We start from the raw sequence: 144,179 nt of genomic DNA, 5'->3' as shown, positions 1-144,179 counted from the left end.
GGGAGAAGTAGGCTCTGGGGTTGTTTGACATACTTCTGGGGCACAACTTTCTTGCAGGTGCAAGGTTTCCAGATCTGCCTGGGAAGTATCTGGCTGAGAGGAATCCAGTTCAGACTGGGAAGGTAAAAAACCCAAGTTTTCATCTTCATCAGGGATTACAATGTCCTGAGCAGGACTACAAGGCCCATGGTTCATCACACTATCCCCCTCCTCAGGGCCCCTCCCAAACTGGGGTCCTCTCCCCGAGGCGCGAGGTCGCGGTTTGGTGGGATAGGTCAGATGGAAGCGACGGGTTAGATCAGGAGCATGGACTGTGGAGGCGTCTTCCCAAGAGCGCTCCTCAGGCCCAAAACCCACCCAGTCAATGAGATATTGTAGGCGGCGGCGATGAAAGCGAGAATCCAAAATGTCCTCAACCTCGAACTCCTCCTCCCCATTCATCAAAACAGGAGGGGGGGCCGGTTGGTCTGTATCAGGACGCACACCATCCGCCGGAAGGAGCAGGGAACGGTGAAACACTGGGTGAATGCGCATTGAACGCGGAAGTTGGAGTTTGAAAGTCACGGGGTTTAATTGCGCCACCACTGGATAGGGGCCAATGAAGCGGGCATCTAACTTCCGGCATGGGCGGTGGGAGGGCAGAAAGCGAGTGGACAGAAAAACCCGATCTCCTACCTTGATTTCGGGGCCCGGCTGGCGGTGTTTGTCAGCGTGGCGTTTATAGTCCTCCTTGGCTTGGTCCAGTTGCTGGAGCAAAAGTTGTTGCACCGCTGTGAGTTCCTGCAGCCAATCCTCTGCTGCGGGAACTTCTGAAGTTTCAATGACAGGGGGAAAGAAACGTGGATGGAAACCGTAGTTTGCAAAAAACGGCGTTTCTTTTGTAGAAGCTTGAACTCCATTATTGTAGGCAAACTCAGACAGTGGTAACAGAGAAGCCCAATTGTCCTGTTGGTAGTTTACATAGCAGCGAAGATACTGCTCCAAAGTGGCATTAGTGCGCTCCGTTTGCCCATCTGTTTGGGGATGATGAGCTGAAGATAAGCGAGAGTCTATGCCCAGTAGTTTTTGTAGTGCCTTCCAAAAACGAGAGGTGAATTGAGATCCACGGTCTGTGACTAAACTCTTGGGCAATCCATGTAGTCTGAAAACATGCTGAAGGAATAGATCCGCAGTTTCTTTGGCCGTGGGGAGGCCTTCGCAGGGAATGAAATGGGCTAACTTGGTGAATAGGTCCACCACCACTAAGATCGTGGTGAATCCACAGGAAGGTGGTAGGTCAGTGATGAAATCCGCGGAAATTATTTCCCATGGGCGAGATGGGGTAGGAAGGGGGTGTAAAAGCCCTGAGGGCTTCTCCCTTCGTATCTTGGAGCGCTGGCATACTGGGCAGGTGTTGACATATTTTTCCACATCCTTGCGGATCTTGGGCCACCAAAAATCTCTTAGGATCAAATGCATGGTTTTAAATAGTCCGAAGTGTCCTGCTGGTTTGCAGTCATGACACAGACGAAGCGCTTTTTCCCTGCCCGGTCCGGGTGGGATATAAACATGATTTCTATAGCAGAGCAGCCCATCTTTAAGCGAAAAGGGAAAATGCAGACCTTGGCGAAGTTGGTCCTGCGCCCAGGCATCTGCTTGCTGACTAGCCCTGATTTCTTGAGCACAGATGGGTCCTGGAGTAGGGGAAGTTGAACCAATGGGACTGGATTTGGTGTTCCCCACTGTGAGCGTGGCAAAGTTCTCAGGTTGTAGCAGTTGGGATTCAAAGGTCTCCTTGCGTCCTGCAGCGTATTCCGGTTTACGTGACAGGGCGTCTGCTTGCTTGGTTTGAGCTGGGGTCACATAATGGATCTGGAAGTTGAAACGTTCAAAGAATAAAGCCCAACGTTGCTGCCTCTGATTTAGTTTGCGGGCAGTTCTTAGATGTTCTAGATTACGATGATCAGTGTGGACTTCAATGGGGAATTTGGCCCCTTCTAGCCAATGTCTCCAAGTTTCAAAGGCTGCCTTTATGGCCAGTAGTTCTTTTTCCCAAATGGTGTAATTCCTCTCTGGTGTGGTTAGTTGACGAGAATAAAAGGCACAGGGATGGAGGTGTTCTCCCACCGGTTGTAAGAGTACAGCCCCAATTGCCACATCAGAGGCGTCCGCTTGCACCACAAAAGGGGTTCCAGGATTTGGGTGCTGTAGAATTGGCTGGGAGGTGAATAGTTTCTTCAGTTGCTGGAACCCTTTCTCTGCTTGATCAGTCCAGCGGAAAGGCTGCTTCCCACGGATGCAGCTAGTGATGGGGTCGGACCAGCGGGCAAAATCTGGAATGAACTTGCGGTAGTAGTTCGCGAACCCCAAGAAACGCTGCACCTCTTTCTTGTTAGTTGGCGCCCGCCATTCCAATACTGCTGAAACTTTGGCTGGATCCATGGAAAGCCCTAGAGGCGAGATGCGGTAGCCAAGGAAATCTACCTCTTGTAGATCAAAAGCGCATTTTTCTAGCTTGGCATAAAGTCCGTGATCCCGCAATCGTTGCAACACCATTTTGACGTGGTTCTCATGTTCTGATTGTGATCTGGAAAACACCAAAAAATCGTCCAGGTAGATTATCAAGAATCTGTCTAGATAGTCCTGAAAAATATCGTTGACAAAATGCTGGAACGTTGCGGGGGCTCCGCATAAACCGAAATTCATAACTCGGGACTCGAATAATCCGAATTTAGTCTGGAAGGCGGTTTTCCACTCGTCCCCTTCTCTGATGCGAACTAGATTATAAGCCCCCCGAAGATCCAGCTTGGTGTAGACCTTGGCTCCTCGAAGTCGGTCCAGTAGATCCGAGATTAAGGGCAGGGGATAGCTGTTCCGCTTGGTGATATTGTTCAATGCTCTGTAGTCCACCACCAAGCGTAATTCCCCTGACTTCTTCTTCACAAACATCACTGGGGAGGCGGCTGGGGATTGAGAGGGTCTGATGAACCCCTTGCGAAGGTTTGTCTCTAAGAATTCCCTGAGAGCTTCTTGCTCTGGTTCAGTCAGGGAGTAGAGATGCCCTCGCGGGATCGGGGCCCCCTCCACCAAGTCAATGGCACAGTCATAAGGTCTATGTGGGGGTAATTTTTCGGCTTCTTTCTCATTGAATACATCCCAATACTCGGAGTACTTCTTTGGCAAGGTGATGATGGGCTCGGAGTCTGTGGCATGGCATACCTTGGCTACGAGGCAATGGTTTTGGCAGTACGGTGAAGCAAACTGCAGTTCTCTGTTGGACCAGGAGATGTTAGGGTCGTGGAGTGTCAGCCATGGAATTCCCAAAATCACAGGGAAATGGGGAACCTCGGTAACAAAGAAGGAAATCTCTTCCATATGTTCCCTTATCCACATCCTGGTGGGTTCCGACCACTGGCTTACGGGGCCCGTCTTGAGGGGACGGCCGTCTATGGCTTGCACCACACGGGCATTCTTGAAATCATGATATTGTAATCCCAGAGAGTCGGCATACTCTCTATCGATGAGATTGTTGGTAGCTCCAGAGTCTATCATGGCGTGGATCATGACGGGTCCCCTTTTTGCTGACCATAATGTGACCACGAGAAGGAACAGGACCCCGGTTGGCGGCTCTTGGATGGATTTTTTGACCGGGTTGGCGAGCCTCTCTACACCCGGTCGTTGGCTTCCCCCGCCGGCTGTGTGCCCGTCGGCTCAGACGCCTTCGACTCCGTGGAGGACGCCGCCGCAAGACGGGCGGCAGGCTTCCCTTTGGCTGGGCACTCTCTGGCGAAGTGGCCCCCGTTCCCGCAGTACCAGCAGAGGTTCAAGCGTTGGCGACGGGCCTTCTCGGCGGCATCTAGTCTGGGACGCACATTGCCCAACTGCATCGGCACCTCCTCGCCTCCTCTGGGGTATGGGGTTGGAGGCGGGGGTCTCCACACCGGACGTGGCTGAACACTGGCGGGAGCGGGGGGTTTTGCCCCGGCTCTACCGCCCTGGCCTCGAACCCATTGTTTCCTGTTGGCAATCATGACTTCAGCCCGTAAACATTGATCAATGAGTGCCTCGAGGGTCTGGGGAGGATCCACCTTGGAGATTTCTTCCAGCATTTCAATGTTGAGACCCTCCCGAAATTGTCCTCTGAGGGCTACATCGTTCCAGCCGGTGTTGTGGGCCAGCACGCGGAACTCGGCTATGTACTGAGACATGGGTCTGTCTCCTTGAAGGAGGCGCCGGAGTTTGTGACCGGCTGCCTCCAAATTGTCCTCGATTCCCCAGGTCTCCTTAAGGTGATCCAAGAAGCGTTGTGCTGAATTTAGGTGGGGGGAGGCTTGATCAAACAGGGCCGTCGCCCAGCTAGCCGCTGGTCCATCTAGAAGACTGTAGACCCACGCCACCTTGATGTCTTCTTGGGGAAACTCGGCATCACGGGCCTCTAGATAAGCTTGACATTGGCGGCGGAAAACATGAACCTTAGCAGCTTCTCCAGAAAACTTGGTAGGCAACGCCATGGCCGGGAGGCGAACTCCGCGCTCCCTCAACCCTTTTATTTCTCCATCCTGCGCGTTGAGTCTGTCACGGATGCGGTCCACTTCGTCCTTGCTGATGGTGTAGCTGAGCGGCTGTCCAGCCGGCGCGGCTCCGGTAGACATCCTGGCCTCGGTTAGTTGGTGCTTATGGGTGGCGGAGTCAAACTGTCACGACCCAGGCTGCAGAGGCACCAATAACCATACACAGAGGCCAGAATCTAACTAATATCTTTATTGAAGGAATATATAAAGTTAATAAAAACAAGTGTAGAAAATAGTCCAGAATTAGACCCTTCAGGAAAGGTCAGAATTAGTCCAAAAAAGCAATGTCCAATAAGAAATATTAAGGTCCAAAGTTGTAATCCAATAACCGAAACACTCACTTTGCCAAGCAAAGTGAGGGGAGATGACAAGGTCCTTTAGTCCATAAAACTTGAGCGTGGCTAGGAAATAACTTGATACTTGAAACAAGGCTTGAACGTGGAACAAGGTAACTAAGAACAAGAACAAGGTCCGTGGAATAACTTGGTAAAATCCGTGAAACAAGGCAAGGATTAGTCCTGGGAAACAAGGCAAAGTCCGTAGGTAAACAAGGCTGGGAAGCAAGGCGAAGGCTGGATAGCAAGGCAAGGCTTGAGCTGAAGCGAGGCTTGAATCGGAGCGCGCTGTCCAAACACAACTCGCTCCGCAGGCTGACGAATTGACTCCGCGAAGTTGCTACGCGGGCAAAACACCTATATAGAGTCCAACTTTCTCACCAGAGCGGTTCTCTGGGAATCAGAAACGAAAGCTAAACTCTGAGACCAGATGTTAAACTCCTTAAAGATTCTCACGAGAACCAATGTTAATTGGCAACATTCTTAGCTGCTATCCTCGCACTCCTGCGCGAAGCTGAATCCAAACTTCTCTGTTGTTTACAAAACTCCCGGCGCAAGAACACGGGAGAAGTAGGCTCTGGGGTTGTTTGACATACTTCTGGGGCACAACTTTCTTGCAGGTGCAAGGTTTCCAGATCTGCCTGGGAAGTATCTGGCTGAGAGGAATCCAGTTCAGACTGGGAAGGTAAAAAACCCAAGTTTTCATCTTCATCAGGGATTACAATGTCCTGAGCAGGACTACAAGGCCCATGGTTCATCACATGAGGACTGATCGATCCTCATCGGAGAGATTGGCAAAGAAAGGCCTTCTCCCACAGTATTTGTTGATAAGTTCCCATGCAGGCTCCGTATTTAGCCATCCTATAGAGGAGGAGGGCGCAGGAATAGAGTTTTTGACTGACTGCATCAAATCATTTGCCTTCTCGGTCACTCGGGGTATTGGACAGTCGGCCTGAGGATTGGGCTGCTTTGACCATGATGGAATTTGGGTTGGGGTGATGCTTTAGCAACTCTAGAGAATCATCGTAGGTCTGGTACCATGCTTCGATCCTCTTCGAAGTTCGCAGTATCGACAATGGGGTTTTTCAGGAAGCCTGGATCACATCCAGCAAATACGGAAGGAAAGGCAATAGAGTGGCTGTAAGGGCCTCTGCCTGGACTCTTTGGAACACCGGGCAGTAATGGTCTTAGAAGTTTGCTTTATTTCTAGGCCCAGAGTATCAGCCATTCAGACTATTTGGTCGGCAAAGGCATGAACACTGTCTGTCGGAGAAGGCGGGTCGACCTCGTAGGCCTCCGGAGCAGGCGAAAGATCGAGGCCTAGTGACAAGACCAAATCAGAATGTACGGAATCTGCAAGGTCATTGTCCTGCTCATCGTCCTTGGTCCTTTGAAGGGACTGAAGAGGAGAGGGTGGCACAGTCTGTGGAGGAGGTAAGGCCGGCAGAAGAGAGGAAGAGGTAGGTTGAAGGTCTTTCGAAGCAGAGGCTTGTGCAGCTCTAGTTAGATGGGCCATTTGCCTTCCCCTTTCTGGAGTCACCAAAGGTAGGAATAGATCCTGGCGAGTCTGTTGGGGCTGGAACCGACACCTGGACCACCATCTGGGTAGAGTGGTGGGGTGAATCCTGGATTTCACCTTCAGACAACTGGCAGGTCGGAGATTGAGATAAAGATCTTTGAGGTTGCACTGGTTGGATCGGTGAGGTGGCCTAGACGACCTAGATGAGGTGGCCAAGGAGGAAGGAACATCCTTCTTAGAGGAGGCTTAAGAAGAGCCTCTTTTTCAATGGAGGTTGCCTCGAAGGAGCCCACATGGATTTGCCCAGCGTTGGCAGAATCGGGCAAGAAGCTGCAGAGTCTGATTGGGCACAGCGTGGTTCCTCATGAGCCCTCTTAAAGGCGATCTTCATCACCGATGTGTGAGCGATTCGATGTCACGGAGGCCACCGAGCTCGAAGTCGAGGAAGGCCCGACCCTGCCTGAACAAGTCGACACCGTGGTGGTAGTTACCATGCAGGGAGGTTTCAAAGTCTTAAAAGTTTTCAAAGCCTTCGGAGTTTTTGAAGGCATTGAGCTGGCCTTCGGTGGAACCAAGGTGGAAGGTGAGGGTGGAGGTGCGCAAGATCTTTGATAGAGGAGCGCCTTAAGCCGGGCCGCTCTGTTTTTTCTGGCTTGGGATGTGAAGGCAAGGCAATGGCGGCAAGAACCAACTTACGTGGCCCTCGCCAAGACAGAGCAGGCATTTAGCATGCCCTTCTGAATCAGGAATTTTAGCTGCACATTCAGTGCATCTCTTAAAATGCATAGTAGACATCAGGAAGATCAGGAAGATTCCGAAGCGAGCTTTGCGGTGGAAAAAAAAGAACTAGGGAGCGAGTGTCCAGAGCTGCCTTTTATGCCTTGTGGGTGGGGGGATTACTGCCAAAATTTGAAAGATTCAGTTTGGAGAGTTTACGTTGGAGCCTGCGCAGGCACAGATATCTCCATTAGTGTGCATTCACAGAGTACATGAAGAAAAATGATTTTTTTCATGCACTAAATGTCTTTGAATAAAAGGCTGGAGTTTCTTAAAAGTACTCAGCGCTGACACTTGATGCGCAGGTGTCAGCAGTGGCCCGGAGGGCTATTGCACAACTAAAACTTGTGCGCCAGCTGCAACCATACCTCGTGAAGTCTGATCTGGCCACGGTGGTCCATGCCTTAGTTACCTCTAGATTGGATTATTGTAATGTGCTCTACGTGGGGCTGTCCTTGAAGACAGCCCAGAAACTTCAACTGGTTCAACATTCAGCAGCCAGGCTACTAACAAGCAAATTACAGGGAGCAGTCAACTCCCCATTTAAGGAGCTCCACTGGCTGCCATTCATCTTCCGGGCCCAATTCAAGGTGCAGGTGATCACCTACAAAGCCCTGAATGGTTCGGTCCCTGCCTACCTTTGTGACCACATTTCCCCCTGTGAACCTGCGCGATCTCTTCATTCATTGGGGGAGGCCCTCCTCTCGCTTCCACCGCCGTCACAAGTGTGGCTGGTGGGCATGAGAGAGAGGGCCTTCTCCGTGGTGGCTCCCCGGCTCTGGAACTCGCTCTCCAGGGAGGCCCTCACCCTGTTAGCCTTTAGGAAAGGTTTTAAAACCTGGCTTTTCCACCATGCTTTTGGAGAATGAATTTTCATCCTCATGATAGATCCTGTCCCAGTGACCATTACTTTATTTGATGCACTTTACTCTATTCCATCAGTTGGAAATAGCTCCAGTGTCCACCCCATCCCAGGTCTCTTATTGATTGTAGCACTTTAGTCATCTACCTTATCCCCTGTGTTTACAACATTCACTCTGTGCACTTTGGCCCAGTCTGTTTTTATGACTTTTACTCTGGTGTCTAAATTATGTTTAACTGTATTATGCTCAGCATTTTAATTTAATATGCTAATGTGTTTAAATTTTGTATTTTATTATGATGTGTTTTTATTTTCTGTTTATTGTAATTACCCGGGCTTGGCCCCATGTAAACAACCCCGAGTTCCTTTGGGGAGATGGAGGCGAGGTACAAAAATAAAGAAGTTGTTGTTTTTGTTGTTGTTGTTATTTTATCAGATGTATAAACACCAATCCTGTACAATCTACAGGTTAGCTCCCCAAGCTCCTGAAGACACACTTCATAAGGCCTGGCAATGCTCTAGATAGGCAATTTTCCCCTCCTTGCATTCAAATGTATCTCAAAGTATAAAACTGTCCTGAGGGGGGGGGGGGAATCACAGTAGGCCTATTGAACTATGCTCTCCACCGAGCTTTGAGTAACCAACATGTAGCTTCCAAAGAGCATCTAGGAGCAGCAGAGCTACAGTTCCAGCACTTATTTAGTTTATATTTAGCCACTCCGAGTCCCTTATGGAGAGATGGGGTGGGATACAAATAAAGATGATGATGATGATGATCATCGTCATCATCATCATCATCATATCATAGCTTTCCTCAAAAACTAGGACTCAAAGTGATCACAACAAAAGTAAAAACAAGATACAATATAAACTCAATAAGTTACTATGCTGAAGCATAAATATAATGGATAATTCCTGAGCACTTCCATGTTGACTTCATTAGCATTTCACATTACAAGTGAATCTTCTTTCACTTTTGTTTACCAATGAAATTAAGGATCTCATCACATTAGGGATTTTTAGCATCCTAGAATGCTTGGAGAATGCTGGGAGGATGGAGCTTGCCGGATGCTATCAGATGATGCACAGCTACCTCCGGTGGAGCTCTCTTCTTCCTGACTGCTGCAAGCATCCTAGGACGCTGAAAAGAAAACACAGGGGACTTCCCATGTTTCATAGAACAAGTCTAGCATGGGGGGGAGGCAGGCAGAGATCCCCCCCCCGCCTGTGAGATGGGTAAGTGGAAGCTGTGGGTGATGTAGGGCAACAGGTTCCCCCACTAGCCACTGGATTCGCCACAATGCATGGCGAATTCCCCCACTGTCACCCGTGAATTGGACCTCAATGTGATCAGGTCCATAGTGGAAGCTGTGGCAACCTCTCTTCTCACTTTCAGCTTTGAGAAGAAGGAAATGCTAGCACACTCTGTTGGCTGGTGATTTCCATGGCAGAAAAACAGTGAATCCATTTTGGTTTTAATTTAAACTTTTGAGGATCTATCCAAAGTTTTAAACTAATATGGTGATATAACTTAGCATCATGAATGGCTCCTTTAAAATTCAGTCTTAAATCTGGAATGGGTTCTGTACCACACTGACATGAAAGTTACCTTTAGAAACAAGTGAATCCAAGCTTCAGCTATATGCATACCATTTTAAAGCAGCATTAAGATCATCATAGAAAAGGGGGACAGAGGTACACTTTGTGACTTTCCTAGGGTCTCATCACTTTAATCTTCCACTTTAATCCACTTTAAATGCTGTTTTTCCCCATGTAAGCAGTGACTTGAGAAACTGCAAGTCGCTTCTGCTGTGAGAGAATTGGCCATCTGCAAGGACATTGCCCAGCAGACGTGCAGATGTTTAGATGTTTTTACCATCCTTGTGGGAGGCTTCTCTCATGTCCCCACATGGAGCTGGAGCTGATAGAGGGAGCTCATCCACACTCCCCCCGGGTTGGATTCCAACTGGCAACCTTCAGGTCAACAACCCAACCTTCAAGTCATCAGTCCTGCCAGCACAAGGGGCCCCTTTTAAATGCTGTGACAGCCTCCTGCAGAATTCAGGGGTTTGTAGTTTAGGGAGGCTCAAGGCTTCTCTGGATGAGCAGTTTAAAGGCCCCTCCCTAAACAACAAACTCTAGAATTCTGCAGGAGGCTGTCACAGTATTTAAAGTGGATCAAAGTGGAAAAATGCTCACGTGTGATGAGTCTCAGTCTTCTCTATTAGCATAGCAAATATTTCCATGCAAGTGTTTTTGCCAGTAGTACCACTGTAACATTTCTAAGACTACACATTTATTTGTATGTTCTACTGAACATAGTGGACCTTTCTTCTGAGTAAATGTGCTAGAGAATCTAGTGATATGTAAGGGCTGTTTCTCAAACCTAGCATGTATCTGATATAAATCTCATGTCCTAGGCTGGAGTTGTTCCTGTTCTGCTTTTGCATTATTGCATGCAAGTTTTATCCATACATATCTAAAGAGTAACACAACAATAACTGGTGATACATAAGCCTCAAACATTTGCATTTGTGTGTTGTAACCAGATTTAGTCATCATTTGAAGTGTTGACTTACTCACTAAACTTAATGAACATCAGGTAGCCATAACAAAATTGTCCCATTGTTTTCAGTCATGTGTTGCATGCCTGCCTAAAACTAGCTGTAATACTTTCTGTTTTAAACTCAGATTTTGTTAATTCAAGCACCACATTTAGAGACAGTTTGAGAATTCTTTAGGTAGAAACATAAGATAAAATGGAAAAGCATACACACACACAAACACCCTTTCCATTTTAGTTCATGTTTATATATATTTCTCTATGGGTTATGTAACTGCCTGAGATACCCTCAAAGTTACAAATACATAGATATGGGAATCCAACTGTTTTAAATGAAGCTTATTTATGTCCATCTATAATCTGAGATATACATTCCTCTTACAAAATTCTGAAGGTGAGGTTTTGAGATTCTCCTACCTTAAGGCAGTGCCATGTAAATTACATTTATTTCCCCTTAGTCCTGCCTTCTCAAATGTGAAAGCCTACACTTGACTTAATACAAGCATGATATTCCATCAGGGAGGGTGTACACGAGGAGAAAATCCTGAATGTACGTGTTGAAGCAGATACATTCTTAACACGTCTAGCCTCACTAGGAAAAACTGCCTAGGAGAAAGGTGAGAAGTGGGAGCAGAACAGCATGGGAAGGATTATGATTACGTGATCTGTCAGAAGGGTTGGATGTCCTGAGATTGGATTTCACATCAGCGCGGACCACAGGCCTCCTAGAGACACAGCCAGCAATTCAGAGTCCAAGCTGCAAGCTTTAAAAAGAAGCAAGGCAGTACAGCATTCTGTTTCTGCCTGTCCTAGTTCCTAATGCAGGTGAGGGATCACATGACTGAACATTCCTTTGCAGAAAACAATAGCAGCAATAATTTTTTGTGTATCTAGAAACCAAGCAGCTTAAGAAGAATAGTGCTACTCTCACCTTTTCAATGAAGTCTAAATGGGAGGTTGAATCCATTAAAAATGTGGGTTCCCCACACAAGCTGTTCTGTCAGATCTAGGTCATTAATATCCATGAAAGCAGTATGAATTTCTGGCTCTTGAAATATGTCATGCTGAGGTCATAATGCCAAATGTGTGGGTGCCATGAATCTGGTTTTTAATTTTGATGCAAAGCACATGAAACATTTAATAGATGTGTCTTAGGCTAATACACAAATTTTCTAAACACTGTGATCTTAAAAAAAACCATAATTAAGCACAGAGCAAAGAGATTTTTTTTTTAACCATCCCCCCCCCCCCAATTTGTCAGGCAATATCACCAGTAGGTTTGCTGGCTGGGGGATTTTGTGAGGGGATGTTATCGTTCAAGAAAGTAACATCTCCAGTTTATGACAAACATTCTATTGACTCTGCATTCAGAATTAACACAATTGTAGGCAGATTCAGTTAAAGAAAACTGTAGGAATGAGTGGAAAGACAGGATGTTCCACAGTCTTTAAACCCCATCTTTTCCCCCCCTCAATGTAGGGCAGAAAGGGAAACAAGTAACAAGTGGGGTATTGCATGAATGCTACTCACATCTCACGTGCCACCTATTTTAGTATGTTTCCTCCATACTACAGCTGCTACTCAAGAAATCAAATGAACAGGTAGCCTTTTTTTTGTCCCATCTCATGGCGCAGAAGTGCTCAGATAACACCAAAGGGATTTTGGCCAAACATTTTAACCTGTAGGAAGGATTTCAGACACCTTATATCTCAATGACATTTCTTGATGCACAAAAAATATGCTTGAAGGAATCATCAAACTATCAAGAAAGCTTTCAACTGAGGTCTGATGGAGAAATCCATGTAGAAAAGTTTGCTACTGTGGGTTCTACAGGACTGAGCCATGAATGGACACTGATAATGTCTCAGTCAGATATTTCTGTCAGATATCTTTTTCTGTAAAGGCTGCATGATTTTTTTCATCCAGATGTTAACATTTATGACCATTATTGTTCTGTGGATACTAAAGCATTCCTTGAAAGAAAACCCCACAATGGTGTAAATTTGGTCGCCAGTCCCAACCAGAGTAGACCATTGAATCAAGGAGCTTTTTATGAATGCTGAGGACCCTTCCACACAGCCATATAACCCAGAATACCAAGGCACAATATCTGCATTGAACTGGGTTATCTGAGTCCACACTGCCATATAATCCAGTTCAATGTGGATTTTATACAGCTGTGTGGAAGGAGCCTGAGTTACCATTTGGTAATTGATATAGTGGATCTATTCTGTCTGGGGCTAACAATTGGATTAGTCTGATGACTGGAGCTGAATGACAAGTGGCAACGTGTGGCAAAAAGCTCTTTCATGAAACAGCAAGAACACCAAATCTCTGTCCTGTAAGGAACAGTTTTCTAGACTAGCTTTCTTCTTGATATACTAATGTGTATATGTAGACTCACACTCTTCTTCCGACTGTATTTAAAGGAATCTTCCCCCTTTCACCAGGATTCCTCCTGGGCAATCTGAAATGGAACAGTCCAGAAACAGGTTTAGATAAGCTCATCTGCTGCTTGCATAAAGCAAGTGATTCATTTCCCCTGCAGGCTTTGTTTTATCTAAGAACACCTTTTATCTAAGGTGGCTTCAGATTGAGCAGAGAAGACCAGTAAAATCAGGAGGTGTTTTGTGGTTGCTGAAGGATTGCTTAACCCTTTTCTTCCTACCCATGTGCTCAAAACCAGTCCTCTACAGATGCTTTTCTCCTTTAATGTAAAAGATACCAATCCTAGTGTATATATATATATCTCTGGGAGAAAAGCAACTGGGTATGGTTTTGATCAAACAGACAGCTGAGAAAAGCAAGACTAGAACATCTCCTTATTGAACCCTGTTCCAGTTTTCTACTCAGTCTGAATGCACCCGCAGCTGCTTTCTTTGGTTTTAAAAGAAGGATGTTTCTGATGAAAAGACTCATCAAACATGGAATAACTCTATCCTTAGCTTTAGACCAGATGCTGGCCCTCCAGGTGTTAATTTAATTCTTCATCAACACTAGCAAGCCTGGTCAATGGTGAGGCATTATGCAAGTCATTGCTCATTAGCACTTGTAATCTCATCATTTCTTTCCCTCCTGTTTTGGTGTATGCCCTAGAAACCTGATGAAGATAAGAAAAGGATTTGTTCATTCACATAAAATGGAGTACATGTTTCCCCTGCCCAAGTCACTACTAAGCTGCTTCTATGTGTTTCCAAGGCAGCCCTACCATTAGACATAGTGAGAATGGATCCCAATCCTTGCACAGGATCCTCCTTCAAGGATCTACACATCTCTTCACCCCCACTCCAACTCAAGGCCATGATCATATGTTTCAGCACATAGAATTTAACACCAAGTCTGCTCCGGTCTTCCTCCATCCGATCAAATACTTTTTCTAACATCTTGCCTGATGAAGACATTGGGAAATCTTCCTGGATTGGTCAAAGAAAAGACTTATGCTCGTGCAGATTTTGGAATGCTTGAGCTAATTTTAAAAAATGGCTACCTTTGTTTTTCATCTCTTGAGTGCTGGTCTGCCTGTTTGCTTGCTGTCTCTCTGACCCTCTCTCATAGATTTCTCTTCTTCTTCTTCTCCTTCTTCTTCATCTTCTTCTTACACTACCTGCCTGGTTCTGAAAGAAGAGTTGGCTCTGTCCTTGAGAGTTTATGCTTGGCCCGTCTGATCAAATGCCCATGGAGACTTCCCGTCTTCTCCATCTTCCTGGAGACAGCTTGATCAGGAGGTAGTACTAGCCAACAGCCTCTGCCTACGCAAATGTGTTCAATTATGCAGCACTAACAGCTTTGTCATTCTAGCCCCGCCAAAAGAAGCCTTGCGAACTCCGTCTTTTCCTCCCCCTCCCCACTCTCCTTTTCCTTCTCTTTGCTGTAGTATCTCAATGCATAACAGAGGGAAAGGGGAGGGGGAATTCTCCCTTCCCATCCTTTGTACAAACCAGACAATATTTAGTGGTGGACTTTTAACTTTCAGCCACAATGAGTGTTTATACTTTAATGTTATGAAGAACTGGAAAAGCACAAAACCACTCCCTGAGGGCAAAGGGTATCATTGTATATACTAGGAACTATCTATATTTCCCCAGTGCCAGGCCTTATGTAGCCAGAATGATACTATCTGCAAACAAAAGGGATCTCTACAGGTTTGGTAAGCCGCAAGGTTTGCAAAAGTCTAAAAAGCTCTTTGTGGGGAATAAGAATTGAAACAGAACAACACAGCAAAATGGCTTGATTCAGGCTGTGTCAATGGATACGGAACTCAGATTTCGGGTGGGGGAGATTATTGGAAAACCAGGTGGGAAGGCAAAAGGAATCAAACTTTCTGAACAGGAGCATTCTACCGTCATCTTTTCTCCTTGCTATCCAACATTTCACAAATGAAAGCCAGGACTCATGTGACTAAACAATTGTACAGTGCAGTTAATACAATACCAGGTAACACAAGCTAAGAGAGGCTACAGCAGTTTGATTTTGCTCAAGCCTTCTGGGAAGGGTAAGATCTGCCCTCTCCTCTCTGCTGTGAATCGAGTGCAAACTACTTTAGCACATTGAACTCAGTTTGCTCTCAGTTTGAGACCAAAGTGGAAAAATGAAAGTGGGAGAGAGAAACTGGGACATTTTTTAAAAACAAAAACAAATAAAAAAGTGGGATGACATCGGAGTTGTCCCTATGAAATTGGGATAGTTGGGGGTGGCATATATCTTCCAAGGTTCCCTGTCTCTTTCCTCATCAGAAATTGAACATTTTCCTGCAGTTCTTACATTTCTGCCTATGCAGCTCATTTTGAAATTATATCTTATCTGCAAAGCTCTTGTTTCTCCCTTTGTCCTATCTGCCCTTTGCAGTCCTTCCTGCTCAGCACTAAGTGGTATATTGCCAAAGGGAGAAGTAGAACAATGGGGTAAATGTGGCATAGAAGTTATCACCACATCAACATCTTTTTTCCCCCTCCTGGATGCTAATATTTGGGCTCCTATTCTGATACCAAGATCAATGCCATCTGAACTATAGGTGGAAGGAAGGGACCAGCATGGGTTGAAATTTTGACACTGTCTGCCTTCAAATCACAAACTTGCAGAAATGATTTCAATTGATTTGATTTTATACTAGCTTGGGAACCCGGCGATGCCCAGGTTATTTGATAAAGGCATTATTTGTCTTTGATTGTTAGGTATTCTCAGTTTGGAGTGGGTGAACTACAATTCCCAGTATCATGGGTCAATCCTCCCCAAACCCTGCCAGTATTCAAAGTTGGCCATTTTGGGTCTGTGTACCAAGTGTGGTCCAGATCTGTCGTTGGCTGGTCATTGCCTGGCTGCAGTGCTCTCTGGATGGGAGTGAACTACTACAACTCCCAGATTTCTGGGGCAATTGTCCCAAAACATATGTCAGTATCCACAGCAGGCAATGTTGAGTCTGTGTGCCAAGTTTGATCCAGATCCATCGTTGGCTGGGTTCAGTGCTCTTTAGATGCAGGTGAACTTCAACTCCCAAAATCAAGGCCCATTTCCACAAACCCCTGCAGTATGTTCAGTTGGTCATGAGGCTTCTCTGTGCAAAGTTTGGTCCCGGTCCATTGTCGGTGGGGGGGGGGTCACTGTTTCTCTGGATGCAGGTGAACTATAACTCCCTTTCCCCCAAATTTGTCCAATATGCTCTTTTGGTTATGGGGGCTCTGTGTGCCAAGTTTGGTCCTGGTCCATCATAGGAGGAGTTCGGAGTGCTCATTGATTGCAGGTGAACTATAAATCCCAGTACCTACTACTCCCAAATGTCCAGGCCAATTCCACTCAAAACCCACCAGTATTCAAATCTGGGCATATCAGGTATGCATGGCAAGTTTGGACCAGAGCCATCATTGTTTGGGTTCATAGCATTCTGGGTGTAGGTGAATTACAACTCTACATTCCCCAGTAGGAGTCACAGTGCTCTGATTTGAAGCAGGGTGAACTACAACTTCCACCATGTGGAGTCAATCCCCCAAACTCCTCCAGGAAGTGTAGTTGTGCTGTGTTTGTTCTGTAGATCGATTTGAAAGGGAAGGACAGTAGGCGGGGTCATGCAAATTTCACACCAATGGGGAACCCTGGGATGCCTGCCTGTGGTGGAGGAAAATGCACAATCTAGAATGAAATGGTCCCGAAAGAAAAGCTTTCCTTGGGTGGTGGTTCGTAGTGTTTGGGAAGGACATCGGTAGGGTTTGGGCTACATGTTCATGGAGCTCGCTGTAACCGCAATGTCAGTGGAAAAGAGTGACTTGCTGGCTCCTCAGCACTGGGAACCATAGCCTGTCTGTGGAGGTCGGAGGATGTCTGTGTGAGCGGACACCCGTGCCACATACATGCATACGGGTTTTCACTTTTATTATGGAGATATATATATATATCTTACATTTTCTCCTTCAAGATGACTTAAGACAAATTAAAATTCAGTAACCTTTTAATGCAAGAGTCTTTAAATAACCGAATTGATTAAAAAACACTGAATTAAAATCCTTTTAAAAAATGCATTAAAACAAAGAAAGAAAAATGAGACTGCTGCCACTGTAAGGCAAGAGTCAAGGCCTACCTAAATGAAAAGGTAATTTTCTGTCAGCAGAAATAGAGCAGAGACGGGCCAAGTATGCCTCCTATGAGAAGGAATTCCACAAATCGGGAGCAGCCACTGAAATGCCTGTCTCCAATATCTTCATCGTCAGCTTCTGGAGCATGGAAATAAGGGTGAGACAGAAAGAGAAAGAGAATGTTGAGTGAAGAAAACTTTGCTGGTTATGGATTAAGCAGAGACTTGACTTTGCATGGGGCACAGATCCACATATGGGTAGGGCTGCCTATTCCAAAGGCATCATTAGGAAACCACATCCATATCCTTGGAACAATTTTCACTGATGCAGATCAGCAGCAAGAACCAGCAACTGGCAGTTGTTTCATCAAATATTTTTTTCCAACTTGGTAATGTCCAAATCACCCCCAGCCAGCATGTCTATGTTAGATGGGGAAGGATGAGAATTTCCATCGAAGACATCTTGGTGAGGAGAGGGTACCAGATTGAAGAAGGTTCTATAAGGGAGCCAGATTAACTAGTTCTAGTGACTTCAATATGATATCAGTCTGGGAAAAGAATTGGCAGTATGGGAGCAGAGGATCTCAGTAACCACTCTGTCCCATTGCCTCTGCAGGTGCACGTTTTAGTCTTGAGACGGTCTTAAGGGGTCTAAGAGTGAGCAGCAGCACATCACCCCCAATGCCATGGGTTGTTGATGATGCCCTTTTCTGATCCCGGCTTCTGACCCTTGCTCTAGATAGGATAACAAGGTCAGTAGGGTAAAGGGAGCCAACCTGCGAGATCCCAAAATGGCCTCAGTCCATGAAGTGCCAGGCTGAACTGTGCTTTGGCTTCAAAGAAATGTTGTGTAATTTGGCCTATGTTGCATTATTCTCTTTTCGAATGTCACATCTCCAAAAACAACCCAACTGAACCTGGAAACACTGGCCTCCAATCCAAAGTTCAAGTACACAGTGGAAAGTGAATGAAAAACAAAATTGCAACTTTGGCATTTGGTTTCATCATATTGAAGAGTGATTCTGCTTGCTTTTTAATACCATTTTCTGCCATGTGAGCTTCTAATCCCAAAATCTGCTTGCATAAAATTGCCCACCTAACAATCTCAGCCAGTGCGACAGATAAAGTGGGCAGGAAACCAAGTGAAGAAGCTTCCTGCTCTCTCTGTGGCTCAGAATGAGTCATGTCTCCCTCCCTAATCTCTCTTCCTCTCCTGCTCCTTTATGCCTTCAGTAGTCATGCAGAGGAGAGGATAGACAGAGGACTTTGGAGAGTGTCTTCTTATTGAAGCCATACTTGCAGGCCTATTGATTTTCTTCTTTCCCATCTGAGCTGTGGATAGGGAAGACCAGAGAGGGTCCTCAAAATCTTTAAACAGAGGGTCAGTTCATGATCCTCTGTTTGGGGGAACAGACTATAGGTTTTTTGGGTTTTGTTGTTGTTGTTTTTTTTAAAAAAACACCAATGAATTCCTATGCACTCTGCGCATATCTTATTTGTAGTGCAAAAAACCACGGAAGAACAATACAATATTTAAAATGAAGAACAATTTTAACCAACATAAACTTACCAGTATTTCAACAGGAAGTGTGGGCCTGCTTTTGGCTGATGAGATAGTCAATTGTGATTATTGTTGTGTCCTTCAAGTCACTTCTAACTTAGGGTAACCCTAAGTCTAAGGTTTAGGGTGGAGCCTGGGTAAATGATCTTGGAGGGCTGCATCCAGCCTGCAGGCCTTCGTTTGGGGACTCCTGGAATGCACTGTAGAACAGTGGTTCCCAACCAGTGATCTGTGGGGGCATAATTCACACACACACACACACACACACACACACACACACACACACCCTTCTTCCCCTGCTGGCCATCCTTCATCCTTATATTTAGCAAGTGACTTCCCCAGTAGAGCTCTGCTAAGAAATTGTTTGGTTGTAGCGGCAGCACATTGAAGCAGAAAGGGTCCCGCCACCCCCACTTTCCTGCATTTATTTTTAATATCAGAAAGCACACAGCCCAACAAATAATATATGAGAAAGAAATAATGAAGTGATTGCCATGCAACAATGTGTCCCAACCCCTCCCACAAAGCCATCCCAATCTAGAGTGAAGCAAAACACAGCAACAGACCAGATCCCCCAAAAACCGCAAAGAAATGAATTTTGATATACAAGGTGTGTCAGGATAAAGGCCGCTATGCTTTATTTATTATTTTTTTGGGTCTGTGTAGACAGGCCCATTATTTAGACCAGCCTGTAGAATGTGTCCCTCCATCACATTCACAAAAGGAACAAATGGAAATTAAAGGCATTCTCAGCATGCACACTTTGTAACCTTTAGATGTAGCTCCAAGCCAAACAAAGGAGTTTGACAGGTAGTTTTACAGGTGGAATTCAATTCTGGCTCAGTTCTGGGTGGCTTGCTGTCTTCATCTATTGTTTCTCTTTACACAGGAAACCTCTGCCTTCCATTCTTTGCTTCATTGATTACTTGATGCTACATTCCATCCACATTCACAATCTACCTCCCTTTCTCTTTCTACACATGCGTATCTGGATAATGCTACCCATGGAACAATCTGACCACTAAGAACCTCATCACATTGAAAATAAGCATCCTAGGATGGTTAGAGCCTTCTTCAGAGACGGAGCTCCACGGCAGCCATTACATGACCTTGTGTGACTTCCGGCTGTGGCTCTGCCCCCAACATTGCTGGACACTCTCCCTGCCAGCACATTTCAGCCCTATTTGGACAATGCTTCCCCTGTATGATGGGGAAAGCATTGCCGTGCCAGTGCAGCACACATGGCAACAGAGTTGGCCCTCACATTGATCGTTTTGCCAGGCCTGCTAGCAAAACAGCATGGGGGTAGGGGCTCTCTCATCTGATAAGGTCATAAGAAGCTAAGGGATGATCTATTTGTGGTGGTCGCCCTTCTGTAGACCTCACATGATCTCTGTAAAAAATATTGACAACAGAGTAGGGTAGTTCTGCATTCAGAAAGTAGTTTAGCCCTAGAATGATATTTGAGTTGTACTCCTCTGAGATAGTTTTTTGTATTCAATCATCCCTCCAACAAGTGAACAAAAGGAAAACAAAACCAATCCTGTAGCCTGACAGTGAATCACATCTCATCCCTTTTTAATAGAATGCAACCATCTGAAAACAGATGTGAGATAATTTTGCAATTTTCTCCTGCAATCCTCAATTTTAATTTCTACTGTCTTGCTTTGCCTTCTTATTTTGTTGTATGAAATTGCCTTCAGGGCCCTCCCACATAGCCATATAACCCAGAATATCAAGGCAGATAATCCAAAATACCTGCTTTGAACTGGTTTATCTGAGTCCACACTGTCATATAATCCAGTTCAATGCAGATTTTATACAGCTGTGTGGAAGGGGTCTTAGTTAACACTTATGCTACATAACTCCTTGCTGATTTTGATTTTTCTCACTGTGTGGGTGGGGATCCTCCAGATCCTTTGGATATCTTCTCTCAGGAGTCCCAGCCAACATAGGCATTCATCAGGGATTGTAGGAATGGATGTCTGAAAAGTCTGGAAAACCAAGGTTCCCTAACTTGGTTGAATAACATCAATATTTAGACATGAGGAAATGCATGTTTAAATCATCCATATTGGCATACTGACACCTGTTCTCCATGTTGGTTCCTGCTGACTCTAGGGCTCATTTTCACCTGACCTGTGAGAATAGGATCGTAACTGATTCCCGCCACAAAGCCAGCCCCTCCTGCTGAAAGTCCACTTTCAGAGGTTGCTGACTGGAGGGAACAATTAGTCTTGATACAAAATCATTCCATGCTCCAAACATGTGCCAAGAATATGGCAGGGTGTTTATGTTTTTGTCCAACCTGAAGATTGTTGCAAGAAAAAAGGAAGAAAGTAACAAGTGTGAAAAAGTATGAGATGAGAAAGAAGAAAAACCTCTATCCCATCCCCATTCTCTCCTGCTAGTATGAGCCAACAGGGAATTGAAAAGGCATTTTTTCTATTTTGGGTCTTTCTTCTTCCTCCCAGGTTCTAAAACCACTTATTATGCCTGGAACACACCCACTGAATTAGCAGAACTTACATGTGTTGACATATCAAGTTTTCATTAACTCCGTGAGTTTACTTTCATTGGGAAAAAATTGGATTTATGACATTGTACATTTATTAATATTTGCATGATGATTTAAATGTTGTTGTCTTGATGGTGTTAGAAAATCATCTTGAATGGTTGTTTTTAATTACATAAAGCTGATAGTGGATTTAATCCTATTTGTTAGTCCTAAGCAGAGTAGATACACTGAATTCCTTGTTGAATAGGGAATAATCTTAGGTGGATCCCATTATTTTCAATGGGTATAGCATAATAATTATCTCTAGCAATAGAATTCTAGCTATTGCGATTTGATTTGTATATGGCTTGTTATGAAAAAGGAGAAAATGTGATATGTAACTTTGCCAAATTGAGTTAGGAGATTTTTTGTGTGTGTCAGGAGCGACTTGAGAAAATGTAAGTCACTTCTTGAGTGAGAGAATTGGCCGTCTGCAAGGACGTTGCCCAAGGGACGCCCGGTTGTTTTGATGTTTTTACCATCCTTGTGGGAGGCTTCTCTCATGTCCCCACGTGGAGCTGGAGCTGATAGAGGGAGCTCATCCACGCTCTCCCCGGGTGGGATTCGAACCTGGCAGCTTGCAGATCAGCAGCCCAACCTTCAAGTCACAAGGCTTTGACCCACTACTCCACCAGGGGCTCAGACACACATATATACACAAGTATACCAAAATCCATGGACACTCAACTCCCATGTTTTTCCTTTTGTAATATGGTATTGCATATATACAATGGCAAAATCAGGGCTTTGGGGAATTTATTTTATTGGCAGAAGGAGTATTTTCAAGCTGTCAATGGGAAAATACATGAATGCAGAATCTGTATATATGGAGGGCAATAGAAACTCTTGAAAAGGTCACAGTAACAGCTACAACAACAAAATGAATCTGAAACACAACAGTATTCCCAAGCAGACTTTAATTTTACAGTGCATGAATTATATGTGCACTGTGAATGTATGGACATAATACCCAATCATTGTCAGGAGATCATTGTTCTGGGTCTTCCTAAAAAATTTCCATGAATTCTGCGTGTTTTTACCAGAGCTTCTAGTACTTAACAATGAGAAGCTTTTTATATTGATTTAATTCTGATGAGAAGAGCTTTCTCTACTGGCCTCATCATTCCTGACATTCCTGGAAGTGTTGAGTAGGATTCTCAATTCAGGAGAATAATAATAATAATAAACTTTATTTTTAACCCGCCCTCTCTTCCCGAAGGGACTCAGGGCAGCCTCCAAATGAAAATGACAAACATTCAATGTTGTGTTCAAACTACTAGCAATTAATTCAAATTAGAAGTGAAATTCTTAAGAAATTATATGTAGGCCATCTATACTCTACCTGAATACTAAAGGAATCCATTCTGGAGAATTAATGAAGTTGAGTTTTGTGGGGTTTTGTATAGAAGCAATATCCTTTTTTATAACATAACTGTTCTTTGACAGTAAAATCAATATTCTTCCCGGACACTATCTAAGGAGAGATTCTGTCACACAATTGTTGCATGACATATTGCTTAAATTCATGAATAGGGGACCAGCTAAGACATCATAGGGTGTACATGACTGCTGTTGACCTACATCTTCTCCTGCATTTCGCTGGTAATGTCTAATGAAAGAAATATATGTTGTGACATCACTGAGTTCACAATTCCTTCACCCCTTCAAGCAACAGCCAGTGAACTGGGGCAAGGATAAAAATGCTAAAACAATTGTTCAACATAAGTGCTTTTTTTTTTTACTAGATGTCCTTCTTTGGGAGATGTATGATAGAGGAACAGAGGTGTGTAGAAGCCATAAAGCTATTGTTTATATGGAATAGGGGAGTGGATTGCCTTCTCAGTAAGTTATCTCAGACAGCAACTATGTATAGTGTTGTTGTGTGTACACAGATACATGTGAGTGATGTGATGTACAAATATATGTAGATATACGCCCACCCCTAATCATCTCATTTATCTCTTTAAAACAAAAGCATTGCCACCTCACATTTTGGACACAGATTATAGGTACATCTACACTGCAGAATTAATGCAGTTTGACACTTTAACTGGCATGATTCAATTCTATGGAATCATGGAGTTGTAATTTTACATGGTCTTTACCTTTCTCTGCCAATAAGTGGTTGTGCTTCATCATGCAACAGATCCCAAGATTTCATAGTATTGATCCATGACTGCTGAAGTCATATCAAATTGCATTAATTCTACAGTGTAAATGCACTCTATGGCTTAAGGCATGGCCTACCTACTTTGTTGTCCTGTGATGGTATGATAGTCCCAAAATTGTTAGTAGACATTCTCCACCTCAAAGCAATGGAAAAGCTAACTGCCATAGCTAAAAAGAGAATGAGAGGCCAAGAACAGAAAGGAGAATTCAGTTATTTGCCTGGTCCTGCTACCCTCCAAAGTATAAGATGAGGCTGCAGAGTAGATACTTGTTTCACCTTGGAGTATTGGTCCTCAGCGGCAGTGGTGTATAGTGGTGAATCTACTCCAGGTTCTGGATCACTTTGAAGGAAGTGTCCAAGGCAGTAGACCTATTTATGAGATACTGTTCAAATCCTTGAATAACTCCTTTAAAGATGTGACTTAAACCTGGAGTCCGGTACTCTGCTAAGATGGAGCACTGGGTCTACTAGCTGCCACTGTTCAACAGTGTTCATAATTACTGGCGTATAACAGTGAAAGAAGTGTGAAGCCTGTGTAGTGAAAAGAGAGATGACAGTATGAGAGGTTCAAAACTCAAAAAGAAAAAAATGCTTGATATTCAGTTGTAGTACGCTGTAGTTTGGAAGGTGTTATGTGGACATGAAGGTAGGAGTATTGTGTGGGACCCTTTATAATTTTGCATATTGTGCCAGTTAGTGCTACTACTAGAAGTGTTTGTTGACTAAGTATGTGTGTGTGTGTGGGGGGGGGGGTGTGAATTCTAAAGTAATATATATTTAGCCCTCCACATTTGCTGGGGTTAGGAGTACAGTAAAGGATTCACAGTTGTTATTAGGAATGACTGAATAATGACATCACTTGACAATTTAATATCTCTGCTTGTAACGACCAGCACCTTAGGGTTGTTTTTTTTTTTTTTTTTACAAATTCACTTTGAAAATGTAAATATTTAATAAGGGCATTTGTCTCTACTTTTAGCTCAATAATTTGGATTGGGGTGGAATGGAAAATGTCTACTACTTCTCAAGTTAATCTTCTAAATTCATACCTGCATTCATACCTGTTGATGCTAACAGCCTTTGGCACAGTCTTCTAGTTAGGAGTTGTATCCTGCCCAACATTTTGGACACAAGACACAGTCAGGTATGATATCCTTGTTTTAACAACAGTCCTTAGAAATGAATGTAGAATTGGTGAACATGCACCCACACAATAAAATCGGGGCAACCTCATCCCCTTGGCAGAGCCCCAAAGCAATCACTAGGCTGCGGATGGTGCAGTTCTGTGTTTTCTTATGAAGGATACTCTCTTATATGATGTAGAGTGCACCTCTGATTCCTTCAGGATTGATCTGTATATTCCTACACGGCAGAGAGTTAGAATGAATGGCCCTTGTGGTCTCTTTAAACATTATGAAACTATTTGTGGATTGGACAGACAAAGAGGTTTTTATTAGTATGGGGGTGGGGGGATGCTTAACAAGAGCTTAGCTCAACAATGTGTCACTTCTTGTTCAGTTGCTGAATATCCTTCCCCCTCTCCACTTTCCAGAGCAAAGGAAAAAGCAACATATGGAGTCACTGAAAATGACTGTCCCGTGGTGACATGTCTGCCTTATAATAGTAGAGTTTGACAAATGTACGTGTACCTGTTGAGCCATAAATGGTCTTATGGGACAATAGTGTGTTACTCCTCCTGGCAGTGTTTCTAATGTGTCCCAAGAGACACAAACAGCTGACCCATTCATCTACCAGCCACCGACAGTTGAAAAAGATGTTGGCAGCAGCTGGATCATCACAGGGGAAGAGATGGGGAGCAACTCTAACGACAGTGCATCTCTGAGAAAGTAGTGGAGCATGAAACCAATTTCACACTTTATTAGCCAATTCAGGTGCCAATTGCTCAAATCCTGAAACAATAATACCCTGTTTCCACAATCTGGACAGCCTGTTAAAGGAAGACCATTCAGTATTTCTGAGCAAATTTTATCTATTCATTACACAAATCATGAAGGGTGGAGCTGGACCACACTGATCATTTCTCTAAAATGTCATGAATTTGACATCTTCCCACAAACCAAAGCAGAAGGAAGTAGTTGTTGTGGGTCTTTTTCAACTACACTAGATGAGGAAAGCAATGTCCATTGTCCCAATGTAGTTTTTAAAGATTTTAAAGTGCTGTGGATTAGGAGGTGAGTAAAATTCTTCTTCAGCTTTTGGGAATAGTCACCTTCCAGGCCTGAGAATGATTCCTCTTGAAAGGCGGATGCCCAAGGTTTTGCACAGTACTCAGAAGACTGGTAAACATACTGTAGATCAGTGGTTCTCAACCTGGGGTCCCCAGATGTTTTTGGCCTACAACTCCCACAAATCCCAGCCAGTTTACCAGCTGTTAGGATTTCTGGGAGTTGAAGGCCAAAAACATCTGGGGACCCCAGGTTGAGAATCACTGCTGTAGATGAATTAACAGAACACACCAACAATGTCTCCTAAAAGTACCACCTGTATGAATGAATACATTGTAGCTTCAAACAATAGTAGTTCATTTATGATAATCCATTACAGTTGACCCTTCATATTCACATAATCTTCATCCATGAATTACACTGTCCACAGCTTGAAAATATTTTTTCTCTCCCCCCGCCCAAAAAAATTCCAAAAGCAAATTTTTGATTTCGCCATTTCATATAAGGGATCCCATTGTACTACACTATTGTCTGAAATGGAACTTGAGCATTCATGGATTTTGTTATCCACAAGGGCTCTTGAAATCAAAACCCAACAGAAACCAAGAGTCTACTATATATGACAACTTGCCGCCCATACAGTACAATGTGATTGCCTCATTGTCCTCAAAAACAATTTTGTGATAGAGGTCAGAGAAGAGCCAGCTTTAGCCCAAGACACTGCTCTCACATTCCATGTTCAGAAACTGGACAGGACAGCTGTCAAATATTATTTCAAGACTGATAAAAGGTCAGTGTCTTCTACTGCATTACATGTCTGGAGGATAAATGGAGACGCACAACCCAGACCACATGGCACCCACAAAATCGTCTTCTAACATCGTGCTGCCATTCAGCATATGGTTGTTTCACTAGTGGTAGGATTAGACTTGTAGAGAGCCTCCTTTTATTTGAATCACACAGGAAAAAACACAGCACTCTGCGCATGGTAATTATAGCCTTTCTGCCAACAAGCTGGCCAGGCATATGAGAAACAATAGTGTTTATGATGAGAAGCTATATTATGTTTATGAGAATTGAAAACAGAGTGTGTAAGAGAGATGGTGCACACATCAGATGCACTCTTCTGCATTGGACATAATATTGCTACAAATGTAGAGCATAGCCTTTTGCTGCTACATTGATTTGCCTGTACAGGTTTCAATTTGTATGAAGATATCTATGTGTTTGGGTTCCATGTGATTCACAATTACAAGCAAGACTTTAAAAACAGTTGTGAGATTTCTTTGCTTTCCTTAACTCTAGCTCTTCTCCTGCCACATATCAGGAAAAAGAATGTCTGCACATATTTCCTTGGAGGTGAGTCTCACTGAACTAAATAGGGATTATTCTGCACTTAGGTCTACATACAACTGCAATATTAGAGTTCTTGTGGAAATTCTCAAAGAGGAGAAAGAAGATCAGTTGTGGTCCACCTTGTAAAAGGCGTGCTCCGGTGAGTTTTGACCATTCGTTTCTGCTTCTGTGGATTTATTTATGACTTTTCATTGGAACTGGAACAAGCTCAGCAGGAAACATGAGCAAGACAGATGACCACTGTCTCAGCTCTTTTCCTTCCCCAGATGATTCTGCAGGCTGAACCTTCTTCAAACTTATCCACTGTGCAAATAGAAGCAAACAGATCAATGAAACAAAGAGAAGTCAGTTTGCTCAGCATGATGATATTTAATTTTTGAAGTCACTTGTATTTACTTATGCTAACAGAAGAATCTGTATTCCCTGTGGTTCCTGAAAGAGGACAACAATTGTGCAGATAACATTCAGAAAAAGAGACAGTGTAGTGTGGAAGTTTGGAAGAGTGAAAAGGAAAGTCTAAATACCTCTGGGAGGTGGTGTCATATTTCATCTTTGTTCCCAGTTCCTCCTTATTTGTCTCAGTATGAGTTTGGATACTCATTGCCATCTCTTCCACTCTGTGCTTGAGAATTCTGTTAGCCAACAAAGCTGTCTTTGGGTTCCTATTCATTAGAACCCCCTAATCACCAAATAGACCCACATGCTACCTTTTCTTTTGTCCATCCTCAATTTTTGGTGAACTTATCTCAGTGTCATCCATTGCTTTCCATTTGTCTTTTCTGTGTAGCCTGCTTTTATTGAAAGCTGTTTCTGCACTTCTAACTCTGGATGTAATTTGAAGAAACGCTCTTAGTTCTATCCATGATTATACATCCAGCACTACTTTAATGTCCCCCACTGTGCTTTTCTATTCACAAACCAGTGTAGATGTCCCTCAGCAGGGACCAATTAGTTGTATCCACACAGATAGAAATTCATAGCTAAAACATTTCTTTGTCTGTAATTGCATGACCCTAGAGGAAAATCCACCTGTGTGTGTTTGTGATAGCTTTCTAGTATCAAACTGGGGGCGGGGGAGAGAGAGATTGAGAGGGGGGGAGAAGGAATTACTTCAGCAAGAAACCAAAGCATGTGAACAGCCAAGAATGAGGACAACGGAGAGGTGTAGAGTCCACAGGGACACCACCTAGCACCCTTCACATGTTGAATTACCATCTCAATCTGCTCAAACCATGAAATAGTAGTGGTTTCAGTCCAGCTCTTCTGTGTGGCATCATCTTCTGGTGGTACAATGCAGAGAGTGCCTTTGCACATCCTTAGCATGGAATAAGTATACCATTGTTACAATTCTGCTGTAAAGGATTTCAGAGAATTCATCTGTTGGAACCCCAAAAGGATCCAGAGATAAATTGGTAACTGCCTATAAAGTGACTGGAAGAGGGTGTGAATATGGTAGTTCTTTTTGGGAGGCAAAAGTTTTCTTCATTCAAATACACCATCTTCCTATCCCTCTTTTAAACCATGTACCATGGAACTATGGATCTCATCACACTGAGGTCCAAATGGTGGGCAATAGTGGGGTGATTCATCATGCAACATGGGAACCCGTTACCCCGTATCACCCAGATTTCCCCCTTACCCATCCCATGGGGGAAACATCACTGTCCGGCTTCCCCCCGCACTCACCCCATTCTTCTCAATGAGAAGAAGCCGCCTGTGTTCTCTTTTCAGTGTCCTAGGATGCTTGCAGGATGCTGGAAGCATGGAGCCCCACCAGTTGTCTGATGGGCTCCAGCAGGCTCCGTGCTTTCTGCAAGCATCCTAGGATGCTTAAAATTGTTAATTTGGTGATTTAGTTAGACCACTCATAATAATATAATGGGTTGCATTCCACCTCCAAAACAAAGTGTTGATTCTTGATATCATTATGCTTAAGTCACACTTAAGTTGTATTAAATTACAGCCATAGTTTTTCATTTTGGAAACACTATGGTTGTAGTGGGCATTCTTGTACATATGGGATTTTTGTATCTCATTGTGTCATTGGAATCTATTCTCTCTGTCCACGTTTTGCATGTATAAAAATATTCCAGCCCAAGATCTCCCATTCATAGTAATTTACTGCATCATCCCCAATGTCAGATCATCTTTCTGTTTCTGGTCGTCTTTCATCTTTTCTGAGTACTTCCTTTTCTGTCCCTCCCCATCTGTTGGTGTTGTTTGTTGTCAAGTTGACTTTAACTTAAAGTAACTGCATAAATGAGAGATTTTCAAGAGCCCTGGACATTAACAACCCTGCTCAGGTCTTGCAAACTTAGAGCTCTGGCTTCCTTGACTGAGTCAGTCAACCTGTAATGCAATTTTCTTCTTTTCCCACAGACTTCCACTTTCCAAGGCATGATCATCTTTTCCAATGAGTCATATAATTTCATGGTATTTTCCAAAGTATGATACCTTTAGTTCAGTTGTCTTGCCTTCTAGGGCTTGATTTGCTCTATTTATGTTTGCTGTTTTATTTGTTTTGGTATCCATAGAATTCTCCTCCAGTACCATATTTTAAAGAGTTGAACCCACTCCCCCATTTCTTCACTGTCCAGTTAAGTCATTACCTCATAGTTGAACTTCCAAGTCTTAACCTTGCCCCCACCACACATACACACACACACACACACGTGTGCGTATCATACAGAAATACACAAATCTGTATCTTAATTGTACTTTTTCCTTAGGGAGCTTATAGAGCATGCATGGAGTATTCTTATCTTTATGCTTATCAGTTAATAGTTACACCTTTACTCCAATAAACTCAGTGTGCTTTTGTCCTCACAACAAGTCAACTAGATCAAGTTCAGAGACTGGCTGACTCGAAGTCACCCAGTGAGTTTCATGAATCAAAGGACACTTGATCTCCTAAAACCTTGATCTCCTAAAACAAATTCCCAACTCTCACCAGTAAGCCACACTGGGTTTCCATCAAAATCCTTGTACATCAGGTTTCACAAAGACAAAAAGAGGCAACTTGCCCCCTTCTGCATGTTGTTAATCTACTTCTCCTTCTCATCAGCTACTGTCAAAATATTATGATCCGTAAACAAGGATGCCAGGAACTGGAGTCCAGCAAACACCAATCTGTGTAGCTTCATGGCTGTACAAAAGATCTGGATGGTGGTGCCTGGTCAGTTCATAAAAGAGTGGTTGTAAATCCACTCCAGAAGAAACAGAGGTGGTTAAAAGCCCACTTTGGATTTTGAAAATCAGTTTTTTAAAGTAAGCTGAAATCTATTGTTAGTGTTCCTGAAGTTTTCAGGGCAATTCACCTTTGTTTATGGACAGACTTCCAAAACAACTTTGGGAGATCTCATGCAGACTGAGAGCCACAAATTGCTCACCCTGTCCTCAACAGTCTCTCACGTTGATTCCATTGCTTGGGAACCTTGAGAGGAATTAGGTTCCCATGACAGATATGTATCCTGTGGCAGACAATGTGAAGAGGAGGAGGAGGAAAAGGAGGCAGAAAGGGAGACTTCTGCTGTACAAATCAGCCAGCAATTCTGAGTTAATGTGTTGCCTGGCTAAGGGCCAGTACCTCTGCATTTGTAGTCTGTGCTCAGCATGCACCGCTTCCCTTGCATCCTAAATGTCATCTTTACTGCAGCTGTGCTGCTGGTCCATAGGCACGCTTCTTTTGCCGCACAGTCTGTCTTGTCATGCTGGTGGCAGGGAACAGGAGGGTGAGGAACAGGAGCGACATCACCAGGATAATGGGATTATCAGGTCTTGGTATGGGGATAATACTATGTGGTTTTCAAAAATGACCTGAGGCACTATGAGAAGGTCCTTCTGACCTGCATTCTGCCACTTTGCAAGCACTGTCTGTTGTGGGGCAGACTTAAGTGTCTTAGTAGCCACAGTAGCCAAAGAGGAGGAAAGAGAAGAGATAGTATTGGTGAGATATCTGGCAAGAATGGCAATGTAAACATAAGTAATGAGAGTGAGAGAGTGCGTGTGTGTGAGAGAGAGAGAGACTACCCGTGTGATACTCTTCTATGTCCCATACGATCTTCTCTTTATTGAGAATGTAACAGTGACTCCCTGGTGTAAATGCCTGTTTGGTACATAATGAATAGAATGTCCTCAATTGTTTGGTATATTAGGTATCAGGGCTGTAGCCAAGGGGGGAGGAGGGTTCACCCCACCCCCCATTTTTCAGGTTTCAAAAAAACCCCTGCTTTACTCATGAATTTTAACTGATTAACCAAATCCTCATGAGTGTCCACTGAAATTTATCTGTCTTGAGTGTCCACTGACGTTTATCAATGGAGCCTGATTTCTAAATTATTTAGCTTTATGGGTGGCCCATAGAGCCACTTTTGCCTTCTGTCCTCCTTCCTATGGGCAAGTAGCTGGGCAGTGGTGGGCAGGCCATGTAAATCCTTGGCACTGCACTCCAGTGTCACCAATGAAGAATGCGGTGAGGTGGCTGTCCTGGCATCTCAAGAGGTGAGCAACTTTGTTAGCAAAAAACTGTGGTGGCATGGGCTGGGCATTCCCATCACCATCCCCTCGACAATGCCAGGGGGCAGAGAAGGCATGCTATCCCTCTACTGGGCTCGCTCTCTCACCTGGAGCCCAGTGCAGGAGACAGGAAGGGAAGCCCTGGAAGAGGTGGCTGCAGCGGCTGCTGCTGGAGCAGGAAGGAGTTCCACCAAAGGAGAGCATGCCAGCTCCAACCCAACCCGTTGCACTCTCTCAGCCTCTTTCTCTCTCTCACTGGGCTCGCCTTTGAATGTACCTTCCCAATCTTCAAAGTGTGAGGCTTGGGAAGGTGCACTCAAAGGCAAAGGCAGGAGGTGATCCAAACTGTGCCCCCCTTTCCCCTTGATGCCAGAGCACGAAGGTAAAGGCACGGGTGGGAGGAAAGGGAAGAGGAAATGAAAGGGTTGAATGATAAAAGGACCATTTCAGGAGCAGTAGAATGGCTGGAAACAAAATGACTACACATACTTTTGGCCCAATAAAGGTTTTAGTGTTTGGTAGATTTTGGATCTTGCATTAAAAGTCGGGGTACTTTGGAATGACAAGCAGAAAATTGCCATTCCAAGGGCAGGAGGGGAAAGAGAGGGGGGATGGTGTACTGGTGGTAACGTGAGGAGTTGCAGCCAATCAAGACTGAGCACACAGAAACAGAGAGGAGGAATAGCCCACCAAAAGTTTAGCCTATCTTAATATTGTCCCCTTACTACTGCCAAGTTGTGCAGGTCTGGTTTGGACCCTCCTTTTATGCTCTGACTCCCTTGGTTAGAAATAGGAAGGACCGTCTCTCCACACATATAGATAAGCAATATTGTTTTTCTTCTCTACACGATTCTTTCCAACAGTTCTTCCCCCAACAAAAAAGTGCATAAAAAAGAAACCAATACAAACTAGGCTGTAGGTGGATAGTAGCAGTAGTAGCTGGCAATATGATCCTTGAGCACTTGTAACAGTATTTTTCCTAGACACAGCAGTGATGGAATTTTTGCCAGCATCTGATGGCTGAAATTTTTTTAGCCCCCATTTTACATTGCTCCCTGCAGCCTTCTGCACAGAGATGTTGGGAATCAGAACAATAAGTCAACAATAGATTGTTGTTGTGTGCCTTGAAGTAGTTTCCAACTTATGGTGACCCTGAAATGAACCTATCACGAGATTTTCTTGGACATATTTCTTCCCTTTGAGGCTGAGAACACGTGACTTGTCCAAGGTCACTCAGTGTATTTTCATGACTGAATGAGGAGGATTCAGTCCTTGGTCTTGTAGCAAATGTAATATAGTTGGAGGAAAGATGACTCTGAAAGATGAAGAGGCAATTTAAAAGCTCCCTTTCATTCTTATAAAAATCATGTGTTGATTGGATTGTCAAGTGAGGATTATTCCAGGCCCTGAACTTTGGGGGTCAAAACTGAAAGCCTAGGGACAGTTCTCTATGATGTCAAAGTGGTTAGGACCTGTTCATGTTCACAAGGGTAATGTTAGAAGCAGGCCCAGGTGATACCATTAAGCATAATGCATTAAGCATCAGCCATAGTTTCACAGAGCAGTGGTTCTCTACCTGTGGGTCCCCAGATGTTTTTGGCCTTCAAATCCCAGAAATCCTAACAGCTGACAAACTAGCTAGGATTTCTGGGAGATGTAGATCAAAACACCTGGGGACCCACAAGTTGAGAATCACTGTCACAGAGGATGTAATTAAAATTAAAAACCTAAGAAGTAACAACTGCTATAAGTATATACACACTCACTATTAAAACTATGCACTCATTTTGAGATTCTTCCCTCTCTCCCTGAGACAGCTCAAAAACACATTTCAAATTGCAGTTGTTGCTTTCCAGTTGTTTCTGACCCATGGTGACCCTAACTCATGGAGTCATCATAGAGCTTGCTTGGAAAGATTTTTGCCTTTAACTTCCTCTGAGGCTGAGTGAGTGTGACTTGCCCAACAACTCTCAAACTACTATACCACACTGACTCTTGACGTTTCAAAGTACTGGGCCATTTTAAATTACTGGGTCAGTTCCAAGAATGTGAAGTCAAATTTGCTATTTCTGCCCTACTTTGTTTATTGCATTAGAAAATGTGGTCTTTGGAGGCTTTGAACATGAATAACATCAACAAATGTCCCTAATTGCATTGCACTATAGTAGTTTCATTTTCCACTCTTGAAATGCACATGGGAAGAAAGGAAACACACGCTGCACTTCTTGAACTACTGCGGCAGTGCTACAAAGGCAGCACAAAGAGAAGAGGGATCATTGGTAGCCATGACAACATAGAGATTGCTCTTCTTCCTATACCACAACATTGGTGTTTTGTGCCTTCAAGATGTTTCCAAATTATGGTGATCCAAGGGCAAACTTATAATGGAATTTTCTTGGCAAGATTTGTTCAGTGAGGGGTTGCCTTTGCCTTCCTCTGAGGCTAAGAGAAAGTGCATTACTGAAGTGGATTTTCCTGGCCAAGGGGGGATTTGAATCCTGGCCCATAGAGTTATAGTCTGCCGCTCAAACCACTACACCAACCCGGGTGCTGTGCCACCGCATATTCTATGAAATGGGTGATAGTTTCATCACCTTTCTTTTAGTACCTCATAAAAACAACCCACAAGTGTTTGTGTGCAAAACATTTCTGCCCTTTCTGCTAGTGCCCCTTCCTCGCAGCTGTATAAAATCCACATTAAACAGGATTATATGGCAGTGTTGACTCAAATAACCCAGTTCAAAGCAGATATTGTGGATTATCTGCCTTGATATTCTGGGTTATATGGATGTGTGGAATGGCCCAAAAATAATCTAGTTCAAATCAGATAATGTGGATTTTCTGCTTTGATAACCTGGATTATCTGGTAGTGTAGAAGAGACCTGAGTCTACACTGCTATATAATCCAGTTCAATGCAGATAACCTGGATTTTCTATGGCAGTGTAGAAGGGGCTTGAGTCAACACTGACCATTATAATGCACTTCAAACTGCATTATCTGGCAATGTAGATGGGACCCAAGCTGTATCATCTGTTTGATGCAGATCAAACTGCAGCCCAGCTTATTAATCTCAAAAACAAATTTCCCAGCCTTAGATTTCTACATACCAGCCTCCATTAGTTCCTGGTTGGCTCTAGACACAGCTCCTCTAGGATCTCAGAAGAGCCAAGGTCTGGCTGAAAGAACATTTCAGGTCCTCAAAGAGAAACCACTAGACAGATTCCTTCTCTGTGCAGGACAACAACTGCTCCCAACCAGTGGAGGCTTGACCTACTAGGCTTGATCGATCCATGAAAAATTTGATTCTAAACTCGTTTCAAAACTAGAGGGGGCAGTTTTTCGTTTTTGTTGCTAATTACGAATTTTGCCCCCAAAATTTTTCAAAATTAACGAAAATTCGTTATTTTCGAAATTAATTCGTTAATGGCGGACGCGCATGCGCGGTGGCCCCAAAACAGCCTGAAGGGGGGGGACTTAGGGGGTTCTCCCGCCCTCATTTTTTGAGTGATCTTCTTCAAACTTGGTACAGTGGTAGAACACATTTAACACTGATAGCTCACCAAAATGTGGAACGTTTCCCTTATCCTCTGATTTTTGGCAAATTTTCATAGCTTTTATAATAAACCATTTTTTAATAATTGCAGAAATCTGTTCCTGGTTTCAAAGTCTTATTTCCTGTTAAATTGGGTTGTCTTTACTGTGAAAGTCATTGCTCTACTTCAGAAACTTTGTTTTTGTGGCTGAAACTTTGTTAAATTGGTGTAGTCCCTGCATATGTGTGTGTGTAAAGGTATCCCTTGACGTTAAGTTCAGTCATGTCTGACTCTGGGGGTTGTGCTCACCTCCATTTCTAAGCCCAAGAGCCAGTGTTGTCCATAGACACCTCCAAGGTCATGTGGCCGGCATGACTACATGGAGTGCCATTACCTTCCCGCCAGAGCGGTACCTATTCATCTACTCACATTGGCATGTTTTCAAGCTGCTAGGTTGGCAGAAGCTGGAGCTAACAGCGGGCGCTCACTCTGCTCCCGGGATTTGAACCTGGGACTTTTCGGTCTGCAAGTTCAGCAGCTCAATGGTCTTTGCCTTGGCTGCCTTCCAGATCAGGCTTATAACCAGCCTATTATGGGCCACAAATTAAAGTAAATTCAATCCCATTTAAGCACAACATGAACAGTTTTGATGCAAAAACCATAAACTCTGTTTATTAAACTCTACGATCCAAACTTTAGAACAACTTGCAAACAATTGAAGGTTAGACCACAGTAATAATAACCAAATCTATTCCTTTCCAAAATATACACATAAAATAGTATCTTTCTTTCCAATAGCATATAAACTTTTCCTTTGTTTACAAAACAAAATTCTAGACAGTACCCATTTAGAAGATATTTCTATATTTTCCCAGCAAAGGATAGGGCTGCATCCCTCTGGAGACACACATGATAACCCGGACATGATATAAGGCACTTATATACGTTAAATAAACATGATGTCATTGCATATATAAAAGAAGCATGATATTAGGCAATTATAGTTGCAAATAATATAATTAAACATGTAAAAATTATACATCCATACATAAAAGAAACATGTAAAGTAACTGCATATATAAAACACAATATAAAATATGATATAAGGCAATTACAGATGTAAAAGGAACGTGATATTACATATGTAAAAAACATATATGTATAAAAAAGCATGATACAAGGTGTCAGGATCTAGGCTGCTGGGCACCAATAACCATACACTGAGGCCAGATTCTATCTAATATCTTTATTAAAGGAATATATAAAGTCAATAAAAACAAGTGTAGAATAAAGTTCAGAAGCAGACCTTTCAAATGAGGCCAAATATAGTCCAGCAGATTATTGTCCAATATGAAATATTAGAGTCCAAAGATTATAATCCAATAACCGCAACACACGCTTTGCCAAGCAAAGCGTTGGGAAAACAGCAAAAGTCTTGAATCCAATGAAGCTTGACACAAGGCTGAAAGTAACTTGGAACGTGGCTGGAGCTGTGGCTAAAGGCAAAGCAACTTGAAGCATGGAACAAGATCTGTGGTAAATCCGTGAGACGAGGACAAGGCTTGGAACTAGATTCAGGAGGCAAGGAACAGGATTCGAAGTCCACACACACGACCTCTCTCCAGGAGCTGACGAATTGACTCCGCAAGGAATCCTTCGCGCAATTTCCCTATATTGGGTCTCGTTTCCCCAAACAACAATCACTTTCCCTAGAGAACAGGGAGCGAAGGAAACCAGCTTGCAGGTGCAAGACTCCCCGTATTTTCTCAGGGGAAATACTTCTAATCAGTGGCATATTTGGCAGCAAGGCGAGCACTACTTCTAAATTTTTCTCTCGATCCTCTATCAGTCGTGTAAGCCTGTTTTCTCCCATAAGGGGGAGAGTTCCCACCAAGGTCAGGTTTAATTGGTTCTTGGACTAGAACTTCAGGCAGCTGCCAAGGCTCTGACTCCGACCGGAAATCTGGGGAAAACTCCATATTTTCCTCCTCATCTGCCACAATACTGTCAGGAATAGGACTGCAGGGCCCATGAGTCATCACACTAGGCAACTGACACATCTAAAAGAAACACAATATAATTAACCTAGGTACAACAAATGTGAAAGAAGGCAACAATATACTTAAAAAAACATTTCTGGACTCACAAATGTAGTCTAAGAGAATTGGGCTTCCATTCTCCAAACCTGAAACAAAGTGGGAGGAAATGTAAAGAGTGTTAATGATGCTCAAAATCAAATGTTGTTCTTTTACAAAGTCAAACTAAAACTAAGAATAAATGCTTCGGTCTTCTCCTGATCTTCTTATCTCCTCACCTTGCGTCCAGCCGAGTTGCGTCCGCACTTGCGATACAGCGACCGCTTCCCTTGGCTCAGTAGGCAGTATTTTAAAGTATGGGCCTTTTCGCCCGTGGCACCGCTGAGCGGACAGGTGTATTTGCGCAAGATGGGGCACTCCACGGTGCCGTCCATCCCCTTCAGCCGGTGGGACGAATAGACCTGCTTGGATTCCCCGTTGTGTTTGCAGAAATTGCAAATCTCCTTGTTTTGGGAAGCCTGGCCATTGGCACTACCTTTGGAGCTCTTGCTGCTGGAACTGCTTCCATTAACCCATTGTGATGCTGTTTCAAAGTTGTCCTCGTTGAGGACTAGCTGCATGTCGTAGTCCATTGTGTCCCAACTCTGAGATGGAAATGGGACCTTCTTGCGTTCCGCGATGATCTCCGTAACCACTTTCGCAAGGCTCAGATAGTCCTTCCATCTGTCAAACTCCCTGAACATGGAAGGGGCATAATGTGGCACGTGCATGGCTGATCTGGAGAGCATGGTGCCAATTCTACCCTGGTGTGGACACACACTGAATGCCACATATTGGAGGCGGAGTCTTTGTTTTATATATAAGGGGAGGGGTTCCAAACCTTTCACATTGGACCCTCCCATCTATTTTTACCCTCCTTTGCCCTAGATTTAACCCACACATGTCTAGACAATCACAGGTTTTCAAGGAAGAGTTGGGTTTTTCCAATTTTTTCACTTCGGAGGTAATGCCACAGTTTCTCCCTTGAGGCAGTGGTTCTCGACTTGTGGGTCCCCAGATGTTTTGGCCTTCAACTCCCAGAAATCCGAACAGCTGGTAAAATGGCTGGGATTTCTGGGACTTGTAGGTCAAAACACCTGGAGATCCACAGGTTGAGAAACACTGCCTTAAGGGAACGTTAGCAGTTGTGGTTCTGTTTGTCCATCCAAGAATGAGTTGAATTTCTGCCTTGGATGAAATAGCAACATTGCACATCCAACGTTTGCCAAAGTCCTGAAGGACGGATCCAGTAATGATGAAGCCTGCAAGAGTGTTAGATTGCTTTTGCATGGCAGAATAGCATTGGACTGGATGGTCTCTTCTAGCTTTATGATTCTATGATGTTTGGCCCCATGATTCTATGATTCTATCATTTTAGGATTCTAGAACTTTTGGGATGATTCTGTGACTTCGTTCTTTGAGTCTATGACTTTAGGGACCATGTTTCTATTATTCCATGACTTCTGTGACCATATTTCTATGACTTTTGTGACCATTCATGGGCCATCTGGCTAGTATTCCGGGACGGTAAATGATATATCGGTTACAGCATCAGATATTTCTGGATACAGTAGAGTCTCACTTATCCAACATTAACGGGCCAGCAGAACGTTGGATAAGCAAATATGTTGGATGATAAGGAGACATTTAGGAAAAGCCTATTGAACATCAAATTAGGTTATTTTACAAATTAAGCCCCAAAAAATCATGTTTAACAGCAAATTAGACAGAAAAGGTAGTTCAATACGCAGTAATATTACATAGTAATTACGAATTTAGCACCAAAATATCACAATATATTGAAAACATTGACTACAAAAATAAGTTGGATAATCCAGAACATTGGAAAAGCGAGTGTTGGATAACTGAGACTCTACTGTATATTGTTTTTGCATGGCAGAATGGCGTTGGACTGGATGGTCTCTTCTAGATTTATGATTATATGATGTTTGGTGCCATGTTTCTATGATTCTATCATTTTGTTGTCGAGCAATTTAGAACAGTATAGGATACCTCTAACTGTTTCTTTGAGTTGTGTTCTGTGGAAACACAACCCGCCCATCCTCCCCGCTGATTTCATGAAAAGAAAAGAAAAGAAAGAATAAGCCACATCCGGCAAGGCCCACACACAGAAATACTAGGCCGGTCATCGTTGGCCGGCAAGCTTCCCTGACAGGAAGAAATAGGGGCCGCTGCCCCAAAGAAGGCTTCTGTGCAAGATTGCACAAAGGGGTAAAGAACGACAGCCGCGAGAGAAGAGAGAGGCGGTGCATCGTGGGAACCACGTCGACCACGTAGGCCGACAAGGCCCACACGTTGAAATACTAGGCCGGCCACAGTTGGCCGGCACGCTTCCCTGTGAGGAAGAAAGAGGGGCCGCCGCCCCAAAGGAGGCTTCTGTGCAAAATCGCATAAAGGGGTAAAGAACGACAGCCGTGAAAGAAGAGGAAAGGGAAGCGGTGCATAGTGGGAAACATGTCCACCACGTAGGCCAAAAAGGCCCACAATTTCAAATACTGCCACCGTTGGCCCGCACGCTTCCCTGTGAGGAAGAAAGAGGGGCCGCCGCCCCAAAGGAGGCTTCTGTGCAAAATCGCACAAAGGGGTAAAGAACGACAGCCGGCGAGAGAAGAGAGATGCGGTGCATCGTGGGAACCACGTCGACCACGTAGGCCGAGAGGCAGCAAAAAGAAAAGAAAAGAAAAGAAAAGAAAGAAAAAAGCCACAGGCGACAAGGCCCATACATTAAGCCGGGCCGGCCACTGTTTGCCGGCACGCATCCCTGAGAGAGAGAGAGAGAGAAAAAACCAGAGGACACCGCCCCAAAGGAGGCTTCTGTGCAAAATCGCAGAAAGGGCTAAAGAACGACAGCCGGCGAGAGAAGAGAGATGCGGTACATCGGGGGAAACTCGGCCACGTAGGCCGAGAGGCAGCAAAGACCAAAGAAAAGACAGAAAAACCCACCGCCGAAAAGGCCCACACTTTAAAATACTAGGCCGGCCACCGTTGGCCGGCACGCTTCCCAGACAGGAAGAAAGAGGGGCCACCGCCCCAAAGGAGGCTTCGGTGCAAACTCGCATAAAGGGGTAAGGAACGACAGCCGAGAGAGAAGAGAGAGGCAGTGCATCGGGGAAAACTCGGCCACGTAGGCCGAGAGGCAGCAAAGACCAAAGAAAAGACAGAAAAAGCCACCGCCGAAAAGGCCCACACTTTAAAATACTAGGCCGGCCACCGTTGGCCGGCACGCTTCCCAGAGAAAGAGAGAGAAGAAAAAAAAAAGGAAATGTGGGCCCAAGCCCCTCAGACCCGGGGGGCCGGCCACCGTTGGCCGGCCCCACGCCCACACACCGGAACCCATGGGGAAGGGCAGGCTTTCTTAACGTCTGCTTTCAAAATGTGGGCCCAAGCCCCTCAGACCCGGGGGGCCGGCCACCGTTGGCCGGCCCCACGCCCACACCGCTGAACCCACAGGGGGAAGGGCAGGCTTTCTTAACGTCTGCTTGCAAAATGTGGGCCCAAGCCCCTCAGACCCGGGGGGCCGGCCACCGTTGGCCGGCCCCACGCCCACACCGCTGAACCCACAGGGGGAAGGGCATGCTTTCTTAACGTCTGCTTGCAAAATGTGGGCCCAAGCCCCTCAGACCCGGGGGGCCGGCCACCGTTGGCCGGCCCCACGCCCACACCGCTGAACCCACAGGGGGAAGGGCATGCTTTCTTAACGTCTGCTTGCAAAATGTGGGCCCAAGCCCCTCAGACCCGGGGGGCCGGCCACCGTTGGCCGGCCCCACGCCCACACCGCTGAACCCACAGGGGGAAGGGCATGCTTTCTTAACGTCTGCTTGCAAAATGTGGGCCCAAGCCCCTCAGACCCGGGGGGCCGGCCACCGTTGGCCGGCCCCACGCCCACACACCACAACCCATGACACAAAGATACACTCCATAACAGCAAACCGTCAAGCCTCTGGAAAAATCTAGCCATTTCTGTAGTCAATGATTCCATTATATTGTGATATTTTGCAGCTAAATTCATAAAGTAAGCAATAGCAACATATCATTTCAGCATATAGAACGACTTCTTATGTCTCCTTGGTTGTATAACATGCATTTATGGTGCTTTATTTGGAAAATAATAACCTGATATGATGTGTTATATGCTTTTCTTCAACAAGTCCAATCCAAGAAATTTGCTTATTTCAGCTCTGGTAGGCCCGTTCGGCTTTGATCAGTGAGACTCTTCTGTGTTCATGTTGGGTCAATAAGACATAAGATATAACTGAAGTCACAGTCAGCATACAGCATTACCAGCTTAAAAAACAGTGGTGTAAAAACACGGCTCTAGTCCGAGGACTGAAGAGGAGGTAGTTTGACAGTTAAAAAACTATACAGTGCGAAATACTATTGGCCTGGCAACCTATTCTTAAATAGGCTACAAACGACCACACAGACCTATAATGCTTTTTGGAAGAGGAAGGTTTTAAGGCTCTGATGTTAGGCACATGTTTCCATGGAGTTGCACTGCAGGTAAGACTAGTGTGTTCTTCAGGGGTTATTAAAGTTCTCCTGCAGATGACCTGGATAGAGGGAAATGACTTCAGTTGGTATACAGTTTAAGTAAACTTGAGGAAGTACAATTATGAAAGATATAGTGTGTAATGGAGTAGAAATGAATTCAAAGTAGAAACAAAGCAGAAATGTTGATTTCAAAGAAAACATGAAGGCATAATTAAGTAATTGTTTTTAATAGCAAAAGAGTTTCTGAGTGGATTGATTCTCTACTTCTTACTCTGCGTAAGATTATCATCACATGCTCTCGACTACACCCGCTCAAGGCAATGGTACAGTAAAAGAAGACAATTTTGAGAAGTGGTAAAGGCCAAGGTGTCCCACTTCTTTCAGTGATTCCGCGTGCGCGGCCAGAGGGCGAGGGGAACCAAAGGCGGCCGTTCTGCCGCCACATCGTTGAGTACACTTCCTTTTAAGGTGAATGGGACACTGTCCCACAGTCTGTGATCACTCCACCCTCGTTATTACCAACAGACCAGCAAGAAACAGTTTCCACGAGACGGAACTTGCGCCCACTCCTTGAAAGCAGCCGCAAAGGCACACGCCCTGACGGGCAATCGGCAACGTCCGTGTGCGCGGACAGTGGGCAAGGGGAACCAAAGGCGGCCGTTCCGCAGCAACAGCGTCAATCACAGCCTCTCAGGGTGATGGGAGACTGTACCACTGTCTTCCACCCTCTTCTATTGTTTTACCCACAGGCCAGCAAAAAACATTTACCACTCGGCGAAACGTTCTGCCAACACCTCGAAAGCAGCCGCAAAGGCACACGCCCTGACGGGCAATCGGCAACGTCCGCGTGCGCGGACCGTGGGCAAGGGGAACCAAAGGCGGCCGTTCCGCAGCAACAGCGTCAATCACAGCCTCTCAGGGTGATGGGAGACTGTCCCACTGTCTTTGATCGTTCCACCCTCTTCTATCGTTTTACCCAAAGGCCAGCAAAAGGCAGTTCACAGTCAGCGTAACCTGCGCCCACACATTGCAAGCAGCCGCAAAGGCACACGCCCTGAAGGGGGAAGGGCATATACCTCTAGAGTCTGGCGTCACGTAGTCCGAGAGGCAGCAAAAAGAAAAGAAAAGTAAGGGAAAAAAACAAAGGGCAGCAAAGACCCCACCCAGAGCCAGCCACAGTTGGCCGGCATGCATCCCGGAGAGTTCGGCACGGCCCTCCCACAAAGTTTTTTGTTTTTGCGACTTAAGCCTCTACCCACACCAACACCCCACCACCCAAGGGGAAGGCCGTGTACCTCTTCTATCATTTTACCAACAAGCCAGCAAACTGAAGTTCCCACTCTGGGTAACCTGCGCCCACACATTGCAAGCAGCCGCAAAGGAACACGCCCTGAAGGGGGAAGGGCATATACCTCTAGAGTCTGGCGTCACGTAGTCCGAGGCAGCAAAAAGAAAAGAAAAGTAAGGGAAAAAAACAAAGGGCAGCAAAGACCCCACCCTGAGCCGGCCACAGTTGGCCGGCATGCATCCCGGAGAATTCGGCATGGCCCTCCCACAAAGTTTTTTGTTTTTGCGACTTAAGCCTCTACCCACACCAACACCCCACCACCCAAGGGGAAGGCCGTGTACCTCTTCTATGATTTTACCAACAAGCCAGCAAAAGGCAATTCCCACTCGGCGTAACCTGCGCCCAAACATCGAAAGCAGCCGCAAGGCACACGTCCTGAAGGGGGAACGGCACCCTCTGCGTGCCAGGTCAAAGGGGGAGGGGACCCAAAAGCGGCCGTTTAACGACCACAGCGTAGACCACGGCATATAAAGGAGAAGGGACACTAGACAACCATTTGGAGAAATGCTGGCAAAGGCGGAGGAGTACCACTGTCTTTGATGATTCCCCCCTCCGAGTTATAAAGGCACCCTCCGCGTAAGCGGGCAGAGGGCTAGGGGACCCAAAGGCGGCCGTCCCATGACCACTGCGGCAACCACACCCGCTCTAGACGATGGGACACTGAAAGATGACAATTTAGAGAAGTTCTGGCCAAAGTCGAGGTGTAGTAATTCCAGTGGATAAAGACATCCTCAAAGGTTCAGATGGACAGATAGTATACCTCTGTAAAGTGAGAGTCTGGCGTATTCCTACACCTGAAATGATTATCTGAAGTATCCACATCAAATATAACAGTGCTCTTTCTGTACAGGAACTGCGAGGATCTGTAGAAGACCAAACAGTCATGGCTCGTGATGGTAATATTTCCCCCCCCCCCCCCAATAAAAAGGGAATTGAATGAAATCCGAACAGAACACAAAGAGGAAGCATTATCTACCTTGGCTTTTATGGTCTAATTTTCCACAGAATATCCTTCAACCTCTACAGAGCCAGTATTACATGAGAGAAAACGTTTTGTAACTTCCGAATACAGAGATGGGCCAAAAGTATATTAAGTTCAACAGGGACAAATGAAAGATAGTACTTCTCTCCGCGATGGTTGTTCGGGAGTGGAACTGTCTCCCCCGGACTGTGTTGGAGGCCCTTTCTTTTGAAGCTTTTAAGCATAGGCTCGATGGCCATCTGTCGGGGATGCTTTGAATGAAACTTCCTGCGTCTGTCTTGGGGGAGAACTCGATGGCCCATGAGTTCTATTCCAACTCTACTTTTCTATGATTCCATGATTACATGATTCGTGAAACGGCCCCTTGAGATGGATGAACCCAAAAACGACAGTGGGGCAACGTTGAGTGATGAAAAAGAGGAGAAAGGAAGGGAAAAGAGAGAGGAAAGCATTGTAGGATAGAGGAGAGAGTTGTTGGACAGAGTCCAAAGGGGCCACCCCCCCGCCCGGACGCCCAAAAAATTGGCCAAAGTTACTCTGAAGCAGAGTTGGTTAAAGGAGGAGAACTGTTGCTCTAGGAGCAGTCGGTCTCAAAATCCAAATCTGGGAAATTCAACACAGGAAGGTTGGCCTTCAGGAAAACAAGTTTCTCAACTGTTTGAGGGTCCAGCAAGCTGCGGTGGGGCGTGACTACATCTCCCGCTATGCTGAAGACCCTTTCGCTCTGGACGCTGGTGGGAGGACAGCTGAGGAACTGGCGGGCTACGTGCGACAGATCCGGCCACATGTGTTCGCGTGAAGCCCAATAGGACAATGGATCACAAGAAATTATCTCAGGAGGCTCCTCAAAGTACCTGTTGACCGAGCATTCGGCCGAGTCTACCTTTTGAGCAGAAGCCAGCAAAGAGGATTCTTCAGAGCAGGCAAGTATGGCCACCGTCTCTGCAAAGAAAACGTTTCCTGTTCGCGGCTGGAGATCCGTATCCCTACGGCAACCCCCTACCGGCTCCGCGGGACTTTCCGTCTCGCCACTAGCGCTAGTGCTTGGGGTGACAGGCAGTTCTGGAAGAGGGGCCGCTGTGCCCGTTTCCTCCACCCTGGCAGCAAAGACCTCCCTCACAAGGTCAACAAGTTGGGCCTTCCACATGGTAAAGTCTTTTGGGCAGACGTTGTACTTTAGCCGTGGATCACACAAGGCCGCCAGCATATGGACCTTGCTGGAAAGAAGTGGCTCTAGGCGTTTCCGTACAGCAAAGGACAACCTCCTCACCACCTCCTGGACCGGCGGTGTCAGCGGTCCAGCCAGGGAGTCCAGTGTTCGACCGGCCCCAAGCCTTTCTAGGTGCCTCCTTAGCCTCAAGACCATGGGCACTGCCTGGCTCAGAAGGGCTTTTGATTCCGAAAGGGTCTCAGTGGCATGTTTGAATGGCTTTAGTACGTCTACTAGCTGGGAGATGGTGTCCCACTCTTGCTTAGTTGGAACAAGCTTGCTAACAGGCGCAACCAAAGTGAGGGAGATGCCGTGTACCGCCTTCTGCTGCTCGACCATGCGTTCGAGCATTTTTAAGGTTGAATTCCACCGAGTCGAGACGTCCTGGAGCAGCTTGTGCTGCGGGAGGCCTTCAAGGCTCTGCCTGTCTCTCAGCTGCCGGGCTGCCTTGATGCTCCGGTGGAAGTAGCCCGCGATCTTTCTACAGTGCTCGATCAGCAGGGAGATGTTTGTGTTGCTGGCCGACTGCTCTTCCTGGCTCTTTAAACCTTCCTTGACGGTATTGTGAAGCAAGTGGGCCATGCAGGACACATTCTGAAACCCGGCACTTTCAACCGCTTTGATCATATTTTTCCCAGCGTCCGTCACCATAAAGCCCCTCCTCATTTCTTCCGGCCTACACTGCATCCATTCCCCCATCATGTTTTCCAGATAGTTGCAGATGGTCTCTGCCTTGTGATCACGATCAACTACCTCCAATGCGAGGAGTGCCCAACGATGGGATGTATCCATAGTGCCTTCCTTCTCCCACCAATGTGCCGTGAGAGAGAGGTAGGAGTGGCCTCCTCCCAAGCTTGACCAAATATCAGAGGTAAAATGGATGTGTCCTCCCATGGCGGTACGCAACATCTGGATAATGCGTTCCTTACAGCCCTCGTACAAGCCGGGGATTACTTTTCTGGAAAAGGTGTGACAGGAGGGGATTTTGTAGCGGGGGCACAGTCGTTTCATAAGGCGTACAAAGCCTTCTTGTTCTACCAGGCGGAAGGGATGGTGATCTAGGGCAATCATCTCTCCCACAGTTTGGGTTATCTGCTGGGGTGTGAGCAATGTTTCCCCCGTTTTCTTTCTGGGTAATGGAATGGCCCAATCCTCCAAGGTGGACTGTGTCCGCCTTCCACTATCTTCACCTGGTGAACTTTGCGTGCTAAGGCTGCCACTGGAAGGGCTTGCAGTTCCCCCTCCAAGCGAAATGGAGGGATGGTGTCGCTTCATGTGAGAGCTCAACCCCGAGGTCGCAAGATGTCTCGTGTCTCTGCCTCTGCTGATATTTGCCCCACAGTGTCTACAAACTGCCAAAGTAGAACTCTGAGAGTGGACATGGAAATGGTCCCAAATAAATGACCTTGGCCTCCCCACAGCCACTGTGGCGACGCCCTCAGAGATGGGAGTCGTGGGCACCCTTTCAGCAGCATGAGAAAGTCTACGTTTTGATGGTAGTACCTCCTCTACCTCCTCCTCACTGTCAGTAGCTGGTGGAGGGGTGGGGTTATCTATATCCTCACTATCCACCACCTGTAGTTCCAGGACGGCAACACCTGTATGTTCCAATGATCGTCCAGTTGTCTCAGCTCCATGCGACAACCGGCTCCGGGTGGATGCCTGTGAACTGTCTGCATTAGAACAGCCTGTTTCTTCATCAAGTCCACCCACTCCCATAGTTCGGCGTTCCAGACGGATGGGACCCACCTTAACTTTTTTGGCCCCCCACAGTGTCCTGGCCGTGGCTTGACCACTAGCAGGACTTGCTCCCCCAGACCCGCGTACAGCTGAGTGCTTCATGACAAGGGGAGTGTTTTCAGGTAACAGAAGGGATGATGGTAAGGTGTTGTGTTACTGGTGGGAAATATTTGTTGAATCTTGATTGGCAACGTGTTATATTCTGGCCAATTTACTGTTGCAAAAGCGTAGTCTATAACATTTAGTTAGTTTTATTTATTTACAAGGGGATACCTGTACTTTCCAGTTCTACAGGAAAGTATGGGATATGCAACTCTTTCCCAAAGTTGGCTTGGGAAAATCAGGAAGCGTCCCTGGCAGACACACACACACGCAGCCCCGGTGGTGTTTGAGACTGGGGAAGGCACAAAGGCAACCTCTTCTTTCCCCCAAAGGAGTTGTATTTTGAACAGGAAAGTATGGGATATGCAACTCTTTCCCAAAGCGTCCCTGGCAGACACACACACACGCAGCCCCGGTGGTGTTTGAGACTGGGGAAGGCACAAAGGCAACCTCTTCTTTCCCCAAAAGGAGTTGTATTTTGAACAGGAAAGTATGGGATATGCAACTCTTTCCCAAAGCGTCCCTGGCAGACACACACACACGCAGCCCCGGAGGTGTTTGAGACTGGGGAAGGCACAAAGGCAACCTTTTCTTTCCCCCAAAGGAGTTGTATTTTGAACAGGAAAGTATGGGATATGCAACTCTTTCCCAAAGCGTCCCTGGCAGACACACACACACGCAGCCCCGGTGGTGTTTGAGACTGGGGAAGGCACAAAGGCAACCTTTTCTTTCCCCCAAAGGAGTTGTATTTTGAACAGGAAAGTATGGGATATGCAACTCTTTCCAAAAGCGTCCCTGGCAGACACACACACACGCAGCCCCGGAGGTGTTTGAGACTGGGGAAGGCACAAAGGCAACCTTTTCTTTCCCCCAAAGGAGTTGTATTTTGAACAGGAAAGTATGGGATATGCAACTCTTTCCCAAAGCGTCCCTGGCAGACACACACACACGCAGCCCCGGTGGTGTTTGAGACTGGGGAAGGCACAAAGGCAACCTTTTCTTTCCCCCAAAGGAGTTGTATTTTGAACAGGAAAAACACCCACAGGACAGCCCTTTGCAACAACAAAAGAAATAGAAAGACCCACACCACCAAACTCAGCCACAGACCACCCCACCTTTTCTCCTGGTCTTCACACAGCCATGCTGTGACGCAGCAATCTTTCCTGTCTGCCTGCACCAAAATCTAATCTACCCTTCCACCCTCTCCAAAATTCCCAGTGCGACTGAGCCACGAGGCGTGTGCACGCTGTTTTCATTAAGCACGTCCTACCAGCCCCTCCCCCTGGTTAAACGTGCTCTCTGATTGGCTACAAGGTGCAAACAACACACTAGATTGCCCCAGTGGACTTAAACAAGTTTGGATGATTTGACAAAGCATTTTTTAAAAACGAAAAAAAAGGCGCCATTACGGAAAACGGCCAATCGCGGTTCGAAACCGCGATATCCAGGCGTGTGGACAACCAAGATTCAATATTGCTTCAAAAAAACCGAAAATAACGAATCAATAACGGTAAACGGGGAAAACGAATTATTTGAGCAAGCCTAGTACCTACATAGGGTAGCAGAACATGTATAGCACCTAAAGGTCCTGTGAAGAAGTGAATGGCCCATTCTATAATAATAATAATAACAACAACAACCACAACCACAACAACAACTTTATTTCTATCCTGCCCTATCTCCCCATGGGGACTCAAGGTGGTTCACAACAAACAGCAGCAAACATTCAACACCGTAAAGTGTAATCAAAATAAAAACGGCCATAAATCAAATAACACATATTAAACATCCCCGTCAAGTAATAGTGAGACAAATTAGGCATGACATAACAAAATTACATTTTGACAGATAAACATTTTGTAACAAGACTTAAAATTAGGATTACTAAAATATAAAATTTAAAAGACAAGTAGCAAACAATTTCCATATTCTGTTTCCATTATATTTGTGTCAGATGTTCTATGTGTCCTCCTCTCTGTATGCTTGTGAGCATAAAAAGGTCTTTAGTTGATTTTTGAAAGAGTGTAGGGAGGGAGCCGATTTGATCTCCTTAGGGAGAGAGCTCCAGAGGCAGGGGGCAACCATGAAAAAGTCCCTTTCTCTCGTTCCCATCAACCATGCTTGAGATGGGGTGGGACTGATAGCATGGCCCCACTGCCAATTGTAGCCCCTGGGCAAGTTTTTGTCTGGAGATGTGGCTAGCCAAATAGTCTGGGCCTGAACCGTTTAGGACTTTAAAAGTAATGACCATTATTTTGAATTTCGTCTGGAAGCAGACTGGGAGCCAGTGGAGTTGCCGTAATATGGGGGTGGTTCTCTCCCTCTATGGTGTCCCAGTTAGTAATTTGGCAGCTGATCTGTGGACCAGCTGAAGTTTCTTAACTGTATTCAAAGGCAGCCCCACATAGAGTACGTTGCAGTAATCCAAATGGGATGCAACTAAGGCGTGGACTACTGTGGCCAGATCAGGCATCTAAGGTACAGACGCAGCTGGCACACAAGCTTTAATTGTGTAAAGGCACTCTTGCTGACACTTGGGCCTCCAAGGTCAGTGATGAATCCAGGATCACCCCTGTGCTGCGTACCTTTGTCTTCAAAGGGAGTGTAACACCTTCCAGCACAGGTTGTATCCCTATACCCTGATCTGCCTTCCAACTGACCAGGAGCACCTCAGTCTTGTCAGGATTTAATTTCAATTTATTAGCTCTCATCCAGTCCATTACTGATGATAGGCACCAGTTCAAGGTCAGGGTGGCATCCTTGGCTTCTGGTGGAAAGGAGTAATAGAGTTGGGTGTCATCTGCATATATGTGACACCAAACTCCAAAACTGCAGATGATCTCACTCAAAGGCTTTATGTAGATATTAAACAATAAGGGGGTCACAATAGAGCCCCGAGGAACCCCACAGGCCACAGGACAGGGGGGTCAAACAGGAGTCCCCCCGCATCACCTTCTGGGTCCGATCCTCCAGGAAGGAGCAGAGCCACTGTAAAACAGTGCCTCCTAGCCCCATCCCAGAGAGATGACACAGAAGGATACCATGGTCAATGGTATCGGACGCCACTAAGAGGTCTAGGAGAACCAACAGGGACACACTTCTCCTATCTAGCTCTCTTCACAGATCATCTATCAAGGCGACCAATGCAGTCTCTGTTCTATAGCCAGGCCTGAAACCAGATTGAAATGGATCCAGATAATCAGTTTCAGCCAAAAAACTTTGGAGTTTCTTGGAGTTGAGAGGCCAACCTTCTTTCTATAAAAGAATCACTAGGGACACCTTGCACCTAAAAATGGTATTGCAAACTACAAGCAGATTTTAATTGACTAATTCATTTTAAAAATAACCAAGAAGCTGTAATGAAGTATGAATTTTTGGTTTACAGATGTTATGTTTAATTGTGTGTTTGTGTTTTAAAAGGGTAAGTATTACAGTTATTGCATCTCAGCACTCAGAGGCTGGTTGCCATGGAGAAGTAGGCGGAGCCAACTGCCATTTTGTTGAAGAAGTGCAGAGTTTTAAAAAAGGGATTTGGTCTGTGCTCTGATGAGGCACAGGGAAGATTGATCCTAAGTTGAGGGGATCAAGGAGACTCAATTGTTCATTTTGAGTCAGATTAAAATAAGTTTGGTGACTTATTTAATGTAGTCTGTGTCCTGGTAAGGAACAGAGAATCTGTGATCGTATATCACAGGGGTGACTGCGGTTTAAAAGTAGCAGAGGAAGAAGTTCTAATTACTTTAAGTAAAAGAAGTGACACTTTAGGGAGTTTGACTCACCTCATTCTAGTATTGTAACTGTTAATCAAAGTGCCTCTAAGTGAGAAACAATATTGTAACCACTAAGCTTTGTGCCTGAATAAACTTGTTATTGTTCCTCCAACATCTAAGCCTCTGTCGCATATATTATAAACCAAGTTGCGTTACCATCTAAAGTGAATAAGAAGAAGAAAGAAAAGAAAGTAAAAGGTATCCTCTCTAAGTCTTTGGTGGTTGCATCTTTCCAAATTGGTGGCAGTTGTTATTAGTTGTTTACAAATTTGGGGCAGCGGATGGGATAAAAAGATTTCCCCCTGCCTGAAAGAACCTCAGTCGTTAATAGTCCTTTACAGAAGAACACCCATGTTCCTCTTAGCATCTTTCAGATGTGCAGATTGCAGAGTCTTGAAACTATGCTGAAAGCAGAAATACAAACACAGCCACTTTCTATCTATTACTGTAAATCATGCCCTGAGCCTATTGTTGCAGTTCTACTGGACCAAGAGGCCACCTTGGTCTTGACGTGTCTGATCAACTCACTGCCTGTTAGAATTTGCTGGTTGCCTCAGCTCACCAAAGTCCTTTCTGTTTTCTGGCCTGATTCACCTTGCTGGGATCACACCTGGCCCGCCAGGTAAGATGTGTAGGAAGTAGTTGGCAGATACAAAGTGCACGCCTGATGCCATAATTACAACAAGGTGTTTATGCTGGCACTTGTAATGTCATAAATACAATGGAAAACATAAGGAAGAAGTGGTAAGAACATGAGAAGTAGATACAGGGGTTGCAGCTGAAACAGTACGCACACTGTTAATTTCATTCCTGGAATGTGCAAATTGCCACCTGTAGTTCATTGATGCAATAAACTAATTAGTCCCTAAGGTGTGAAATACTCTTTGTCTTCTTAACATTAACTCTTCATAATTAATGCTTTGTTTTTCCTTGGCTTCACTCCCTCTTGTGCCTGTTTACTGAACTACAGACTTGGGCAGAGGGTTCTTTGTGGAGGGAATAAATTAGGAGTGTATTTGTATATCAAGTAAGCCCTTTCCCATAGCATTTATTCTTTCATGTAGCTGAATTTCAAGGAAAAAAAGATTTTACTAGCACACTTCTGTGCTGAAAGAAAAGGCCATCAGTAATTCATTTTAGAAGGCCTTCCAGTTAACTCACAATCGGCAACATTTTTGCTTATGAACTGTACACAGAGCTCTCTTTTTCATGCTCTCTCTCACACACACACAATAGACCCCCAATGAGGTCAAATAATGTCTTTGTGAAGGTAGCCATTCTTTTCTTCCAGTGAAGAAAGGGTCTAATAGGTTTCTTATCAGGTAAGAGACATTACACAGAAGAAGAAGAAGAAAAAGAGAAGTCTGATGTGGGGAGGTATCCAACATATAGGACTTTTCTTGTGTGTTTTCCTGCATAAGCACCAGGTTAAAGTAGATGGACTCTGGGATTCCTTTACAGTTCTGTGGTTTCATAGCTTTGTTTGCTGTTTTTTTTAGATAGAGTCTAATCTTAATTTTATTTCATGTTTAATACCAATATTAGAGGAACAGGGCATGTGAGCAAGCAAACAGTAGTAACTGCTCCTCCTTCCTTGCTAACTGCATACTTGCATACATTGAGGTTACACAGAATATTTACAATACAACCCTCTTATCTATGGATTCAATATCCATGGTTTCACTTACTCACCCTCCAAAAATATCCCTCTGCCCACCTCTGGAAGTGTTTGTGAGCCCCTGTAGATCCTCCTTACAATTCTATGATATACTTCTGACTCAAGAATAATCAAAATATAGAGTTCAATATTATCCATGGCTACAGGTATCCATGAGGGTCTTGGAACATATCGCCTGTGGATATGTGAGTTTGTACTGTGATTCTCCTTTTGAAACTGCCTCACTGGCTGCCAAGTTGTTTCCAAGGGCAAATCAAACTGTTGGTTATGACCTACCTATCCTTTAGGTTCTAGTCTATCTGTAAGAGCATGTTTCCCTGTACGAGCCTACAGAAGTCTTCAGACCTTTATGGGAAGCTTTCCTTATGGTTCCAGCATTATCACAGGCTCACTTGATGAGAACCTGTGAAGGAGTTTTCTCAGTGACTTCCATGTGAAGCTAGGCTGCTCCGATTTCTACTTTCCTGTTGCAAGTAGATTTTCTGTTTAAAGAAGTATTTGGCAATTATTTGGTTGTTTCTGTATGTTGCATTTTTGTCTTTGTAGTCATGTTTTAAAACCGTTTGTATCCTGTTTTAAATTATACCTGTTTTAAGATAACACCACATACTCTCACCCTACCTATTCAACTTGTATGCAGAATACATCATGTGGTGTGCGGGGCTTGATTAATCCAAGGCTGGAGTTAAAGTTGCTGGAATAAACATTAACAACCTTAGCTATGCAGATGATACCACTTTGATAGCTGAAAGTGAGGAGGAGCTGAGAAGCCTTATAACCAAGGTGAAAGAAGAAAGTGCAAAAGCTGGGTTGCAGTTAAACATGAAGAAAACCAAGATTATGGCAACCAGACAGGCTGATAACTGGCAAATAGAGAGAGAAAACGTGGAGGCAGCGACAGACTTTGTATTTCTAGGTGCAAAGATTACTGCAGACACAGACTGCAGCCAGGAAATCAGAAAATGTTTACTTCTTGGAAGGAGAGCAATGACCAATCTCGATAAAATAGTGAAGAGTAGAGACATCACGTTGGCAACAAAGGTCCACATAGTTAATGCAATGGTATTCCCTGTATTAACCTATGGATGGGAGAGCTGGACTATAAGGAAGTCTGAACGAAGGAAGATAGACACTTTTGAACTGTGGTGTTGGAGGAAAATTCTGAGAGTCCCTTGGACCGCAAGAAGATCCAACCAGTACTATGGCAAGAAGACAAGAAAGCTTGGAGAAGAGAATGATGCTGGAAAAAATGGAAGGAAAAAGGAAGAGGGGTCGACCAAAGGCAAGATGGATGGATGGTATTCTTGAAGTGACTGGCTTGACTCTGAAGGAGCTGGAGGTGGCCATGGCCGTGGGCTGGTCCATGAGGTCACAAAGAATCGGAAGCGACTGAATGAATAAACACTGAATAAACAACAAAATCTCATTTCTTACTTTTTAATTTTTGTATCATCAGGTTTTTCATCCTACTTCATTTTAATCTTACTGTAAAATCCCAATGTTGGCAGAAAACCAGGATAGAAAAATTAAATGAAATATGAGCAAGAATTGTTGAATAAGCAGCATAAAGGAGCAATAGGAGATCTTGCTCTGTGGTAAATTCCTTGACAGAGTGGATTTGGCAGAGTAACCTGAATCTATCACCTGCGCTCCTCTGGAGAATCTAACCCAGGGCAATATGGCCATGATCAGGGTAGGCTCTATAGAATAGGACATTGGTGGTCTGAGGAAAGATCTCCCATCACTTTTGTGGTATGGGACAGCTGGTTGTACCTCTCTAGAGCTATTGGTGGATAATGGCATTTGGGCTCAGCTGGCTCATCTTAAAGTGAGAGGAGGCAGGTTGGTGGAAACAGACATGTGGGAGGCAGGGTTTCTCCTTCCATCTCAGGTAATGTATATTTTTAGGCTTGTCTACACTGGGCCAAAAATTTGAATCCACCATGAATGGACTGCTAGCTGTCTTCATGATGAATAGCAGCTTCTAGTGAGCATCACAGTTTTTTTTGTTTTTGTTTTTCTTACTTTAACCTAACTTTGCTCCATTTTTGATGAAGTCAAAAGATACTCCAGAGTTTGCTGGAAAGTATCCCAAGGCTGCGATGTCACAATGGGACACTTGCATAACCAGGAAGAAGGAGGAGGAAAGAGCAACTACCTCTTGCTTTTTAGTTGTGCCGTGGCCCTTTCTGACATCAGCAGACATGACTGCAATGGGCAGGCACTTGGATGGACTAGTTAAGAGCACAGTGGTGATGACAGGAAGCTGACAGCCCAATGAAATTGATGTAGCCTTGGCCTATCTGGACAATGCCCCAGAGTGGATTTTCACAGGACCAACTTGCCCAGTGAAAGCATGTCCTTAAGATGCAAACTGATGTATTTACAAAATGCAGAATTGCAGAACGTAAGGAGGAAAGATGCTAGAAACAGAGGATCCATCCATTCCTATGAAGCAGACTAGAGGATGGCATGTTGTTGTATAGACAGCTCTCAATGGAGAAAGTAAAACGATGGGAAGTGGAGCACTACGGCTGAAGTGCCATTGCTATGTTTGGGAAGCAAAGACAAATTTAGTCAATTTCTACAATTTGAATTCTACATTCAAATGGTACAAAGTAATATACCTTATTTTTACAGTTCATAGTTGCCTTTCTAAGGTCTCTCTAGACAAAATGTGGTGATGTATGTGGCTGTGCCCAACATTTAAGGTCAGTCCACATTACTGGGTAATTACTATCCCCTTAATGGGAGAATCAGCCTTGACAATTTTTCTAAAATATGCATTTCTGTGCCATTTTCTATAAAATATTCATTTTCTGTACAATTTTCCTTAACATACATGTTTTGTGTATGTTTTCCTCATTATACATTTGTTGTGTCTTTTAAAAAATTGGGGAAAGCATTGCAAAATTTAAAAAAGTCATGTGAATTATAACTTCAATCCGATGGACTTTGCTTATAAAAGGAGACAGAATTATATTCTCCCTCTTTTTACTACTCTTTCTTCTTCGTACTTGCAGCTGATTGTATCACTTTTTGCTGCAAACCATTTCCTGTCTTCCTTTTCCTACAAGGCTCCTAGGCACACCCCCCCCCCCCCCCAAACATTCAGCTACAGTGAGCTCCTTGGCCGTATCCTTGAGTGAAGCTGAGAGCCCAGGTGACAAATAGACAGGAAGACTCCTTGTGGCTCACTGCTATCTTTGGAGAGCCTTTGGACTCTAGAAGTGCTTGAGGCAGGCAGAAAAAAAGGAGCCACCCTTGCTATGACCTTGGAGGCAAGCGTGACCGGGGTAGGTTGCCAATCATGAATACCGCAACAGATGTCACTACTGCTGCTGTTGTTGCTAAGTATGAAGGAAGAGATTCTTCACCTTGTCTGGACTGCGACGAGTTGAATTGACCAGCTGGGTTAAGGCACTACCCCAGCCTTCTCCAGTGCCATATTTCCACCATCCGCTGACCTCTAAAATATAAACACAACATGTTCCAATCTGTCTGTCAGAGCATTCCTCATGGAAGAGTATATCCTTCCAGGGCTATTTAAAGGCATGTGTGCTGCCCTTTATTCTTCCACATGTTGTGTCTGGAAAAGGCCTGATCTCGGTCTCCAACTTAAAGGAGATCAAGGCAAAAAGGACTGGCCTCGGGGCGGGGGGTGGGGGGAATGGAGGGACTCTTCCATTTCTGTCCTTCTGCTTTTCTATCACTGTTGAGGGAACTGGGAGAGGTAACAAACAGCACCATGGCATGCCCTGTGTGATGATAATCATGTTCAGTGCATAAACGCAGGCACAGAAGGGGCATGTGCTACCACAGCTGGCGGCGTTGGTGGTCTCTAGGCAAGCCATCTATGGTGCTCTGGACTTCACAGATGGTTGCACTGTTGATGGTGCTTAACAGCGCAGAATGTTCCTGTCTCCCATGGTGATTTTTTAAAAACGCTTCTTGGTTGGCAATTGGAACATTGCTTTGACCTTTAAACCACTGGCAGAAACAGTAATGAAGCAACAGAGCCTTTGCCCATCCCATCTTTGTCACCTGCATTCATCCTGTAGTCAACAAATATCAGAGAAGTTTCTTTGTTCAACAGAGAGAGAAAAGTTGCTTGGGGTGGGGGGGTTAGTTGGGAAACAGCAACCATGACTGATCTACAAATGAACTACATTTATGATCAAAAGAAATTAGCATGAACCTGATTTTAAAATACATTTATCTAATCAGTGAGTGGCAGGTTCTTGCTAATCCATCCCCTGTGCCCTTTTGAACTATTTGCTAATCAATTTGCACAACTCAAAACTGAAAAATGCACACAGGCTCCCTTTAATCAAGGGGTGAAAATGGAAAATACATTGGGAAATGCATGCATTAGACAATCTACAAAAATATGCATGTGTTTCAGGAAGAGGAGGGAGAGGGACATGGTCTTGATACAAAAAAGAATTAGAAAGTGAAGGTGAACAGAATCCAGAGAAACTGGGAGATTGTAACATCCAAGTCTACATCCCAGAATAGCACGTGAATTTCCTCTGCTTAACAACAGCCAGCGCTTCACAGCAATCCCCAGGTGAGAAGCTAAGGAAGCACCTCTGAATGGATGCACTAACAGTCCCTTCCCCACTTGCTGAAAGAGAGCTTTGACCATATATTCACTGACTTTTAGCTTTCAAGCTCATCTCTCAAGCTAGCTATCAATTGGTATAAAAAACTATTCATCCACTAAAAATCTCTGCAGCAAACTGCCTTGAATGATTGCCTGCTTTATATGCCAAAGTAAATATGAGCACATTTCATATTTCATATATATAAATAATTGATACAGCTCCTCTACAGTCTTTGGCTGTAATCCTACTCTTACTATGAAAGCATAGCCCTGCCAGCCTTTAAGAGGAATGGAATTGTACCTTTTATTTCTTATGTCCTCATAATGACCCTGGCAGGTAGGACACAATTTATCATAAGGCAAAAGGGGAGCCAGATTCATATGAAACCTTTTTGGATATGATACATATGTGTAGATGAAAGAGTGGGAGAAACAGCTGTGTGTTTGATACTGGGGGGCAGGATGGGCAGACAGTGTTCTAATACTCCCTAATGATAAATGGACACAATGACCTTAAATCTATACTGGTATAACTCAGGTTTGAGGTTTTGGCTTCACTTATCATTTTGGCAACCCTTGTCTTGCTAGTCACAGGCCTTTTTATTTATCGTGCCAGAAGCGAACCGAGGGTACAAAATGTAATGTATTTGAAAACACAAAGTTAAAAACCCCCAACAACTTGGCATTATACTAAATGTCCTTTGACCAGTAGCTGGCCACTTGGGAGTGCCTCTGGTGCTGCTGTAAGAAGGTCCTCCGTTGTGCATGTAGCAAGGCTCAGACCCCATTGTAATAGGTGGTCTGGGGTTTGCTCTTCTCCACACTTGCATGTCGTGGACTCCACTTTGTAGCCTCATTTCTTAAGGTTGGCTTTGCATCTCATGGTGCCAGAGCAGTCTGTTCAGTGACTTCCAAGTTGCCCAGTCTTCTCTGTGCCCAGGGGGGAGTCTCTCCTCCGGTGCCAGCCACTGATTGAAGTTCCGGGTTTTAGCCTGCCACTTTTGTACTCTCACTTGCTGAGGTGTTCCTGCGAGTATCTCTGTAGATCTTAGAAAACTATTTTTTGATTTAAGGTGTAGGTGTGCTGGCTGATACCCAAACAGGGGATGGGCTGGAGATGTCAATGCCTTGGTCCTTTCATTGCTGGCTGCTACTTCCTGACGCATGTTAGGTGGTGCAATGCCGGCTAAACAGTATAATTTCTCCAGTGGTGTGGGGCGTAGACATCCTGTGATAATGTGGCATGTCTCATTAAGAGCCACATCCTCTGTTTTAACATGGTGAGATGTATTTCACACTGGACATGCATATTCAGTGGCAGAGTAGTAAAACGCAAGGGCAGATGTCTTCACTGTGTCGGGTTGTGATCCTCAGGTTGTGCCAGTCAGCTTTCGTACAATGTTATTCCTAGCGCCCACTTTTTGCTTGATAGCCAAGCAGTGCTTTTTGTAGGTCAGAGCACGGTCCAGGGTAACTCCCAAGTATTTTGGTGTGCTGCAATGCTCCAGTGAGATTCCTTCCCAGGTAATCCTTCCCAGGCTCGAGATGCATGTCTGTTCTTAAGGTGAAAAGCACATGTCTGCATTTTAGAGGGATTAGGGATCAGTTGGTTTTCCCTGTAATAGGCAGTAAGAGCACCTAAGGGTTCAGAGAGCTTCTGTTCAGCCATTTGAAAGCTCCCTGCTTGGGCGGTGATGGCACAATTGTCAGCATAGATGAAACTCTCTGTGCCTTCTGGAAATGGCTGGTCAGTTGTGTAGATGTTAAACATTGATGGAGCAAGCACGCTCCCCTGAGGCAGGCCGTTTTTCTGTTTTCACCATCTGCTTCTCTGGCCTTGGAATTCAACAAAAAAGCCCCTGTTTTGTAGCAGATTTCCTACTACAGGCCTGAAAGATGCCCATGCCAGGATCCAAGGTTAAGTTTGACTTCGTGAACTGCTGATTCGTCCTTGAAACGTGCCCACAGTATCAGACATAATCAAGAATGGCAGGACACTTTAAAGGCAAAGAGCCTTTAAGTTTCAGAATAAAAAGTAGTTAGGAGGAAAGAATCTAGCATCCCCATTGAGACTGATATATGACAGAATGAGTTAAATTAGTGGTCGCACCAATAGGGGAATATTAAAACCACAGGTATTTAAGCACAGTTGCACATTTGTGGCAGGGGTGACTCGAAAAGACGACAAAAAGTCCTGGCCTGGATCTTGCTGCAACATAAGGAATCCCAGCTGGATATCTTACATATCAGAAAGAAATAATAGCAATTGTATTTCTGAAGCGTTTTGAGCACAACTCTCCATTTCAAAAAAAAAAATCCTTGATTTCCTGTCCTATTCATTTGGCATATCACACTATCTCTTGTATCATATCCTGCCCTGCTGTTTGGAATGTGGAAAAATTATTTTGATACTTATACCCCTTTCTCCTCTTATGACAAGGGTGGGAATCATATGGTCATCCTGATGCTGCTGATCTGCAACTACAATCATTGGCTCCCATTGGCTCTGCTAGCTAGAACTGCTGGGAATTTCAGTTCAACAAGATCTGGAGGGCCACACAATTTCCATCCTTTATATTTTTGGCTTCTTTCAAAGAAAAATCATAAATATACCTGCACCCTACATTAGGTAATCCAGAGCAATAGCAGGTGCAGTGAGGGGAGGCTGCTCAAAAAAGCAGGCAACACGTATCATTTGTGCAAAATGTTTATGACTCCATATATAGGCACCATTTCTGTCCCGCCCCTTGTGCGTCCCACCTTCTTGCGTCTGCCTTGTACCCTCATGCCCGATCCATGGACTTTCCCCAACCTGGTGACCTTCAGATGTTTTTGCACCAACTCTCATCATCCACACATATAATTGTCATTCCATAGTGAGATTTGCAATAAAATATCCACCTGAGGAGCACTAAATTGTGGAAAATGGGGTCATTTTGTCTCTCTTCAATGATATCTTATCAGTTACAATATCAAAGAAGTAACTTTCCATACCAGGCTGAGTAACAGGGTCTGCTGCAACTGGCACTGCTGCTTTTTACAGCTTGCATTTTGTAGGATCTCAAGGGTATGTTCCTGTTTATTTGCCATTAAGTGCAAACCTACTTCTCTCTCATTATAGGGATGTATAAGAATGCTCAGAAAGTTAATTTTAAGTAACTGGTTACAGTTGCAGTTGCTGTTCTAAAGTCACATTAGGTGACATAAGTTTTTTTTAAAAAAGCAATCCTTTAATTCTCATTTTTCAACCGTAACTAAAACAGTTACTTTTAGTTAAATTAAAATCCCACAAAAGCAGCATGAAGTATATTGTAAACCAACGGCTGCACCCTTATTCTTCCATTACCACTCCTACAGCAATTAAACTATCAAGAATTCTACGCAATAAAAAGTGGTTATTGTTACTATTGATTTCTTTATTATGTAATCTATCAACATACATGGTGCTTTGCTCGGTTGGCGGGGACGAGGGAGCAGGCCTTTTCTATTGTTGCTCCCCGGATCTGGAATTCCCTTCCGGAGGAGATCCGGCAAGCACCCACCCTGGCTTCCTTCAAAAAGCTGCTTAAAACCTGGCTCTTCCGCTGAGCCTTTGGATAACCGAGCCCATAGCTATAGTAGTTGCACAGGCCACCTCTTTGACTTGAAACACTGCACTTTATTCCTCTGCCCCAAAGCATCTTAGAATATCACATTGCATTTTAGTTCTTGTGGTCCCTCCAGGCCATCCTCCATCCCAGTGGTCTTTTTTTCCCCTCTTTCTTTGCAGATTCATGTTATTTGAGTGATTATATTCCTTCTGCTTATGTGATTGTTTTAGTCAATTGTTATGTTTTGTTTTCGTTTCTAATTCTTATAGCGTTTTATAGTGTTTTCAGTGTTTTATTGTACAATGTTTTATGCTGATTTTATATTGGAAACCGCCCTGAGTCCCTTTTGGGAGAGAGGGCGGTATACAAATAAACTTTTACTTACTTACTTACTTACTTTGCAAGTAAAACAGTAAAAATACAATCAGCCCTATCAAAGGCTTACAATCTAAAATGTTATTCTTTGTTAAGTTATAGTTGCAATATAGTGGTGGTGGTGGTTATTATTATTATTATTATTATTATTATTATTATTATTATTATGTTTATTTATACCCTGCTTTTTCTCTCCACAAGGAGACTCAAAGTGGCTATATGGTTATACTTTTGTGATTGTAACAATAAATTTAGACGCATGTAACTTTTTATTTGTACCAAGTTACTTCCAAGTTGTGACAAGTTATTCACTGGAAATAAGTAGAAGTTGCCAAGTTGTAATGAAAGCTTGCTTTTATGAAACATTAAAAACAAGCCACAGTTTGGACCCTTTCATGCTCTGCTTTGTAAATCTTCACTCAAAGCTTAAGAGGAGTCCCAAATCGAATACTGCCAGGCATTTGCAAGAGACGGGTGAGGTTGCTGAGCCATCTGGTGGTAAAACTGTGAATGTGCTGACATATAATAATGGCACAGACAGGGAGAAGACTATTGAAAATAGAGGATCAATACTGTTTATTTCTCACAAATACTAATACATTGCAAAACAACATTTATAAATAAAAATAACTGAGCCTGAAACAGAAGAGGGAATCACCCTGTTAGATGTAAGCACAGGCATTGCAAGAAGTCTAGTTAGCTGTTCCTTGGTTCCTAGTAGCAAACCAAGGCCACAATTTCATAGGCGCATCAGCATCTACATGCTGTGGCATGTTGGAAATACCCTTTCTTGGGAAAACAGGGGAGGGTCAAGCATTTCAGATTCAATTCACACAATCAAGATTGCCCAGGCTGATGACTTCAGAATTGTTGAACACATTTTGAGGATCTTATTACCTCCAAGCTTCACACCAGCACAAAGAAGAAATTGCAATATAATCATAACTTTAAAAACAAAACAAGAACAAAAATCTGCTCTTGTCCCCTCATCTTACCAATCTTTCTCAAAGCAGAGAGGCAAGCTTTCTGTGTAACGAGATAAGGAGATAGAATGCTTTTCTCTTAAGGGTCAGTTACAACATAATGTTATCCAGTTCTTTTGGCCTCTGGTTGCATAAAACACCACATATCAAAGAGCTAATCCATGCATTTTTCAAGAGCTACACCTGAAGAGCTGCTGCTAAATTTTTAAACAATATAGCTCTATTGACAGACACATAGAGGAGCACTAATACAGCTACATGTTTTGCACAGTCTTGATCTTTCAAGCTCAATGGAGCCACCAATTTTCTATTCAGTTAACAAAGACTCTGACAAATACTCCCCTAGCCTCCATTTTCTTCCTTGTATCTTTTTTTAGTGGCATTAGAACTGGGAGGAGGGCGAAGGAAGACTGGAGAAATACAGGCTGTTGGTGTTAGGTTGCAGCAGTGTCTGCAGTTACCAGTGCAAGCAACAATGCTTGAGCTACGAAAGGATGGGATTCTACTGTAGCTGATTCTACTATAGCCATGTAAGCCTGCTGACTATTGCCGTGTGAGCCTGCTGAAGGTTTGAAATGTTCTCTTTCTCCACGTCTACAGACCTGGTTGTTTCATTTAACTGTGCAAATTGCTTAGTTTTGAAATCAATGTTTGCTGAAACATGTTGCACTGATCTCCTTTTCCGCACAGGAATCTTTATCCTTTCCATGTTATTTCTACCTCTGCTTTGTTAGCTGAGGTATACCTGGATGCTATGACTATCCTGAGATTATTGTGAGGACCTGGGTGTGAATGCAAAAAATAAGCATATTATTTTGACTGGTGGTACAATGTAGTGTTTTGAGCACTGAACTATGAATACGGATACCAAGGTTTGATTCCTCACTTGGCCATGGAAACTCCAAGTGATCTTGTGCAAGTGAGATGTTTTCAGTCCTATAAAACTTCATGATAGGTTGGTTAGCTTCAGAGTCATCAGAAAGGATGAAGACATGCAACAGCCTACTTTCAAACATAAATATGGAGCATGGTCATCTCAAAGCTACTGCTTCCTTCATTCTAATACTCCAAGGCCAGAACCCCACTGGGTGCCACCAGAGTGGAAAGACTCCACCATTGAGGCAGCCTCCTAGTAGCAGGAGCAGGGGGTAGAGCAATTTTCAAACATCAGACCAAGAATTCCACAGGCTGCTGCATCACCAGGGAATAACTTGCTTAAGAAGGCCTGGGTGGGTGAGATGTGCTAGTGTGATGACCTAAGAGCCTGATGTTGCCATACTTGTACTAGACCTCAATGTCTAGATCCTACTGCTGTCCCTTGAACTTTTATCAAAGTTTTTTCTGTATTTGTTCTTAGGTGTTTTTATTCATTTTTCCCAATTTCATTTTACATGCTGATTTTTCTCCTATGAGGTCGAGGCAGCTTTCTGTAGACCAGCAAAAGAAGTCAGAGATGCACACTTTTAATAGTCATGTTTAAAACTGTGCATGGCTTAACCTTCTAAAATTCTCCCTCATCCTCTTCCAGATCTGACCACATTTGTCTCACATAATACTTCCCTTCTTTATTCGCACAATTACCCTGCACATTAGGCTGGGCTGAGAGAGTATTAACTAATAACCTTCATGGCTGAAGTTGCAATTCAGCACCCTAAACCATACTACCATATTTTCCCTTGATCTTGGGAAGTACCTCACATATTATCTCTTTTTTACCATTTTTTTTCTTTACTTGAAGAAAGCATATTAAAAACACACAACAGGTTTCTATTCATGTTACAATATGTTGCATGGACCATCCATCAGTACTTCTTCCACAACCTCAATAATACTTTGTGGCCTCACCTTCCCATCCAGAGGTAGGCAACTAACTACCTATTGAAAAATAAAGCTATCAGGAACATCCCCAGCTTTGTTATTTCAATTACGCTTCAGGCAGTTCACTTTGTATATGACAGCATGGATACATATTAAATACATCTTCAATAGAGGTAGCAAAGAATGCAGCATTTATGTCTAGCTTATTAAATCTGGTTCATGAGCAGATGATGGCTGAATTTAGCAACTTGGAAAATGGACCACAAACATCAGGGCTTAACACAAAACTGCTTTCTCTGGCTATCAAGGAGCTGAAAGAAAAGAGAACAGACTTTTTACTAGCCTATGATTTGGATTTCTTTGTGTCAGTAGCCGACAATATGAGGGATTCTTCTGGAATGAATACACCAAGCTGCTACACATCTACTTCACTGGAGACATTTCACAAGGACCTTTGGCTTCTGAATCTCCATTAATTAAATAAACCCAGTGATGTAGAGATTCTCAAGTCTATTCCTCTATTAGATCATTTCCCAATTACAACTTAGGGGTGAAGCATGTCATTGGCACTAGGTCAGGAAAAAACAAAATTAAAATCAGACACCCACCACACTCCATGAGTGGTTCCACACACATGTGCCTTCATATTTTTCCCAAGAAATATACACTCTGAAACCCATCACTGGCACAGACTCATGCCAATCAACAGTTTCTTTCTTCACTTCATGACACAGGAGAAATTGAAGGGGCAAGAACATGAATAGTGCAACTGATGTCTGGAAAATAGGCTTACTGCACGCTATGTCTGCTGAGTTGGAAAGGGCCACACAGGGTTTGGGGCAGTAGGCACTGCCACCAAGAAGCTGGAAGGCACATAGCCCTTCTGTCCATTCACCTCCACCAAGCTCCACTCTTTGTTCCCCTTCTTGTCATGGGGTTCCAGGACATTGACTGGCTGGCCTGCCTGCAAAGTGACCTCATGACTGTTCCGGGCTGTAAATGCATATGCAGCTATTACCTAAGGGAAGGAGAGAGAGGAAGAAAGAAGCAGTTACAGTACAGCATAAGCCCATTAAAGATAAGTGATGAAACGGGCTGGCTCAAGATATTTTTTTTTTTTGCCTACGCCGAGGGAGCAAATGACTTCTCCTACATTCACCTGGACTGGTTGCTGAATCTGAATCTAATGCTAGTGGCTGGATAGTATCCCTGACAGCATTTGAGGGCAACAAGTATCTGATTTAGTGATAAGAGCAGGTTCTGTGTCACACACCACTTTGTTCTCTAATCTCCGCAGGTTAGGGCCTCCAAAAAAATACTTTATTTGTAACCTGCCCTATCTCCCCTGCTTTGGCTATAACTAGGTATCTGTATAGAATCATGCTATTTCACTATGTTAAAACTTGGTACCATGTGCAGAAGAAAGCATCATGAGGACCTCCTTTCCACTTTTATTGTTTCTTAAGGTAAGTTGCTATTTTTTAAAGCAAGTAGGCAAAATCTTGAAAACATATAGTAGATCAAACCCTGCTATAGTAGATCTTAGCTGATTATATTTTAGGAACCAAACTGTGAATGGGATTGGACAAGAAAACTGAGCAGATTTCAGTGTCAAATGCTGAATAATTGATTAAATATGTATATATTGGTTGCATTTATCCACAGTATGAAACAGAAAAGAAAGAAAATGACAACCATTGCTGAATAAAAGCTTTTCCACTCACATGTAAAGCTGGGGTATTGAAATTTACTGGTGGATTCATCAGTGGGGGTACGTTGTACGAATGATGTAACTTCTTGGCACCATCACTTTCAGTCCTCACTTCTGACCGAGGCTTTTGGTTTGGAACTACATGATACCGTTGGAGCTTTCCAGGGGAGACGTAGCCTCGTGGGCCTGCATGACACATAACACAGCAATGACCACACAATTCAGCAACTTCAATGCTTAATCTGAATCTCATCAGCAAGATGACAGTAATGACTAATGTAACAGCTACAGAAGGTTTTTTGGTGGATAAAATTAAAGGCTTGTTGGCTCCAGCCTCCTGTTTTTCACCATGGTCAACCAGTGAGCTCTGAATATCTCAGGAGGAGTGCTCTGAGAAATCCCATAACTGACAAACTGGCCAAAGTTCCCAGAATCCCCCAGCCAACATGACCACTGCCAATTCTAGTGGGGTGGAATTGTAGGACAAAAATGCAACTTTCCCAGACTTTCATTGTGCCATAAACATGTATATCAAAAAGCCAAAGAGTCTTCCTAAAAAAACACTAACCTGGAAATGAGTGAATATGACAAACTAAATTTCCCTTAAGCCCTCATTTTGTCTACTGTTAATGCATCTCCTTTGCCCACTGGATTTAGTTTACTGTAAAAGTTTCTTTTCTTATTTTATTTGTTTACACAAACATGAATATGCATTTTACTGAATTCTGCAACCAATACTCATTCTATATACATTTCAATGTACACATCTTTGTCTGTACACTTAAAATATGCCAGTTTAAGGACATCTTTCTAGTAAGTGTTTATATGCATTTTCCACAATATGTGCACTTCAAAACAACTCATCTTTCAAATGTATATAGCCTACATCTAAACGTTTTGAAATGTATGCATATTTACATGTCTTTCTTTTAAAGAACTGCATCAAAAACATTAATGTGCAGTTCTGGAAGTCTAAATTCTGGTTTGTGTTTAAGTCTGGGAAGTGCAAATTTAATTAATTTCACAATGAAAAGTGTACTAGTTAAACGTTTCACCTATCTCTGTTAAAAGGCCAACTAGTACAACTAATATGATACACATGGGAAGCTCACAGCAGCAGGCTAAATAATCTAAAAGGCACCAGAACCTATCTGATCCTGGAAACTAAGCAGGGTGAGCTCTGGTTAGTACTTGGATGGAAGACCACCAATGAATATCAGGTGCTATAGACTACATTTCAGATGACAAAACTGGCAAAATTGCCGTTGAGTATTCCTTGTCCAAGAAAACCATTTGCAATTCATGGGATAACCGTAAGTCGAGAAACAAATTGGAGGCACATACACACACACACATACTCAAACAAGAAAGGGAGGAATGCAACTGCACAATCACACTTCCCACAGCTAGTTTTTAGAGGCTTGCCATTGTGTTGCTAAAATAATAATAATGTGATGCCTCATGGGCCTTGTAGTCCTGCTCCTAGTGCCATCGTGGCAGATGAAGACGAAAACATGGGGTTTTCGCCGGTTCAACAAGAGCCGGAGTCCTTTCACTTGCCGGATGTTGATGTTTGTACCCAAGAATTCAGTAAAACAGACCTTGGGCATTCCTCGCCTCCGTTCCCGAGGAGAGAATCTTATTGTGCTGACAGAGGAGTCAGGGAACAGACTCGGAGGAGTTTACGAATTGCTGCCAGACAACAGGCTGATTAGACCTGCTTCCCTTGGGAAATTCTAAGGAGTCTTGCATCTGGACAAAGTTGGGTTACGCTTCCCGTTCTCTAGGGAAAGAGATTGTTGGCGGGAAAACGAGACCCCAATATAGGTGCCTGATGCGGGAGAATCTTTGCGGAGTCAACAGAGCAGCTTCAGGAGTAAGATCGTGTGTGGACTTCGTAACCCCAGTTCCTTGCTTCCCGGATTAAGTAATCAAGACTTGCCTCGCTTGCTTTTAACCACGGACCTTGTTCTAAGAATCACTGTTTGCCTTGTATCCAGCCTTGTATCCAGCCTTGTTTCCAGCCTTGTTGTCAAGCTACCTAGGACTCCTGAGACTCAGACATTTCCCCACACTATTGCTTGGCAATAGTGTGTGTTTCGGTCAAGTGGATTAAAAACTTTGAACTCTAATATCATTTATTGGACAATACATTTTTGGACTATATTTGACCTCATTTGAAAGGTCTGCTTCTGAACTATATTCTTCACTTGTTTTTATTGCTTTTACACATTTCCTTAATAAAGATATTAGATAGAGATTGGCCTCCGTGTATGGTTCTTGGTGCCCTGCTGCCAGGGGTCTGACAAATAATAATAATAATTTTATTCTTATACCCCACCCCATCTCCCCGAAGGGACTCAGGGCGGCTCACACGGGGCCAAGCCCGGACACAACAATATAAAAGCAAAACAATAAAACAGATCAATCAACAATAAAAACATCAATCAGCAGTAAAAACAGTCATAAAAATCACATACAAAAATAAAATGATAAAATCGTGGATTGGATTCAAAGGATCTGGGCCAAAAGTGCAAAATATGTCGATGTCATCAGGGAAGGGTGGTTACCCAAGCTATCATAGCCATTAAAGTGCCAATACTGGGGAAGGCATACACAAGGGACTACTACTGGATAGGCAACAGGTCGATTCTACAGAGAAGATATATATCTATTACAATCACAAAGCAATGACAATAATCTAGCCTCCACAAATATGTAAGACTTTGTGAAATTTGTAATGACTTACACACTAGTTAGGGTTGAACTCGGATCCTGGCAAAATTTAACAAACCACAGTCGTGTTAAATATATATGCCATGCTGGCAACATATATGCAAAGACACAGATCAAAACACAAAACACCACTCAAGGAGGAGCCATGACATTCTTTTTTAGTTAGAGTTACCATATTTGATAAAGCAGACACAATTTATTAACTACACTGTTCTTCACTTATCGTGGGGGTTATTTTCCAGGATCACCCGCAATAAGTGAAAATCTGCGAAGTAGGGACACTATATTTATTCTATGTGTGGAGGAGAGCAAACCACAAACCACTTACTACAATGCAGTGTGTACTTTATTTTAGCAATTACAATATACAGTACACCAGCAGAGAAGAAGAATGGAAGCTAAATAACCCTTTTTTATTTCCAACCCTTCCCGCCTCTCCCTTTATTTCTCCCTTTCCCCCCTTCCAAAACCCTTTGCACACCGCAAAAACCTGTGAAACAGCAAAAATACCACGATAAATGTGTACATTAATATTAATTGAAAACCCAGAAACAGCGAGGGAGCGAAAAGTGAACCGTGAAGTAGCGAGGGAACACTGTATTTCAGTCCATCACTATAACACCTCCCACATTAAACAACCTTACTATGCAGGTTTTAGCTCTGAAAAAGAAGATATGTTTAGGGAAAGGAAGATGGACAGGTTGCTTACCTGTAACCGTGTTTCTTCGAGTGTACTCTGTGAATTCACACTAATGGAGAACGCTGCGCCTGCGCAGGCTCCAACGGATACTCTTCCAAGCTAAAGTTTGAAATTTGGCGGTAACCCCGCCCCTCTTCCCGGAGGGTATAAAGGGCGCCCTCCGCGCCTGCTCTCCAGTTCCTACGCCGCAAAGGCAGCGAGAAAGGGAGAGGTTTGCATGTGGGGAAGGAAGGGCGGGATTGTGTGAATTCACAGAGTACACTCGAAGAAACACGGTTACAGGTAAGCAACCTGTCCTTTTTCTTCGTGTACTCTGTGAATGCACACTAATGGAGACTAGCAAGCTGAGGTGTAGGTAGGTGGGATAGCAAACCCGATAACCAGTCTAGTGTCCAAACAACACATTTATTGAGCAGAAGGTGCAAAAACAAGCAAGTGCAACGGTCAAAGAAACGATGCAATAGCATATAGTGCAAAGAAACCGATCCTTGTTGTTAGGATCCAGAACACAATCACAACATTGTAAGTGAGCAATAGTCTGTAAGAAAATACAGAGGTAGGCATAAACTCATTCTCTGAAAACAGAGGGAGAAGTATTCAAAAAATACATTTCAGTGCAGTGGGTAAGTATAGTACACAAGCACTACGTTAAAGAACCCCTGAGCACATCGATTACAAACGGGGTGGATGACAACGGTCAGCTTGTAAGAAGGATAAACCCGAAAACTGGTTTTGAGTAAGGCAACAACATTAGGTAAGGCAGGAGGAAAGGACGGACCTGGCAAAGGCCGAGTCCTTGAGGTTCTTTGAGTCCATCCTGTAGTGTGAAACAAAGGTGGATGGAGTGGACCAGATAGCCGCTCGACAGATGGAGTCAAGAGGGACGCCCTTCAGGAAGGCCGTAGAGGTGGAAAGGCCCCTCGTAGATCTAGGGCGGATCGAAGAGGGGGGTTGGCGTTTGGCCAGCTGATAAGCGAGCTCGATGGTCTGAGCAATCCAGTGTGAGAGTCTTTGGGAAGAAAGTGGTTCGCCCAGTTTATGGGTAGCGTAAGCCACAAACAGTCTAGGTGACTTACGTATGTCCTTAGTCCTGTCCTTGTAGAAAAGGAGGGCTCTCCTGACATCGAGGAGATGGAGTTTCCGTTCCAGAGAAGAAGAAGGATTAGGGAAGAAAGCAGGAAGTATTATGTCCTGGTTCAGGTGAAAAGCAGAGACCACCTTAGGTAGGAAGGTGATGTCCGGGCGAAGGACAGCCCTGTCGTGGTGGAAACGGAGATAGGGTTCGTCCACCCGGAGAGCAGCCAGTTCCGAAGGCCTGCGCGCAGAGGTGATAGCGATAAGGAAGGCAGTCTTCCAAGAGAGAAGGTGAAGGTCTGCAGAGGCCATAGGTTCAAAGGGAGCTGAAGCTAGTTGAGAAAGGACGAGTTCGAGGCTCCATCCGGGAGTCGGAGGTTGAACTGGAGGGTGCAAGTTGTTGTAACCTCGAAGGAAGGTCTTAATGAGGTTGTTAGAAAAGAGAGAGGGTTGTCCCTGACGTTGGAAATGCCAGGAGAGAGCAGCGAGATAGGATTTTATCGAGGCCAGAGAAAGTTGACGATCCGCAAGGGAAAGTAGGAAGTCCATGACCAGCGGGATCGAAGTAGAGGCGGGATCGATGCGTCGGTCCCGAAGGAAAGTTTGGAATTTTGCCAGCTTGTAAGCATAGGCCTTCGATGTGGCCGGTTTGTGAGCGGCGCGAAGGATCGCCTGCAGGTCTGGGTGGAGAGAATTTAAGGAAGTATCCTCCAGGCAGTCAGGTGTAGGGACGGGATGTCGGGGTGGAGGACCTGTCCCTTCTGCGAAGATAGTAGATGAGGGAGAGTTGGGAGAGTGCGGGGAGGATCCGCACACATCCGGAGTAGCGTGGGATACCACGGCTGGCGTGGCCATGCAGGGGCGATCAGGATGGCCGATGTCGGTGTTAGATAGAGTCTCTCTATTACTCTCGAGATGAGAGGGAAGGGAGGAAAAAGATAGACGGGTTCGAGAGTCCAGTCGAGGAGAAACGCGTCTCCGAGACAGCCCGGAGTCGAGTTTGGAGGTAGTCTCGCTCCGAAGCGAGGAAGTTGAGCGTTCAAGGGGGAGGCAAAAAGGTCCAGAGCTGGCCAGCCCCAATCGTCGAAGACGGATTTCAGGATCTCGGGATCGAGACGCCACTCGTGGGGGGAGGTCGTTATTATGCTTAGAGAGTCTGCTAGAGTGTTTTGAGCCCCCGGAAGGTGAACTGCCGACAGAGTTATGTGTCTCGCTATGCACCATAGCCAAATGTCCATCGAGAGAGCCATGAGTTTTCTCGAGCCCGTACCCCCTTGTTTGTTGATGTAGTACATAGCTACTACGTTGTCCGTTTGGATTAGAACAGACTTGTGGGGAAGAAAGCGAGCAAACGCCCGGAGGGCTTTGAAGATTGATAACAGTTCTAGAAAGTTTATGTGGTGAGACCTTTCTTGGGTGGACCACAGGTCCCTGACGGTGAGGTTTGACATGTGGGCTCCCCATGCAAAATTGGAGGCATCGGTCGTGATGGTGACTGACGGTAGGGAGGGATGGAAGGGAAGTCCCACACAAACGTTCGCTGGGTCCTGCCACCAACGAAGGGAGAGGCGAACGTGGTTCGGTACCATGAGAAACATTGAGCTCGGATGCCGATGGGGTTTGAAAGAGTCTATAAACCATCTTTGGAGAGGTCTGAGACGTAATCTGGCGAAAGGGGTAACCATGACCGTGGAGGCCATGTGACCCAGAAGAACTTGGACCGCGTGGGCTCCGATCCTGCGGTTGCGGAGGAGGAGAGAAAGGTGCTGTTGAAGGGCTAGGAACCTGTCCTTCGGTAGGGAGGCGGTTTCCGTGATGGAGTTGAAGAGAGCTCCGATGAAGCGGATCTCTGTGGTTGGGAGGAGTTGAGACTTTGAGACATTCAACTGAAGGCCCAGTCGTTGCAGGAGAGAAAGAGACTGTGAGACGTGGTTTCGAAGGGATGAGGGGTCGGACGCGACAATCATCCAATCGTCCAGATAAGGAAAGACCATAATGCCCTTTTTCCTGAGGTGCGCTGCCACCACGGCGACCACCTTTGTAAAGACCCTTGGGGCCGTGACGAGGCCGAAAGGGAGAACTGTGAACTGGTAAGAGTGTCCCAGGAGCTTGAAGGAAAGGAAGCGTCTGTGGGATCGACGCACCGAGACGTGGAAATACGTGTCGCGTAAGTCTATAGAGGCGAAGTAGTCTCCGTGTCGGAGCATCGGGAGAATGGAGGCCACTGAAACCATTCGAAATTTTGAAGGCAGAATGAAGAGGTTTAGAGCCCGTAGGTCGAGGATAGGCCGAAGACCTCCGCCCCGCTTGGGAACCGTAAAGTATCTCGAGAAGAAACCTCGAGTGTCCTGCTCGGAAGGAGAAGGCTGGATTGCGCCCTTCACCAGAAGGGAGTCGACCTCGGCGCATATTTCCGGTGAAGGGTCGGTGTGGAGGATGTGACCCGTGGGTGGCAAAGTTTCGAATTCCAAGGCATAGCCGTCTCTGACAATGCGAAGAACCCAGGCATCTGAGGTGATAGACTCCCATTCGCGGTAAAAAGGAGCTAGGCGGTCGAGAAAAGAACAGAGAGGAAGGATCTGGTCGGGGCCTAGGAACGGCATGGTAGTGGCAGTAGTAGTGGAGATAGAAAGATCCCCGAGAGAGTGGGCGTCAGGCCCGTCGTTGGGGTTGTGGCATAGCTGCAGGACCTTTGCCCCGACCTTTTGGGACCTGGTGCTGGCGGCGAGGTTGTTGCTGATGACTGTGGTGACTCGAGCTCGACGAGCGTCGAAACGGCTGGTGACGAAAAGGCTGAGGGTAGCGACGGTACCGTTGTGGGAACCATCGGGTCCGCTGAGCCTGAGGTTGATCGGTCCCGCACTTTGCTGCGAGAATCTTGAAGTCGTGATTGGACTTAAGTTTGTCATCAGTGCCAGAATTGAAAAGGCCCTGGGTGTCGAAAGGAAGGTCTTCGATCACTTGTCGAGAGGAAGAAGAGAGTCCTGAGGACCGAAGCCATGCATGCCGTCTGATCGCGACCGCGTGGGCAATCATTTTTCCGGCGGTATCACCGGTATGCTTAGCCATTTGAATTTGGTGGTGTGCGAGAGAGTCCGCCTCCTGTTGGAGGGTCGAAAGGACTGACCGGTCTTCGTCAGAAAGCTTGGCGAAGAAGGGTTGGGCTTTCTCCCAGAGGATCTGTTGATAAGCGCCCATGCAGGCCCCGTAGTTTGCCATACGGCAAAGGAGGAGAGCACCGGAGTACAGCTTGCGGCCTACCGCATCGAAGCGTTTGCCCTCTCTGTCGGCAGGGGAGTTGGAGTGTCGACCCGACGATTGGGAGGCCTTTACCACCATGGAGTTTGGGTCAGGGTGATGCTTGAGCCATTCCAAGGCTTCGTCATCGGTTCGGTACCAGGCCTCTATTTTCTTAGAGGTTGGAGGTATCGAAGATGGAGTCTTCCAAAATGCCTGGATGACGTCCAGGAGGTATGGAAGAAAAGGCAGCAAGGTGGCTGGCGGGGCTTGGGCTTGAACCCTCTTGAAAACGGGGTCGGTAACGGCCTTTGAAGTTTGTTTAATTTCCATCCCCAGAGCGTCTGCCATTCTGACCATCTGGTCGGAGAAAGCCCGAATATTATCCGTCGGGGAAGGTGGGTCGACCTCGTAGGCGTCGTGAGGCGGGGAGAGGTCGAGACCGAGAGAGACAACGGAGGCGGAGAGGATCGACTTGGGGTGTTCGATATCGGGGTCATCCTCCTCGGGCCCTTGAGGGGACCGGGGAGGAGAAACAAGCACAGAGTCCTGATGAGGTATTACCTCAGGAGCAGGGAGAGCCGGCTGTGGAGGAACGCCCTTGGACGCGGAGGCCTGGGCGGCGCGGGCTAAGCGCGTCATCTGTCTACCCCTCTCAGGTGTTTGAGCCGGGGGAAAGAGTTCTTGTCGAGCCGGAAGACGAGATGGTGCCGGCTGGGGAGCCTTAATAACCGTCCTGACCGACCGGTCGGGGGAGGCTTGAGCGTCCGCATCCGAGGACTGACCATGAGGAGAGGAAGAGGAGCGGAGGCGTTGTGCTGGTTGGATAGGAGAGGATCTCCTAGAGGAAGGCCCAGAGGAGGGGACGTCCTTCTTCGAAGACGCTGAGGAGGACGACCTCTGGATCATTCGTTTCTTTGCTGGGGGTTGTTTCGACGCGACCCTCAGCGATTTTCCCGGCGTCAGGGGAATCGGGCACACAGCTGCCGAGTCAGATTGAGCCCGTCTGGATTCCTCCTGAGCCCTCTTGAAGGCAATCTTCATGGTGGAAGAAGATGGCGGCGAAGCCAGGCGGGATCGAGTGGAAATGGCCGAAGCCACCGAACTCGAAGTTGATGAAGGGCCCATCTTGCCCGACCGGGTGGATACCGTAGCGGTGGACACCGTGCAGGGCGGTTTGGTCGGTCGCGGTCTCGAAGTTTTTGAGGTTTTAGATGATACCGACGGAGCAGGCCTGGACGCCATCGAGGCCGAGGTGGAAGTGGAAGCCTCAGGAGCAAGAGTTTTTTCGTAAAGAGCTGCACTGAGTCTCGCAGCTCTATTTCTTCTGGCCTGAGCTGTAAAGGCCAGGCAAAAACGGCAGGTACCGACGACGTGGCTTTCGCCAAGGCAGAAAAGGCACTTAGCGTGGCCGTCGGAATCTGGAATCTTAGCGGCACACTGAGTGCACCGTTTAAAACGCGTGGTTGACATAAGAACGAAGAGTCCAAAGTGAGCTTTGCGGAGGAAAAAAAGGAACTGGAGAGCGGGCGCGGAGGGCGCCCTTTATACCCTCCGGGAAGAGGGGCGGGGTTACCGCCAAATTTCAAACTTTAGCTTGGAAGAGTATCTGTTGGTTCTCCATTAGTGTGCATTCACAGAGTACACGAAGAAAAAATATAGTAACCACATTTTAGTGCCATGTCATATATCACACATATTTGGATAAACACATGTTGTGTGTGCCTTTAAAAATGTCATGTCAACATTCTGTGATATCTCCCATGGTTTTGACTATAAAGTTACACTTGATGTCAATGAGATAAAAGGTTGACAGCTGTAACTATCACAGTACCTCCAGTGTCCACCAACCATCGATTAGGGTTGCCCTTGGTGTCCTTGTCATGTAAGAGTGCCACAATCTGTCCTCTCTGCAGTGTCAAGTCCATGTCTTTGCTGCCGCTGGTGTTGGCTGTTATCTGGTATAGTTTGTCTGGGCCATGTTTGTTCATGAGCAAAAGGACCTTCCTTTCTTCTGCAACATTAAGAGGCTGTTGAAAAGGCAGGAGAAGTGGGTCAGAAAAATCCTCCTCCAATCAAGTGTGCTACCATGTGGGCGGACTGGAGGATGAGTCATAAGAAGCAGGGTACAGCAACTATCTCTCAGCAAAAAAATATCTGGGGGGGAAAGCCCTGCAAGTTGCAGAGATTTTGAACTTTAAACTGTAAGAAATCACAGAGGAAGGAGGTATCTTTGGGAGAGAAGCAAGAGACAATAGGCTTCTCTACATAGGAGAATTATGGAGGGTGTTTGTATTATTTGTTCTGGGGAGATTATTCACACTGCCTTGCAAAAAGGGATGGGAAATCTTCATCTATGCTTCTGCTATATGCCTCCATAAAGAAAACATTTCTTGCTGAAGCCTGGTGTTTAGCTTTTTCCATAGAATTTTGCTAATCTCCTTATAAACTGCTCTGGGAGCTTTGTTGACTGATGAGTAAAATGCTTAAAATGAAATAAAATAAATACAATTTTATATACAATTAAATGTATGTATGGTGTTCACACATTACTGAAAATGTGAATACTTTCCCTCAGAGGCAGCCCACCAAACGTATTTTGTGTTTAGCATGCTAAAACTATAAAATAGAACTAAATTATTGGCAGTCTGATGCCATTTAAAGTTTTCTCAAGATTGACCATATGAGAAGGTCTGCCTTGGCCTTCCAGTAGTAGGGCTAGCTCAGATTTCTCCTTTGGGAAAGAGAGGATTACATGTTCTAGCACTCAAGCTCCAACAGACAAATCCATCAATTGTCTCAAGCTAGCACACCTGTTAAGAGTATTAAGGGATGGAATACAATCATGTGGGCCTCCATTAGAATATACTCATAACTTCTCTCGGAACAAACAGAATATCCTGCTTCTTGGCAGGGGGTTGGACTGGATGGTCCATGAGGTCTCTTCCAACTCTACTATTCTATGATTCTAAGTGACCTCCACCCTCCATAGCCTATAACAGATATCAATGTCAGAACCAGCCATAACAACTGGTAAGCTAGTGGTGATAACATTAGGAGCAGAGGCGGCCTTAGGTAACTTTGCCTTGTAGCCGAATCTAGTGGCCGCGCCTCCCCCTGAAATTCCCCCCCCCCCCAAGGCCCCACACATACCTTTGGTGGCGGCGGCAGTGGGGACCATTGGCTCCCTCCTCGCCGAATGCGGAAGGCCTAGCTCTTCTCGCGAGACCTTGCGAGAAGAGCTAGGCCTCAGTTGAGGCCTTCCGCGTTCGACGAGGAGGGAGCCGATGGTCCCTGCCACCACTGCCGCCGCCGCAGGGGTGCCTTAACGGCGCCCCCGGGGACAATGCGCCACAAGCAGGCGCTTACATTGGCCTCTATGTTGGGCTGGCTCTGATTAGGAGCGTAACTATTTCCAGCTTAGTGCTCTTCAGATGCACTGTAGAACAATTTCTATCATCTCTAGACAATGTCTATGCAGCTTGAGTGATAAGAGTTGCAGCTTGAATACATCTGCCATGCTAGCAAAGGTTGCTGTGGTGTTTACCCATAGTATCGTACCTGCACAACAGGACTTGGTTCGACAGTCTCAATTTTTTTGCGGAGGGAGCTGAGCTGACCTTCAGCTTGGCTTAAGGTCTCTTTCACCATCTTCCAATAATCAGCTGCAGGAAGGTGCCTGTGTGGCAACTGTAAAGAGGAACCATCTACAATTAAAGAGAGCACTTTCTGGAAACTGTAGATAAACTATTTTTGAAAAAGAGAAGATGAATCTTAGATGTCCACAGTGAGTGAGTTTATGCAAGAGGTTTTTGACCCATATTTTGCTGGAGCTTTTTGATAGCAAATGAATTGCTCATTGCAGGTTTCCAGTCAAGAGTCTATTTGTAGGCTAGCTAGGTCTGAACTGATGCTTACCTTGCATTTTCCCTGCTCTTGTTTTCATTACAGTTGCTGCAATAAGGACAGAGATTAATTATACCACTTTTGTGAAAAAGAAAAGAAATATGGGGAGAAAGTAAACTCAAGTTGCCCTTGGGCTGGCTGGGGAAGTCCTGTATTCTGTGCCAGCCCAAGAAGATTTATTAAAATGATCCATGTTGTAGGTGGGTAGAGATTTGTCTTTGCACTCCCAGAGGAATGCTAAAATACAGTCCTTCACTCTACAAAAGTCACTACCAAATCTACAGACTTAAAAATACTGTACAGTGGATGGTACAGAAAAAAATAATTAACTTTGCATTTTAATACAAACCTATCTAATTCACTATTTGAGAAGCAAAATGTGGACCAAAGGGCAGTCCTACTTTGAAATGAATGTTCTTCTGATAATAAAACAGCATATTACTATTGTAACATGTTTTAGATAATTCAATTAATACATGTACATGACATTAAACATACCACATTTGGGAAATGTGCTGGCAGCAATTTCATGCAGAATTACATAGAAAAATAAGCATATTCAAAAGAGCATATTTTTAAAATTTACAAAATGCTGTTAAAATGGCATAAAGTATAATGGAGGACAGAAAAGTTAAAAACTTAGCAAAACCCAAGCCTGTTCTAATCTGACTTTAAAATAGGATTCAAGAGCTAATTGTGGAGAAAACTATAAGACCTCCATGATTAAAGGTGGCAATATATGTTTCAATACTAGATACCTGGGGACAAAGATGGGAGGGCTATGGTCTTCTTGAGTAGCTGGTAGGATTTCCGAAACCATTAGGTTGGCCACTATAAGAACTAGCTGGAGCTTGGAGATGCTATCTCTTCGACGAATCCTCCTAAATTTCCCAGCCAGCATGCTCTTGCCAATGGCCTAGGGAAAGGGTGAGCAACCCCTCAAGGTTTGGGTGCAGCACCTGCTTTTCAGTGGATCTTGGATACCAGCTTATTAACAACACTCTACTAAAAATTAACTTTGTTAATTACATCAACATGCACTCTGCACACATTAGGTCACTTCATGTTTTGAAATAAAAAATCACCCCTGATCTAAAACATACTCCTTGGAGGATGTGGGTGCTAAATATGAAGTTTGCTTTTGGGACCACATAAAGCAGTGGTTCTCAACCTGTGGGTCCCCAGATGCTTTGGCCTTCAACTACCAGAAATATTAATAGCTGGTAAACTGGCTGGGATTTCTGGGAGTTGTAGGCCAAAACACCTGGGAACCCACAGGTCGAGAACCACTGACATAAAGTTTGCTGGCATCACTTTTCCCATTCCTAGCCCAGGGCCTTGCTGGCTGAGGGATTCTAGGAAAAAGTCCAAAATAAGTGACTTTCCTCAGTTCTGATGTGTTTATTTATTCAAGTGATCAGAGGTTTTTAATGCAGAGTTTTCTGACTAATGGACCCTATGCTAAAAAAATAACTTCTGAGAAATCTGATGATGCTTATATTTTCCATGGGTGGTTGTGTTTTTGGTTTGGTTTGGTTTTGTTTTTCAGAAGGGAGAGAGAATTTCATATCTCTGAGGTTTTAAATAATACACACTGTTCTAGCAGCTTTAGCGGCTTTATGAATTTCACAGTTATGGCCAGAACATCGGTTGGAGTTAATTTTATTGCTCTTTGATCATCTTAAGTACACAATGGAAAGGCAAACAAGACGTTCCATGAATAAACAAAGAAACAAACAATATGCATGCACCTGTAGCTTTGTGAGGGGAGGAGGTAGAATGTCTGCCATCAGTAATTGGAAACAGGGAGGAATTACAAATTGTGACCTGTTAGGGAATTCACAATTTAAACTGTGTGATATAAGGACCTGAAACCAAATGAGAGTGAGGAAGGGATCCTGGGACAGTTTTGTGGAAGGTTTTGAACAGTGGCATCCCAGTTGGGTTCAGGCAAAAATATAAATATATTGAAATATGACTCTATTTGGGTGGATAGAACAGATACAACTACATAAAGAAAAGGCCTATAGGACCTCACAGGCAGTATCAGAAAAACAGTTCTAGCTCTTTACTATACCATTGCACGGCACTCCTCACCATATGAGGCAGAGGAGACAGAGAATGTAGCTGATATTATTGGAATCTAGGAGATAGGGAGACAGTCCTTCAATGCATTCTTTGCCAGGAAACATACTAAGTTCTCACGATGTTCCAGAATTAACCAGCTGAAAGGGGGAATGTATAGAAGAAACCTCCTTCCCCACCCTTCTTTTGCCTTACAAACCAAACAATGGCAAAAAGCTACACAATTCTCCTCCTCATCCATTTGGGTTCTTTACCTGGGCAACGGCTCCTTCTGTCTCCTGGAGAACCTGCTTGGCCAGGTCTCGCTGGATGGCCACAAAAGAAGCCAAAATATGTCTCAGCCACTGCAGGGCTACATTATTGAGCACAGGGAGCTCAGATACAAGCAAGGAATTAATGGCCAGATAGGTATTCATAGCAGCTTCCTCTTCGTACGTCACATTGCCAGTCTCATTCTGCTTCTCCTCCAGCTCCTCATAGTCCAGCAACTTGTCCAAGCGCTTCTTGATCAGCTTCTGAGGGCCCTTCAGGACCTCTGTCAAGTTGCACAGTGGGTGGTACACAAGGTCTTCCATACGCTTCCGCTATCGGAGAAGGAAGGGAAAGGGGTTTCTTAAAATCTGATTTTCTCTATCTTTTCAAGTTAGAGTTCTTGGAAGCTGGTATCTACCAGTATTTCCTCTCTGCCTGCATAGTGAAAAAATTATGGAGATACTACAGCTAGGGAGCTTCTGTTCAAAAAGAACCAGAAACTTATTATGATTCCCCACAACAAGGTATCAGTCAGCATGTATTAGGCAGTAGGAATAACACTATCATTGGATCTTCTGGGGCTGAGAGTCTGTAACCTACCGAAGGTCACCCATGGAGTTTCCATGGCTGAGTGGGAAATTGAACCCTGGTCTCCAGAGTCCTAGTCCAACACTAACACCACTACACCACAGTCGGGGAGATTAAACATAAAATGATACTTACAAGGTCAAGAAAGACAGCGCTGTGGAGTTTTCCTGCAATTTGGCAATATAGCTGGGTAGTTTCTGCTCCTATTTCCAGTTGATTTTCATGTGGTTTAGAGCTGAGGAATGCCTAAGGGATAAAGAAATGGATCTGAAGACATAAAAATGACTCTGTTTGGAACATATCCAGTGGCAAGATTCAGATCAAAGTCTCGTAGGTACTCAGGAGATCCAAGTAGAAACAAAATACAAAACCTAAAGTTGGGCAATGATTTGATAAGGTCCAATTAGAATGCTATTAAATGTGAACCATGTTACTTATAAATGCTGCACCAGGCTCACAAATATGCCACCATTATTCATTATTGATATAAGCCATGTTGCATATTAAAGCCATTAAATAGGTCCCTAGTTAAATCATACCAATTAAATCAGCAGAGGAAGGGGAAGACGGTGGGAGGAAAGGAGAGGAAGAAAAGAAAGTGAGAAATAACATTTTAATTAATTCACCATTTGGCATTCTGCTCCTTTAAAACATTGGGCAGCTCAGAGAATGGAACAACTAACAACAAACAGTACATTGAGAAGGAAGCCAAGAATTGTGGTAGGGATTTTTACATGGAGAATGCACAATATTTCCATCAGAATACAGTGCACATTGGTGGCTTAGTCTTCAGTTCTGAAGTTACTCTTTTCGTCCTATCAAATTGTCTTATTCACTTATTGCTGTCAGCCCTGATAATCTAACAATAGAAAACCTTCTGCACCCTATTGCTAGGCACAAGTCTAGAGAATTTGGAAACCAGTGGGCTATGATTGTACATCAACACTTTCTCCTACTGCCAGGCTAAAAACAGTCAAAGTATCTTTTCATTACTGATTTTAGAATGCTTCTTCCTCAAAAATAAAACCTGCTTAGAGGATCAGTGAAACAGACTATGATTACATGGAAGTTGTATTACCAGTGGTTTTTTAGATACTGGTTTGATTTCCCTTTCTGGGATAGTGTTGCAATGTGTGTGTGCATATGTGTGTCCCTCTGTATGTGTAGAGAGTGTATATGAGGACTTGAGAGAAATAATGATCCAGGAGATATTGTTCTGTGAAATTCTATCTTCTGTTCATGCCTACCTGCTCTCACTAGACTTTCTTCTGCTGAATTATTTGAGCAGGTAATCAACACACTTGCCTGGGAGTAAGTTTTAGGGCATTATCACACGTGTCTCCTAAAATGAGTTTTCCCGTCTTGGGTGAGATCAAAGTATGCCTACGTAACGTAGCCCCTCTTCTTACTGCACAAATCCCTTTTCAACACAGCTTACAATGACTATCCACAAGATGTCCAGGAACATCTGGCCCATAACCTGGTTTTATACTGCTTAACCAGAAGTTGGGGAATAACCCAGTATTAGAATTGGTAGCATTCTTGAATTGCGCACTTTGCTGTCATGATAGTTTCAGTTTAGGTGGAAAACTCGCTCTCCCTGTTGAACAAAGTGATTAAAAGATCCTGTCTGTTGGTTTAAAGAAGTGATTTAAAGATCCTGACTCTTCCATTGACAGAAGTGATTTAAAAATCCTGCCTGTTCCATTGAAAGAACTGAATTAAAGACCATATGTGGTTTATTTCTCTACATTTACTGTACTTCTTTTTGTTATTGTTGCTATATGTAATTCTATTGTTATTAAAATATTTGTTAAATATATTTCAGTGTGTTATTTGATTCTTAAATTTCATACTTAGAAATTCAGCATGATAGTCTAGGAAAATTTCCTTTTCGCAAAATGGGGATGTGTCTTAGAATCAAAAATACACACTTCCCCCCAAAAAACTGGAGTTCCAAAATCAGGTTGAATCTTAGAATCAATGGCATCTTGCAATTGATTTGTTTTTCAAATACTTTTGAATCCAAGCTTTGAAGGAAGAGTGTAAATAAAGTAAAAGAACAGAACAGACTGGAATAGGGCATAGTGGCACAGTGTAGAACAGCAAAGATGGAAACTACTGTATTTTTTATAATGGCAGCCATTTTGAATATCTCCACATTTTAAAAAAGGCAAGTAAGAAAAGGATTTCCTAAGGAAAACAAAATGGTAGCTTTTCAAATTCTCTTCTACCCTATATCTTTTTTGCAGCATCCCCAAAATATAGCAAGAAAAAAATTCATGATTGGAAATTGGCTAAGAAATTGTCTTTCCCAATTTAGTACAGTTTTAGTTTTTTAATTCTAGACTAACAAGTAAAATGGGCTAATAGATCTCTCTTCCTTCCTTCCTTCCTTCCTTCCTTCTCCTTTCTTTATCATGGTAAATTCTCTCAGAGGTTGCTTCTGTTATCCCTGGGAGAATAGAGAGTATTTCTACTGGCTCTGTTGTTGGCCCATGGGAGTTTAGCTCTTTTGATTGTGGTAAATAGTAGACATACAAAAGAGGATAAAAATAAACTGACAATAGAGATTCTAACACTGTTCCCACTTCATCTAACAATGCATTTCTAAGCAACATTACTTCTGCTCATGGGTCATATCATCCCAGGAGTTTATACACATCTAGACATGATTTCCCTAAGGCAGCAGTTAGCTGAAACTTGTTCAGCTTGCCAGATTTCAAGTGTAGGAGATTCCAGCACAGGTAGAGCATTGTTAACATCTTAGAGGGCACTCTTTCCCACTCCTTTCAGCTCCTTTGCCTTTTGGCTACATTCCAATGGCTTTGCCCATAAAGAGTACTATAACAACTCTACAAGTTTTCCAATAACAACTAATAATGTGAAGGTGTAGTGGAAGTGGTATGATGCAGTTTGTTCCTATCTAGTTTTTTAAAAACTCTATAGATGGAGGATATCTGTGTTTGCTAGAGCCTTGGAGAAAGAGAAGATGTAAGAGTAGAGGAACACTCTAGTTATTTGTGCTTCTCACATGAGTGCCACTAAGCCAGTGGTTCTCAACCTGTGGGTCCCCAGATGTTTTGGCCTTCAACTCCCAGAAATCCTAGCAGCTGGTAAACTGGTTGGGATTTCTGGAAGTTGTAGGCCAAAATACTTGGGAGCCCACAGGTTGAGAACCACTGGTCTAAACTATTGCGCAGATCCCTGAGTGTCCACTAGTAATAACAGCCATCTGTCGGGGGTGTTTTAAATGCGATTTCCTGCTTCTTGGCAGGGGGTTGGACTGGATGGCCCGTGAGGTCTCTTCCAACTCTATTATTCTATGATTCTATGAAAGGGGAATCTTTCTGCCTCATGTACGGAGGAGGAGTTGTTTAAAGCTACAGACAATGCGGTTGCTGTTGCCCGCTTTTGGTCCAAAACTATTTAGTTGCTTGTGATTCCTTCCCCCCCCCCCCCATTATTTGAAATGTACAATGCTTTTGATACGAAATAAATAAAATGAAAGGGGAGTTTTACGAGTAACTGCCATGCTAGGAATTCCAGATGTTGTTGGATGGTGGATCCCATTATTCCTAATCAGAGTAGTAAGGGTAAGATAAATGACAACCCAATAATATCTGGAGAGTCACAAATGGACCACTCCATCCTTGGAGTCTGTATGAAATATAAGAAACCACAGCTACGACAAAGAAAAAAGAACAATATTACATAAAAATGTGCCAGACAATTTTTCAAGTGGTGCCTTCACTTGATTCGTGGCTTGGTAAAATGAAGGGCAGTGTTTTGCTAACTTTCATCTTCCAGAAGTTTTGGCCTTCAGCTCCCAGAATTCCTGACTTTTGGGCAAGCTGTTTAGAGGGAATCACACCTAATGAGCCAGTGTATCTGCTTTCCATCTCTACATTCAAAACTTTGATATGATGCAAATGGCTTCAGTTGTGATTATCCAAGTTCCATTCTTGTTCCATTTTCTAAACATTGTTAGAGACGTCAGGTTGTCATAAAAACACTGCAAGCCCTCCTTTATTTATTTTTTTCACCTTGCCTGCGCTTTTTATGAGGTAATTTCCACATGAGAGAAAGGAAGATTACCTCTGTATTGCTCAGGAATGTTGCTACATTCTCCTTCAGATCAGTAACAGCTGTTGCCAACTGCTGGAATTTTTCTTCCAGTTCATCAAACTCCTTGTCCTCTGTCTGAAGAACAGAGAAAGAAAGTTGAATTATAGTTTTCACTATCATTTTGTCCCAGGGTAGTAAAGGATTATCCTTGAACTCTCCAATGACAGGAAAAAGATGATACACTGAAAGGGCTTGCATGGTAGCAAGAGATAGTGATGTCCATATGAGGAATGATACACATTCATTTGGTTTGCATTTCAACACAAGTTGATCATATCCTTCCCCTTCCTGAACATCAACTGGAAAGTTATTAGGTGCTAAAATGCCCTACTTTCTCCACATTTATGAGGCACCATACAAGAAACATTACATGCAAAAAGTGATACCAAAAGTGTTTTATTCATGAAATGCCTGCATTTTAAAATTTGTTCATAGATAAATGTAAAATATTTGCATAGTGTGGACAATGTGTATACATTTTTATATGGAAAATCACCTAGATGCAAAACCAAGATGGAATGAGATTACTAATAGGAAAATGAGAATCTGGGTAAAACGAATCTTGACAGATTTACCTATCTCTATTAGGTATGCATGAATCATGACTTTAAAGGTATGTTGCAAGTTATCAGCAATGATTATGATGAACACAAGGCAGATGCCTGTCATCTTGGAAAACTTCCAGGAAATTCAAAATTATTGATGCCATAAGCACACCCTGGATTGGGATTTAGTCCACTGACATTGTGGCGGCTAACGATCAAAGCGCGGCTAACGGTCATAGATGATAATAGTTGATTAAAATATCTGAAAAGCATCACATTGAAATTGGCAATCTTCAATAACCAAAAAAACCCCCTATAAATTATAGACAGAAGTTGCTTCCTCTATAGCAGTGGTTCCCAACCTTTGGGCCTCCAGGTGTTTTGGACTTCAGCTCCCACAGTTCCTAACAGTGAGTAAGCTGGCTGGGATTTCTGGGCGTTTAAGTCCAAAACACCTGGAGGCCCAAAGATTGGGAACCATTGCTCTATAGTATACTTCTGAACAGTTATGATGCCAAACTGGTATAAATTTCCCAGCTATGCTCTGTAGACAGAGCTTGGAAAGTTACTTTTAAAAATAACAGATATATATTGTATCCATCGGTAACTGAGTGGTGATAGTATGATTCTCTTGAATCTTACTAATGAATGACTTCAGTACATCATTATATTAAAACATCTTATAACTAGCTTTTCCAACTGAACAGCTAAGGTATCGTATTGAAACGAATTCAATAAGTTTGGTAGCAAGCCTATTCCCACTGGATTTGTTTCAGTTTCTAGATACCCCCTTCCCATCCCCAATCTTTCAAACCATTCCTGCATTTCAGAAATCATTCAGGCCTGGTTGCTTTACTCTGCTAATGGAAGTAAAATATGGTTGCTTCAGTTCAGTAGCCTCAAGCTTCTTCAGTTTGTGGTCAGTTCTTGATAAAGGTAGTCTGAAGCACAGTCATAACACTCCAGCTCCTCAAGACTGTCACAGTGTTTGCTTGGTATTTTACAACACATTGCAATAAAGACAGGCAAAAGCTTTGCAGACTTTGAGGACTACATAAATGAGTCACACTGTCTTACTTATTACACAAGGAACACCCACAGCCAGGTCACAACCAAGTGCTGTTATGTGATCTCTTCTGTGTGGATATTACAATCCTGAAAGTAATCCCATGAGCTCAGAGAGGCTAAAATGCAATTGCTTATCACGATCTATGAAACAACCCAAAGTCACCAGTGAGTTCAGTGTGATGAAATGGAAGCTATGGGTGATGGAACGTGGGCACCTAAAGAACTCTCTTTCCCAAGAGCAGACAGTCCCAATTGTTTCTCCTTCCCTTTCACACACACACACACACACACACACACACACACACACACACCATGCTTCTAGGACACTGCCAAGCCTCCCACATGACAGTGGAACATAGCCTAAAACAGGAGACAAGAAGAGAATGCAATGTGCAGTACCCACCTTAGACACAATTCCAGCCTCATGCATGAAGAGGCGGCTCAGTCGTGTGGTCTTCTTGGCAATGGAGTGTGGGTTTAAGCGGGCCAGACGGTCCCGCAGAGTCAGGTATCCAGGCTTGTTATATTTATTTGCTGATTTCAGTCATGGATTAGATGAAGAGAAACAGGGAAAGCACACATTATACAAGGCTGGAAAGAAAGTCCTATGTATCTGGCAGATAAAGTGGGGTATAAATAATAATAATAATAATAATAATAATAATAATAATAATAATAATAATAATAAGCCATCAGAACAAATGCAATTAAGGCCGAGATCGAAAAATCAGCTGATGACCCAAAATGCAGACTGTGCAAGGAAACCGACGAAACCATTGATCATATCCTCAGCTGTTGTAAGAAAATCGCACAGACAGACTACAAACAGAGGCACAACTATGTGGCCCAAATGATTCATTGGAACTTATGCCTCAAGTATCACCTCCCAGCAGTAAAGAACTGATGGGATCACAAACCTGCAAAAGTACTGGAAAATGAGCACGCAAAGATACTGTGGGACTTCCGAATCCAGACTGACAAAGTTCTGGAACACAACACACCAGACATCACAGTTGTGGAAAAGAAAAAGGTTTGGATCATTGATGTTGCCATCTCAGGTGACAGTCGCATTGACGAAAAACAACAGGAAAAACTCAGCCGCTATCAGGACCTCAAGATTGAACTTCAAACTCTGGCAGAAACCAGTACAGGTGGTCCCGGTGGTGATGGGAACATTGGGTGCTGTGCCAAAAGATCTCAGTCGGCATTTGGAAACAATAGGCATTGACAAAATTACGATCTGCCAACTGCAAAAAGCCACCCTACTGGGATCTGCACGCATCATCCAAAAATACATCACACAGTCCTAGACATTTGGGAAGTGTTCGACTTGTGATTTTGTGAAACGAAATCCAGCATATCTATCTTGTTTGCTGTGTCATACAACAACAACAACAACAACAACAACAACAACAACAACAACAACAGGAGAAACTCCATCTTTTGAACCATTCTGGTATACCAGCTGCCTCTGGTTTGACAGCACCTAAGAGGCAGAAAATATATACTTAGCAGGCTGTTGCACAACCTCTGAATCTTTAGCTAAAGATCCATATATAATTGTGTTACACTGAGAGTCCACCTGGTGTACTGGGGACTCTAGGTTTGGGTCCCAATCCGACCTAACCTATCTCACAGGGCTATTGTGAGGATGAAGCATGGAGGAGAAGAGCTATGTACAATGCCTTGATGCATTAGAGGAAACATAGGATATGAAGCCTATAAAGTTAGGATGAGTCTCTTTGTGGAGAGAAAAAGCAGGATGCAAATAAACATCATGATCATCATCATAAATGCAACAAAAATGCTCAACTGAAAAGACCAATACCAAGATTAAACTGAATCTCTGTCCTGACAGCAAGGTTTTTCCAATCACTTCTGTTGCAAAATTCACTTCCCTTTCTTCCTCTGGCAAGTGATAATTAATTCCATTCTCAAGCCATTGATTTGCTAACAATCCAATTTCAAAAAACAAAAATATGCAATGAGAGGCATCTTCTTACAAGAAAGCCTTCATGTCTATGAGAAATTGTCTACAGCATTATTTGCAAATAATGCTGTAGTAGACCATAGTTAAGATCTGAATCCACAAGCACCAGCTGAGAAAACTACTCCGCAAACCAAACCAAACCAAAAAAAAACAAAAACAGATGGAACATTTATTTCTTCAACTTTTTGTTTCTACATTGTTTCTTTTTCTACATTGTCAGCAATTTCTCCTCACCATTATTGATTCTGAGCTATGCTCAGATTAACTCATAGAATCTAGGCCACAGTGTTCTGCAATGAGATAGCAAGCATACCACACAGAGCAGGAATGGTGAGCCTTTGATCTTCAACATATTTCAGACTTTAATGCCCAGAAATCTTAGCTAGCATGGGCAATCATTAGAGATTACCACCCCAACATCTAGAGGGCCAAACAGTTCCAGTGGAAAAAATACCTCCATGTGGCTGAAACCAGCCTTGCAATACAGGCCTTTTGCAGCTATGCTAGGGAAGTCACAAGAAAGTACTGGCAAGTCTCACCTACTTCCTTCTGTCTTTTGTACTCGTTGATATTGACACTGACATCTAACATAGCAGAAGCAGCAGCTTGAAGGGCTTTGTAGGCACCATCATTGTCTGGAGTGTTTTCCAATATTTTCTGCAGCAGGAGTGGATATTTTGTGATCCGTTGAACTGGCATCACCAGGAAAAAGCTCAGGTCTGAAGCACTAGTGTGAGGCCTGTCCAAGAAACATACATACAGATAGATAGATAGATAGATAGATAGATAGATAGATAGATAGATAGATAGATAGATAGATAGATAAATTAAAAGGGTCTCAGAACTTCCTGTCATTCAGAAACACCTAACTCATCATGAAATTCCACTTACCTGATTAATTTCCCATATAGGTGAGTCACAGTGATCATGAATTATGGAGACTACGAACAAGACAAAGTTGCTTACCTGTAACTATGGTTCTCCAAGTAGTCCTTTGCGAACTTAGAAAACCCTTCTCCTCCCCTCTGTTGTCATGATCATCACTATGTACCACTATGATGGACAAGAACTAGCAGGATTTGACCTGCAGTTGTCTGGAACATGCATATTGGAAAAAGGGCACAGCTAGAGCCAAAAGACCATTTAGCACTAGATGTTTTCAAATATGGGTATTCAGGTGTAGAGTGCATTGTGGATGATGGGAACTACCAATAATCTGCTACAGCAGGAAGATCAAGCACTCCTTGTTTTTGCACATTCAACATACACCTTAAAATAGTAAAACTCCTTGAAATTCAAAAGTAAACAACTGATATTAACTTGTATGATGTATGCAGATACTGGCAGATTTACTCAGTCTGGTTTCCTTACTTATTTGGAAAAGAAAACTGTCACCTCTATGGTCAGTCACACAGAGAAGTGTCTCAGTCAGTTGAAATGATGGAGTGACACAGATGTTGTCAGCCACTTATTGAAGGCCTTGCCTCATTGCACAGTGACATGTTTGTTTAGCTAACAAACACTTTCTGGGACTGATTCTTCTCTAACACAGATGCTCAGGAGTAGGTGCTTTGCAGCAGCATTAGCACAAAGGCAAGGCTCACGATTTTCTGCTTTCCTTCTTTTTTAAAATATACATCCAAAAATACATTTGAATAGGCTGTAAAAGCAGACATTTGTATATCCAGGCTGGATAATCTCTTTTCACATTTAGATTAATCATCAGCAGTGATTAATGTTTGATAGCAGCAAAGAAGACATGAGGAATATCTTTCAAAGCGCAGGAAGACAGTAGAGATGGGTAAATCTCTCTGCTAGACTTTTGCCCACACTCTGTTTGTAAATTTTAGAAATTCTGATTTAAAAATTACTAAACTGAAGCAAAATTACCAGCCACTCGTGGTAGAGAGTCATTCATCCATCATTCAGTTTTTACTCTTATATTTCAACAATATATGTGTACATGAATGATCATAAGCAATTTAACCAGCCTTAAATGGAGTACTTAAAAGTAATAATTTCATTATTAAAAGAATACATACAGACTAGATGGATGGATGGATGGACTTCTACAAATTACAAAGAACTCATTCAATAACATAATTGTAGTTGTAAGATCAGTAGGGTAAAGTATGGCGTGTTCTTAAACAATACAGTGAATTATATATTCAATCCAAAAAATCCATTTCCTGATCATTATTATTTACTTAGCATTCTGATTTTCTTAAACCTCTTATTTGATTCACAAACAATGTTGAACTGAGTCAATCATGTCAATAAAAACAGAATATCCAGCAGTTTCCAGTTTTAGGAGGCGTTAACACATTCAGTGTTTGAGTCACACCATTGTTGATATCATCAAGAAATCTACTTACACTGTGGAAACAAGGGTATCTACAATCTCCTTTTGCAATCTTGGATTCTTCCTGTAAATCTCCAGCAGTAGTAAAGCTTGATCATAGTTAGCACAATACACTTTATAGACATTTTCCATCTCTTCTTTGAAGTCTTGGAATAAGGTGCCTGCAGTGGCCAAGTTATAAGACAATAACATCAATGATTCAGTCAGATTTCCATGACAGGTGCCCATGAAAAATATCAAAGGCCATCAAAGCAATAATGACAGGATTTTCCTCAAACCTCTGCAATTAATTCTTCTTCCATATTTATCTGGAATATATGAGGGAAAGTTCACATTACTGAAAAGATTTGAGACCTGCAGTAATATTTGGCTAATTAAATTTTTAAAAAACTAACTAGTGGCTAGAATTTGGAAGAGTTGATTAACTACCAGTCACTGCTTATTGAGCATTGCAGTCTCCCAGAGCTGCTGGCCTGCAATTTTACAAGTGACAATAAAAGCAACAATGGGAAGCATTTCCCTGTTGCAGGCGAAATCCAGGTGGGCAATATATGGCAATGAGCTACCTTTTTGCAAGCTATCCATTTTTTCAGTCATGGCAGGAAATAGATCTGTCACCTTCCTTAAAACAGGAAGTATACAATGTGTTTGGAGGGTGATTCGCACCCCTGAAAACTTTCCAACTTTATTTTAAAAGACACCCTTCCCTGTGTGCCTTCTTTCAAAGGCAAATTGAGGACTTTGCCTTTGATGTGCTAGTGACACAGTAGTTGCAATGGGTAGCAGATACTGAGTGTGTCTATGTGTACACAGAAAAACAGATGGAAGGCACAAAATGTGACAGCAGGAGCTACAGCTACCAGTAATATCAATATTGTTTTCCTATTTAGGAAGTTGTCCACCCCTATTCTAAAACTTAATAAAGCAATTTTGCAATTGTATGATTTGTTACTTTCCCTCACCATTATCTTTCCCGACCGACAACAATAGACAATAGAGCAGGTGGGCAAAGTGAATAATACAGGCCACATGGAGCCTTTGAGGCCCCTTAAGATGGCCTCCAGGATCTCACAGAAGTCCCTCAAACGTCTTGCATCCAAATAATCCCATTCTCCCAAAAGGCAACAGTTTGCTCCTCTATCATTTCAAGTCCCCAAAACAGACCAAAAAAGTAGGTGGAGTGGTTAAAAATTTGCCAAAATGGCAGCCAAAAATAACATTATGTTACTTCGGGTGTGCTGAAGCACACTATATGGCCCACTGGCAGGCGTAGGAAAGGGAAATGGCCCATGACTTGTTTGAAGTTGCATAGAATATAGCTTTTCTAGGCATTAGTCTACTTTTCCACCTGCTCTTCCTTCCATGTTATCTTCTTTCTCCATCTATAGTCAATTCAGTACTGTGTTTACTTCAACTTTTCTCCTTCCAGACTGCCTGTTCTTTAGCTTCCCTATTTCTTATACACTCTTCCTGTTCATGTGAGAGGCTTTAATTCCAGCTCCTTCCCTTTGCAAAACCAGCCCTTTTACACATTTGTTGAGTCCAGGGATATATTTGTATCTCATTGTTCCTCAACATAAGTTTTCTAGTTTTCTGGAGTGACAAGACTTTTCACTAGATGGGAAAAGTAAACCATTGCTTGCTGAGGCTTTTCAGATAGCCTCCCAACTCTGTGAAATTTATTCATGCATGACTAAGTCCTGCACAGTACTTAAGACCCAATCATGTGGCAAAGTCTAATTACATGTTCACCCTGCCCCAAAATAATTGATTTCAGCCTCAAGGCTTGATTCTAACTCTGATAGCTCTGAGGGCTATCAGTCACTTCAACGTGATTACATCATTTAAATATTCATCTGACCCGTTATGTGGAAACATATATATGCAAGTCATTCCTATACATGCATTACTAGATAGTAGCTGATGAATCGTAATTCCTGTAACCTCATGTAGTATGTCTAATGTTCAGGAATTATGAGAGTCAACTCAAGACCTGGGAACAAGGACCACAAGGAAGCAAGACAGTAGAACCAGAAGGGATTCTAAATCAGAAACCAAGCAATGGCTCAAATATTAGTTGCCTAGGTTACAATCTTTTGTGTAGTTTGATCTTCCAAATCTGTGCGGGATAAGCTCCTGATCTTCATGTCATATGCAAAACAATGGATAACAGCAAAACCTATTGTAGGATCTCTGGCCCAAGAATACCATAGAGCTATGCTGAAGGACCTCAAAAATGCCCAAAGAAGCCATATTTAGTCTGAAGTAGGCTTGGGGATAGGATGGCTGACTTTAAAATGTCCCAACCTGAGAGCTACAAGTGCTGTTGGTTTGCAATTCCCATTATCCCCAGTCCACATGGCAGATAATCAAAAGTGCTTGTAGCTGTTGTCCATTTATGTCTGAGGATCTAAACCAGATAAAAACTAAAGGGCACTGACCATTATCTATAAAAATTATAGTTAGCCCTCTGTTCATGGATTCAATGGCACTATGAAGGCAACCCTAAGGCTGGTGTGGCCTCTGATGAAAATGAGTTGAACACTGCTGGATTATGGCTTCCATCCTTTGCATACCCTCAAAGCTTTCCAATCTCTGCTTTCTGATCCAGTTTTACAAATTGTACTCCTTTTAGTTAGCATATACAATATTCTTTCAAATAATTCTGCTATGACCTTCTCCTTGTCCATAACTTTGCAAATGTTTTTTTTAAAAAATTTGATACAAATTGCCAAAACTTGTTTTCTTCTTAGCCATGCAAATGTCTTCAAAGTAATTATGTTCTTCTGCTAAAGGCGGCAACAACAACTTTATTTATACCCCAACTTTCTCCCCATAGGGATACACAACAATCCACACTAGACAAGTTGAACTGAAGTGCAATACAAAAGTTAAAAATTGATTAAATAGTAACAGTGTGGTTAAAAAAAATACAATAGATACACTAAATGGCCTTTAAACCTGATACCCCACCCCCAATCCCACCCAACCTTCCCAAAGAGTGTGCCTTCCCCAAATGTCTGTTGGCAGAAGAAGGTCTTGACCTGCCTGCAGAAGGCCAGCAGGGATGGGCCATCTTGGTCTCCTTTGGGAGGGAATTCCACAGCATGGGAGCAGCTACCAAAAAGGTCCTCTCCCGTGTTAGCACCAAGCGCACTTGAGACCGAGAGAAGGCTCTCCCCAGTAGATTGTAGATGCCTCCCAAGTTCATAGAAAGAGATACAGTCCTTCAGATAACCTGGACCAAAGCCATATAGGGCTTTGTAGGTCAAAACTTTGAATTGTGCTCAGAAACGTGTTAGAAACTAGTGGAGCTGTCACAATGGAGGAGTTGTACGCTCCCTGTAGCCAGGCCCCGTTAGCAGTCTAGCTGCTGCTCTTTGGACCAACTGAAGTTTCCAAGCACTTTTCAAAGGCAGCCCCATATAGAGTGCATTACAGTAGTCCACCTGGAATGTAACCAAGGCATTTACCACAGTGGCCAAATCTGACTTCTCCAGGAACAGGTGCAGTTGACGCACTAGCTTTAACTGAGTAAAAGCACTCCTGGCTACTGCTGATACCTGTGCCTCTAGGGGTATCCAGGGGTATCCACAAACTGTGAACCTGTGTTTTCAGGGGTGTGTAACCTTATTTAACACAGGTTGACTCCCATTCAAAAGCTATTGCTGGTGGCCAGTAATAAGGGAAGAGATGAAGTAGACAATTTAGACAGTGTATATGAAGCCAGTCTGGGCTCCAAGGGGAAGGGGACGGGAAGATACAGTGTATAAGTACACCTTTGTTTTAGTTTTTCTCCTCCTGAGCCATGACCAGCCATGACCAGCCATGACCTTCATCACAAAATTGCTCCCCTCCTTCCCTCTCCACCACAAACAGCAGAAGTCTCTCCTGTGGCTTGATATTCTGCCTAATTGATTCAGGATCTTAGCTATTAGCATTTTCCCACTCACTGATATGAAAAAGCTGATCGTGTTCCTGGTTCACTGTAGCTTCAAGTCCTTGTAGGAAATGTTTGGAAACTTGTAGAACATCATCAATATTTGAGAACAGTTCTTCCAGGTTGAGTTCGGGCAGCTGAAAAACACAATAGTCTGTGCACAATGTCCTACTCCGTGCTAAGCATGTGCCTCCATTTTTCACCAGAAAGTTACTTGCATAATGATTAGTCTCTTCCAACTCTGCTTCAAACACTATCTCAAACACCTTCTGATTTTATGAATGCAGAGAAGTAGATCAAGTTATTACATAATTAATGCAAAGAACTGAAGAACTATTAAGAGTCAGTAGCCACTGAGTGCTTACTAAAAGAATTCAGAGCTTTGAAAGTTACTTTTCTGAACTATTTCCAGGATTCACTGATCATATTGTCTGAGGATTCTGGAAATTATACACTATGGAAGAAACATTATGGAAACAAGATCCAAAAGTAATCTCCAAGAAAATCTATGAACATCAATGCATTCTCTGTTCCTACTGAAGGCACTGCAGAACACTATAACAACTGGTTGTGAATTATGTACTATCAAATTCTTCTCATATGGATTATATTCAGTCAAATTATCTCTGTGTCCAGTCTTCCCTCTGTATTACCAACAAATAACTTTGAATTTCAAAAAAATATTGAATGTTTCACTTTTTTCATCTCTCAAATGCCTTTCTGTTTATACAATTTAAGATAACCTGCTGAGGTTTTTAAATGTATTGCTGGATTTTAAATATTTATTTCCAAATAAATATGTTGAGATATAATTCTCTTTTTCTCACCTGCTTATTTTGGAGGTGTTTATAGATATCTGAAATGCACAGTTGAAGATTATGTACATAGCTAATCTCTGTGTTGATGAGCTCTTCAACTGCCAGTCGCTGATTCTGCTCCACTTTGTCAGGGCAGGCCACTGGGTCATATATATGTTGGTCAGTCTCGGGAGCTTCTGTGGCCAGGAGCTCTTCTGGGTTGTCATTTGCCATGCTAGGAGCTGTAAAGAAAGTGTAAAGATGAGCTATGGTCAATATGATCTTATTAAAACCTAAACCAGGCTTATTCTACCTTGGCAATTCTAAAGAAAATCATGTAGTATGCTCCTTATATTTTAGAAATGAGAATGTATATGTTCATCTAATTCAAAAGAGGATTGTTGTTTAAGTCACTGGCAGAAAACTCATGTATTATAGAGACTGCAGATCTGAGTAAATAGCCAGGAAATTCATTGGATATTCTTGGCTGGGTTCTAAAACCCAATCTGCTGTTTTCATTTGTCCTCAAGTCAACTGGCTAGGGGTGACCTTATGAATGACAGACATCCAAGGACTCGGGTCATCAACTGCAAACTTAGGGCCTTTATTGAATCAGTTCCACCTGATTCAATAAATATTGTGGTCAATATTCCTCTTTTCTTACTGCCTTCAATTTTACTGAAGCTCCATAAGTGGCTTTGAATTATAAAAACTTATAAAGGCTCATATTCTGAGACAACCTATTGGCTTAGTCCCCTGCTTGTAATATGGCTATAACATATAGGAACTCACAAGGAACTTGTGATGAAGAGAAGAGAGATTTTAATTACTGATAATCTTCTCCGTGGTATTATTAAATACCAAAGTCCTAATCTTCACTGTATTTCCAATTTATTTGTATGGTTGTGAAAGCTGTACAGTGAAGATAATAGACAGAAATTCAATAGTTATCATGGATTGCCAAAGGTACATAATGAATGGATCTTAGGGCAAATCAAGCCTAAATTCCAAGACTAAGCCATGACTAAGCTGAGGCTGTTGTACTGTGAGCATATCATGAGATAAGATGACTCATTAGACAAGACAATAACACAATTTTTAAAGTAGAAGGCAGAGGAAAAGAGGTAAAACACAGTATAGATGGATTGATTAAATCAGTGAAGCCATGGGACCTGAGTTTGCAAAACTTGAGAGTTGATGACTGAGGGTCCTGGAAGTCATGATAAATCAGTAGTGGTCTTCTACGTTAATAATTTTATGTAAAGTATACCCTCATTTTTGCATATTAGATGATTTTGTTGTGTTTTTACTTTGCTTGTTCCCATTTCTACCACTCATATGAAGACAAACCCAGGGGGAGTTACTGTGAAAAGATGATGATAGCTACTTAATAGGTTGTGATGTGGACTGATGGAAGCCAAACTGTATGTGACACACAGTTGCAAGTAATTTTTTTACATACATTGTTTCGAAGGCAAAGCAGCCATTGAATCTGGAATCTTGATTCAGCTTAATGATGGTGCTAATTAAACCTTTACCCAGGGCTATGTTATTCCTCAAAATCACTCCAACCTTTTAGTGGAAAAAGGAATTCTAAAGAGGAAGAAGAAGAGAGGATGGGGGTGGTCCTGAACAAAAAAATAATCTGATGTAAAAAGGTTAACCATCGCCCTCCAGTTCTCTGCTCATTTATTCTAACCTCCCACAGTTCATTTTATTCCAAATGTGTGCTTTCCCTTTCACATATGGTTCATGTAAAATGGATTGCAGAAGAAACAGGGCTGAGGGGTTTGCCCTTCTTCTGAGATAACACACTTCTTTCCTGCTCTCATCCACCCACTCACTGTGCACAGATTTTTTGCAAAAGAGAAACCAGTATGTGCAACTGGGATTCCTGACCTTAAAGAGTCTACATGATGTAGCTTTTTATAGATAGAACTTTATGGCATGTAGGTCTTAGGAGTGGAGAAACTGTCTGATATTGGGGTAGGCCAGCTATACAGCCTGGTAACCCCTTCAGTGAACGAAACTCCTTTGCCTGGAAAGAAGGAGAAGGAAAGAGTTATTGAGATAGGAGAAAGTTATATAAGGTGCTATGTGAACCATGTGGCTTGGTCCTATGAAGCCCTTTAAACATTCTACATAGTGTTGTTGCTGCTGCTCCTGTTGGCATCTGTACATTTGCTAAGTGCAGTGGTTCACCAGCATCAACCCCTAGATCAGGGGTCCCCAAACTAAGGCCCGTGGGCCGGATGCGGCCCTCCAAGGTCATTGACCTGGCCCCTGTTCTAAACTTTAGACTTAGGGTTGACCTAAGTCTACCTGGTCTTTGGAGGTCTCTTTGCTTACCTATGGTCTTATGAGATCATCTAGATGGTCTTTGAAGGTCTTTTTGCTTAGCTACGGCCTTATGAGACCATCTAGATGGCTTTTGGAGGTCACTTTCCTTACCAATGGTCCTATGAGACCATCTAGATGGCCTTTGGGGGTCCCTTTCCTTACCTATGGTTTTATGAGATTAACTAGATGGCTTTTGGGGGCCCCTTTCCTCACCTATGGTCTTATGAAACCATCTAGATGGTCTTTGAGGTCCATTTCCTTATCTATGGTCTTCTGATGACCTGATGAGATCATCTAGATGGCCTTTGAGGGTCCCTTTCCTTACCGATGGTCTTATGAGACCATCTAGAAGGTCTTTGGAGGTCTCTTTGCTTTCCTATGGTCTTATGAGATCGTCTAGATCAGGGGTCCCCAAACTAAGGTCCTCCAAGGCCATTGACCTGGCCTCTGTCCTAAACTTTAAACTTAGGGTTGACCTAAGTCTGAAATGACTTAAAAGCACACAACAACAACAATCCGCATTGTGGATTATTTCATCATAGTCCGGCCGCCCAACAGTCTGAGAGACTGTGAATTGGCCCTCCACTTAAAATGTTTAAGGATCCCTGTCCTAGATGTTGCTGGGCTTCACCTCCCAAAATCTGAACCAACATGAGCAAGAATCAAGACTTCTGAGAGTTGTATTCCACTCACTCAAGATCATCTAGGGATCTGTATTTATGAACCACTGGCCTATAATGCATATTATAAAGTGGTCACCTTAATTTTTTGACCTTATACACTCAGGTATATCAAAACATACATAAAATTGCCATAAATATACTACCAAGCTATGCTGGGGAAAATGGAAGGAAAAAGGATGAGAGGCCGACCAAGGGCAAGATGGATGGATGGTATCCTTGAAGTGACTGGCTTGATCTTGAAGGGACTGGGGGCAGTGACGACCGACAGGAAGCTCTGGCGTGTGGTGGTCCGTGAGGTCACGAAGAGTCGGAAGTGACTGAACGAATAAACAACAACAAAAACTATGTTTGCCAATCGCCAACCCCCCCCCCTTTTTTTTAACCAACTTCAGCTATTATTATTATGTTACTCAAAATGACAGCTCTGCATCAGGCACATATATAATCAATAGAGTGTGGGTTTTGTTGCTTTCCTGGGATGCTGAGAAAACCCTTCAAAACATTTTTACTTGTGGATTTACTTATGGACTTATGGGAGACACTCAGCATTCACTCTACATTCTATATGGTTTTATTTTTAGAATATAATTCCTGGAAGTACAAACAACTATAGCCTGCCCTCTACATTTGCTGGAATTAGGGACATGGGACTCTTGTAAATGTGAAAAAGCACAGTTTTTTTTGAACCTGCGAGAATACCTCTTTGGGAGTTTATAGGTCTTCTAGCATGACTTTATGGTCAACTTCTTCTGGAAGCTAACCACAGAATCACACTGGAGGACCTAGGTATTTTTTAGAAATATGTCATCTGTTGGAATCTCTAGATCCTCCAGCATAACTTTACTGTCAACATCTAGGAACATGCCACACTGAAGGATCCCAAGATTCCTAGAGAGAACATTTAATAAATTCCGTGAATAATCAAATCCACAAAAGTCAAATCCGCAAATGTGGTGGGCCAATTGTACAAAATTGTTGACATTCATCTCAAGGTATACCAGCTTAAGGAACAAAGCAGAAATAGAGGGTGACAAATACAATTTAGTAGATTTTATGATAACTTTGTTAATTTGACCATCTATGCTTAGGTTACCAGGAATTTTGAGAGTCTTGTCTGATAAAAGATGGTTTAATATGCTGTCTATAGCCACAGTTCATCAGATTAGTTTTCCTGACAGGCTAGAGACTACTGCTGACCTCAAGTATACACATTAATTAACTTCTTACATCTTAAACCCCTTCTACACAGCTGTATAAAATCCAGATTATCTGCTTTAAACTGATTATCTGGATTATATGGCAATGTAGAAGGGCCCTTAATAAACTACATTTCTGTCCTTTTAAAAATGCCTTTATAGAATAAGCATACTCTTATAATGAGCAAACTTTTAAATGTTTAAATAGATTATATGGTTACATCCAATAAATTATGGTTTAAGATAGCTGGGGGAAGGACAAACTAGAGTCAGTGCAACTGTGTGTTTTTAGAAGTTGCAGTATTTTCAAACTTAACCATTCCACATCCTTTCTAAAAATTTCTAGATTCTAATATGTTTTCACTATATTTTAGGGTGATAATCTCTCTCACACACACACACATACACATACCCTTAAGAGCCATCTCCATGGTGGTATATACCTTAGTTAGTCATTACATCAATAACATCTTGTTTGGATTACTGTGATTTGCTCTACATAGGGATGCTTTTGAAGAATGTAGGAAAATTCAGCTGGTCCAAACAGCTGCAGCTGGGGCTGGCTACAGGGAGCACACAACTCCCCTATTGCAACAACTCCACTGGCTGCCAATGTTCAAAGCACTGGTTATGACCTATAAAACCCTATTCAGCTCACAGCCAGGTGATTTGGCATGTTGTATCTCCCTATATGAGCCAACCCGGGCTCTGAAAAGTCCTTCAGTTCCAGCAACTTGGTTCTTGGTGGCTGGCTGCCCCTGGGCTCTGGGACTCTCTTCCTGCAGAAGTGAGAGGGGCGCCCTCCCTGTTGTCCTTCCAGCAGCAGGCTAAATCTCTTTTATTCAACAGAAGGTTTTTAAAGAATGTGTTATGATTGAGCCTCATGGCTCTGCTTCTGGCAGACGTGGACGTAAGACTCCTCGAGAGTCAGATACTCTCGAGGAGCGAGAAAGAAAGAGGCTGCGAGATATCTTTGCAGAACCATCTGACGAAGAATCTTTTAAGGGGTTCACGGAGAGAATGGAGGAAGAGCTGGTTAGCTCGGAAGAGGATGAGATGGATTGGACTCGGGTAAGGGAGGAGTTGGGTGCCACTGGCAATGATGGGATGGAGGATGATTGGGGACCTTCAGGATTAGACCCATGGACAAGCTGGAGGGATGGGACGGGATCCACAGCTGGGGATGCTGTGGGGCGTAGTCAGAGGTGTTCCAGCTCTGATGAGGAAAGTGATGAGGAAACGCCCGGGTTAAGGAGGGCAGCTGATAGTGATGAGGATTTGTAACTGGCATAAAATGAGGCTTGGGAGCAATTGCAAATTGCGTTGGGCAAGGTAATCTGGACGAACGCTTGGGATCTGTGTGGGACGCTTTCCTGAAGACTGGTGTGTTTTCGTGTGCTGATACGTAAGTTGTTTTGGAATTTGGGTTCAGACGGCGGGAGGAATTGTGTGGGCTTTTGTTTGTGCAAAACCTCTGCTTAATCTCAATAGCTTTGACCTTCCGTCGTCTTCTTGACGGACGCCATCTGCTACTCTGGATTTACGGACTGAAAACTGACTACGGGCTCGCTTTCTCCTATTGGACTTGGAAAACTGCAAACGTCTGATTCTGCCTCTCGACCTTCGGAACGAACTGGGACTACGCTACTGCTTCAATCCTTGGCTGCTGAGTTTGTATTGGAAATTTGCCTTGCTGTGTGAAGGAGTGACTCCTAGTTACTCAAAACATAGTGCTGGCAGCAGAGAGGCATCTGCTGCCAATTAGTTGCATTCTTTTGAACTCTTTGTTTCCCAGCTTCTGTTTGTTTATCCCCAGGCTGAAGCAAGCTGTTTTGATTTTACCCGGATTAAACTCCGGTTTAATCCGGTTTATCTTTTGAACGTTTTTCTTGCCCCTTTTTGTTTTTAAAGGCTAAAGTTGCCTTGCCCTTGTCTTTTACGGGCATTTTGAGTTCTGTAAATCCAATAAACTCTGTTATCTTTGATCTTGTGGCGTTCTGTCCTTGACAGAATGGGCCAAAGGATCTCTCATTCTTGGGATTGCCAAAAAGCAAAGTTGACTTGATGGCAGTTAAGAAAAAAGTTAATTTGACAATATAATCTACATCTGCAGCTGCGCTCAACCTGTATACAGTACTTACAGATAACAGGGCATGCTTTTCTATTAGTTACAGTGAGGAAATGATTCTAAGCAAACTCTTAGTTATTTCACTTGGTACTATTGCATTATACTGTAAGAGGCTGAGATATGTGCCTGTGGAGTTTCTGGAATCATTTAAAATATCTTTACTGAACTATGTTTTTTGGTCTGAGTGAGTAGGGGCTACCATTTCCTGCACCAACTGAGGCAGCAAAACATCTTTAGGCAGTAATGGTAAATAAACATGTACAACTGCTACAAAATGCTAATAAGCCTCTTTCCAGAAGAAAGTGAAATAAGATATGCATTGCAACCATGGAGCTCCTCACTGCTTGGAAATGTGGGTGGAAGAAAACAATGTTTTCCACTTACTACATGTTCACTTTGTATGCAGCGGGGAAATCAGCATCCCTTCAGTCGAAATTCTGCCTTGAGAAAAGATTTCTGGATATCATATAAAAATGAGCAACATACATACTTCTTATTCAGCACTAACTTCTGTTTCACCCAACTGCACTTATTTAAATGAAAATAACCTATATAAAAAAAGAAATGCTAAAGGAGATGGTCTGCCTTTCGCCATGCAGCACACAATCATGTCCTTACATCATAGCATTATATCTCAAAAACTGTGCCAGATTCTGTTGTATATCCATAGTGTGAGGTTATTTTTAACTGATTGCTGATGATGATCAATTGTATTCACTGCAGGCCAATGGCTGCAAAAACATTTTAAAATCTTTTAGAATCTAAATGGGGAAACTACAGAGGGCTCTTTTACAGAAGCATCATTTACTTGAATAATTTAAAACTGTTTATTAATGTAACAGAGAGGCAAAAAGTAGGAGGTTGGCACCTTTACCATGCTCATTTCCCCAGAGATTTTGACTCCTACTGGGCCACCTTTGTATGAGAATATTTCAGCACCAGATATGGTGTTGTTTATTCTATTTGTGTTGAGTTTGGTTTGTGGATGTTTTAGAGGCTTTAAAAAAGCAACTGCAGAAAAGACAAATGCAGGTTGGATATACACTGCACTATAGCCCAGGATCTGAATTCCAGATTACCTGATTTGAACTGGGATAATCTGGGATAAAATGATAATCTGGGTTATGCAAATAATCTGGGATCAGATCCTGGGATATAGGGCAATGTACATGGATTCAGTGGTGAATCCATGGGGTCCTAATGGGTGTGTGTGTTGAGAACCCATTGCTCCATGCCCCTCATTGCCCAATTTACCTGGACCCCGATCCCATGGGGGGAAGCATCACCACACAGCAGCCTCCCATTGCTCCTGAAGCAACACAGGTGTACACTGCTTGCTCTCCCCGTTCAGAACGGAGCCTGGCCAGAAGTCCCTATGCAGCATGTAAAGGGCTCTGTGTCGAAAGCAGAGAGCAAGTGGAGTATGATGGGCAAATCAGCCTGTCTGATGAGGTGGTATAATTCCGTTTTAACTGCTGTGGATCCCATAGCATCCTGGGTTGTGTAGTTTGCTCAGAGGCACCAGAGGCTGGCTAAGGATTTGAGAAGCCTCTCCCTCAACTGCCAATTACAACATTTTTATAGGATGCTGCCTGGGAAGTTCAAGTGGAATCACAGGGCTGTAATAGTATAGTGTGAATGGGTCCCAGGAATATTCTAGCACTCTGATTCTGTTCCAATCCCCACCCCAAGTCACATGAATATTTGTGCAATGATGATTTCAACCACTCTGCCTTCAAACTGATCCAGAGGTTTCATTGGGGGCCGGGCTGTGGGGGGGCCGGGCTGTGGCGCAGCTGTTGAGCAGCTGCCTTAAATCACTCTGACCATGAGGTCATGAGTTCGAGGCCAGCCCGTGGCGGGGTGAGCACCCGTCAATTAAAAATAAAAAAAATAGCCCCTGCTCGTTGCTGACCTAGCAACCCGAAAGATAGTTGCATCTATCAAGTAGGAGATAAGGTACCACTTATAAAGTGGGGAGGCAAGATTAACTAATTTACGACCTGGAATGAGGAAGTGCCGTCAGTGTGGATGATGAAGCAGCTGCTCCCCCCTGTGGCCAGAATCGAACATCCCCTCAGAAGATGGTTAACTTGCCTCTGCGTGTGTCTCTCAGTCTCTGTTTGATGTGTTTATGGGCATTGAATGTTTGCCCTATGTGTGTTATAATGTGATCCGCCCTGAGTCCCCTTCGGGGTGAGAAGGGCGGAATATAAATACTGTAAATAAATAAAATAAATAAATAAATTATAGCTACAGAGAACAAGGTTGAATTTCTGGAAAACACTATTGGAATGTCTCCCCTCCTTTATAGACTGATAAGAATAAACATATTTACATATATAAAACTAACTTGGTAATCTGAGAAAATTTCTAATGATACCAACGCTGCTTTGTTTGTGTCTTTTGTCACTGAACAGCTGTGCAGGAGTGATATATGCATTTATGTTTAATTTGAGTTATATCTGTCTTTCCCCCAAAGCTATGACTAAAGGATGCTCATGACAAGAGATAAATAAAAAAAAACCCCACAAGAATTTATAATACTGAAAAGATTATATTAAAACACCAATGAATTTATATATATATATATATATATAACTGTTGTTGTTGTTGTTGTTAACATTTACCTTATATAACTTGATTTTTTTAACAAAAATTTCTGAAGTTACCCATGAGTATGTATAAGTTGTGGAATTTTAGCCAAAAAAATCAACCCAAAAGACCTCAGTCAACTTACCCACAGGTCAATTTGAGTACTGTAGTGTTTTTCTTTTTTAAAAGAACCATCTTCTCTGAGTACTAGTGATGAAAGAGCTTTGTCCATCTTGTAAGAATCTAAAAGAAGCACTGACCCCCTCTCCTCACTTCACTATGGCCCCGCGTCTGCCTTTTTTGAATGCCTCAGTGGTAAAATGCCAAGGACAGCATTGATGCTTTCCTCTCTCCATGAAATGACCCCAAAACCTACCTGTGATTCATACATGAGGTCAACTTTTACAAGAGGTATATATAGCATATTCTCAATGAGGTCAAGGAAGCACAGCTTGGTTGGCTAACAGGAACAAATGAAGCTAGGAGAATTAGAAAGAAAAGAAAGAAGATACAAGAGAAGAGGATTATGGAAGGAGATAGAAGATCATCACTTCTAGGAGATGTGAAGAGGCGAGAGAAAGGAAAAAGATCTTTAGCCAGGAATTATGGGTGAAGGAGTACAGAAGGAGAAAATACTTAACCAAGAGCTGTGTGTGGGAGGAAAAGGAAAACAAGCAAGATATTTCTACCATGCTTTTGCTAACAGCGATGCACTTGTGTGTCAAAACAAGAAAGACAATTGTATTGTCGTTTCAACCATTCAGAGTGAATGCTAAAATGGGAGCAGAAATAGGACAGTTGAGAATAAAATAGGGAAAGCCACAGAGCCACAGTCCTACAGTAACATATTCAGCATTCCAGTATCTTCTCATGCTAATTGTTTCTTCCCACTGAGCACTTGTGCCTGGCAAGGACCGAGAGACTTTGGGAAGGGAAGGAAATGCCAAGCAGATTACCTGGCGAGTCCAAAGCAGTAACTCGGAAGCAGCTTAGAGCAAAAAGGGATAGCAGCACAATTATTTTTAATTGGTCTGGGATCCCTCCTCTGACCTGAAAATCAGCAAAAGGGGCCAGGCCCCAAGATCTGGAAAATGCAGAGGATTCGGATCTTCAAAATCCCAGTCTAACCACTATACCACACTGATTCACTGACCAAAATGTGAAAGGATTTGTACTTTAAAGGTGTTAACCTCTATGTTCCTAGGGAGCCGATCAACTCTGCAAAGTTTGCAGTAGGCCTCCACATGAAAGACATTTCTGGAGCATAGAGAAGTTGATTTTAGAATATCTGCTATTTTCTAACAGAAAAAAGAGAGAGTGGAAAACATTTATTGCAAGAAACATACCTCCTCCCTTTGTCCTATTTCCTTCCTGCTGGTAGAAAATTGGAAGAACTGAAGTCTGATGGTTTATTTCCTGAATTCTGTGTAATAATTTTTTTCAAAATGAAATAGAGATGCTGACAAAATGTTCCAACTAGTCACGTTGTCAAAAATATTATCAAGAACTACTATCTCATCCAGGATTACCATTAGAGGATGGTCAGATGAAAAGAACTGTCATTAAAGAGAGACTTTTTGATAGTGGCATCCTAGTCATGGAACAGCCTTTCCAGATATTATGATCTTTGAAAAATCAGGCAAAGACCTTTGTCTTCAGCTAGGCAGTTCAAATAAAGTACTTACTCAGGCTCTCTTTGGATCTCATCAGATGGCCCTTACAAAGCCAGGGGACAGTGGGGGAAATCATAGGGCAGCGTCACTTTGCATTCCCTACCTTTCAGGGGTCATCAGAGTCATGGTATCCCTTCTCACAACATTTCACTACTGCTCCCCGCTTCTACTCCTCCTCCAGCTTTCTTGTATGAGGAGTTGGGTGTATACCCATTCCTCTGAGCGTTATTTCTCTACACTGCAGGCAGGGAGCCCCGCCAGAAGTAGCCCTGCATCATATGATGGGCTCCGGGGGAAGCGGGGAGAAGACACTTCTTGGCTTCAATGTGATGAGGTCCTCAGTTTTTAAATATGTGTTTTAATTCTGGGATTAGTTTTTATTGTTGTTGTATTGATGTTGTTTTGGTTTTCTGTTTTATTTGGCAATTGCTTTGTTTTCCATATTTTTGGGGGGTGGGGAGGGGTGGCTCAGATTAAACAGCTTAGTAAAGAAACAAATATAAAAGACGTGTCCTACATGCAAGTGGCAGGGCATGAAGATAAAGGAGCTAAGGAGACTATAGGACTGAATCAAAACTTAAAATTTGACAGAAGAATGCAAGATACTGAAAGGAAGTGGGGCTATTTGTGGACTAAAGGCCAGGGAAACAAGAGGACATGTTATGTTTAGAATCATGACTGACAAAGAATCCGTAATTCTGTTGGATACAAACAGAATTATTCAATTCATAGTTTTTACCATACCTGCATCACTGTTACACAGCAAGTGTTCAAAAGGCTAGGGACAAAAAGATGCAAGGGACTAGATTACATGTATTGATTTGAATAAACTGACCGATTGTTTGGCCAAAGACTTTTAGGTGATTTGAAAAAGCTTAACTTTGACAATTGTACAATTGAAGTTGGGAGAGAAATGTGAATGGAGTGCATTATTACTACTTTTCCCACTGAACTGTTACTTTAGGAAAGACACTGGTCCTCCAGATACATCAGAGCCAAACTGTGATATCTAGACATTAACATCTCCAGTCAACATTGGGAGCTGACAAAAAAATAGGATTTAATACAAAACCTTTCCAGCATGGAAGAATGGCTATAAGTTAGGTATTCTTCCATGATATCTATAAAATTCCTGGCCTGTCTACATGTTATGTGATTTCAGCCTCCATAAGAACTATGGATTCTGGGGCCTGTAGTGTCTAGATTCCCATAAGGCTGAATAAGACACAGATGAGTTGAAGGCAAAATCATTCTCAATGGCCAGAGAGGATGTCAGCGGAGAAAGCACTCCAAAAAAACTGACATACCTTCAACTGAAAACACATGGGTTTATTTATAGTACCATTTGACAGAAAGGTAGAGCAGTATCGAACAATTGGAAATTGCTGTGCCAGTTCCTAATTGATCCTGGATGGTGCTGGCTAGGATCCACAGCACCACTGGAGCAGTTGCGAGTCCGCTTATGCCTCTGAGCCAATCAGAGGTAGGCAGGAAATTTAATACATTGTCATTTGTGGATTTCAAGCCTTTGTTTGTGAGTCCTTCCCAGAAACTGGGTGCATCTGGGTGGAATGAGGCAACATCTCCAGGATAAAATTTTAGATAAAATCAGATAAAGGTGGGAAACCTTCGTGAGAAAACCTATTATGTATCCTGGAATTATTCCAGGCTATTGTGAGAGGATTATGATAATTATGAAGCCATTCCCTAAGGTCCTAAGGCAGTGGTTCTCAATCTGTGGGTCCCCAGGTGTTTTGGCCTACAAGTCCCAGAAATCCCAGCCTGTTTACCAGGTTTAGGATTTCTGGGAGTTGAAGGCCAAAACATCTGGGCACCCACAATTTGAGAATCACTGTCCTAAGATTTGGTGGGAAACACTCTAAAATATTCCAAGGGAAATTTGCGAAAGGTTACTAGCACACTAGGAAAATTTCAATATGTGCTGGGTGTATATCTCAATGGAGCCACAGATAATAATTCATAATTTGGGGGTTTAATTGAGAAGACAGGTAGCACAATTCTTGTGGGACTATACAACTTCCAATGCCTGTGGGAAAAGCCCATTCCACACACACACACACACACACACACACCCCTTACCATCTCCTGTGAAAAGCACCTGCCCATTTCCTCCTAGGGATAGTATAACAGGCAAGACCTGGAATGTGGTTATGCAACCTTTCCTCTCCTCCAAGCCGGAAGAGACAGCACTCCCTGATTCATGGCTTCTACCCTGTAGATTTTGCTAACCCCACACATTTCCAAGGTCTTGGCTTTGCTTGGGATGGAAAATAACTCCATTGTCAGCAAGACCATTGCTGCCAAGCACTTCTGTTTCTTGCTCATTAATTCTTACCTGCTAATTAGCCAGGGAATTCTGACTTGTTCAAGCTGATTCTGGTGCTTCTGGTGAAGGTACCTTTGAGAGAGTTAATGAACAACCCACTGTTTTTCACTTGCAGTAGTGACACAGCCTTACGTGGGCTGAAAGGATCAGCCTTCTCAGTTATGTGCTAGCCGAAGGCCCGGCCCGGCACTTTTCATTTGCTGTTGCCATCCTCTCCCTATGCTGTTTACTGCAGTTACATGCTGCATGAGAGTCCCAGAGAGTCAGATGAGCCCGCCTGCTCAGTACTCCCTTTAACTGCAAAGCGTAGCCACAGCAACAAACATTGGCTCTGGCAGCCAGTCAGCTGTGGAGATTGCTGGATGAATGTAGTGAATGTCCTGCTCAGGGGAAAGGAAATAGCCAGGCCCAAGAGGAGGGCAAGCTGGGCAGGGGAGGAAACAAACATCTATACAAAGTGAGCAAATAATGTGAGGGGCAGAAAGGGTGGGCCCCAAAAAGTATATTTCAGCTTTGGCCTGCTGCCACCTCCAAGTCCAATGCACTTCTCCACCTGTTTACTAATTGGCAGCCCCCCACATGTTCCAGTGACAACACTTCTTAAATAGCTTCATTCGTTTTTATTAGCAAGCACAATGTGGATCTTTATGCCTGCCATGAACCAGCAGGTTTGGCTTTTTAAAACACTCCCCCAAAAATATAAATGGCCTGCACTCATGTTGCCAGGGCTGACAGGTGGGGACATAAGCTATCCCCTGGGACTGATTTCTGAGCATTTGGTAATTGCACATTTTTGCACCATAATTGCCCCAAATCAAAACAGATTTGATTGGGAAGGAGTACAAATTGTACCAGCAGATGAGGTAGGTTTCATGTTTAATTCATGTTTATTAAATTTTCACAACTTTATAATCATGTTTGAGGGCTGGAGGAAATGAAGACTTCATACAGTAGCAGCCAGCCAAGCTTTTCAGCCAATTTCGTAATGGCATAGCTCTCAATTTTCAGAGAGCCAAGTTAGATTGCTTTTCCTTTCACCCTTCCCTCCTCAGTATTTGAAACTATCCCAACAACTCCCTTTATGTCATGTAATCCCTTGGGCTATTCCTCCAACTATCCCTAAGACGACCCTAGAAGATTTGGAAAGACTGGCACATCTCCATGGTGCTGTCAACCTCTCAATATGCTGTCATTCACATGGGAGTTCTTTAAGCCTATTCCCGTTGTGCTGAATTTCCCTTGCACCATGTTTTCTACTCTATAATATTCCTGTTTCTAAAGAACGGATTGTGTTTTTCCTGTCAGCACTGCACAGAGCTCCCTTTCCCCCCTTCCCTTTTTTCTTTTTCAGAAGGGTGTTTACTAGTAGTCTAAACAATTTTGGTCATAGCTGCTTTATTTTGACTTTGATATTTTATACTTCGTTTTAGGATGTTGGTCTTTAGCTGTATGATAGTTTCTACTTTGGTATTGGTGGGATTTCCTTTAAGTAAAATTTTCTACAGAAAAGCAAAAAAATATGATATGTTAATTAGTATGTATATAAAATTCAGTTGATGAAGTGTTTAAAAACACAGTGGAATGGTACACAGAATATTTCTACTGAGTTAACTGAATGCAAACAGGGGATGAATTGTGCCTTTCCCTGACAAATCAGAACAGCTGGAGTATATGGACCAAGGGCATAAGTTTTCTGATATTTTGATACTCACATTTCTTAACCATCCACCTATGGTGATTCCACTTGAAAATCCTTACCTTTTTTCAATACTGCCTCTATGATTCTTAGTTAGATGTTTTCCTCCAAATTCTGTGTATGGTTATGATGTGAGATGTTAGTCTCTAACCCTGCTAGAATATTGGTATAATGGCAAAGAGGTGCTAATTACATTAAACAAATCTGCAAATTTATAAACAAGTTTATAAAACACAGTTTTATGTGTTTAGAGACCTTTAATCTTGGTAACTACAAAATAACTAATCGTAATGCAGTTCACAATTCACTCTCTCACAGTTTCAATTTTCAGCAAGTCAGTGAAGCAATTTGAACATATGCTCCCAGAACCTCCCTAGCTAGAGGTCCCAGGGTGCTGCAGGCTGTATATACACATGGAGTGTGTATGTAGAGGCTAATACTATTAGCCCTTTAAAAAATGTCATTTTCACTACCCTGAAACGTCATCTCTTCTTTATACCCCCTTCTGGGCAAGGACTGATTTACATACCACCCATCCTTGCTCCATTGCCCGGAAGCACTCTCACTACATCTTTATTATACAACACCGCCTTCTTTCCTCCCATTACCACCCCTGTGCAAATGTAACCAACATTCTTCTCCTCTCACTCAGCTTATATACACTTCATTACTCAGTCACCACATAATGTGATATACTACAATGTCAAAACATAAATTACAGTTGGCTCTACACATTCACAGGGGTTAGAGGTGCAGGAACCCCATGGAAGTGGGAAGATTGTGGAGGTGGGGAAAGGCTTCCTGCAGGGCTCCTCAGATTTGTGGAGCAAGCAGGTTTATGTGGGAGCTTCCCCAAAGGGGGTGGGGGGTGAAGAATCTGTCCCTCGAAGCCAGATCCCACAGTTATCACCTCCAAACCCTAGTGTTGTCATGCACTTTTATATGACGGCCACATGCTTTGGGAGGAATGGGAAAGGGAGAGCAATCACCTTCTTCCCTGAAGCTTGAAACCACACATGCTTTGAAAGGAAGGAGGAGGGGACAATTTCAGCCGCCGCCACCACCACACTCCCAAAGCTTGGGGTGCCATGTGAACACACATTCATACTTCAGTCCCACATCTCAGAGGAAAGAGATGATAAAAGGTAGCAGCCACTAATCTTTCCCAAAGCATAGGCTGCTATGTGAATTTTGTGTTCACATTGATATAGCAGCCTCTCATCTCAGGATGTAGCTGCCTGAAGCTGGCTGCTGTGCAGCAGCTGGTGAGGGCGACTGCTGATGTCCCGCTGCCCAAAACCTGACACACTTGACTGGAATGAGCAGAGCAGCAGTGATGGCTTTTATCAACCAATTCCCAAAGCCCAAAAAGCAGCTGATACATCTGAATGGGTCCTTGGGAAGAAAGAGCAGCAGTAATGTCCCTTATCAATCACTTCCCAAACCTCATACAACAGCTGGGTTTGGGAGATGGTTGACGTGGCTGATTACTGCTGCTCTGTCCACCTGAAGCATGAGTCTACTGTGTGCCCATTCACACAACAGTATCAAGTCTCAGGAGAAGGTTGGTGACAACCATGGTGATCTCTGATGTTCACACCTCTTCATCAGGGCAGGAGGGGGGAGGGGCTGATGACAAACTCATGAATAATAAAATCTGTGGATGCCAAACCCATGAATGTGCGGGGTCCATCTGTACAACATCTATATATATAAAAGGATAAAGTTGCGGGCGCAGTGACTATAACAACAAAACTAAACATCCCAGAAATACGAAACTTGGCAACACAATGCAAAAGGCTTGCCTCCAGGTTACAACAACACAACCACACCACAAAACCACAATCCAGACCCACAAAACTCACAACAACGCATCATGCGATAACAACACGACTAAACGCCCCAGAAATACAAAATTTGGCAACACAATGCAAAAGCCTTGCCTCCCAGTTGTAACAACACAACCACACCACAAAACCACACAGGACCCACAAAACTCACAACAACGCATCGTGACTATAACACAACTAAAGGCCCCAGAAATACAAAATTTGACAACGCAAAAGCCTTGCCTCCCAGTTGTAACAACACAACCACACCACAAAACCACACTGGACCCACAAAACTCACAACAGTGCATCGTGACTATAACAACACAACTAAACGCCCCAGAAATACAAAACTTGGCACACAACTAAACGCCCCAGAAATACAAAACTTGGCAACACAACACAAAAGCCTTGCCTCTCAGTTGTAACAACACAACCACACCACAAAACCACAATCCGGACCCACAAAACTCACAACAACGCATTGTGACTATAACAAATACAAAATTTGACAACACAACTCATCCACCTCCCCAATCCCTACATTCACACTTGGCTTCCAAAAAAACAATTACAATAATAACAATGACAACAACAACAACAATAAGAATCAACACCATCACAGGCAAGAAACAGCCAGGCACTGAGGCTGAGAGGCCAGTCAGTGCTACACTGGGCCTCCAAAAAACAATACAGTAGCATCTAACTTATCCAACCTTCATGACCACAACAACAACAACAATAATAAACACCTATACAGGCAAAACAAAAAAAAGACTATTGTACCACAATAAAAATATAAACCGCACTCAGCAGAATCAGACATTACAACTAACAAGAAACCAAAGACAACAGGGATCTCAAGCAATTATCAATCAACACAAAAATTGAAGGTAACAGACTTCAAATACTACTACTAATGTGAGTATAACGAAGGTGGAGGTCACAGCATAAATACAACCTAATGTAGACTGACCAACACCACCAGACTAAGCCACAGCAACGCGTGGCCGAGCACAGCTAGTAACCTATATAACATTGCAAGGTCATTCTGGCTTTGCATGCTGATTACTGCTGCCATAGCAATTCAGTGATTTGTCAGCATTGACTGGTCATATCTGATATTTTCTCAGAGTACACTTCTCCAGTTGTATATCTACATAATTGGAGGTCCAAACTAGATGTGACACTAAGCTTGTCACTGGGAGTCATATCAAGGTTTTTAAATTAATAACAGGTACAGAAAAAGTGGTTTTAAGTTGTACCATGGAGATGTGGGGAGGGAACGCAGATATTTTTCTTCCCATCACAGTTCTGGCAAAAAAAAATCACCCTCTAACCCACATCTGCTGCTAAATCTAAAAGCAAAGCAATCCTTGGTTGTCAATGGAAGCTTTCCTTCCAGTAGTAATATCACATGGGGAGATGGATGATAATTGGGAACATGGCAGAGGAAGAAGGGATTAAACCTTGCTGCACACTGAAATCTTGACAAAAATGGGTAACATGACTGGAGAGAATGTACCAATGATTGCTATTTTATTTAAATCAGTGAAGCCAGAGAGCAGAATCTTGCACCGCTCATGCAAGTTTCCTGATGCACACTGTAGTTCTAGAAGATACAGCGCCTTTTTGCATGAGGCAAGTAAATCACATTTATATCTGGATAGCACCTTCCATTGCAGCCTACTGCATGACCTTGCCACTCTTTTGCTGTTGTCCCATGGAAGACCCTTTTAAAGGTGATTTTTTTAACTTAACATGCAAAATCCAGTGTTGATCCCCTTTCTTGGTTCTATCAGAATATAATTTCCTATATGAAAGTTGATTGTTATTTCATCAATTCTGGGTGGTCAGTGGGCATGTGCATTGTGTGGGGAGATTATTTCCAGAGTCTCCGTTGCTACAACGGTAAAACACCATGACTTGGTATTACCTCATTCTCCCTCCCTCCCTCACCCCCCCCCCCCTTCCCAGTGCTGCTGTAGGTCTGAAATGTGTAGGATTGAGATGGAAAAAAACACAAGAAAAATTATAGTTCTTTACTTTGACTTTCTGCTTATCCCCTTCTGTGTAGGGATAATGCCTGACCTTCCTTTACAACATCATGATGGCAAAACATGGACAGGAAAGAGGTGAGGTGAAGAGACTCCTCCTTTGAGGGGCCCCAATAAGTATTTGATTTGTATCATGTTCAAACAGGAGGTTATTCACTTGTGCTCTCTCCTCTCTCCCTCCATCCTCAACATTTTTCAGAAAAGAGACAGGGATAATGTTGGAGGAGGTAGTGATAAGATTTTAGTGCTAAATTCTCTGTAATCTCAAAACAAATCTGAACATTCCTAAGAAAACACAGCAATCCCAACTGCATGGTGTTTTACAGTTACTGCCTTTATAGTAGAGGATAAAGCATATAGTCTCCAATGAGTAGGTACTCCAAGACTTCTGAAGAAATGGGAGTGTGATGGGGTTGCAGGGTGGAAGAAAGGAAAGATCCACTGTGCTAGCATTTGCTTAGACAACACTGAATATCATTCAGTATAAGTGTCAGTTAGGGAACCTCCAGATGTTAGGCTACAATTCCAATAATTCCTGACCATTGGTCATGTTGATGGGGATGATGGTGTCCAGCACAATGTAGAGCACAGGTGGTAAGTGTGGCCCTCTACATGTTGAACAGCAAATTCTGAAATACTTCAGAGTTGGCTTTGCGAATTACAGCTGCAGAGAATTTTAGCTCAATAACCGCTGGAAGGCCATGCATTTCCCATTTCTGGTCCACCCTTATGCAAATGTCCATGTACTACCTCTTTAGCTATTCAGAGTACCTCATCACAGACTTTGAGGAAATGCATTGCTTTAAAAGTGACATTTAAAAATGACCACCGTGAAGTTCAATTATTTCATCAGCTTGTCACAGTGACATTTTCACACTCCAGTAAATTGTGGTAAATTGAACAGTACGGTTCACATGATTTAAATGTTTCTGAATGTTAAAATATCCAACTATTTTTGCCAACAAGGTCTTGAGATGCTTGACTTGGTCTGGGTTGCTGATAACTGCCAGTAAAATGATTTCTCTCACACAAAGTTGAATACATGTAAAGAGAGATATAAGTGATATAACAAAACAGCCAGGGTATTAGGACATCATGAAGAGAAGATCTCCTTGGTCATGATCATTTTCTATCATAATATACCTCACGTGTCAACATCACCAATAGCAGCAGCACATCACTACCATCATCATCCCAGACCTTCAGAACTCAAACCTTTGCTTCCAAAGCAGAATGCCTTGAAAACATAGGAGAAGTTCCTCCTTTGCTGTACTCAATTCCATATGCTTATATTTTTGAAATTCAGTATTTTTGGTGCAAAATAGATAAAGGTAAGCAGGAAAAACTGACAGAATCATGGAGTAAGAAGGGGACTTATTCGCTCAACCTGCTCCTCAGTGCAGGATCTTCAGCCAAAACATCCCCAATAGGTGATGAGAAAGATTTAAAATAGTGGTCCTATTTTTCATTTCAGTTCATGATCATCAAACATTTTTCCCATGTCATCTTGCATTGTTTCTTGATGAAAGTAATCTGAAGACAATATTTTATAATGCATCCATATATGTTCACATATGCACCGCAAATAAGAATTTGTTTACATTATTTGTTACCCTGCACAACAGACTTAAAATAAACTGGTTTCCCTGTTCAATTGTGTTGAACAGAGATCCGATTCATACAATATTAAAAATATTACATGCAAACTCATTCCTCAAATGTTATATTGCTTAAATAATAATATTAAATGTGTAAAATGTTTACCTTCCACCTCAGTAAGTCAGGGGGCCTTGACTGTCAGTAGCTGAGTCTAGAACTCTTGGAACTAGGTTTCACTGGAAAACCTAATACACTTGGTCAACTGCCTTCCATCAGAGCTGTCATCTCTAATAGTTAAAGTTTATGGAAATATGCCAATTCACAAATAACTCAAAAGAGCTAACAATCTGAAATGTTCTTGAATTCCTAATTTGTTTATAACAATGGATGGGCAGAGGGATGAACATTTGACAGAGAGAGTTAGAGCATTTTACACAGCATCACCAATGGTAAAGAATGGCAGGGATTACAAATCAGTAACATCTGATCTAGATTGGGCTCACCACAAAACTCAGAACAGGGCTGTTCACATACTAAAGAATTTCCCTTTGATTAAGTATACTCCCTGACATTGATTAAACAACTGATACAAATTCTAAATTAAATGGAAATAATTGCTAAAACTTAAATACAGGTGCCTCTTTGAGATACTGAGCCAAGTGAGACATTAATTTGCAATTTAATAAGCAAAAGCTGTCAGTGATAATCAGGAGGAAAATACATGTTTATTATTTTTCTTTCTGTTTTAGTGTCAATCCAGAAGCAAGATAATTTTAAAAATAAACAGTTGTGCCATTAGCTTTTTTTCCCCAACTACAAATTTACTAATGTCGAAAACTGTCTTCCTGTGCACACTTTCTTGGGAGTAAGCAATTAAGTAGCCACTTAAATCTGAATGAAACTTCATAAGGCTCAAGCTGCAATCTGATTTTTCTACTGATTGGACAAAGTAAAGAGGGAAACTCTACTTTTGAAACTGCTACTTTGTTTATAGCAGATCGTGCCCAAGTTGCTTTTGTTTGCGTTGTGTATTGTGTTACAACACCCTCAACGGCCTTGAGGAGGGAAAACATCAGTAAATATTAAACAATTTAAGGTAAGCAGAACATATCACAAGCAGGTATATTAGTTCCAAGAGGAATATTCATGATTTGGGAGCTGAGCTGATAATAGACTTGGTAATTCTGATATCTCCCCATTTAGATCAGAATAAAGATTGCATTTTTTTTTTTTTGGTGATCAGACCTGCACTTAGCAGAACATCATTATTCTGGGTTTCAAGCAACCTTCCTTTAATTTCATTGTGCTCTAATTTGATGGTATAAAATATCCCCCTCCCCCACTTTCCATTTGGATGGGAGGGATGAGGAGAAATCTCTGAGAAAAATCTCAATTCTCTTCCAAATGGAAGTATCCCCCAGTAACCTTCTCTCCCTATCTATATGAGGGTCTCAATCCGGCTCTTTAAGTGCAGCTAATTACGATGATAGGAAACCATGTCTCCACATTACATCCGATTGCTGTGCATTATTGCTTCTAGGACAGAAAAAAATATTTATCCCCCTTTGTAAATTCAGTATCTCCTATTTGTTTTCCTGTGTCCCAGCTCTCAACCTGGAATTTCCACAAGATTTCTCCTGAGCAGCATCACATCTAACATAAGGAGAAGGAGATGGAAGCTCCGGGAAACTTGGAAGTAAGCCTTGCAAACTACTATTATGGCAATGTGAAATAGTTGTAAACTAATGCAAAGCTGGAGTCCAAGACCAAAATGCAGAGCATATGTGAGAACATTGCTAGCGCTGAAGCATTTGGGGGAAGAAACAGGATACATAGCTCAGCTGGAAGGTAAATGAACACCTTCACTCAAAGAGGAAACCACAGCATTTCCATGGGGATACTCACGTTCCCTTTTTTGCTTTGCCCTAAATTGTTCTAGCATTTATTTTCATCAGACAGCCTGCTTCTTTCCAACATATTTCGATGGATGCGATAGAGGAAAAAATATTTCTTTGATTGGATCAATCTGCACTCAGTGGATCTTTGCGGCAACTGTCTCAGCTTGGAACTGGTTCATGGATGACTGCAGTGAACCAGTTCTCTTTAATCCACATCCAGACTTGGATTAAATGGATATGTAGAAGCAGCCTTGGTACCAAAATGATCTGAATATTGGTGCAAATCGGGCCTCTAGGGGGGAGAATTTCATAAATAGGGTGCCATTGCAGAGACAGCCCTCTCTCATGCTTTCCTATAACTATAAAAAGGGAGGACATTGATAAGTGAATGTAGCAACAATAAAAGCTGCTCCCATGACATATTTGGCAACAGTGTCCTAAAAATACTTATATGAGGGAAACTCCAATCAGTATGCAGGGATACTCTAATAGGAAGTTTTCCACGAACGTACTTACACATAATGTAAATTCATGATCCACAAAAATGTAGATACTGTAGTACCTACTTGCCTGTTATAGCCCCTCAGATTCAGTGGTTGAGTGAACAGCAAGTGACACCTATATCATACTAGTAATCATGAATGTCAATACATCTCTGAGAAAAGGTAAAAGAACACATTACTAGAAGTCAATACGGGTTTATCAAGAATACATAATGTAATCACAGACCAACTGTATCCTCTTGATGCATCATGGGAATGCAATGGACCTTCATGAAAATGAAGTAGAGTGGACTTGTCTCATGTTGGGTTTAAGGATGAGAGATACTGAATATAACTGCAAATAAGCAGATTCTGACTAGGCATTAAGAGAAATTTACTGATGGAAAAAGCCATTTGATCATAGGACAGCCTCTCTTAGGTGGTGACTGAATTTCCTTTCACTGGAGTCATTTAAACAGGGATTGAAACAGAATCTTGCAATAAGCAAGTGATTAGACTAAAGAGTGGGCAACTACGGAAGGTACTGGCCACATTAGCACCCCAGGAAACATTGGGGGGCATATCCCTTCACCATGCCCACTGTGAAGTACCAGTCCAGATTAAAAATACGAAGGAAATGAAAACTTTTCTTACCTGTTAGACTGCAGCTTTCAACTGAGTTATACAGCTGACTAAGATCTTCTTCTAGATTCTGAGACACTCTCTTCTCCATTTAAATACTGAAAGATTGGGACTTTTCAGGTGGCAAAAAAATCCATGTAGCCTTAGAGCTGTACTGACACTACAGTTGAAGATGTCAGCCTACAAACCTGACATACCCAAAAGGAGGAAGAAAGGAATAAGAAAAAAAAGTTTAATAATTAGCATCTAAAGGGGGTTTTGTTCTTATTTTTCAAGGCAACAAATTGGCATAAGCTTAGAAGAGAGCAGTTGTGCTGCTCTGCATCGGTGATGCCACAGTCTGTGATATAGCTGTAACAGTTGACACAATTCCTGTGTCATAATTGATGTAGTTAGGATGAAAACTTGCAGTTTTGAAACCAAAACAACACAGGCATTACTATTTGGTATTGCTTTAAAAATGTAGAATACAATGTTGTGCATAATGATACCTTTCCAGGAAATGCTATTAGAGTGTTGTATTAATTTGTCAGTAAGGCTGAATCTATTTGAAGGCAGTATCCCAGCTTCACTGTGTACGATGCTTGCCCTGGTTTGACCCCTCTATTGTCCCACACTCGTTTTTATCTAAATCAGTGTGGGCCCCTCTTATGCAGCCACATCAGCACAAGGGGGTGTTTCTACTGTGTTGGTTTATGTCTGGTCATATGAGCTGTATGACTTTTTTGGATTCCTGCCACACATGCATATTTGCTTAATCAATAACCTTTATTTTCCCTTTGTTCTGACTGCCCACTTATGCGTCTATAAAGGGAAGTCAATAGAGTTTGGGGAGGTGAAATGCAAATCTCTGAATTTGTGCAACACTATGTGTATGAAGGTTATCAGCATCAAGTCCAAACAAAGGAGTTACCCTTCTATCAGGGCCGGTCCAACAATGAGGCGAATTAAGCGGTCACTTCGGGCACAAAACATATGGGGGCGCAGTCGAGACTGCTTTTTCTGTTGATTTCTTGTAAAACATGATGTTTTGGTGATTAATTTGTAAAATCTTAATGTAATTTGATGTTTAACAGGCTTTTCCTTCATCCTTATTATCCAACATTTTCGCTTATCCAACGCATTTATTTTTCAATGATTGGTTTTTTTTGGGGGAAATTCTGTTCGCCTACACTTGAAAAATACCTAGGGCCGGCTCTGCCTTCTATAGTGGGAAAGATCAGATTATCCAGTTGGCCACCTGTCCTAGGGCACTCTCTCCCTCACCCTCCACTCCTAATTCTATCATGATCCCAATTTGGGGATCAAGCCACAAGTTTTTTTTTAAAAAAAATGGTTCTTTTCCAAAACAGTGGGCTATATGAAAAGTTGAAAAATCCCTTGAAACACACGTGCCAAACTGAAGTCCTGTGAGGTAAATCTGGCCCTCCATGTCATTTTATGTGGCCTGCAAGGCTTTCAATGCCAGGGCAACATAGCTGCATTTATACAGTGTTATAATTGCAAATTGACCTTTGAAGGAAACCATAAGGCTGATGTGAAAATGAGTTTATTGAAAATGAGTTTGACACCCCTGACTTAAAGCCCTGATGAATTGAAATAAGCATTTTATATTGTAACAAAAGGAACTGGGGTTGCAGTAAAATACAGCCTGTGTAGAGTCAACCTAAAATAGCAGGTTTAGTGAAATTCAAAGCGATCTGAGTTTAGTGGAGAGCACCGCTATGCAGATGACACACAGATCTTGATGTCTGATGCCTAACAATCATAAAAAGGATTTCCCTTCTTCCCCTTTCATTTCAATACTTTACATCCCTGTCACTATGCAATTTTACAGGAAGAATTCTAATCCACAGAAACTTTCGCAAAGCTTTCAGCAACTGTTTAATCACATTTTCTTAAGATACTCAACAATGCAAGAATTGTTTATCCATTTCGCTTCCTTTTCCTAGTGAAAAGGATGCAGGTGTTTGCTTTTGTTAAATGTTTTGCTTTGATTACTTGTTTTAATTAGTATTTTATCATTATGACATCATTGTAAGTGACAGATAAGGCAAAATTATGTCTACACTGAGTTGAAAGTACTACAATGGAAACTGCCAATCCATTTGGACAGTTTGATTCAGTTTTAGTAAGTAAAGAAGTGGCAGGCTACTATCTATATATAAAAAAGGGTAATGAAATTTCGGCCTAGGACAAAACAACAAAACCACACATCCCAGAAACACTAAACTTGGCAGCACAACCCCTCATCCATGCCTCAAGGTTCATACAACGAAAAGAAAAGAAAAATAAAGTCCTAATTAGAGGGAGAGGAATAATTGTTTTTATCCAATTGCTGCCAGTTAGAAGGCTAAGCTCCTTCCACTTGGTCTCCTAGCAACCCACTCAGCCCAGGGGACAGGCAGAGTTAGGCCTCACTTAGGCCTCTTCCACACTGCTTATAAAATACTGATTATCTGATTTTAACTGGATTATATGGCAGTGTAGACTCAAGGCCCTTCCACACAGCTATATAACCCATTTATAATCTTATATTATCTGCTTTGAACTGGATTATCTTGACTCCACACTGCCATATAATCCACTTCAGTGTGCATTTTATACAGCTGTGTAGAAGAGGCCTCATATAATCCAGTTCTAAACAGATAATATAAGATTATAAATATACAGTACAGTCTCACTTATCCAACATAAACAGACCAGCAAAACATTGGATAAGTGAATATGTTGGATAATAAGAAGGGATTCAGGAAAAGCTGATTAAACATCAAATTAGGTAATCATTATACAAATTAAGCACCAAAACATCATGTTATACAACAAATTTGACCGAAAAAGTAGTTCCATGAGCAGTAATGCTATAATTACTGTGGTAGAATAATACAGAACAATATAATCTCTAAAACCAGGACAGTAAATAAAGAGCAACACTCTGAAAGCAAAATATCGCAAAGAACACCACTCTGAAAATAAGGGAATTCCAGACAGGAAACAATCAGGGCCAGTTAACACCTCCCAACAAAAAATTCACTCAGGGAGGAAGCAGCCAGGCTTTAAAGCTGCAACGCCATTACATGCTAATCATTTTGCCTAATTGCAGTATTCATACTTGCCTCCAACAGACAAAAAAACAACCAGAAATATTGTATGTTCACAAGCTTTAGGAAATAATATCCCCTGATGGCGCAGCGTGTTCAAGTGCTGAGCTGCTGAACTTCTGGACTGAAAGGTCACAGGTTTGAATTGGGGGAGCGGAGAGAGCCCCCACTGTTAGCCCCAGCTTCTGCCAACCCTAAAGTTCAAAAACATGCAAATGAAAGTAGATGAGTAGGTACTGCTTCGGCAGGAAGGTAACAGCGCTCCATGCAGTCATGCCACATGACCTTGGAGGAGTCTACGGACAACGCCAGCTCTTCGGTTTAGAAATGGAGATGAGCACCAACCCCCAGAGTCAGACACGACTGGACTTAATGTCAGGGGAAAACTTTTATCCTTTACCTTAACTACCACCAATACCTCAATACTTTATTTCCCATACCACCATACTTTGCCACAGCAACACGTGGCTGGGCACAGCTAGTTAGTTCTAAGAGGACTAATGGCTAAGGAAGATATTAGTCCCCCCTGGAGATATTGAAGACCATATCCGTACACCACACTTGCTCCTGCAATAAACAAAAACAAAAAAACTTTTTTTTACCCCCAGATGCCCTTTAAGAGACATAGGAAACATGCAGTTTCTTGAATCAAAATGTGGTAGAAATGTGCTTTGTGACTCTAAACGACACTTGGGGGCAAAAAATGAATTTGTTTGAAAAAAATGGTTTTGATTGCTTAGGGACCCCGGGGTCTCCAAACATGATGCAAATGTTCTTTGCATCTCCTAAAGTGCATTTCATAGAATCAGAAAACAGTTGAGTTGGAAGAGACCACATGGGCCATCTAGTCCAATCCTCTGCCATGAAGGAAACGCACAATCAAAGTATCCTTGGCAGATAGCCATCCAGCCTTTGTTTAAAAGTTTCCAAGGAAGGAGCTTCCACCATACTCATCAGCAGAGCATTCCACTGTTAAACAGCTCGTATGGTCAGGAAGTTTTTCCTAATGTTCAGGTGGAATCTCCTTTCCTGTAATTTGAACCCATTGCTCCTAGTCCTAGTTTCAAGGGCAGCAGAAAACAAGTCTGCCCCCTCTTCCTTATGATACCCTTCAGAGGCATCCACAGGTATTTTGCCTTAGTAGGCAAAATAATTTTGGCGCCCCCCCCTGCACCGTGGGAGGCGTGGCCAGACCTAGTTCCGCCTCCCACATCACATGGCCACGCCTCCTGGTGGGGCAAGGGTGCATGGGCCGCAGCAGGAAGGTCCAGCCAGTGGCCTAAAGCCCAGTGAAATTTAATGGTACATGTTGTATATTTTAAGCTTTGATTTATGTAGTGTGCTATTTGTTTATCTGTTTTATTTGGGGTTATGATGTTGTGTTTTTGTGTCATGTAATTTCTGTTATTTTAACTATTGTTTGCTGCTTTGAGTCCCTCCCATGGGAGAAAAGCGGGTTATAAATAAATAAATAATAACTTGACCTGAATCTTAACAGTTTCTCATTTCAGAACCTGTCCTTTTCCAGCATCAATCAATTCTGTTAACTTATAAATATAGTTCTGAATTTGTGCTGCATGAAAATTTTAACATCTCTGTTGTATGAAGAGCCATTTTGTACCTGTCCTACAAGATGGAAGTGATGTGTTCTGTAAACACATCTCTTGCCTCCCGGGGCACTCTTCTCTTTCAGAAAATTTCTCATGGTTCAACCTGAAAGAGCTTCCTGTAGTAAAGCATTTATTTTTTTAAAACTTCTGTCACAGTTGCAAAAGACCACTGAAACATTTACTTTTTGTTATGCACAATGTTGACATAAAGAAAAAAAGCCAAAGAATCTTCAAGTCCTCCAACTGAACTTTATAATATACTGGGACTAGAAGTGAAGTAATTAAATGGCAATGTGTTGCCAAAGGCTTTCATGGCCAGAATCACTGGGTTGCTGTGAGTTTTCCATGCTGGAAGGCCATGTTCCAGAGGCATTCTTTCCTGATGATTTGCTTGCATCTATGGCTGCCATCCTCAGAGGTTGTGAGTTCTGTTGGAAACTAGACAAGTGGGATTTATATATCTGTGGAAGGTCCAGGGTGGAAGAAAGAACTCTTGTCTGTTTGAGGGAAGTGTGAATGTTTCAGTTGGCCACCTTGATTAGCATTTAATAGCCTTTCAGCTTCAAGGTCTGGCTGCTTACTGCCTGGGGGAATCCTTTGTTGGAAATCAGGAGTGTATTCTTATGAATGCATTTGTCTTACTGTACTGTTGCTTCTTTTGTATCTTTTGTAATGTAATATCTTAACTTCTGTATTTTAGATTATTATGTCTTTTGAGTCCCATGACAGGATAGGGGGGGTGTGAACTGAATAAACAAAATAATAAATGAAATGAATTTAGGGCCAGAAAAAACATTATGTCCTAGCAGTTGCTTCTAAAATAACTGTTTACTAGGAATTAATACTGTGAGCATGCTGGCTCTGCAGTATTCAGGTAGATTTTTTCTTGTCTTTCAGAAAGTTTATATTTTGGCAGAATGAATTATATACTAATGAGAAGAAGCCACACTTTCTTCTAGCTTCACCAAATTATTTTTTTCTTACACAAGAAACATGAATTTTCTCCTTGAGAAAAACTTTGGATAAACCTGTTACTTTGCATTCCTTACTACCAAAGGAATGAACTACAGTAGAGTCTCACTTATCCAACATAAACGGGCCGGCAGAATGTTGGATAAGCGAATATGTTGGATAATAAGGAGGCATTAAGGAAAAGCCTCTTAAACATCAAATTAGGTTATGGTTTTACAAATGGAGCACCAAAACATCATGTTAGACAACAAATTTGGCAGAAAAAGTAGTTCAATACGCAGTAATGCTATGTAGTAATTACTGTATTTATGAATTTAGCACCAAAATATCACAATATATTGAAAACATTGACTACAAAAATGCGTTGGATAATCCAGAACGTTGGATAAGCGAGTGTTGGATAAGTGAGACTCTACTGTATTTTTAAAACATATGCACTGGCAACTGAAATACTGAAGGTCACCTTGAACTCTACTTGTGTTATTTGGGCAAGTAAACAATCCAATCTCTAGAGTAGCTGGAACTAAACTCTAAAGCAGGTTGACCAGTTTTTCCATCAAACACCATTAAACGTTGCATCATATTGTGAAAGAAGTAGATGTTCTCACAAGCACAATTAACAAACCACAAGATTAATGCACTATGTTTTTAAAAATCAAAGTTGACCTTGATCAGACTCCTAGTAGGATTACCAAATGTGCAAAGACCTTAATTTTAACAATGCAATATATGGTTCTATCTGAAAAAATACTTTATGCTCAAAAATGGAAAAACAGACTTACCAAGGAGAGAAAACTGTATAGTCAAGATGCTTGAAATGGACAAATCAGTTATTATAATAAAGGTGAATTCCAAGGGGAAAGCTTTACCTTTACCTTACTTGTGGGATATGAAGATGGAAGAATGTTAATTTAAAAATAGGGTAGAAATAATACTGATTTTTACACTATACCTAATAGCAAGATGATGTTTTAAATGTTTTCAACAGAAATATCTTTGAGTTGATAAATGGGAAGTCAATTTTAACTTGCATACACGTAGTTTAGTATATTTTATTTATTTTACTAATGCAGTTGTGTTTTAAATATGCTTTTCTACTTTCTGCTATTTTTTTTTCTTTTCCCCTCCCCACCCACACTTCATAACTGGGAGGCGGGGGGTGATCTATCACGTCTTTCTTTCATTTCTACTTTCTTATTCTAGTATAATGGGGAATTTTATGTTTGGAAATAATAGGGGTTTTTTTTAGTTATGGATGTGGATATTATTGTAACACAATGAAGTAACACTGTGTCAACATTACCCATGATGAAATATTAATAAAAATAATTATTTAAAAGGCCAGAAACTATGACACAGTGATCTTCAACAGCTACGTTTCTTGTTGTGTATGATGATCTATTTGTGTTTCAGTACCAGGAGAAAATCTATGTCAGGCTTTCTGAGGTCATCTTTCTTCCCAATTGTTGTCGTCATGCTTCTGCCTGTATTCCCTGGTTTCCTTTAGGCTACTGCTGTGAGTTTCTTACAGTTTATTATGCTAAATAGTCTTGACTTCACACAGCCCCCTCATACCTTTCTACTTCTTGTGTTTTCATGCTGTGTCGATCAAAGCACCAAAAATATTTCCTTCCTTTTAACACTTCACACATTTTTCTATAACAGATGCACAAAAGCAAGCATTACTGAGAAAACCCTGAAGTGCAGATGAATGCAAGTAAGCTTGTGTTTGATGGAATTATGCCATCCACTTACAGGGCCATAGCCACACCTATGCAGAAGAAACATCTTGCCACTGCTGGAAAGAATGATGCTTCATGGCAAATTGCATGCTACAGTCATCCTCAGTCACCCTATATAATCATAATAATCTAGGGAACAGTGACTGTATCAAAGAATCTCAGTGCTGCCTGATACTCAGATTCTTTCAAAGAAGTGTAGGCAGCACATTGTTCTCCACATAATTTGGACAGCAAGTCCCATGATTAACAACCACTAGGCATGCTGATTGGGACCAATAGGAATTATAATCCAAATAAAACATAGAGCACATGGTTACCTTTCCGAGTTATAGGTGCTCCTTGGTGGGAGCGGAATCAAGATTTTACAGAGCATCAATTTTCTTTTTGGACCCATTCACACATACTGTAAAATCCAGTATGATGTGGATTATGGGGAGGTGGTGGCTAGAAAACACGTGAGCTCCCGTTGATAGCCCAGCTCCTGCCACCCTAGCAGTTCAAAAACATGCAAATGTGAGTAGATCAATAGGTACCGCTCTGATGGGAAGGTAACGGCTCTCCATGCAGCCATGCAGGCCACATGATCTTGGAGGTGTCTACAGACAACGTCAGCTCTTCAACTTAAAAATTGAGATGAGCACCAACCCCCCAGAGTCAGACACAACTAGATTTAATGTCAGGGGAAAACTTTTACCTTTTAATATGCACTGCAACTTGCATTCACATGGAAAATGCATATTTAAAAAGTTAGGAGAAGATTTGAAATCAGCAGTAAAATGTGCTACAGCTGATCAATGTATAGACATTGCAGAGGACTGGATATGATACTTCGAGGAAAGTGAAAAATCTTTTTTGCAGTTCCCAGGATAAGATATATCTGTAAGAGCAATCTGCTGCACAATCCATAAGTAAAACATAATGAATTACTTGCATAGCCTCAGACTACACTTTATGGAAAATCCTATCCCTGGTCATTGTTCCTGTTTATATTTTTGCTGTGCAACAGTTAGTGCCTCATTAGATTCTCACAATGACTGTATTGCTAGGGTAAGCATATAGACATTTCCTTCATCTTCCTCTGTTTTCGTTTATTGTAGGCGCTTCCTTGCTTTAAAAAAACCAAGACACATACTATATTTCAGAAAATGGAACTGACAAAACCACCATTGAGTATTCCTTGAGTATTAAGAAAACCCTAGGAAATGTAAGAGGTCACTGCAAGTGAAAAGGCAACTTGAAAGCACATGCACGTTTGCACACACACAAACAGGCACTCACACCTTGTTCTTATTGCACAGTTCTCACAAATGGTTCTCAAATAGTCTCCCATTTAGGTAGACTATGGGTCCATCTACACTGCAGAATTAACACAGTTGGAAATCACTTTAACTGTCAGGGCTCAGTGATATGGAATCATGGAATTGTATTTGGTAAGATGCCAGTAGTCTTTGACAGAGAAGGCTAAAGACCTTGTAAAACTACAACTTCCATGATTCTGTAGCATTTTACCATGGCGGTTGAAATGTCAAATTGCATTAATTCTACAGTGTAAATTATCCTATGATTGCAGACCTTCTAAGGCCTCATCTACACTGCCATATGGTGCTATTTCAGAATGCAGTTTAACTGCATTATATGGCAGTGTAGACTCAAATAATCCAGGTTGGATCTGAACTGTCATATAATGCAGTTTCAGAATGCAGATTAACTGCATTGAACAAGATTATATGAATCTACACTGCAATATAATCCAGTTCAATGCATTTAATCTGCATTCTGAAACTGCATTGTATGGCAGTGTAGATGGGGCTTTAGCTTCAGCAGAAGAATTGTTTTTTGTGTCATCAGGCTATTGCCTGGGGCAATCCTAATAGTTTTCTTCCTTAACCGAGAGTCTGATTTAGCATGATCCTATTGCAATGCTCAGGTATGTTTTTCTCAGCCCTCATCTACACTGCCATTTATAATGCAGATTGAACTGCATTATATGGCCAATGTAAATGTATAAAATCCAGATTGAATTGCATTGAACTGGATTATAGGACCATGTAATGAAGTATGATCTGCATTATAATGCTGCAGATGGCGCCTCACTTGACTCTCCCTCTGCCATTCCCCCATCCACCCCTGTGCAATGTTCCAAAATGTACAGCAGGTCTGAACGTCTTTGTAACTCTTTTGTTAAAAATCAACACAAAATATTTAACTCTTAAAGAAATGGAAAACAAACAAACAGAAGCAAGAGTGCCCAAAAAGTGCTGGAAGAAAAGGTAGCCTCCTGTTATAGACACTGTGGAGTTCAAGATGCCCAGTTACAAAGAACATTTAGAATATTAAATCTATTAAGTCATAAATAGACACAAAAAACAGAGAACACACATTTTAAACTTACTTTTTAATTGTGATGGTGACCCGTGAATGGAATGGCCTTGGATATCCCTTGGGACTGGGATTATTGCTTTGGTTAGCAGAAACAAGTGACAGAAGTGCCACTGTCAATGTTTCTATCCTTCCTTTATCACTTCTAGTAACACAAATTTAGAACGTTTTATTTACAGATGAAGCTTTGAAAGCACAAGTACAAATAGGTGCTTACCTTAGTTGTGCCCCTCCTTTCTGATATCTTCAAGGGAATCCTGTTTATCCTGATCCACTTGTCAGATGTTCACTTTTCAACCATTGGTGTTTTGTATCAAATTTGCTAAGTACGCCAACCACTTGGAGTCCATGACAGTTCACCAGATCTGATTTGTTTTCTCTGATTGGTTGAGCTGTCTAGAATGGAAGACTTTCAAGGGACGCATTGTTGAGGGAGAACAGGGAAAAGTTGCTGAGCCTGTTAGGACACATGTTTTACAGGGAGCATTCCACCTGTGCTGATGCAATGTCAGACATGCAAGCCAAGAGAATATATCTCCAGTAAACACACAGCAAACATTTCAACCATCCCCAGTTGGCAGAGACAAACCCAATCAATCCTCTCTTATCTCATTTTTCAACAGCTTTTAAACTATCTCTGTTTCTCTCACCTCCTCCCACTTCCATCCTCATCCTCAGTTTACTTCAAAGTGCCGGAGTAGTTTGCACTCAGTCAACGCAATGGGAGAAAAGGAGACAACTGGACAGAAACTTGCCCTTCCCAGTAAATTCTGGCAAAAGCAAAGTCCCACAGCTTTTCCCAGCTTGGGTGTTCTTCTTGATAACAACTGTCATGTCAAGCATGCTCTGATGTCACCATTTTCATATATGAAATATTGAAAGGTTTGATGCAGGTTATTGTTTCTTGTCAGGAACGATCCATTCTATAAAATAGTTTCCTTTGGCTAAAATACTATATGCAATTACCAGTCAGTAAGGGCCGCTGGAAACTGTAAGACCTCTAAGTAAATACAAATAGGTATGTATTGGGTAATTTCAAAAGGAAAAAAAATTAAATGTACATCAGCAACAGCAACCATTTCTTGAGCTATCAGTAGCGTGAATGCTCTTCAGCAATACAAGAACAGAATAAATAGTTAAAAGTTAGAAAAGACTACATTTCTATCTCAGAACGCTTGGATCTAGCTCTCTGCAAACATCTTGTCTCTCTCCATGCTTACAGAACAACAAAAATTGTGGACTCGGGGGCTTGCTATGCAGTCTAGAAACTATGTCCCTGAGAAGTATCAGTCTAACAAATAGAAGTAGGAGGAGAGAATAGAGAGATAGGCTGACAAAGAGGGCAATAGAGAAAGGGCTTTCCCTGCCAGTTTACTCATCTTCCAATCTATTTCCTTGATGAGGACTATAAACCTGTGTACAATGTGGTTAAGTCCCAACAATATGCACCAGATATTTATGACAGCATCAAAAATCTATTGAATGTACAGTCAGCCCATTCACATGACACAGTCTAAGTAAAAGACTGCAAAGTTTGGGCTTATAAATCAAAGAGGTGCATTTTCAAGCTTAGGTGTTTTTATTAAGGGCAGAGAGGCATATTTCAGTCCTGCAGTCAAGAGGTTGTGAAGGGAACATGGCGATATCTTTTAGGATCCTAAAGCCTCCTGCAGGGGCACCTGAAGAGTTAGCGTGGCAGCAAGAGATTGCTGCTTTCCCAAGCTCACCTTGGGGATGGCTAGGACAAAATCCTCCCCATCTCCCTCAGACCCTGGGTTGGTCTCAGAAGCTGAAGCCAAGCGGTGAACCCTTTGGGGACAGGAGGTTGCCCTATGGCAGTGGTTCTCAACCTGTAAGTCCCCAGATGTTTTGGCCTTCAACACCCAGAGATCCTAACTGCTGGTAAACTGGCTGGGATTTCTGGGAAATGTAGGCCAAAACACCTGGGGACCAACAGGTTGAGAACCACTGTCCTATGGGCTGCCTGTGTCTGGCTTGCAAAATCTCCCTGGGCCCTGGTGGTGGCGGGGGGGGGGGGGGTTGAAGTCCCCCTGCAGCCTCAACTGAGCTGTTCGACACCAAAGGTTTGTCTTTAGTGCAGCCTCAATTGCTAAGAGAGGAGCCGGGAGCAGCAAGGGATGGAATACTTCCTTAGAGACTGAAAAGCCTGGTGTTCAACTGGTGGGGTCTAGATGAGACAAGGCAGGAGCCTCCTGAGAAGCTGGGAAGGAGGGAAGTGGGTCTAAGGTCCCAGACTTGTTGAGGAGGTGGTAGAACTGGGACAAGGAAGTCCAATAGGTCTTCTTCAACACGCACTTTTGGTGTCAGGACATGGCGAAGCTGACAGGGGCTTGGCTGGCCCCCAGTGGACAGCTTTGGCTGCAGTAGCAGCCTGGGCAGAGGCAGCAGGGGTTACAATGGAGACATCCCTGTAGGGCATGGGTTGGACCCCTGGGGTTTCTGCAGCTTAACCACTGTGAGAGCCACGCAAAGCAGGGTACTAATTTCTTCTTGGGGTCCATTTCAGATCCTCTCAAAATCCGTTTTAGCTTCCCAGATCTTGGCACAAAAACATTACATAGCTTAGTGATGGCAAACCTATGATATATACATACATTTTATAAAAGGGTTAGCTATTATAGAGATTTGGGGGTGCAGCTGTGGAAAATGTTTTAAAAATAAAAAGAATCATATCTTGCATGGAGTCTCTTGATGATCTATAAATCTTTTTTGTTTTGTTTTTTGTTTTTTTGTTTTTTTGAGTGGGTGAGATTGGCTCGACACCACCACCACAAATATTCATAGAATTTTCTTAGGCAAGCTGGTTTTGCCAGTTCCTCTGAAATAGAGCCATCTGTATTTGTTGGTGGACTCCCATCCAATGCTAACCAGGTTTGACTCTGCTTAGTTTGCAAGATCAGATGAGATCTGGTGCCATGCTCTATGATAACTAGTAGTCTTCTTTTCTGTATGCAAACAGAGGTTGTGCCGTCAGTATACGCACGTCAAAGCAAAATAGGTCGTATCAGTTGGGTGAGTATAGCTTTATTTCAATCTGAGCTTCTGGGGAGGCTTGGAATCAGGAAGTTGCTCCAAATTACGCAAAAATGTGGGCATTGTTGAAGGATTTTATTTAAATGCTGCCAAGCGACATTCTCTGCCTCACTGCTAAAGTTTCACACTAGTGTTTATGTGCACTCAAACAAGTGCCTTGGTGGTCCAGTTTAGCTAGAAAACTATTGGGCATTGAGGAAATAGTAAAGCTTTAAATAGGTGTTTTGGACGTCTTCAGAAAACCAACAGAGTTTTTTTTATTGTAAATCTCTACTCAAAACTCAGTATTCTTGCAGTTTCACTTCTTTCAAATGCAGAACCATGACTAAGAAGTTCCTCTTTTGGAATGTTTCCTCCCATTGTGCATGTCATTCAGTTTTGTAAGATTTCACTGCTGTCAAATTAATCCATTTTGTTTTCTAATTCTCAAGAAGCAGTTAAACATGGATAAGAGAATGCCTTTCCTGGGACTTGTATCTATATTGATTCTTTTAGTCAACCTACACCAAAATGTGACCCCTTACTCACTGGAGAACTGTGAGATCCATGACAACGCAGAAAACGAAACAAAAGTTTTGTGCTACCACAGAAACCTGAGTGAAGTCCCAGCTCATCTGCCAAGCAAAGTTGTTTTCCTGGATTTGTCTGAGAACAGAATTGCAAGTCTGAGGAAGAACAGCTTCAGCAACCTGATTCACCTGCATGTTCTGAATATTTCTCAGAACCAAATTCATCACATTGAAGAAGGTGCTTTTGTGAACACATGTCACTTGGAGATCTTGAACCTCACTGGGAATCAGCTCCACCTTATCTCCAGTCCCATGTTTGCTGGGCTCAGAAACCTCACCATCTTGCTGCTTGGTAACAATCAAATAGACAAGATTGAGACGTCTGCCTTTGTTCACTTGGAGAAATTAAAGGTAATTGATCTATCTTCAAACAGACTGCATGCCTTGAATGCCATGGATGCTATATTTAACATGGAGTCTTTGGAGAAGTTACACATCAAGGACAACAACTTGCAAAACTTCTCAACAAAAGAGATTGTGAGTGTACCTCTGATACTTCATGAACTGGATGCATCCCATAACCCAATTTCTGTCCTTGATGTTTCAACTCCAGTTTTGCAAAGCCTTGTTTCCCTTGATTTATCCTTCTCTACTCCAAAGACCCCCATTGTGTGGCTAATACAAGATCCATGTTTCTTAAAGGGTTTAAAAGTGTTATATTTGGGAGGAATAGCTATGAATCCATCAGGTATATTGGAAGTGATTCAAACACTGAATTGCTCTCTTCTAGAAATTATTTACCTAGATCACTTAAATCTGACTGAATCAGATGGTCTTATAGAGCAGGTGTGCCTTTCGCATCAAAATATTGAGACTCTCCACTTATTAGGAAACAAATTCACAAGTGTTAAAGCAAGAGCTTTTGAAAAATGCACACATCTAAGACACCTGAATATGGCATTTAACAAGCTGAAAGTGCTGCCGGTATCATTATTTCAGTCACTGCCTTATCTGCAAATTCTTTCTTTGGCTTACAACAAATTTACACTGGTACCAAATGCTACTTCTAATGTGGCATCATTAGAAACCCTAGATCTTAGCTTTAATAAGATCAAAAGGATTTCTCCCGATGACTTTGCTCATCTAAACAATGTTAAGAGCCTCTACATGACTGGTAATACTATCTCCCATGTCACTTCAAACCTCTTTGCTAACCTGCATAGATTGCAAGAACTAGACCTTGGGGAGAATGCTTTGAAAATGATCAAGGAACCTTTCTCAGCAAGTCTGCAGATGCTGAAAACTCTGATACTAAGGCAAAATAAAATGGATCATATAACAAAAGGAATTTTTAGGAATCTTGCTTCTCTGCAGCTCCTTAATCTGGCAGATAATCAGATTGCCACAATAAAACCAGGAGCCTTTGAAGGTTTGAGTAACCTGCAGTCTCTTATTCTTGGAAGCAACAAGATCACCAAGGAGACTTTTCACAAAGGAGTCTTTCAAGGTGCAAGCTCTTTGGAAGATCTTGAATTATTTAGCAATTACATGAGTTATGAATCCTCCCAGAAACTTGCCTATCCACCTTTTCACCTTTTAAAGTCATTGAAGAGACTACAGATAAACAGCCAACGTCATGATGGACTTCAGAATTTTCCAGTTAATTTCCTGGAAGGGTTAGAGTCCATTGTACAAATTCATGCAGGCAACCTAGCTATCTCCTCTTTGGATTCAGATACTTTTAAGTATACACCTACTCTTAAAGAACTTGATTTGAGCAACAATAATCTTAACTCTATTAGCGCCACACTGTTTGCACCTTTATCAAACCTGAAAGAACTCCATCTCAACAAAAATGGACTAAATTCCCTCAGCTTTGTTTCTCAAGTAAACTTTTCACAGCTGGGACTTTTAAGATTAGCTGGGAACCAAATAGATGTTGTCACAAGAGAGCAAATAAAGGCTTTGCCTCTCCTCCTTTTTCTAGATCTCAGGAACAATCCTTTCACCTGTTGTTGCAGTAACCAAGACTTCCTCAGATGGTCACCAATGAATCCTAAAACTCAGGTTCTCCATTTCTCTGAGTACACCTGTGCCTCCCCTCCTGCCTATAAAGAGAAGAAACTGTGGACTTTCAAGACATCCTCTTGCACTGCTAACCATGATTTTATCCTGTATATTACAAACACAGCTGCAGTCATTTTATTGATGCTTGTCTGCTTTTGTTGTCAGTGGAGATGGCACATGGTCTACACTTATCATCTATTGCTTGCATACTTTATTGACAAGAAGCAAAAAAGGAAGGGCCAAGACATAGAGTATAATTATGATGCTTTTGTTTCCTACAACACACGTGATGAAAAATGGGTGATGAATTACCTCCTGCCAGTGCTAGAAAACCAATATAGTTGGAAGCTCTGCCTGCATCATCGAGATTTTGAGCCAGGACGATTCATTCTGGAAAACATTGTAGACAACATCTATAGCAGCCGAAAGACCATCTGTGTAATAAGTCGCCACTACCTAGAAAGTGAGTGGTGCTCCAAGGAGATCCAAGTGGCAAGCTTTCGCATCTTTGACCAGCACAAGGATGTCTTGATTCTCATTTTCCTGGAGGACATTCCCTGTGAGTATCTGTCACCCTATCACAGGATGAGAAGACTGATAAAGAAGAAAACCTACCTCAAATGGCCCCAGGAAGAGCAGGAAATTCAATTTTTTTGGCATAAGCTTAATATGGCAATGAAAACTGGGGAAGGAAAAGAAGAGGAGCATCCTATTGTTGCTGGATTTGTTTTTGATGAAATTCCATAAAGATTATATTGTCAGAGGAGTGAGATGGAGAATGAGTGGTCCACCAGTGGTTGTTGGACTGTAGCCAGCATCAGTTCCAGCCAGTGGTGAGGCCTGATGGAAATTCATAGTCCAAAGATATTAGAGATATAAAATTTATTCACAAATGTTCTTATCCTCAATGAGAAAGGTTAAAAAAGGTTGATTGCCATGAGTTTTCATTTTTAAAATTGCACTTTTTACATTTTTGTGCAGATAATTGTGTATATTCTCCTTCCACTACACCAGTGGTTCTCAACCTGTGGGTCCCCAGATGTTTTGGCCTTCAACCCCCAGAAATCCTAACAGCTGGTAAACTGGCTGGGGTTTCTGGGAGTTGTAGGCCAAAACTCCTGAGGACCCACAGGTTGAGAACCACTGCACTACATCATATTCTGCACAAAAATGAAAGCCTTTTTGAGCAAATGAGATTTCTCACCAAATTGTCCCCAAAATGAAAACTCAGTCAAAAGTATTTCAGAATCTTGCCCAGTAGGGCGACAACTTTCAAAAATTCTTGTTCTTGCATTTAAGCATGAAATAAGCAAAAATTACTATCCTGACTAGACACACTCAATTCCTGATCCACAGTATCTTTTATCTTCACAATACTATATACACAAACATTAGAAAAACACCACTTAAACATTCACTGATAACTATAAGTGCTGTCTGTTTCCATCAGATATTGTCAATAAAGGTCATTCTAATGAAGGCTTTTGCTTCATGAAAAAAATAGATTCAAGAAAATATTGTTATCAAATTTGTCTTGAAATGCAACACTCTTATTGACTTGCTTTCTTTGGCATACTGAACACATACAAACTGAATTTGGGGTTTTCTTTTTGATATTTTGCTTCATCACATACTTCTAGTGGTGAAGGTTATAAAAAGACCTAGAAGCAAAATTTTAAAGCTGTTTCTCTGTATCTTTATATGGAAGATTTCACACTTGATAAGTTTACAAAATGCACTTCTCTACAGATTTACCTAGAAGCAAAATTCACCAAACTCAATGGAGCGTGCTTCTGAGTAAATATGCAAAACGTTTCACTGAATGTCTTTGGGCAAGAAAGGGTTGGGTGGGTTGCTAGTCTGGCAACTATATGTCTCAGATAAATTACTGACTCTCCTAAATAGTGATTATACTGTAAGTAAGTAGCTCACACATGGTTCTAAAACAACTAGAAAGTCTATTGAAAAGTATCGCAGATAGTCATAAAGTAGTGAACAGTAGACCAAAATTTGGGTTACAAGAAAATCACAATGTCAACCAGTATGTCAATGTGAAAGTAAAGTTAAAACTCCTCCAGTTTCTGGATAGTGCTATTTCACATGGCAACAGACACATACACACACCAACTCTTGCAAATCATATATTGGAATTTTTGCTTCTAGAAATACTCAGTTGCATACAGTCTACTGCTTGAATTTATTAAGTTTATATTTTCAAAATAATAAAGAGGAATCAAAGAATATAATTACTTTAGAAATGGGAAAATGAAGACTTTTGCGTCTCTACTACACTATGCTAAAACCCATGATGGGTCACGGGTTTACCTGAGGCATCCAAACAATGCCTCAGGTAAACCTGGATTAATCTGGAGAAAACTGGGGGACCTTCCACACAGCCAAATAACCCAAAATATGAAGGCAGAAAATCCCACAATATCTGCTTTGAAGTGGGTTATCTGAGTCCACACTGCCATATACTCCTGTTCAAAGCAGGAAATGTGGGTTTTCATTTGGCTGTGTGGAAGGGGCCTGGGATATCCCTGTTTTCTCTGGATTAGTTTGACACCTGTAAAGATCCTAACCTTAAGATAAGGTCTGGATCTTTGCAGGTGCTGGACCTGTGGGTCAATCCCCACAGCTATCCCAATTCTTCAGGCTCCTGTAGTCCAAAAGTGCAAGGTGGCACCCATCCCCTGCCTCCCAGGTCCCCATTTTTCCTTACCTGAGCGACCTGCTACAGCGCAGGCCCCTCCAGAGAGTTCTCCTGATGTGTGAAAATGACGCATCAGGAGGTGGGGGAGGGGAATGCATAACTGATGCATCATTTGAGGGGGAAATGGGGGCTGGAGAGGTGCTGGATGCCACCCCCCACACCTGTGAAAACCCAGGGTTTGGGTTGGGGGTGGGGACCAGAGGCGGTTCAACTACCAGGCCAACTAGGCAGTTGCCTGTGGCACCATCTTGTTGGGGGCGCCATCGAGGCAACTCCTGTCTCCTGCGGCCTGCCTCCGCAAGGTATTGAACTGCTTTTTCTGTTGATTTGTTGTAAAACATGATGTTTTAGTGCTTAATTTGTAAAATCTTAATGTAATTTGATGTTTAATAGGCTTTTCCTTAATCCCTCCTTATTATCAAACATTTTTGCTTATCCAACAATTTTATTTTTCAGTGATTGGTTTGGGGGGGGGGGGTGCAAAAATTATGTTCACCTACACTTGAAAAATACCTAGGGCCGGCTCTGGTGGGGATAGAAACCTGGGAGGAACTAGGTTAAAATAACCCAGTTCCTCATGGGTTTTAGGGCAGTGTAGAAGGGCCCTTCAATCTATTATTTTCAGATTTCCAATGTTAATTATTCAATGTTGATGTTAATTATTAAATCAATAAGAAGATGTTTAATAATATGATGTTCAAATAATAGTTTAATTTCTGCGATAGGCATGAAACCTGGAAATATGTACCATATTTTTGCATAAACATCTCTCTTTTGAAGACAAGATTGCCTAAAGCTGTAATTTTAAAAGCCAGTTGATTTTGGCAAAGGAATTTAAAAGCTACTTAGTTGGAACTATAAATAATTTCTAGCCAGCCAGGATAAGAGGGTGCGTTTTGTGAGGCTAATGTCTGTCATATCTTGCTTCTTTAGACATCTCTTATTCTTCAAAATACTAGATGCTAGCTGACGTTACATTCCCCCTGAAGACACAGGTTTGCTGTTTGGGGGTACTCCTAGACAGGGCCGGTTCAACAGGGGGGCGAGTGAAGCGCCCGCTGTGAGCGCACGTCAAAGGGGGGGGGCTGTCGAGGCGGGAAAGAAAGGGTCTCCCCCTCCAGCCATTTGCTTACCCACCTCAAAATCTCCTTTCGCTCTCTGTTTCTTTCTTTCTCCATCTTTCTTTTTTTGGCTCTATTTTCCCCTCCGTCTCTCAAGTAAGTCCTGACAAATATGGCCCAGGGCTGCTGCTGGCATGAGTGAGCATGCACCCGTGGAGCCAGGGCTGGGGAAAGGGGGAAACTGCTGCTGCTGCCGCTGGAGAGGGAGGCTGGGCGCTGCTTGCAAGAGTCGCCCAGGGTCTCACCTTCTTTCCTTTCTTTCTGTTGCTCACCTCCCTCCTCTGGCATTGAATCCACACCCAGGGCGCCTTTGCTCCCAACCCACCGCAGCAGCAGCAGCAGCAGCGGTGGGAGCATCTTCAGAGGAGGAGTGAAGAGGAGCTGTGGTGGCAGGAGGAGAGCATGGCCCACCACCAGATCAATGTCTACCTCAGCAACGGCATCTCCCTCCACCGCCACTTCCCCAAGCGCCTCCACCTGCAGTGAGTGCCTTCCAAGGAGGACTAAGGAGGCTACTTCCTAGAGCGCTGGTTGGAACTTTCCACACAAGGAAGAAAAACCCACAATAGCTGCTTTGAACTGGGTTATATGGCAGTGTGGACTCAGATAATCTGGGGTCCTTCGCACAGCCATATAACCCAGAATATCAGGGCAGAAAATGCCCCAATATCTGCTCTGAACTGGGTTATCTGAGTCCACACTGCCATATAGTCCAGTTCAAAGCAGATAATCTGGGATTTTATTCAGCTGTGTGGAAGAGGCCCAAGTAACATCAAGGTTGTAATTTCCAACAAACACTATTTATTAGAAAAAGCCAGTCTTTTCTTTTTTTATGAATGCTCCCATTAGAAAATGCATAAGGATGTGGGTGAACTACAGCTCCCAGAATCGTAGCTTAATCATCCCCAACCCCCCTCCGCAAGTGTTCACAGTTGGCCAAGTTGGGTCTGTGTGCCAAGTTTGGTCGAGATCCATCATCAGATGAGTTCAGTGCTTTCTGAATACGGATGAACTATAACTCCCGGAGTCCACAGTCAGTCACCCCCAAACCTTCCTGTATTCAAAGTTGGCCAAGCTGGGTCTGTATGCCAAGTTTGGTTCAGATCCATCATTGTTTGGTTTCACAGTGCTCTCTGGATGTAGGTGAACTGCCACTCCCCAGAATCAAGGGCAACCCCCCTCCCCAAACCCCTCCAGTATTTTCTGTTGGTCATGTGGATTCAAGGTGCCAAGTTTGGTCCAGGTCCATCATTGGTGGGGTGCAGAGTGTTCTTTGATGGTAGGTGAACTATAAGTCCCAGCAACTACAATTACCAATGTCTGTAAGCCACTTTGAGTCCCCCTTGGGATAGGAAAAGGATATAAATATGGTAAATATATAAAGAACTTGGGAACTGCCTGGGGTTTCCTTGGTCTGAGCTGACGGTCCTGGAGGAGGAATATGGGTGTGTGTGTGTGTGTGTATATATATATGTGTGTGTGTATGTGTATATATAGGGAGCTCCCAGTGGCGCAGCGGGTTAAACCACTGAGCTGCTGAACTTGCTGACCGAAAGGTTGCAGGTTCAGATCTGGGGAGCAGAGTGAGCACCCACTGTTAGCGCCAGCTTCTGCCAACCTAGCAGTTTGAAAACATGCAAATGTGGGTAGATCAATAGGTACTGCTCTGGCAGGAAGGTAACGGCCACATGACCTTAGAAGTGTCTATGGATAACGCTGGCTTTTTGGCTTAGAAATTGAGACGAGCACCAACCCCCAGAGTCGGACACAACTAGATTTAACGTCAGGGGAATACCTTTACCGATAGATAGATAGATAGATAGATAGATAGATAGATAGATAGATAGATAGATAGATAGATAGCGCATTTGGCTAGAGTCACACACTGTCCCTGTTCTGACTTTCATACAAATCCAGCTTGAGAACAAACCTCCAGAACTTCTCTTGTTCCTAACTCAGGGACTGCCTGTATAGAACCTGCATCCAAATGGAGGAAGCAGGCAAAGGAAGGCTTCCTTTAATTCAGAGAAACACTGATATAAAAAGAGGGGGACAGAAGGTGGTGGGAGAAGGGCCCACCTGCTTCCTTGTGGCCGTGCATTTGAATAGGCAGGAAGCTTCCTTCCGCTGGTTAAAGTAGCTGGAGAGCGCGCCCGCCGCCCTGCGGGCTGGCGTGCGCCCAGGCGTGCATGCTCTCCAGGAAGCTGCCACAGCCTCACCCACCACCTCCGCCGCCACCACCTTCAGGTCATCAACCCAATAATTCATTGGCTGTTCAAATTTGGGGAGCAGGGTGAGCTCCCGCTCGTAGCCCCAGCTTCTGCCAACCTAGTAGTTCAGTGATTGGTTGGGGGGGGGGGGGTCAAAATTTCTGTTCGGCTACACTTGAAAATTACCTTGGACCAGTTCTGCTCCTAGACTTGGTGTTGAACCTGGAAACCCAGGTATTTGCTTTGATGAAGTGCACCTTTGCACATTTAAAACTTGTGAGGCAACTGCACCCATTTCTTGAGATTGCAGATCTGGCCATGGTGGTACATTGCGTAGCTATATTTCATTTGGATTACTGTAGCGTGCTCTAAATGGGACTATCTTTGAAGAGTGTTTGGAAAGTTTGACTGGTTCAAAGAGCTGTGACCAGGTTGTTAATTGGCACTGGCTACAGAGAGCATACAATTCCCCTGTTGCAACAGCTCCAAGCATAGTTCATGGGAACACTTGAGAGGGCCTTCTTGATGGCTGCCCCTTGATTTTGGGACTTCCTGCCCAGGGAAGGCAGAATGCCCACCCTTCCTGCTCTCATGCACAGAGATCACTGTGGCAAGGAGAACGGGGGGAATAGTAAATGTCATTCCATGTCCCTGGGCCACCTGATAATGGAGAGTATGAATGGTTAGGAATCTATTAGCATTTGCTTCCCTAAACAATTAACTGGTTATAGTGCAGAATACTATAAGCCTTTATGTTGATCCACCAACACTAAGTGTTTTTACTTTGAGTGACATACTCCATGCAACTGCAATTGATGCTATATGCATCATGCCTAATGACACCACCAGGAGCTGCCCAAGTATTATCACCCTGGGAACATTCCCGGGTTTTTCCTCTCTGTGAAATCACGATGGGTTTGTCTTTAGGTATCAGGCCTTTGCCATGAAATCTCCGCAACTAAGAGTCTTGACCCGGCAACCCTAATAATAATATATGATCTTTTATTATGAAGGAATGACATATAAACACAATATAAACATGGCCATCTTGCAGTTGAATTCTAGATGTGATTGAGAAAATACATATTATTATTTGCAGGGGGAGGGGGATTCTGAAGACATATGTGATTCTGGTTTTAACACAGAAAAAAAACCCCTATGTCCTTGTTATCAAAATTTGGAATGAAGTTAACTTAGGAGGGTAATTTGCTATAGTCTATCCTCACTGCTTAACTTTAACGTATGCTCGTACGCGCATTTCTCCATGGAGTTATCTGTGTCATATGAAAAGCCTGAATCAGTTTTCCTCAATTTTCACTCAGATCCTCAGGAGTTTTCCTCGTGGAATATGCAATTATATTCCCTAGAGCTTTGGGCCAAACTGCAAAGCAAAAGGTGACAAAGGAGGCTTTCACTAGACTCTGATGGATAGCTAGAGGCAAATGCCGTGTTTTATAAAGGGATATAACACTAGATAATTTTACATGTTATAAATCTTGTATGTAATGGAAAACTTCATCTGACTTTTGAATCTAGTTGGTTACTATCGTACTTGGAAATTCATCACCTTTTCTGATGTCTAATATATTGTACCTTTATCTCATGGATCTGATACTCTGTTCACCTGCTGGTGAGGTCAAACAGAATAGGCTTCCTGCATTCAACCTAATCTGACCTGCAGTAGGGAGTTCCACAGATCCGGAGAAAAGCCCTGCTGGACCAACCAATAAATGAAATGTGTGTTCTAAAAGCAGATTATAACATGTTTCCTTTTTGCCTCCCTCCCTATCCACAACAATGTAACTAATCCCTAATAAAAGTAGCATTTTATTCTAACCTTCCTTTCTCATAGTAGTTATTTTGGATTTTTCCCTGACTCTGGCATGGGAACCTTTCCTTTCTTACTACAATTGAGTCTCACTTATCCAACATAAACGGGCCGGCAGAATGTTGGATAAGCAACTATGTTGGATAATGAGAGATTGAGAAAAAGCCTATTAAACATCAAAATAGGTTATGATTTTACAAATTAAGCACCAAAACATGATGTTATACAACAAATTTGACAGAAAAAGTAGTTCATTACACATTAATGCTATGTAGTAATTACTGTTTTTACGAATTTAGCAACAAAATATCACAATGCATTGAAAACATTGACTACAAAAATGTGTTGGATAATCCAGAACGTTGGATAAGTGAGACTCTACTGTAATAACAAACCTTCTGCAATGTTTTCCCTTCATTCTCAAGCTGCTGGCAAGCCGTCGGCTACCGGCTGGAATGCTTTCCTTTAAACTGCAGTTACGGAGATCCCAGGGCCTCCGTAACCACGCATTAACGGATTGACACCAAATTCACACCACTTCTTTCTGAACTAATCCTAAGCATAGCTACTACGGTATTTCGCTTTTTGCACTGAGATCTCTCCACTCCGGGAAAATCATCTTTATTACTACATCAACAAGTTTAAAGAGACAACAGCTGATTGTCACATCAAGCCTCTTTGCGCCCTTCGTCTCGCCGCTGTTTCATGGATCACCAAGTTCGGACTGCATGCTGAACACGGAGGGGGTCTACCAGGGGTCTCCTTTGTGCCTAGGGCAGTGACTCCAGTCTCCATCGGCCCCTCCTCCCACTGGATCTTGGCTAAGCTTGGTCATGCTATGGACACTCAATTAAACCCCTTTTTCTTTCCCCTTGGATTCTGTACTTTGCTATGAGACATGGATTTACCCTGGACTTTTGAGTGGATGGGAGTGGGAAGTATGATTTTTGATTCTATGAATGTATGCTATGTATCCCTATATGTCTCCTTTTTCCCTTTATGTCCCCAATGTATAAGATATTAAGAGTCACTTCTGTTTGACCTGGTTGCATTCCTGAGAGGGGAAATCCTCTTACAAAGGACATAATCAAATACCTTGCATGGACAATAGACACTGGTCTTCCCTTTTGAGTCTCAGAGCAGACCGCTCAAAAGAGGGATTGATCACTTGGTTCCACATTCATATCTGGGGAGATTTAGCCTTCGGAAAGCCAAGATCATCCCGCCTGATTATTCCTTTTGTCTATTTACCCAGCTGAATATATTGACAAAGCACTCGCCCATCTGATCTGCCTCCAACTAATTGACAACCAGAATCTGGCAAGCCACGCCAGACCAATATGTATATTTTCACCCCAGGAAATAATCTTTGGACATCTTGAGAGCTTTTTAAGCTATCGGTGTCCATCATGTACAGATTAGACCCGCTGATTCATTCACAAATTCACTCAGTCGCCCTTTGTCAATGAATCAGACCACCCCCTCGCTCCTGATTGGCTGAGGACCCGAAGTGGGGATAGCTCTCTGATTGGGCAGGACATTCGCGCCTCCACTCCAACGACCAATCAACGTGAAGCAGGCTGAGGGAGGCAGGGCAGGAAATTGAAACCTCGCTGCCCTGTCTTTTCACTATAAAGGGTGCTATATTCTGTTGTATGTCATGTCTTCCTGACGAATGATTGCAGTTGACATCCTTTCCAGCTGGATCGCATTAATCATTTCAGTGCTCTTTCTTCAGCCTATGGTGAGATTTATTTGGGACTGGTAAACTCTGATTCTTAGCGGCTCTCTCCTTCTCACCAGTCGCAACAAACCCTTTGGAGGGTCTCAAGTCCCTTTCTATTGGAAGGATACCTCCAAATTCTAGCTCGATTTCACTGGGATTTCAATAAAACCCTAAGTTAACTAAACCCATGAATAGCCTCAGGTCATGTATGATTGTCGCCTCCAGCTCAATGAAGTATTCTCATATGTTGTCTTGATTCAAAGTCACTAAGGTATGAAAAACTCAAGTCTCTTAAAAGACCTGTCTTTAGCATTGTGAACAGAGAACTGCGTCGGTGTCACTTCCTCTTGCATTTGAAATGTTTAAATACAAATTACTTCAATCCCCAGTGTCTGTGCCAATGTTGCAAAATGCATAAATGTTGATTAAAAGTTCAAAAATGAACTAAAGTAGAACAATTTCCCATTTTCACTGCCCAAATTCAAAAGGCATAGTTATTTCCAGTATGGAGAGGATCATATTGTGCCTGCCTGCAATAATCGTCTGAAAAAAAGGGAAACATCTTGGCTGGGTAAAGGCGGCAATCCTAAATCAGTGCGAATATGACTGAATACATATGACTGAATGTCCTGGGCTTGAATCTGTCATTTCCTCTCTTCAGATTATTTTGTGGAAGTTGTGAAATTTTTATAAAAGTGAACTGAAACAAAAGTGTTTTCCCATCCTTTGCTTTTGAATTGCAGGCACAGCAATGTATATGAACTGCTAAACAATGAAGGACTGGTTCAGATGAGGTCTTCCTGCTTTCTTTCCAATCTTGGCTAGTCCCAATTCATTATCTGATACCACACTTCTGTAGCTGCTTTTGAAATGTCAGTGTTTCCTTCTAGTCCCCCCACATTTCCCAATTGTCCTAAGCTTACTTCCGTTATTGTAAACTTTTTGCTCTCAATTAACTCAGTGGAAACCAGTCATTCCCCGCTATCTCCAGCAAAAGCAAACTCAAGGCAAAAGCAAACACTTCAAG

The 144,179-nt window shown here is 42.9% G+C and overlaps 2 protein-coding genes and 1 long non-coding RNA gene across 6 annotated transcripts; 2 read left to right on the top strand and 1 right to left on the bottom strand.

The window, feature by feature from the left end:
* Nucleotides 1-61,594: 61,594 nt before the first annotated feature.
* On the bottom strand, nt 61,595-128,380 carry arhgef37 (Rho guanine nucleotide exchange factor 37). Of its 4 annotated transcripts, XM_062970452.1 has the most exons (15): nt 128,142-128,378; nt 118,133-118,308; nt 96,855-96,993; nt 94,986-95,197; nt 94,172-94,295; nt 90,232-90,379; nt 88,396-88,595; nt 86,270-86,400; nt 84,224-84,328; nt 80,261-80,371; nt 79,540-79,869; nt 76,856-76,984; nt 75,129-75,324; nt 65,561-65,733; nt 61,595-64,854 (listed from the first exon to the last, which is right to left on the bottom strand). In XM_062970452.1, exons 4-15 carry the CDS (start codon nt 95,187-95,189, stop codon nt 64,636-64,638), a joined length of 2,070 nt encoding a protein of 689 aa, XP_062826522.1. In that variant the 5' UTR covers nt 95,190-95,197; nt 96,855-96,993; nt 118,133-118,308; nt 128,142-128,378; the 3' UTR covers nt 61,595-64,635. The 4 variants fall into 4 exon arrangements, with proteins under 4 accessions (XP_062826522.1, XP_008102865.1, XP_062826521.1 ...); XM_008104658.3 differs by lacking the exon at nt 96,855-96,993 and having other exon boundaries at nt 128,142-128,380; XM_062970451.1 differs by lacking the exons at nt 96,855-96,993; nt 128,142-128,378 and having other exon boundaries at nt 118,133-118,465.
* LOC134296202 (uncharacterized) lies at nt 99,918-101,159 on the top strand. Its single transcript, XR_010002817.1, has 2 exons — nt 99,918-100,579; nt 100,666-101,159. It is a non-coding gene; the product is annotated as an uncharacterized LOC134296202 (long non-coding RNA).
* A 2,231-nt stretch (nt 128,381-130,611) lies between the features above and the next one.
* On the top strand, nt 130,612-133,682 carry LOC100559714 (leucine-rich repeat and immunoglobulin-like domain-containing nogo receptor-interacting protein 2). Its single transcript, XM_062970450.1, has 2 exons — nt 130,612-131,898; nt 133,475-133,682. The coding sequence occupies exons 1-2, from the start codon at nt 131,344-131,346 to the stop codon at nt 133,538-133,540; spliced, it is 621 nt and encodes a 206-aa protein (XP_062826520.1). The 5' UTR covers nt 130,612-131,343; the 3' UTR covers nt 133,541-133,682.
* The last annotated feature ends 10,497 nt before the right edge of the window (nt 133,683-144,179 follow it).

The sequence above is a fragment of the Anolis carolinensis genome, chromosome 2, assembly GCF_035594765.1.
Source record: "Anolis carolinensis isolate JA03-04 chromosome 2, rAnoCar3.1.pri, whole genome shotgun sequence".
NCBI lineage: Eukaryota > Metazoa > Chordata > Lepidosauria > Squamata > Dactyloidae > Anolis > Anolis carolinensis.
The sequence above is the reverse complement of the archived record's forward strand: the minus strand, read 5'-3'. Positions and strand labels throughout refer to the sequence as shown.

Bases quoted from the DNA above. Each gene is read 5' to 3' on its own strand.
- LOC100559714 (XM_062970450.1), top strand. From the start codon at position 131,344: ATGTCATTCAGTTTTGTAAGATTTCACTGCTGTCAAATTAATCCATTT. The intron at 131,899-133,474 runs GTAATTGATCTA...TCCTTTTTCTAG, and splicing joins TTCACTTGGAGAAATTAAAG to ATCTCAGGAACAATCCTTTC.
- arhgef37 (XM_008104658.3), bottom strand. From the start codon at position 118,211: ATGGAGAAGAGAGTGTCTCAGAATCTAGAAGAAGATCTTAGTCAGCTG. The intron at 94,296-94,985 runs GTGAGAAAAAGA...TGTGTTTTTCAG, and splicing joins AACACCTCCAAAATAAGCAG to CTGCCCGAACTCAACCTGGA. The intron at 79,870-80,260 runs GTAAGTATCATT...CTTCTCCGATAG, and splicing joins GCGCTGTCTTTCTTGACCTT to CGGAAGCGTATGGAAGACCT.